General features: G+C 46.3%; 3 protein-coding genes across 3 annotated transcripts in view; 2 read left to right on the top strand and 1 right to left on the bottom strand.

Annotated features, from left to right (window-relative positions):
* The window catches only part of zcchc2 (zinc finger, CCHC domain containing 2), a gene marked incomplete at its 5' end in the record, with an annotated part of 120,942 nt that extends 89,721 nt beyond the window's left edge, over positions 1-31,221 (bottom strand). The window contains 2 exons of the mRNA XM_080544538.1: positions 30,215-30,893; positions 30,950-31,221. Coding sequence (XP_080400664.1) covers positions 30,215-30,893; positions 30,950-31,221 — 951 coding nt within the window. The remainder of the gene's footprint in view (positions 1-30,214; positions 30,894-30,949) is intronic.
* A 12,555-nt stretch (positions 31,222-43,776) lies between these two features.
* Positions 43,777-109,258, top strand: LOC308169790 (uncharacterized protein). The gene is made up of 29 exons (XM_080544537.1): positions 43,777-43,862; positions 44,878-45,014; positions 45,270-45,693; positions 50,063-50,228; positions 55,119-55,344; positions 56,264-56,437; positions 56,668-56,745; positions 56,918-56,929; positions 57,173-57,259; positions 62,579-62,632; positions 62,752-62,805; positions 62,904-62,957; positions 64,902-64,955; positions 65,348-65,401; positions 65,504-65,557; positions 66,153-66,206; positions 76,444-76,497; positions 90,349-90,393; positions 101,508-101,561; positions 102,002-102,055; positions 103,230-103,301; positions 103,663-103,698; positions 104,497-104,541; positions 104,843-104,875; positions 105,282-105,428; positions 105,815-105,869; positions 106,422-106,613; positions 106,748-106,825; positions 108,314-109,258. The coding sequence occupies exons 1-29, from the start codon at positions 43,784-43,786 to the stop codon at positions 108,502-108,504; spliced, it is 2,817 nt and encodes a 938-aa protein (XP_080400663.1). The 5' UTR covers positions 43,777-43,783; the 3' UTR covers positions 108,505-109,258.
* Positions 109,259-110,222: 964 nt separating this feature from the next.
* Positions 110,223-124,002, top strand: LOC308169788 (C-C chemokine receptor type 1-like; the record flags this gene model as incomplete). Its single annotated transcript, XM_080544535.1, has 2 exons — positions 110,223-111,219; positions 123,851-124,002. The coding sequence occupies 2 exons, from the start codon at positions 110,223-110,225 to the stop codon at positions 124,000-124,002; spliced, it is 1,149 nt and encodes a 382-aa protein (XP_080400661.1).
* Between the last annotated feature and the right edge of the window lie 20,177 nt (positions 124,003-144,179).

The raw sequence follows: 144,179 nt of genomic DNA, 5'->3' as shown, positions 1-144,179 counted from the left end.
AAGGTATACAGGGTTAGGGTTAGGGTACATACAGTCAGGGACGCTTTAAGGGGGGGCTAGCTGGGGCGGTGGCACAGGGCCTCGCGCTTTGGAGGGCCTCGCGTGAGGCAGGGTAAAACAAAAAATAATCGCCACCTGCAGGAGTAAGATGTCTTTTTTTTTATGCCTCAGCCCGCTGTTTAATGTGGCCAGGGTAAGCATGCTTACCAGCCAATCAGTAGTTCTTTCATTCCGATAAGAGCTACTGATTGGCTCTCATCACTTTCAAGTTCACTTAACATTTCACCTTACTTTCTCTCGCCCGGCAGAATAGCGTATGTTAGCTAGCTCAAACGATCTAAATAATAATAATCAATAAGGATAACTTGCTTGATTTTGTGAATATGGACATTACTATAAGCGACATAAAGGGATTTCGTAGACTGGACTGGACTGGAAAAACAGAACTACTGGCTAAAGGCCGCCCGAAGCCACCGCTCACCGATCTTCACACCCAGAAAGGGAGAGTCGCTAGGGGCTACAGCAAGCCTGGTATGAGCGGTTTATATGATTTATATGATTCGCGAGGCTGGTGGCGATCTGTGCTTGTTTATATGGTTTGAGTACTGCTGTGCTGCTGGTTATGGCTTCTTATTTAAGACTTCCTCTGCTTTTACCTTTGAATGTAGGCCTGTGCCGTTGTGTTTGGAGAGAGCTGCTTAATCAATCGCTGAGATAGGCCTAATGTCGCTGTCCGTGCCAGTGGTTCTGGACCAAAAGTGTTTGAGAGAGAAAGAGAGGGAGGGTTTGTGATGTGATGTCAAGTGCCTGACAAAAGTGTGAAAAGAAAGTGTGTTGTGAGCAGTGATGCCGGTAACGCGTTACTAAGTAACGCGTTACTCTAATCTGAATACTTTTCCCAGTAACGAGTATTCTAACGCGATACTATTTCCAAATCAGTAATCGGATTAAAGTTACTTATTCAAGTGGCTGTGCGTTACTATTGCGTTACTACCTCATAACTTGGGCTAAATGCAGTATTTCTTTGTAATGTTCGATAGTAAACAAACATTTCTCGCGTCTTGGGGAGTGACGTCAGTGCTCACGTTTTCAACACGAGGTTACTATGGAAGGCCATGCCCGCAAAAAACGGCTCTCGACTATCGCGAGATTGCAGCAGAATCGCTCACGTGTATCACCACGCTGATTGCACAGTGTAAACAGAAGCGTAGCCTACACAATGGAGCGAGAACAGAGATATGCGTTAAATAGCTGGAAATATAAGGATTATTCTGAGTTTGTGTCAGCAAAGGATGACAAGAACATAAATGTTGATCATTGATAAACTCAGACTCACCCAGTTTAGGATTAGGATTATATTAGGATCATATCTGAATGGTCAGGGTAGGTTTTAGGTTTTGTGAAACCACTCCTTGCTAGTTACTGTTAAATAAAGATTATATTTATTTTATTGTTTAAAAACAAGTATTTATGTTGGGTGAGGCAAAGAAAGACTCTTTATTTTGTTGTTTTAAGTTATTGTTTAAAGTTTAATTATGTAATTTAAGTTACTGTTAAAATAAAGTGAGTTTTGGCAAAACCAGTTTTCATTTTTATGTTGCGGGGGGGGGGGGGGGGGGGTCGGGTGCCTAGGCAGCTGCCAATAGTAACTAAAAAAGTAACTAGTAATCTAACTTAGTTACTTTTAAAATCAAGTAATCAGTAAAGTAACTAGATTACTTTTTAAAGGAGTAATCAGTAATCAGTAATCAGAATACTTTTTCAAAGTAACTGTGGCAACACTGGTTGTGAGTTTACTATGGAGGATGGAAACGGTGTGTGGGGTGTGTGTGGGGTGTTGTGCGTGTGCGATGTTGAAACTGGACTTGTAGATTTCAGCAGGTTGGCTACATGAAAAGATCTTGGTTAAAAAAAGATTGAACAATGAGCACCCCTGATATAGTCGAAACTGGCAACAGTTTTTTTTTTTTTGGTAATCTGATCACAACGTGACACTACAGTTTATTAGCGGGTTCTAGGGCATCAACATTGCATTTCCTTGAAACTGCGTTCACTGATAGCGTGTATTATTATTATGTGTAATTATGTGTATTTCTATATCTTATGCTTACCCAATCTAAAAGCTCACGGCACGTGCCTGGTGTCGCGCGGTTATAATAGTAGCCTACATCATTATAAAAGGCCTCGCAAATCTGACTTCGCACAGGGCCTCGCATATCTCCCAAGCGGCCCTGCATACAGTAGCAACATCCCAACATTAAATAATGAATCAATTGATTTGGAAAACTATGCTTAAAGCTTCCTTATGCTTGGTGTCTTCACAGACTTGGGAAAATCATGTGACATCACATTTTCTACATTTGCATGGCAGTATCATGCATCTTCATAATGTAGGCTAAACCAGGATGTGAAATGTTCACTGGTCATCACATACTGTCATTCAGCTAAGGGTTTTATGAATGTAAATCTCTACAAAGCGAGCTTGTGTGATGACCCATGCCATGCAACAATAGTAGGGATGCACAATATTATCGGCGCCGATATTTATCGGCCCGATATTGGGAAATTAATGTTATTATGTGGGAGTTGCAACAAGGAGACGACAGACGTAGGTTGGAGTCGAGGTTGTTTTACTTCTCTCACTTTCTGCTACATGCTAACATACACTCAGCGACAACAACAATAACATTACCCGGAACCGGAAACCCTTGCTCCTTTAACCCCCACTCTTAAAGGTACAAGCCTTTCTTGGTGAATGTCTCTTAATGTGAATCACCACACAGGCCCCCCCAGAATTCACCAACCCAGAAGGTACAAAAAACCAAGATAACCATTAAAAGTCCAACTGAACAGGCAATCCATGAACAGTACTACAGTTAACGTGGCGGGGGGCGGATCAAGCGGCCGAAACGGCTGCGCTTTGCAGGAGGGGGATTAAGGGTGAGAACTGGAACTGGAGCCCGGGCCATGGAAGGGACTGGGGCAGGGACAGAGGTTGGGACAGGGACAGAGGTTGGGGCAGGGACAGAAGTTGGGGCAGGGACAGAGGTTGGGGCAGGGGGCCGCCCCCGCCGCGGGGGTAGGGCCAACTGAACTGGCTCGTCAATGTTCAAGTGAGCAGGCTTGAGACGGTCTATAGCGACCCACTCTGACCTGCCCCCCATGTCCACCACAAAGTGCTTAGCGCCCGCCTCCAGGACACGGAATGGCCCGTCGTAGGGGGGCCGCAGCGGAGCCCGATGGCTGTCGTGTCGGATGAAAACGTACTTAGCCAATGGCAGGTCCCTGGGGACGTAGGACTGGGGGAGGCAGTGACGTGATGTCAGAATGGGGACGAGGTCATTCACAATGCCCCGGAACACAGTTCTATGAGAGGCGGCCAACCAGGGAGCTGCAGCCTCTGGAAGAAACTCCCCAGGAACCCGCAGTGGCTGGCCATACACCAGCTCGGCGGACGAGGCCTGGAGATCCTCTTTGGGGGCAGAGCGAAGACCGAGCATGACCCACGGGAGGCGGTCCACCCAGCCACTGTCCATCAGGCTGGCCCGAAGAGCGGCCTTCATGTCCCGATGGAACCGCTCACAAAGTCCATTGCCCTGCGGGTGGTACGCCGTAGTGCGGTGGATCTTCACCCCCAGGTGCTCAGCAACCGTAGTCCAGAGCTCCGAGGTGAACTGGGGGCCCCTGTCGCTCGTGATGTCACCTGGTGTGCCAAAGCGGGCCACCCAGCACCCAATGAACGCCCGGGCCACCTCCGCTGCCGTAGTAGAGGCCAGGGGAACAGCTTCTGGCCACCTGGTGGTCCGGTCCACCATGGTGAGGAGGTAGGTATATCCATGAGACGGGGGCAGGGGGCCTACCAGGTCCACATGCACGTGGTCAAAACGCCTCTCTGGCACCACAAACGGTGCCAAAGGGGCTTTGGTATGGCGGTGCACCTTAGCGCGCTGACATGCCACACACGAGCCAGCCCAGGTTCTAACGTCCCTCCGGAGGCCAGGCCAAACAAACTTAATCCCCACCAATTTAGCCGAGGCTTTCACCCCCGGGTGGGAAAGGCCGTGGATGGTGGCGAAAACCCTGCGCCGCCAGGCAGCCGGCACCATAGGACGTGGTTGGCCGGTGGAGACGTCGCAGAGGAGAGTGGCTTTGGCCACGTCGAACACCACGTCCTCCAGCTGCAGTGCAGTAGGAGCGACCCGGTAGGCCTGAATGTCAGAGTCTGCGGCTTGGTCCGCCGCCATGGCGGCATAGTCGAGTCCTAAGTGAACAGACCCGACGACCGCCCGTGAGAGGCAGTCGGCGACGAAGTTGTCCTTGCCCGCCAAGTGCTGGATGTCCGTGGTGAACTCGGAGATCGCCGAGAGCTGACGCTGCTGACGCCCAGACCATGGCTCCGAGGTCTTGGCCATGGAGAATGTCAGTGGCTTGTGGTCCACGAAGGCGGTGAACTGGCGGCCCTCTAACAGGAATCTAAAGTGTCTGATGGCAAGGAAAAGACCCAGCAGTTCCCTGTCAAAGGTGCTGTACTTGCGCTCGTTGTCGCGGAGCTGTTTGCTGAAGAAGGCCAGCGGCTGCCAAGCCCCGTTCACCCACTGCTCGCACACCGCCCCCACTGCATAGTCAGAGGCGTCCGTCGTGAGGGCGACCGGGGCCGTGGGAGACGGGTGCGCCAGTAGAGCAGCGTTAGCCAGCGCGTTCTTAGCAGCCCCGAAAGCCTTGTCCATCTCCGGGGACCAGTCCAACACGTCCTTGGGCCCTTTCCCCCGCAGGGTCTCGTACAAGGGACGCATGAGGTGGGCGGCATGGGGAATAAAACGGTTGTAAAAATTCACCATGCCCAGGAACTCTTGTAGAGACTGTATCGTGCGGGGACGGGGGAAACTGGTGATGGCCTCCACTCTGGCGGGAAGAGGGGCGGCTCCCTGCGGAGCGACATGGTGTCCGAGGAAGGTGATGGATGACTGCCCGAACTGGCACTTGGCTGGGTTTACAATGAGGCCGTGGGCCCTGAGCCGCTCAAACAACTGCCGGAGGTGTGTCATGTGCTCCTCCATGGACGCGCTGGCCACCAGAATGTCATCCAGGTAAACAAACATGAATGGCATGTCTCGGAGCACAGAGTCCATCAGGCGCTGAAACGTCTGCGCCGCCCCTTTGAGGCCAAAAGGCATTCGCAGAAACTCAAAAAGTCCAAAGGGTGTGATGACAGCCGTCTTTGGCACATCCTGCGGATGGACCGGCACCTGGTGGTACCCGCGCACCAGGTCCACCTTGGAAAAAATGACGGCCCCCGCCAGGTGGGCAGAGAAGTCCTGTATGTGTGGAACGGGGTACCGGTCGGGGGTTGTGGCGTTATTCAGGCGACGGAAATCGCCGCAGGGGCGCCAACCCCCGTCGGCCTTAGTCACCATATGTAGGGGGGAAGCCCACGGGCTCTTTGAGCGGCGCACGATGCCGAGTCGCTCCATGGTCGAAAACTCCCCTCTGGCGATTGCAAGCTTGGCCGCGTCGAGGCGTCGGGCCCGGGCATAGACTGGGGGGCCCACGGTGGTAATATGGTGCTCTACGCCGTGCTTAGCTACCTCCGCTGAGAACGTGGGTGTAGTGAGGTCAGGGAAACCGGCGAGCAGGCGTTGATATGGATCCCCGGTGGCCAGCGTGTTTGCCAGGCAAAGCGCTCCCGCCCCCAGCGTACAGGGGTACGAAGCAAAAGAGAGGGCATCGATCAGGCGACAGTTCTTAATATCCACCAGCAGGTTAAAAGCACAGAGGAAGTCCGCGCCCAGAAGTGGCGTGGATACAGCAGCCATAACAAAGTCCCAGCCAAAACGGCGCCCGCCAAAACACACTTCCACATACCTGATGCCAAATGTTCGTATGGGTGTGCCATTAGCGGCGTCCATCTGGGGGCCGTGTCCGCCGGCCATGGTGTCCACGGCCTGCGCTGGCAGGATGCTGCGTTGAGCGCCCGAGTCGACCAGCAACCGCCGGCCAGATAAGGAGTCGGCGACGAACAACAGCTTGCAGTCACGGCCGGCGCCCATAGCCGCTAATGAGCGCCGGCCCTGGCGTTTCCCTGTACCCTGAAACTGCATGGCTTGCGACACTGCTTGGCCTTGGACCCAAACCTTGCATGGTAGTAACAGAGCCCGTCGTCGGCTTGGCGGCGGGCCGTCACCGCGGCCGCGGTGTCTGTATAGTCCTCCAGGGGTGGAGGTGGGGTCAAGTGGTCTGGGTGGGGCAGCAGCGCATGGATAAACTGCTGCCGGTTAGCGAGGTACACCCTGTCGGCCTCCGCAGCCAGAGAACGATAATCCTTGGTGGAGGAGAGGGGGGAACTGGCCAGTGCTGTGCGCACAGGCGCTGGGAGCTGCCACAGAAAAAGGTGTGTAAACAGGAACGAGGGATCAGCTGATCCCAGCACAGACAACATTCTCTCCATCAACTCCGACGATTTGCCGTCGCCGAGGCCATTGAGTGACAGCAGGCGGTCTGCTTTCTCTAGTTCTGACAGCTCATAAAGTTTCAGCAGGAATGTCTTCAGTGCCTCGTACATGCCGACAGCCAGTGGATCCTCCAACAGCATCATCGCTCGTGCCGTTGTCGAAGCATCTAACGCAGACACCACATGGAAATATTTAGTCCCATCCTGCGTTATTCCTCTCAGCCGGAATTGGGCTTCTATGTGATGAAACCACGGCCGTGGGTTCTGCTGCTAAAAGTCGGGCAGCTTGACGGTTGCAGCGTATATGTTAGCATAGTCCGGTGCGGGCGCTGTGGGCAACGCGGCGGCGTTACCGGGGTTCTCGTTGACAGACATCTCGTTCGCTTTCGTCAGGGTCACCAATGTGGGAGTTGCAACAAGGAGACGACAGACGTAGGTTGGAGTCGAGGTTGTTTTACTTCTCTCACTTTCTGCTACATGCTAACATACACTCAGTGACAACAACAATAACATTACCCGGAACCGGAAACCCTTGCCCCTTTAACCCCCAATCTTAAAGGTACAAGCCTTTCTTGGTGAATGTCTCTTAATGTGAATCACCACAATTAAATATTTATCGGTTTTATAAAATTTTAGCCGATATAGAGCCGATAATATGAAGCCGGACATTTTTCAGAGTTTCTGAGGCAGATACTGCGTTTGCAATTTGCAATTTGGCAAAAGTTTGGTGAACTACCGTAATAAGCCTAAAAAAGTTCAACTGTTCAAAGAGTGCAACTTCTCTGCTTTCAGAAACTGTTTGAACTTTTTAGATTGGGCATATAGTTCATGAATTACGATAGTTTGAAGCAGGGGTCCCCAAACTACGGCCCGCGGGCCGAACACGGCCCGCCCCCACACTTGGACCGGCCCTTTGAACAACGTCGCCCTCACACACTCTCAACAATGCCAGAAACATATTTTGAAAATTAAACTTTAAATATATGTTTTAATCATATCATATCTGTATTTGATATTAAAGGTTGGCTTTCAAATTAAAATTTCCCTTAGTTATAAACTATTTTTTTTTATTAATAACATTATTAGTTCACCCGCCCACAGAATGCGGTACATTCAACGTAACGTTCCATAGTGAACAAGCACGGATCTATAGTAGGTGCACGCGAGCTAGAACGAACATTCAGAGAGATGAAAAATGGCCAAACGGTTGGTAAAGAGAAAAGTTGATTCAGAATGCAGGGTTTTTAACCAACAGTGCACAAGTGATTATTATTGTTAAATGCAAAGAAGTTTGTCAATAAATGTATGAATGTGATCGCGGAGGTAATTTCTAACTGCAATTGCGGCATTGCGCCGACGTGGTGGCGGGGGCGCTGTTTCGCAAATAAGTTAGCTTTCGTTTTTGCTAGCGAAACAGCTGATAGTTGATGTTAACTGCTCAAGGAGAATACATATTTGAAAGTACAGAATGCCTGAGAGCCTTATATTGCATTATATTACATTACATTTTGAATGGTCATCTGGTGCCTGAATATTGTGTTTTCCTTTACATAAATAATGACATTTCCACCATAAATTGATGCAGAAAGGGCACAAATTGCATCTAAATTCACCAGAATGCAAGAAATTAAGTGTTTGATGCTCGTTTAAGGACCCCCAGACAGCCCTGCTTCATGGGTCCCCCCGTGTATGATGAGGGTCCTCCCTCAAGTATCAGACTGTAAAACGGATTATATTTCATTGACATATCACTATAGGTATAAATTCCATCCAAATTCAACTGTTTAGACTTTGTTTGCATCCACCAGTGCTCTCCTGCGCGCAATTGCTTTGCGCAACCGCCTCCATTCCACTCCGTTCCATATTATTTTATGTTAGAGACCGACCCAGGCCCCCCATCACAGAAAGGAAAAATGATGTGGCCCTCACAGAAAAAAGTTTGGGGACCCCTGGTTTGAAGGAACGCTGTAAAATCCTGTCGGCGCCGACAGCTTCGGTTTCGGAGCAAGCGAATCTATCGGCATTAGTCAAATACATGCTCACATCCAGTCATCCGCTCACTGCTCTCCATCAAAAATGGCACATCCATCAATAATATTACATAATAACAACTGCTCTGATTAGATTGCTTAGATTGTTTAATACATCAACGGGGGGAAAAGCGAGATGAACTCGCAAGTATCATGCTTCCTCCATTGAACGGAAAGTCCTATCTATTCCATTCAAAGTCTTTTAGCCTTCCCCCTTTCCACTGGTAATAAGGAATTGGCAAGAATAGATCGATATAAATAGATCAACATAATGCAGCACTATCATGCACAGATCAGCCTTAAAACATGTAACGTTAGATATATAACGGAGCAATGTATTTCTACGGAAAGGCTGACTGACGCGGGGCTCATACAATCTCCGCGTTTGTTATGGATACGAGTCTTGCTGGTAGTCAAATATATTAATTTATGTATACAGAATATGGATGTTACGTGCCTGTTACCTGCCGCTTTCAGTTCTAGTAGTTTAGATATCGCAACCAGGGAAACGCCGACATGTGTTAAAGGGAGCAAGACGCGAATCTACCGGCATTTGACTCATGAGTGAACGGCGAAAATGGCTGGACGGCACAGCTTGGGATTCCATTGAAGTTACAGGGAACTATGTGTGAAAGAGGCTTAAATGATTTCAACAATTGAAGAGTGAGAAGTGTTCTCTTTGTTGTGTTAACAATAGTGATGTAAGTTAGATTTGGTGAGATCACTATGGAATATTAAATCATCAATCTTACATAGCCTTTCTTACCTTCAGGTGTGCATGAACTAGGCCTACAGGTTATCAACTGTGAAATTATATCTGTTCTCATATCGGTTATCATATCGGTTATCGGCCACGAGAAGCGGGTAAACATCGGTTATCGGTATCGGTTGGAAAAAATGCATATCGTGCATCCCTAAACAATAGTGAAAGTGGGAGGAGGTGTTGGTGCTTGTGAGGATGCATATGTGTCTGCTCTCTCACGCCATTCAAGCCTCTATTCAAGGCAGTTTAGTAACATTAAATCGTCAAACTCACGAGTGAACATTTTCACTCTGTCACCGCTCTTAAAAGAAGCTAGACAGGTTGCCCCCTAATTGATGGAATGTCCCAGATACAGGTAAACTAGGTGGGATCAATACGGTGGATGTTTACCAAAGATTAGATGTCAACCATTCAGATACTGGTCTGGCATATCCTGGTCATGATGTGGACTGTGTCCTAGGCCCTAATCAAATACTTTTACAAATTATTTATTTCTTAAATTTCTCTGTTGGAATAATTACCGGTCACACATAATTGGATGGGTGAAAGCAAGTGCTCTAAACATAACTGTCGTCTGAATCTACTATATCAATGATTACTCCTAACACCCAGGGAAGCAAGGAGGCATTTTCAACGTTTTGAAACAGGGCCTTAAATGTTCTATATTCTGCCATCACCCACCCCAGTGCTGGTACCGAGCCCTTGTCACAGTATGTTGGAGGCCCTCAGTCCCTCAGACGTGCCCTACTGCCAGGCCTCAGACCTGGCCTCAGACCTGCAGTAGACTAGGCCTCAGACCTGCAGTAGACTAGGCCTCAGACCTGCAGTAGACTAGAGGCCTCAGACCTGCAGTAGACTAGAGGCCACAGACCTGCAGTAGACTAGAGGCCACAGACCTGCAGTAGACTAGAGGCCACAGACCTGCAGTAGACTAGAGGCCACAGACCTGCAGTAGACTAGAGGCCACAGACCTGCAGTAGACTAGAGGCCTCAGACCTGCAGTAGACTAGAGGCCTCAGACCTGCAGTAGACTAGTAGACTAGAGGCCTCAGACCTGCAGTAGACTAGAGGCCACAGACCTGCAGTAGACTAGAGGCCACAGACCTGCAGTAGACTAGAGGCCTCAGACCTGCAGTAGTCTAGAGGCCACAGACCTGCAGTAGACTAGAGGCCACAGACCTGCAGTAGACTAGAGGCCACAGACCTGCAGTAGACTAGAGGCCACAGACCTGCAGTAGACTAGGCCTCAGACCTGCAGTAGACTAGAGGCCACAGACCTGCAGTAGACTAGAGGCCACAGACCTGCAGTAGACTAGAGGCCACAGACCTGCAGTAGACTAGAGGCCACAGACCTGCAGTAGACTAGAGGCCTCAGACCTGCAGTAGACTAGAGGCCACAGACCTGCAGTAGACTAGAGGCCACAGACCTGCAGTAGACTAGAGGCCTCAGACCTGCAGTAGTCTAGAGGCCACAGACCTGCAGTAGACTAGAGGCCACAGACCTGCAGTAGACTAGAGGCCACAGACCTGCAGTAGACTAGGCCTCAGACCTGCAGTAGACTAGGCCTCAGACCTGCAGTAGACTAGAGGCCACAGACCTGCAGTAGACTAGAGGCCTCAGACCTGCAGTAGACTAGGCCTCAGACCTGCAGTAGACTAGAGGCCTCAGACCTGCAGTAGACTAGAGGCCACAGACCTGCAGTAGACTAGGCCTCAGACCTGCAGTAGACTAGAGGCCTCAGACCTGCAGTAGACTAGTAGACTAGAGGCCTCAGACCTGCAGTAGACTAGAGGCCACAGACCTGCAGTAGACTAGTAGACTAGAGGCCTCAGACCTGCAGTAGACTAGAGGCCTCAGACCTGCAGTAGACTAGAGGCCTCAGACCTGCAGTAGACTAGAGGCCACAGACCTGCAGTAGACTAGTAGACTAGAGGCCTCAGACCTGCAGTAGACTAGAGGCCACAGACCTGCAGTAGACTAGAGGCCACAGACCTGCAGTAGACTAGAGGCCTCAGACCTGCAGTAGACTAGAGGCCACAGACCTGCAGTAGACTAGTAGACTAGAGGCCTCAGACCTGCAGTAGACTAGAGGCCTCAGACCTGCAGTAGACTAGAGGCCTCAGACCTGCAGTAGACTAGAGGCCACAGACCTGCAGTAGACTAGAGGCCTCAGACCTGCAGTAGACTAGAGGCCTCAGACCTGCAGTAGACTAGAGGCCACAGACCTGCAGTAGACTAGAGGCCACAGACCTGCAGTAGACTAGAGGCCACAGACCTGCAGTAGACTAGAGGCCACAGACCTGCAGTAGACTAGAGGCCACAGACCTGCAGTAGACTAGAGGCCTCAGACCTGCAGTAGACTAGAGGCCTCAGACCTGCAGTAGACTAGAGGCCACAGACCTGCAGTAGACTAGAGGCCTCAGACCTGCAGTAGACTAGAGGCCTCAGACCTGCAGTAGACTAGAGGCCACAGACCTGCAGTAGACTAGAGGCCACAGACCTGCAGTAGACTAGAGGCCTCAGACCTGCAGTAGACTAGAGGCCTCAGACCTGCAGTAGACTAGAGGCCACAGACCTGCAGTAGACTAGAGGCCTCAGACCTGCAGTAGACTAGGCCTCAGACCTGCAGTAGACTAGAGGCCTCAGACCTGCAGTAGACTAGAGGCCTCAGACCTGCAGTAGACTAGAGGCCACAGACCTGCAGTAGACTAGAGGCCACAGACCTGCAGTAGTCTAGAGGCCACAGACCTGCAGTAGACTAGAGGCCTCAGACCTGCAGTAGACTAGGCCACAGGGCTTGATGCCTCTCATACAGCACAGCACATAACTCTTCATGAAACGCACTGTAAAAACAGGCGAGTGCATTTGGGGGTTTGGTTCTGCAGAGGCCTTGTTAGGAATAGCAGTCAGGGACCCCCCTGTGACACTTCTGATATGCTGAAACAGCGTTGGGTATAATCTGCTACTGGGCTCAGCTGGCAGAGTGGAACTAGCACCGTTGTCCAGCTGAAGCCCCGTAATATGGGATTGTAGTGCTGCACACCTGGATTTTATAACGTTGTATTTAATAATGTTTATTCCGTTCTTCTTTTATTTGATATTCGGGGTCTTATAGGGCTCTCCCAACCCGAGGTGCTCTCCGCGCTCTCTTCCTGCTGATTGCGCGTTGTGTGTGTGTGTGCTCCGTAGTAGTATGCAGTTATGGAATTATATTTATCACTGTGATGTGATTTAACAAGCCAACTGATTTCCTCTGTGTATGTGTGTGTGTGTGTGTGTGTGTGTGTGTGTGTGTGCTCCGTAGTAGTATGCAGTTATGGAATTATATTTATCACTGTGATGTGATTTAACTAGCCAACTCCGTACTACGTTAGCGGAGCGAATTTATTTGTGAAATTATTTGTGAAATTAGCATGCTAGCAGGTGTTTTCATATAAAATTCTATATATTATTATATCAGCCATAGCTGACTAGTGAGCCTGCATCAACCTTAATGCTATTCAAGTGCAAGAAGATTACATTTGTCTTCGCCGTTTAAGATACACACATTCATCTGCTGTGGTAGTAAGCACAGAGCAGTAGAATGACGTCACAGGCGGACAGATTTTGGCCCAAGTCTGGAACGCACGTCGAACGTTTGAACGATTAGCAACAGTGTTCGAACGATTAGGGCCGTTGATGGCCCGGTCAAGATTTGGCAGTGCCACGATTTGGCATGACAGAGCCATGTTAGAGCTCTGAGTTACTCTGAGTGTGCCTGGGGTTTTGTCATGTGGAGAAAACACTTTATCCCGTCATCATACTCCAGTGTTTCCCCTACCATTGCCTTGCCCCCGCAAGAAAAATGTTCAATGTCAATTTGTTTCTCCCAGTTGTATATGGCCGAAATATGTTTATTATGTGGTCGAAATATGTTTATTCTGTGTCATTTGCCTAATTTATGTGCACCCTCATTTAATATGTTTCTCCTCTGTGCGTTTTGCTGCCACGCTTGTCCGCTTGTCTCCTCGTTTCACGAAGGGCGGGGCTCAGCTCCCTCCACACACACGCTCTGACGTGCTCATCTCAAACAAGCCATTCGTCTCTACTGTAAGTGCAAATAAAGGCCAACAATAATAGTTTTAGTAATGGACGGACGTAGACCCCAAACCTCTGACAAGCAGGCTAACTTCCCGCGTTTATTAAACGCACCCAACCCGAATCTGGCGATATGGACGATTTTAGACGCTTTTTAGGGGTGCTTGAGTATCCCTAAACTTCATCTTAGGTCTTCACGACCTAAAAAAGAATAATCATTATTATTATTATCATTATTATTATTATTATTATTATTTTCTGAAATCATTCTAGCCCAATTAGTCATGATGTTACACAGTCCGGTCCAGTAGCCTACATACACGCACCTCATTGGTCCGCAAGTAGTCTGGCGCTTCGCCCGGAGAATATTTGTTTAGCACGCAAGTGTGTGTGTGTGTGTGTGTGAGAGAGAGAGAGAGAGAGAGAGAGAGAGACAGAGAGAGAGAGAGAGAGAGAGAGAGAGACAGAGAGAGAGAGACACACAGAGAGAGAGAGAGAGACAGAGAGAGACAGAGAGAGAGAGAGACACAGAGAGAGAGAGAGAGAGAGAGAGAGAGAGAGAGAGACACAGAGAGAGAGAGAGAGAGAGAGAGAGAGAGACAGAGAGAGACACAGAGAGAGAGAGAGACACAGAGAGAGAGAGAGAGAGAGAGACAGAGGGCCCTATTATGCACTTCTTAACTTGCCGTCTTAAGTCTTAATTAAGACGCACCGCCAGGTTAAGACCTACCGCCACCCTTATTATGCGCTTCATACGCGCTACTGCTATTACATTATTATCATATGTTAATGAAGTGCGCTAGGCGCCCCTGCTATTATGCGATCTGACTTTGCGCCTAGCGCTAAGAAGTGGTTTGAAAAGTTCTTAGGCGCTAGACTTCATGCACGTTTTGAAACACGAGCGCGCCTCCGCGGTTTGCGCATGCGCGCCGACCGACTTCTTAAGAAGTGGGTCAGCGCGCATGCGCAAACCGCGGAGGCGCGGTCTAGGTAGTAGTAATACAATACAATATGTCTTATTCTGCTAGAATTGGGCTTTATGGTAATAAAATACAATAAAAAAGTGGATTGAAGCATTGGAACAAACCCTCACTCATTGGAAATGTCTGTTTTTCCATAGATGGACATAAGATTGTTTTTCAGGTGAGAGAGTCAAGTCAAAATGACATTATCTGACTGCATTGCCCACAGCAACCCAATATACAATTAGAATGATGTTATAAATTGATATGGATCAATTTATACCTCTTATTAGATTATACATATTCTGGTTGTTATGTTTGCCTTTCGGGGGACAGCAAAAGGCAAAAGAGGGAGAGAGGAGGATAGAGAGGGAGAGGAGGAGGAGAGAGAGCAGGATGGAGTCAGCACACCAAAGAGACAGCAAGAACCAGGTGAGAAAGTGGACAGGTAGTCAAGACCACAAGTAGCCTTGAGAACCTATGGTTCTGGTGCAGCACCCTCAGCACCCCCCTTCATTACTTGTAATAGGATGTAATAAACGTTTGACACACATGGCAATAAAAAAACATGAATCTTGAATTAGCAAAACATTTGTGCTATTTAAACATGTCAGCATGTCATCACTGACAGATGACAGGTAGATAATGAAAGGTAGTAAAGAAACTGAAAAATGATGTTGCCAGACTTGCAGACTTTTTAACCAGACCCTGTCACATATGTTTGTGTGTGATTGTCCGTGCAAAGAGGGAGAGAGGAGGATGGAGATGACAGAGAGAGAGAGAGAGAGAGAGAGAGAGAGAGAGAGAGAGAGAGAGAGAGAGAGAGAGAGAGAGAGAGAGAGAGAGAGAGCAAGAGCAGGAAGAACCAGGTGAGAAAGTGGACAGATAGTGAAGTCAAGATTGTTATAGTGTCAAAACAGTAAAACAATTAATAAAAAATAAGTGATGGCTTTGTGGCTCAACAATAAAGTCTATAAATTATCATATTTGTTCTAGTCACATAATTGATATTATGATATTACAGAGATAACTTGTTCTGTTACTAATCTGTTACACTAATTGTGGGGGGGGGGGGGGATTAACATTTCACAATTATGTTAATATCATGTTAATTATCAATGTAAACCTAACCTAACACACCAACACTTTAGTAACGCTGCACTGATAGATATCGCCCCAATAAGCGATTTTTTGGGCACATTGATTTCCTAGTTTAACTGATAGCTAGCATCGGATAAACACTAGCAAGCTAACACTTGTTTACTAGCTCTCTACTACTCTACAAGGCATGACCACCAGTTCGGTAGCTAGCTACTTTTCTTTCCCATTAAACATTACTTATTTACAAGAGAATGCAGCTCGCCAACTAGGCCAAGTTGGATAAGTGGGAAATAGCAGAGTTCTCCCTAAGAATGTAATGGCGCTTCTCCACTACCGTCCCGTACCGTACCAGAACCCGTGCGCTCGCTTTGTTTTGCTTTCTCCACTGCCAACTGGGCCGTACCGGGCTGTAGTACCAACTGGGCCGTACCGGGCTGTAGTACCAGACTGATGTTAGCTTCCCTTCCTGACTCGGAGCGAACCATCCGTGCTATGATGTGACGCTTCACACAGCTGTTCATTACAATGGTCCGAGAGCTTTGAGACCGAAAGCTCACAATAAAAATAAAAAAAATGCACAGATTTGAGTGTGCAAATGCCGCTTTTTTGCACTCTATTTGATACTCTTCAGCTGCAGCACCCCAGCTAAGTCTGATCACGGATGAGCGGTGGTATTTTCACTATATTGGGAATTAACATGGTGAAATGCATTCTTAGACATGACTACGTTGTCATGATTACAAAGATGCCACTTGAAATGCATGAAACCCCAGTTTATTCGTGTCTTACACACACGTTCGCCTAGTATTTGACTGCCTGTAGCCCAGTCACGAATGGTCCCAGTATTGTAGCTTCAGACAGAACAATTTGGTTGTTATTGTGCTTGCTGTAGCCAGCTCACAATATGTTATTGCTCATATATATTTATTTTAATCCTGTTCTTTTACCAACTGCTAAGACAACAATGAAGGCTAGTAAGCTAGGTACTTTAGCAAGCTAAAGATATTGGCCCCCAAATCATTTTACAACTTGTTTAGCAATTATGTTATGATGTTTCTGTCGAACCCCGCAGTTATTTTGATAAACTGGACACATTTTGGGAATGGTTACTTTCTCGCCTGAAACATATTAAAACGTCATACAATTACATGTTAACACATGTTAACACACCAAAATTACAGCTTTTAGCCAATGGAGGTTTAAAAAGGAGGATTTAAAATCCCCGCTACCGGCCGGTGCGAAATGCATTCTGGGAGGCAGGTCTGTTGTGTACAATGGAGAAACGTTTCTGAAAATACGGTACAGGTAAGATACAGATGCGTGCCGTCCTGTACCGTCCCGGTCTGGTCAATGGAGAAGCGCCATAAGAGGGGCACTGTGCCAAATTTCGACTTTGCTCCGCCAATATGTAAACATTTTAGAGCAAATTTAACTGACATTATGTCATGATAGAGTAACTATCTTATATTGCCAAATCATTTTTTATTTCACCTTTATTTATTCAGGGAGGGCCAGTTGAGAGCAAGCTCTCTTTTCCAATGACGCCCTGATTACATAAAAATACAACTATACACAGTAAAAATAACAAACACAGGAAACAAATTACAGAATGGCAAATAACAGATCCGATATCAAAGTGCACATGAACATTCAGAATGCAGGAGTCATACAAAAGGCTTTTGAAGTGCTTAGCCTAAATGGAATTAAATTATTAACAGGATCTGCAGGTTATTCCATTTATATGGGGCATAATATTCAAATGCAATTTTACCTGTATTCCCTCCCAATCGGGCTACTTATGATCACACTGGCCGGTTTTTAGACTAGACTTTTTAGAAAAAAAAGAGTGCGCGTTATGAGCCCTTCTGAAAACTGAAAAGGTGAACAAGCTTGTTTTTCTGGCAAAGAAAACCCCTAGAATAGCCTTACAGACTAAATAGGCAACTGTCTGACCCACTGTGATACAACCACAACGGTCTGTAGGATACAATACAAATTGTTTTTGGTAGCGCGTGATGCCTGAAGAAGGTCTATGAAAGACCAAAAGCTTGCACAATAACATCGGATGGCGAATTGGATAATGGATCATATGTAGGGATGCACGATATTATCGTCACCGATATTTATCGGCCCGATAATGGGAAATTAATGTTATTAAATATTTATCGGTTTTATAACATTTTAGCCGATATAGAGCCGATAATATGAAGCCGGAAATATTTCTGCTTCCGGTTGACGCGCTCATGATGCTGCGCCTGCGTACAGCCACGCAGTGTAGAGACGAGAGCGAAAAATGTCTTCCCCGGTGTGGACATTCTTCAGAGTTTCTGAGGCAGATAGTGCGTTTGCAATTTGCAACACATGTTCGACAAAAGTTCGGAGAGGAGGGCAAAGGTCTACGAGTTACAACACAACGAATCTCATAAGTCACCTTAAGATTCACCATTGCAAGCACGCTGTATGGAAGGAATATCAAGCACTAGTAGCAGAAAGTAGCCTAGCCGCGAAAAAAATAAGCTGCTGTGCCTATTGAACACGCATTTGAAAACTGCAGGAAGTTTACTCGAGACAGCTCAAAGGCTCAAGCAATCAATGAAAAAATAATGGAGTTTATGGCCCTCGACGACCAGCCTTTCACTGTAGTAGAAGATAAAGGATTTCGCCAGCTAATTTCACATTTAGAGCCCCGGTATACACTCCCAAGCCGCCGCTATTTTGCAGACGTGTGCCTGCCTGCTCTGTATGATACAGTCGCCACACACATCCATAGTCTGATCGATACTAGCGTAAGCCAGATAAGTTTTATCACAACATACCTCATCCTCATGCACTAAAAGTAGCATAGCCCAGCCCTTTTCAGTTGCTTTATTAAGCATACTAGTGTAGCCTACTATGTGCCTTGTGTCATTCTGTTTATCTGCAGACTAAGCAGCCATTTGGCACTAGTTTCTGTAAAAGTTCTATAAAACTTTTGGTTCTATAAAAGTCTTTATTTTTGTATTGACTGATGCACTTTATTTATTTATTTTTTGATATTTTATTTATGCATTTTCAATTTACAGGGATAGACAAGATGCACTTTATTTTTTGACACTTTTTGATCTAATTACTCTTAGGTGAGCCTTTTTTGTTTTCATAAAAGGAGGCCAGATCTTGGCTAAAAAAAGCATTGTGCACTGTCTAACAGATTCTGTTTGTTAGAGGAAATAATAAATGAACATTTGAAGAGTCAGAAGTGTTCTCTTTGTTGTGTTAACAATAGTGATGTAAGTTAGATTTGGTGAGATCACTATGAAATATTAAATCATCAATCTTTGGTCACTACATAGCCTTTCTTACCTTCAGGTGTGCATGAACTACAGGTATCGGTTGGAAAAAAATGCATATCGTGCATCCCTAATCATATTTAAGGAGATTAACTAAGTGACCATGGGAGATAAATCACGGACCTGTCTGTGGCATTAAGCTGTGTATTATTGGATGGTATAGGGCTGATTGATTAGCGGTTGAGTTGGTTTTGGAGTGCTGGCATAGTGGCATTATCCTGGTTGGGCAGACTCTCGGTACTGGGTTGTCTCCATGCTGTCAAATAAGGAATCTCCCCTTTGTCTCTTTGAAGTTGCCGCTGCGCTGCTGATGTGAATATGATGTTTGTTGGTAGAGATGCTCCGATCAGGGTTTTTGGTGCCGATCACCGATCACCGATCACTGGAATCAGTGATCTGCCGATCCGATATCACCGATCACCGATCACAGCGTCGAAAATGGCAATTGAAGCATTCTATTTATTGTGTAGCATTATTTATGTTTTAAATTATTCTTAACACCATTGACATTGTATATTAAGTATTTAAATGAAATTAGGAGATGAGAAAGTATCATGAATTGACGACCATCTGTTTTATTGAATTCACAACCACCTGTAGCTTACTTCAGGAAAAACAAATAAAATGTGAAAATAAAAATCATAATAAATAAAATGTACACTGTCACATCAAATGTGCAACATTCCACTCGAATGAGAGGAACTAGGGGCTCTTAGAGAACTTGGAGCTTATACTGTAACTGTAGCTTTCCTGAGGAACAATAAACATACCCAAACTAAACTGCAACATAAACAGGCTATAGCCAAATATAAAATACTGTTTCAAGTCAGTCAGTTTCAAGTCATATTTAGGAGGAGATAAGACAGCAAGTCAGCAATAATCAATAAAACAAAAAAACAAAACATTGCTCCTAAGGAGATTTCAGACTCAAACCTTACTTCTGATTAAGCAGCATCACTGGCAGATTAGCCTTGAGAAATACAAGCATCTCAGCGTTTTTGGCACTCAGCCTGTTCCTCTTATCATCTAAAATATGTCCTGCTGCTGAAAAGTCGCTCGCTATCTACACTTGTGCAAGGTGCACAGAGGAAGACCTAAAACTCACGCGCTAATAGTTGTTGTTGCTATGGGCCAAGTGACTTCCTGCTCGCGGGGTCACATGACGTCGGTGAACACTACCTACACTACGCTCGTGAAGTCGCGCTGGAACTCTGACCAGCACTCGTGGAACGCCTCTCGTCCAATCAAAGCACTCGGTCCCTTTATGACGTCGAGCCCAGTGTGCGCTTCGGCGCTCTCTGAGCGAATCGACGAACGCAGCAAATGCCGTATGATATTCGTGGTATTGAAAGACCTTGCGTGCGTTCCTCCCCGAGGTATTTCTTTTGAGCAGACATTACAAACGGCATATTTGTTGTCTCTTTCCGACACTGTGTAATATTTCCAGACTGGCGACGCCATTTTGTAAACTGATCGGTCATGTTTGATCGGCCGTTTTGAGAACTCCGATCAAAACCGATCAAGGCCATATCGGCCGATACCGATCGGCGCCGATCAGATCGGAGCATCACTATTTGTTGGTTGAATTTCCTTTCGGTTTGTGGATGTGTCTTAATGCACAAGTAATGTATTGAAAAGAAATCGCATTCCAGCGACCACTTTGTGAAACTAAGCAGCCTAATTGTGTTGCGACTGTGCTTCCGGTGTTTTCACAGTGTTTTCGACATGAATGTGTGTAGTAGTATAGTATAGGGCTCCATTATTTGAAATTGGCGGCTCAACAATGTCATTTTGGATCTCGGTTAACCAAAAAAACGTGGTTATTTTCGTTAACAGTTTCTCCGTTTCAAAACGTTGAAACCATCCATCCCTACACCCTGTTGATATTTCCTTGTGGAAATAATTATTTTTATTTAAAAACAATTATTTTTATTTAAAAACAAAAAAAGTCATTTGGAATTTATTCTAGTCTAGAAACTTTACACTTAAACTGTAGGGATCGGCACATGAGATTTGCAATAGCGATTCAAGCAGCAACGTTGTGAATTCCTGGGGAAATATTTATGGACTATCTGGCTGCTAGAGATAGAGACATTGTAGTGACAATAGCCGAATATGTTAGAATCTTTATATCATCAATGGTTACAGCCTGTGGGAACATTTTGGGGGAATTAAAAAGTTGTGGCGTATTAACACTGCAGAATCCCATGGTGTGTAGAACACTGGAGGTGTGCATTAACAAGGACATCCTACTCTTCCGGTCGTTTCAGGAGTCAACTTTTAACGGCTTAAGTATAAAGTTTCAGGGGGGAATTCTGGCTAAAAAAACTATGGGATCCATTTTATAAACACATGAATGAACTCAGGATGTGCATTAACAGGATTAGTGTTGTTCCGATACCATTTTTTGATCCCGATACCGATACCGATACCTGACCGTGCAGTGATACCGAGTACCGATCCGATACCACGGCGTTTGAAAAAACAAAACAAAAAAACATGTTTTTTGAGCCGCATACTCACCTCGATGTAAAATTATTGCTAACACTTAGTCTGGCACTGCTCAAAACCTTTATAAAACAGGAAAAAATACCAACAGAGAGTGAATGCTATAGAACTTTTTTTTATTGTCTACCTGGTATGGTGACAAGAAAATCAACCCCTTATAAAACCTGAAATGTGGCTCTCACAGATGCCAATCAGTGCAATATCCATTTAAGATATAAAACAGTCGTAGTAGTAGTGAAACAGCAAGTAAACAATTACAAACAAAATAACTTTAAGATATAAAACAGTCGTAGTAGTAGTGCAACAGCAAGTAAACATTTACAATTTTGTTTTGTTTTGTTTTTTGAAAAACAGTTTGTTTTTCCGCGATAGTGAAAAGCTGCCACGCCATTGGTTGAGAGCAGCTGCTCTGGGCCAATAGCGTTCCAGCAGAGGAGCATGCCTGGGCATGTCTGGGCATGTCTGTGTTAGGAAGGCTGTGTCAGGCTACTATAGCAGACAAGCTGAGAAAAACGCAACGTGCTGCGTTTGAACAAGAGTTTGGTATCGGGTGTTATTATTTGTTAGTACTCGCCGATACCGATACCAGCATTTTTGTGCGTATCGGTGGCCATGCGGACAAGGCCAAGCTGCAGCGGGTGATACGCTCGGCGGAGAGGGTGATTGGCTGCCCTTTGCCCCCCCTTTAGGCCCTGTTTAAAAGTAGGGCTTTGGGGAGGGCCAGGAAGATCATGGCTGACCCCGCACACCCAGGACACGGTCTCTTCGCCCCGCTCCCCTCAGGCAGGAGGGTGCGGTCCATAAATACTGTGAAGGTCCGACATACCAACAGCTTTTTCCCCACAGCCATCCGGCTCCTAAATGCCGCTGGCCCCCCCCCCCTGACCTGACCCCTATCTATCTACCCTCCCTCCACCCCCACCCAGAGAGCTTTGCACTGTCTGGATATGAACACTTGAATCACTTGAACACTTGATCTCTGCACTTTATATTTATATTAATTATGACTCTTGCACTTTGATGTTGGTTTGCACTGTCTTGTCCTGTCTTGTCCTGTCTTGCACCTGTCCTTCTGTAAACCGTGCTCCATGGTACCAAACCAAATTCCTAACATGTTTACATGTCATGGCAATAAAAGTCTTCTGATTCTGATTCTGATTCTGATTCTGATACTAGTATCGGTATCGGAACAACACTAAACAGGATGTGCATTAACAGGATGTGCATTAACAGGATGTGCATTAACAGATGTGCATTAAGAGGATGTGCAGTAGGGATGCTCCGATTTATCGGCCACCGATTTAAATCGGCCGATTTCACTCCAAATGACTCGATCGGTGATCGGCAAAAATGGCCGATCGCAAAAACCGTTTTTTTTTTTTTTTTTCCTGGGGAAGACAGATAACTGAACAGAAAACATAGGAGGACGTAACAGTATGTAAACCATGAAGGCCACGTTTATGATGTCTTTTATACAGCCATATCGACTGACTTGGGCTTCAGGCCCTAACTGGGTGATAGGCCAGACCTTTACTATGCCATAAAAATGGGTCTGCGTTTGCTTGGTGCCTAATGGATCAAAACTTTTGTCTAAAAAGCAAAAAATATGTAGGCTATCCAGTCAGTAGGCCTACAGTTATGTATTAAAAAAAAAATCGGTATCGGTATTGGTTGATCTTGAGGAAAAAAATCGGTGATCGGTATCGGCCCCAAAAATCCAGATCGGAGCATCCCTAATGTGCAGCGATTTTTTTTTGCGCGTGCACGCGCATAAAACGCGCACGCGCGCTCAAAACAAAGACGTAATTTCACTTTACCCACGCAATACCCACTTAAACATGTGTGAGGATACGTAACTGCATTTTGTGACAGAACTTTCACTTTCATTCATAAAATTCACCCCGTCTGTGTTACGAAGCACTTGACTTTTGGACCATTGGGACTGACTATCGTCATATACCATCAAAAGGGGGGAGATGCGACATGAAATATGTCAAAATGCAGCACTATCATGCACAGATCAGCCTTATAACCTTATAACATGTAATGTTAGATATAACGTTAGACAGGGAGTGCAGATGTATTTTTATGAACGATATGAGGCTGGGAGGGAAAAATCACAGTATACCCACTAGAAAACACTAGACTACACCACTGAAGTAGGCCTACATGAGAGTACACGCACAAAACCGGCTAACGTTACTTATTAACTGTTTACACAAGTAAAATCACAGTGTGACAGTCAGATGGAGCATTCGGTAAACAACCAACAGCAAGGTAATGCTATCAGTTGAGTTAAAGAAAACCAACTCTTACCTTTGATGACACCAACATGAGACCTGCTTACCCGTACCTCTGCCGTTCTGTTAGTGATGATTTGAGAGGCAATAGATTATTTTTGCACCGCGCATATTGCCCTGTAATTAGACCACGCGACCACAGCTCCGTTGTGTCTCTTATTGTCCAAATGTTCCCTGAATTTTAGCTGCATGTTTTTCCAGCATGGAAATCCGTTGTCAATAAAAATTCGACTCCCCTTCTTTCCCCCTGCCAATACTGTGTCGTTTGTGACATTTACCAATGTTTATGCTATCAATAGTTCGAAGCTAGCGTTAGATGCGAGGCTGCTCGGGAACATTATTTGTTTCACAAAATAGCCTGATTTAGTTGACAATGAACATCAGAGACTAGACTACATTACGAATGTTCATTTAAAATACTCTATACTGAGCACTGGTATAAGAACATGAACCAGAGAACAGCAGTAAATGCAATAACCCACAGTCGTCGCTGATGATGTTGCATTTTCGATTAGGATACGGGATTAAAGGCACCGGCGACGGGCGAAGAGAGAAATCCGTTTACCGGCTTTTTACACGCACATGAGTTGTTGTAAGACACATAAATGTTTCATTTCCACGGCAAAACAAACAATACACAACGAGGGTTTAGTACTACCACCGCATGATACAGCTGCATGTCATAAACTCGTGTAGAACAGCTGGGGAGTCTGAATATGTTTTCAACAAGGCAACAACTCTGCTTCTCACTCCATTGAGCTACGACTGCTAAGCTAACTAGCTAGATGAGTGTAAGGTTGAGTTCGTAAAGTCGCTCTGAGAGCGCTGGAGCGCACACTGGGCCCGACGTCATAGAGAAACCGAGTCATTTGATTGGACGAGAGGCATTCCACGAGTGCTGATCGGATTTCCTGAGTGAATTTACGAACGCAGCCAGTTTTGAAAGCGCGTCGCCTCGCGCCGCGCGCCTGTTGAGAGATTCAGTCTCGATTGCAGTGCGAACACAAACGACGAGGTTAATTGCAACATTGTGGCAATGGTGGCGGAGGAAATTCTTTGGTGGCGGCCCGCCACGAATAAATGCATATAGAGGAAACACACACCCTGTCATTAGTGCTGTTAATGCACACCCTGTCATTAGTGCTGTTAATGCACACCCTGTCATTAGTGTTAATGCACACCCTGTCATTAGTGTTAATGCACACCCTGTCATTAGTGTTAATGCACACCCTGTCATTAGTGCTGTTAATGCACACCCTGTCATTAGTGCTGTTAATGCACACCCTGTCATTAGTGTTAATGCACACCCTGTCATTAGTGTTAATGCAAACCCTGTCATTAGTGCTGTTAATGCACACCCTGCCATTAGTGTTAATGCACACCCTGTCATTAGTGTTAATGCACACCCTGTCATTAGTGCTGTTAATGCACACCCTGTCATTAGTGTTAATGCACACCCTGTCATTAGTGTTAATGCACACCCTGTCATTAGTGTTAATGCACACCCTGTCATTAGTGTTAATGCATACCCTGTCATTAGTGCTGTTAATGCACACCCTGTCATTAGTGTTAATACACACCCTGTCATTAGTGTTGTTAATGCACACCCTGTCATTAGTGTTAATGCACACCCTGTCATTAGTGTTAATGCACACCCTGTCATTAGTGCTGTTAATGCACTCCCTGTCATTAGTGTTAATGCACACCCTGTCATTAGTGTTAATGCACACCCTGTCATTAGTGTTAATGCACACCCTGTCATTAGTGTTAATGCACACCCTGTCATTAGTGTTGTTAATGCACACCCTGTCATTAGTGTTAATGCACACCCTGTCATTAGTGTTGTTAATGCACACCCTGTCATTAGTGTTAATGCACACCCTGTCATTAGTGTTAATCCACACCCTGTCATTAGTGTTAATGCACACCCTGTCATTAGTGCTGTTAATGCACACCCTGTCATTAGTGTTAATGCACACCCTGTCATTAGTGTTAATGCACACCCTGTCATTAGTGTTAATGCACACCCTGTCATTAGTGTTAATGCACACCCTGTCATTAGTGCTGTTAATGCACACCCTGTCATTAGTGTTAATGCACACCCTGTCATTAGTGTTAATGCACACCCTGTCATTAGTGTTAATGCACACCCTGTCATTAGTGTTAATGCACACCCTGTCATTAGTGCTGTTAATGCACACCCTGTCATTAGTGCTGTTAATGCACACCCTGTCATTAGTGTTAATGCACACCCTGTCATTAGTGCTGTTAATGCACACCCTGTCATTAGTGTTAATGCACACCCTGTCATTCGTGTTAATGCACACCCTGTCATTAGTGTTAATGCACACCCTGTCATTAGTGCTGTTAATGCACACCCTGTCATTAGTGTTAATGCACACCCTGTCATTAGTGTTAATGCACACCCTGTCATTAGTGTTAATGCACACCCTGTCATTAGTGCTGTTAATGCACACCTTGTCATTAGTGTTAATGCACACCCTGTCATTAGTGTTAATGCACACCCTGTCATTAGTGTTAATGCACACCCTGTCATTAGTGTTAATGCACACCCTGTCATTAGTGTTAATGCACACCCTGTCATTAGTGCTAACTTGATGCTAGCCATTTTCAGTTAGCCGTTGTATCTTTGCTGCAATACATGGAATTATGAAGGCCAATGCCAAAGCCAATGTCAAAGAACCTAAGCGTAAGAATGTTACTCTTGTGTACCTACTCCTGATTGCACCTATTGGCTGGCTGATTTATTAATAGAGAATGGGAAAGCTGTGTCCTCCTCAAACCAATGCAGTGTTACAGAAACTGGAAGTCATCCAGTACTGTAAGCAACAAAGTTACATTTGAAATACAGGCATAGATACTTTTTGTTAGGACCGCAAGAGGCCTAGCTCTTTCTGTCTCTGTCTCTCAATGAAAATATGGGTCACACACTTTACGTGAAACTGTTCAGATTGTGGAATTAAACTACTGGTGCAAGTAGAGCCTTTGGCATTAGTATTAAACCAGTAATTACACAGTAATATGAGCAATGATGTGTTACCACAACATGTGTAAAGTCTCGCAAAAAAATCACAGATCACAGACTGACTATTAAGCCAGTTTTAAGATATGAGCTTATCCGATACAGTGCAAAAGTAACCAGACTTGGTACTGTTAGTGTCGGTTTTTGTGAAGTAAATGCACTTATTACTGAAGAGGATAGCTAGTCATCATGACATGAGCAACAGATCATAGTCTTCTTGCCTCGATAGTTTTTTGAGGTAGCTAGTTACTTGACTTAAAGCTAGGAATGATACTACAACAATGTTGAATGGAAACCCACTGTGGGGCAACGCCCATCCTCTGCAACTGTTAATGATGAAGGACGTGACTTGGGCTAACTGTCAGGCATTCAAACATATACTAGTGAATCAATGACATTCTGCTAGCTGCCTACCATGTGTGTTACATAACGGGACCCTCCCCCCCCTCATGCACAGATAAATGAATGGCTAGTTAGTTCAGATAAATGAATGGCTAGTTAGTTCGGTAGCTAAGCTATCTGACTTGATATAACCCCACGGCTTTGCAGACCACTCTTCGCTGTACTAGCTCTAACCTGGACCCACACAGGGCCTAACTGCGGGGCACACAGGGCCTAACCTGCGGGGCACACAGGGCCTAACTGGGGGGCACACAGGGCCTAACCTGGGAACACACAGGGCCTAACTGGGGGGCACACAGGACCTAACTGGGTGGGCACACAGGGCCTAACCGGGGGGCACACAGGACCTAACTGGGGGACACACAGGGCCTAACTGGGGGGCACACAGGGCCTAACTGGGGGACACACAGGGCCTAACTGGGGGGCACACAGGGCCTAACTGGACCCAGCTAGCTAACAAGCTGGTGGCATGTCGCCATATTTCTAACGTGCCTGAAGCTTCAGCCAGCTAGCTCGCTAGAGCCGTACGGGTCCTACACACTAACTTATGGCGCTTTTCCATCAGCGGCCCGGCTCGCTTCGGGTCGGTTCGGTTCGGGTCGCTTCGGCCCGCTTTTGAACAGTTCTGGTTTTCCACTATACACAACAGACCAGGAACGAGTAGGAGGAGTAGGCGATAGTAGGCGGAGTTACGCGTCATAAAAGCGCGCCATGGTGGTGACGTATATTTTCACGAGACACAACACAGCAACAATAGCAACATGGAGGAACTTGAAGCTATCGTATGCCTTTCCCTCGGCATGTGGTATATTATTAACCATGGTTTTTTGGAGAGAAAAGAGAGAAGACAGAAGAGCGAAGACAGAAGGAAGGATACTCGAAAGAGGAATGCTGAAAAGAGAAAGAAACTTATGTGGGCTATCGTAAGGAGATGGCTACTACTTTAGGTCACTGTAGCATCATTGTTATGTTCAGCATATGAGATGGCTACTACTTTAGGTCACTGTAGCATCATTGTTATGTTCAGCATATGAGATGGCTACTGCCTGATTGTCTGCATGTTTGAATCATTTCTATTGGATTTTGTTCTGCACATATGTTGTTCTACGCATAATAAAGTCATGTTTTTTGAACCCTTAAAACCACTGCCTTCACTTGTCTGCTTTATGAACTGTAGCATCATCGTTATGTTCAGCATATGAGATGGCTACTACTTTACCTCACTGTAGCATCATTGTTATGTTCAGCATATGAGATGGCTACTACTTTAGCATCATTGTTATGTTCAGCATATGAGATGGCTACTACTTTACCTCACTGTAGCATCATTGTTATGTTCAGCATATGAGATGGCTACTACTTTAGCATTATTGTTATGTTCAGCATATGAGATGGCTACTACTTTAGGTCACTGTAGTATCATTGTTATGTTCAGCATATGAGATGGCTACTACTTTAGGTCACTGTAGCATCATTGTTATGTTCAGCATATGAGATGGCTACTACTTTAGCATCATTGTTATGTTCAGCATATCAAGTGGCTAGTACTTTAGCATCATTATGCGACTGCTGTTATTTTGGGAAAACTTTTCTCTCCCCCCGCTGTCAACAGGAGTTTCAACCTGCTGGCGCGGTGCTGCGAGCAGCAGCGGGTTCATTGAGTTTACGGTTAAAAGCATAACTTCTCGGGGTGAAAAGCACTCTCTCTATTTCGGGCTAAACTGTGCAGTGTAGCCGGCGTCCTGGTTCCTCCAGCAACCGGACACTTCCATAAATAACAACAAATATGTAATATGTAAATATGTATAATACCACGTTCATTGATAAAATGACGCCAGGGATGGAAAGGGGTGAAGGGGGATGATGAAGCTCTGGACTATGGAACGGCACAGCACAACGGGGGGAAATGCGATAAGAATTATGTCAAAATGCAGCACCATCATGCACAGATCAGCCTTAAAACATGTAACGTTATATATATATATATATATATATATATATATATATATATATATATATATATATATATATATATATATATATATCGTTATACAGGGAGCGATGTATTTCTACGGAAAGGCTGATAGATTGTAGAATCTTCTTGTCGGTAAAGCGATGGAATCAATCTATTGAGGATTGTGATCTTAAATGCGTTGTCATCTCAGGATAGATTAGATGCACAGCATACACGATTTCACAAGGAAATAGGATGTTCAACACGGGTCGGAATCTCTACTTGATTTATTACTATCGGCATTAGTCAAATACATGCTCACATCAAGTCATCCGCTCACTGCTGTCCATCAAAAATGGCACATCCATCAATAATATTACATAATAACAACTGCTCTGATTAGATTGCTTAGATTGTTTAATACATCAATGGGGGGAAAAGCGAGATGAACTCGCGAGTATCAATGCTTCATTGAACGGAAAGTCCTATCTATCCCATTCAAAGTGTTTTAGCCTTCCCCCTTTCCACTGGTAATAAGGAATTGGCAAGAATAGATCGATATAAATAGATCAACATAATGCAGCACTATCATGCACAGATCAGCCTTAAAACATGTAACGTTAGATATATAACGGAGATGTATTTCTACGGAAAGGCTGACTGACGCGGGCTCATTCAATCTCCGCGTTGGTTATAGATACGCTGTGAACTCCCGGTTCATTGAGTTTAAGGTTAAAAGCATAACTTCTCGGGGTGTCAGCGCGGTGGTTAAGGGCTCAAAATGACCGTATACCGATGGTGAAGTTAGCAAAGGAGTATTGTGTTTCTACCACATTCACAGCCGGTGTTATTCACGGGCAAAGACTAGAATAAAGAATAATAGCGATTTTTGTGTTATGCTTGTTGTAAATAAAAGTTCTATGATGCATTGAAATGACATTAAACTAAGATAATACGATGGTCAGCATAATTTTTCGAATCTTTATTAATAAGCTATTACAGAAACTGTAGTGACATTTTCCAAGAGCGAATGTGGTATTTAAAGATGGCGGTTAGCGAAGAAATCTATGAACATGGGATGACGATTTCCATTGACCAATCAACGGTGTGCAGCGTCACTCACAAGTCACATGCAGCCTGGCAAAAAGGTTCCGGGTCTCAATTTGGTTCCTGGTATCGAAGGGTAGCTAAAGAAGCGACCCGAACCGACCCGACCCGACAAATGGAAAAGCGCCAAAGAAGCAGGCCAGCCCGGGTCGACCCGGGCTGGCCCTGTAATGGAAAAGGGGCTACAGTTACCTGAGGAGTTATTCTGGGCTGATTCTGCTGTCTCTGTTCCTCTATGGCATGTTCAATGTTGTCCAGCTGCACCAGGACTGTTTCTCTCTGGTGGAAGGGGAAGGCTGGGTGGAGGGAGGCCATGGTGAAGAGCAGGGCCAACTGCTCCAGGGGCCCGGTCGCTGCCTCCAGGGGCCCGGTCGCTGCCTCCATGCCCAGCCCGCTGCTCTTCTGCTCTGATCTCCCGTCCACACACGAAGCATGGACGGGGTTCTGCTGAGGGTCCCTGGAGGAAGACACGGAGTAGCCGTAGTGTTTCAACAAGGCGGGATCCACATGGCTCAGTATCCGGAACAGTATCAGAGCACACTCCCTGCTGTCAGACCCGAGCAGAGACAGGCAGACGAGCAGCTTGGACCGCACCACCGGGTCCATCACGTCCGACAGGACCCCCAGGTCGCTCGGGCTGTTCGCCCGGGCCTCAGAGTCCCGCAGGACGTGGTAGTCCTTCCGGGCCAGGTCCTCCAGACACGAGCCCAGGAAGCGCAGCTCCAGCGGCTGGCACATATGCAGCAGTCCGCACATCAACTCGATCCGCTTGGCAGGATTTAGATGTAAACCAAACCACTTGAAAACAGTCTCTTTATCCAACTGAGATGGGCTTCCAGGCTGTCTGGAGGAGCCAGAGACATCCCCGGGTCTGGGAGCATGGACACCAGAGACATCCCCGGGTCTGGGAGCATGGACACCAGAGACATCCCCGGGTCTGGGAGCATGGAGACCAGAGACATCCCCGGGTCTGGGAGCATGGAGACCAGAGACATCCCCGGGTCTGGGAGCATGGAGACCAGAGACATCCCCGGGTCTGGGAGCATGGAGACCAGAGACATCCCCGGGTCTGGGAGCATGGAGACCAGAGACATCCCCGGGTCTGGCAGCATGGACACCAGAGACATCCCCGGGTCTGGGAGCATGGAGACCAGAGACATCCCCGGGTCTGGGAGCATGAGACCCGGGTCTGGCAGCATGGACACCGGGCTGTTCCTGCTCCTCTCCTCCCTCCTCCGCCGTTCTCGTCGGCAGTTTCATCTGAAGCATTATCAGCTCGACAGGAAAGGCTTCAAAGGGTCAATGATGGATTAATAGACATTGTTTCTTCGTCTAATCGTTTTGAAATGCAGAATCGACGGGTATAAGTCCATTTGACGATGTTGTGTAATAATCACGGTGACTCTCGGCGAAGCTGTAGTTCTCTCCTTCACTGTAGACGGCCCTGGTGTCCTGTCAATCATTACAAGCCCCTCCCCCAGCCTGCTGGGCTTGGCCCTGGTGTCCTGTCAATCATTACAAGCCCCTCCCCCAGCCTGCTGGGCCCGCCCCGGGTCCTAAACTCCACTCCGTATGGAGATCAAACACTTGGATCGTTAGTTAGCCCGATCATTATCTCTGAATAAAATACCCTTCATGTCAAATGTAGGATCTGCATCTTTTTTAGTTGTTTAAAACAATACACACGTGCTATGTCTGTGTTCTAAGAATCCTTCGTCACACATGTTCATGTTCGTGTTCTTATGCTTTCGTACCTTATGTTTGAATAGAACATTGATTAAACCAAGAACATGTGTACTTGTCTTTAACCTTCTCTGACACCAGCTTAAGACATGTCAAACAAGTTGTATTTAGCTAACAATCTTCCTCCATAAATATGGTTGAGAGAGAACAGAACATTATAGAGCATAGATATTAGGATATAGGCTTTAGTATTCGATAGGATTTGACTTAACAGTGTCGGACTATAGGACTCTTATCCTACAGACAACAGTGTCCTCTAGTGGCCTATAAACAACACTGCATACACTTAGGGACATCTGGACATCTGGACATCTGGGACAGAATCTTGTCCTTAATCCTGCCCTAACCCCTCCACATTCTCAATCGGATGCTTCTATGGCTTTCGGATCGGATGGGGGACCGGCTATATTGGTTAGGGGGTAGTGGATCTTTGATGGGTCCTATGAGAGGCAGGAACAGAACCCACCAGAAGTGGGATTCTAATAATAATGATAATATAGGCTACAGATATTTATACAAAACATAACAACCTCTTTGACTATTATTAACATATTATTTATTTTGAAGAGCAGGGATCTGGTTGAATGGTGTTAGGCATGATTCTGTAACAAGGCAAGAGGAGCATAGGTACTGAAGTGTAAGCTCCAACAGGGGGCACCGTGAGATCGGGGTTTACTGATCTATGTCGTAGAGTCTTGTATGGGTCAGAACGGTGTGTCTCTTAGTATTGTATGTATATACATACCTGTGTCGAGGTTAGGCCAGAGGTAAACATGATTAAAGCACTGTGTGTTTGTGTGTCCAAGGTTCTATGATAGTTGACCATTCATTGGCTTGAAAGACCCCTGGCAGTGCTGATGATTGTATGCGTGTATGTGTGTGTGTGTGTGTGTGTGTGTGTGTGTGTGTGTGTGTGTGTGTGTGTGTGTGTGTGTGTGTGTGTGTGCGTGCGTGCGTGCGTGTGTGTGTGTGTGTGTGCGTGCGTGCGTGCGTGTGTGTGTGTGTGTGTGTGTGCGTGCCTGCGTGCGTGCGTGTGTATGTGGTGGGGGGAGAGTCAGAGGAGAGGGAGCACCTCTATGCAGTCTTTTGGAAGAGTGACAAGAGAGACATTTCTTGTCAATCTTTTGATCTGAATACTTGAGCTGTGGTCTGTTTCTGCTGGTGGATGTGTGTGTGGGAGTGGAGAGACACTGGGGCATTTCTACAGCATGGCTCTGGATCCATGGAACAGGTCTGCCTTTGACACTTCTGGGCAGTGCTGTGGTAACACACAGTCTGTATAAACATTCTAACGGGCTGTCAGAAGTGTACAATCCAAGTGTCAACCTGATTTTTCGGGATCCCTTTACGTTCCCATTTGAAGGCTGTCATTCACTCACTAATGAGCAGTTGGGAGACACGCTGTGCAGGGAGGAAAGGGGAGGGAAATTAAATGATCTTAAGCCACAGTTTCTACACACTGAAAGTAGGATATGAAATTCAATTGTCAGCATGTTCTACATCCAACCGTTATGCGCAACAAGTCTTGAACAAGAATAAACATGTGGAGCGTTCAACGTCACAGCGTCTCAGGGTATAAAGACCTCTGCCTGCGACACTCTCACTCTCTCCGTCTCCCTCTAGTGACGAGAAGGAGAATCACATTTCCACTAGACGGATTCTACTAAGTTTGATCGCTGTACAAGTGGACTTTGAGTGGATTGATCGCGAGTTCAGAAAGGTAAGATTCAATCAATGATTTTGTAACTGCCGCCAAACTACGTTTCTTAACCGGTGTATATGGGATGTTGATAGGCCTAAACTCATTACACATATCAGATTAAAATGGAAAACAAATCGTCTTGGAATACAGACATGGTTCTCCCTCACAATCACCTGAGAGCATAGTCCATCATTGTTGTCAAAACATTTTAATTACAATCGGATGCTGAGTCTGATGAGATTTGGCAATGGTGCTTTTGTTTAGGTTTCACTAGAGATTGTCAATAAGTTATGCTTTTGAGTAAACTGAGAAGATCATGTCATTCAATCAAATTAAGTAATCTTTAGTCCTTCCCAATGTGCACGATGGTATGTTGAGTTTGACCATTCTGTCAGTGGAGATAGGCTACTCTAGGTCCATTCTGTCAGTGGAGATAGGCTCCTCTAGGTCCATTCTGTCAGTGGAGATAGGCTACTCTAGGACCATTCTGTCAGTGGAGATAGGCTCCTCTAGGTCCATTCTGTCAGTGGAGATAGGCTACTCTAGGACCATTCTGTCAGTGGAGATAGGCTCCTCTAGGTCCATGCTGTCAGTGGAGATAGGCTACTTTAGGACCATTCTGTCAGTGGAGATAGGCTACTCTAGGTCCATTCTGTCAGTGGAGATAGGCTCCTCTGGGTCCATTCTGTCAGTGGAGATAGGCTCCTCTAGGTCCATTCTGTCAGTGGAGATAGGCTACTCTAGGTCCATTCTGTCAGTGGAGATAGGCTACTCTAGGACCATTCTGTCAGTGGAGATAGGCTCCTCTAGGTCCATTCTGTCAGTGGAGATAGGCTACTCTAGGACCATTCTGTCAGTGGAGATAGGCTCCTCTAGGTCCATTCTGTCAGTGGAGATAGGCTACTCTAGGACCATTCTGTCAGTGGAGATAGGCTACTCTAAGACCATTCTGTCAGTGGAGATAGGCTACTCTAAGACCATTCTGTCAGTGGAGATAGGCTACTCTAGGTCCATTCTGTCAGTGGAGATAGGCTCCTCTAGGTCCATTCTGTCAGTGGAGATAGGCTCCTCTAGGTCCATTCTGTCAGTGGAGATAGGCTCCTCTAGGACCATTCTGTCAGTGGAGATAGGCTACTTTAGGACCATTCTGTCAGTGGAGATAGGCTACTCTAGGACCATTCTGTCAGTGGAGATAGGCTACTCTAGGTCCATTCTGTCAGTGGAGATAGGCTCCTCTAGGTCCATTCTGTCAGTGGAGATAGGCTCCTCTAGGACCATTCTGTCAGTGGAGATAGGCTACTCTAGGACCATTCTGTCAGTGGAGATAGGCTACTCTAGGTCCATTCTGTCAGTGGAGATAGGCTACTCTAGGACCATTCTGTCAGTGGAGATAGGCTCCTCTAGGACCATTCTGTCAGTGGAGATAGGCTCCTCTAGGTCCATTCTGTCAGTGGAGATAGGCTACTCTAGGTCCATTCTGTCAGTGGAGATAGGCTACTCTAGGTCCATCTAACAGGTGGCTCCTTCCTTCATAAGACATGTTCTTTTAGCTGGCTAAACCAACTGCAGCTTATGCAGATACCTTATTGGATATAGTTTATAGATATATCCTCAATGCAATTGTAACAACATTTAAGAAAAAAGTTGAGTGGTGAGTGTTCACGTCAAGGAAAAATGGGCCAATTGTGCTATTTTGGCTGTCATTGAGGATTGCATTATTGTGTTCTACTTATGAATACAGTGCCTTGTTGTCTCTGTGTTCACCGTTCACATGTTATGCCTGTTGATGTGGCCACATGGCAGAAAAGTAATGCCAACAATTCTCTTTAGCTCATCCTGTCGCCGCTAAAAATACAACTTAATGTATCTGATTATGTCTTTGTGGTTGTGGGTCAAAGCTCAAAGCTGCTAAAGGAAAATAGAGTACATGTATGCTTTCCTCCATCTCCATGCCAATGGGTCGTGCAGCTGGAATGATTATACCCCAAATCCAAAGAATGTACTGGGAGAGCCAGTTACTGGCAGAACTATACTATATACAGACTTATATCGAGAACGTAGAGCCCGGTAGAGAACTTTGAGCTACAAATTGACAGACATAAAACCAACAATGTGTCCTGCATTTTATGTTTCAATTTAAAAACGACCCCATGGGCATTTTAAAAAAACTGAAAGAAAAAAGGAAAGGAAAAGGAAAGCATGTTGATTTACTGTCTTATGCCAACAATAAAGAAACGATAAAACATAAAGAGACAATGTTAGACCAAAACATTGAAGAAGAAGAAGATAGACTTTTATTTATCTCCGAGGGGGAAACACACAGCACAGCTCTGGGCTCTGGGCACAGGGTTAGATCATCAGGTGCCCCTGGAGCAGTTAGGGTGCCTTGCTCAAGGGCACAAGGGCCGGCCTCTCTAGCTCTAGGCTACCTGCCGCCCATGTGAAGTAGGATGTGGCAACACTATCTCATACAAGTTGTTTTAGGTTCATAGTAATAGTAAGGCCTTCAGGAAGTGTCATTGAAGCAACTTCTCATACCAAATGTCAACCAGATGTCACTTTCAATATTAGTACCCACTGTTCACCTAAGAGGGGGTTCTGACGTATTCTTATAACATTGTATTAACATGTGACAAAGGCTACCTTCAGATTATTGCATTGTATTTGTAAGTAATCATTGAGTTACCTCTGTTACATCAGGCAATACTACTCTAGATTACAACATGGTAGAGAATAATATTGATTGCCATTGTATGGCTACCATATACAGTATATACTGTTATACAGTATAACTATTGCTATTATATAGTAAGGAAGTCTAGACCATACCAGATGGGTATCTATACAATAACATTATTTGCACCATTAGTTACATGACCTCGCTTTCAAGAGGTACAGCCAGCGTCTAATGATCGCAAAGTCCGAGGTGCTATTGGATTAAGGTGCTATATAATAATAATAATAATAATAATAATAATAATAACTTTACATTTTATAGCACCTTTCCTGCATACTGCATATAAGTGCAGTCCATTTACCCTAAAGGTAAATTCAATGAGCACTAACATTTGATCTATGTATGTTGCACTGGATTTGAACTTCAGTCCCCCACATAGTACTAGACAACCTAACTAATCTCTGAGCTGGTTAACTGAACCGTTGTTTACTCACTACACGTGAAGCTGGGAATCCACAACAACAAGGCTGAGTTCGTAAATTCGCTCTGGAATCTGATCCGCATTCATGGAACGCCTCTTGTCCAATCATATTACTTGGTCTTTATGACGTCGGACCAGTGGCAGCGCAAACGGGCAGCGCGCTGTAGCTGATAGCTGTACAGACCTACCATAGGGTCTATACTGTAGTACCATAGGGTCTATGCTGTAGTACCATAGGGTCTATACTGTAGTACCATAGGGTCTATACTGTAGTACCATAGGGTCTATACTGTAGTACCATAGGGTCTATACTGTAGTACCATAGGGTCTATGTAGTACCATAGGGTCTATACTGTAGTACCATACGGTCTATGTTGTAGTACCATAGGGTCTATACTGTAGTACCATAGGGTCTATACTGTAGTACCATAGGGTCTATGTAGTAGTACCATAGGGTCTATACTGTAGTACCATAGGGTCTATACTGTAGTACCATAGGGTCTATGCTGTAGTACCATAGGGTCTATACTGTAGTACCATAGGGTCTATGCTGTAGTACCATAGGGTCTATACTGTAGTACCATAGGGTCTATGCTGTAGTACCATAGGGTCTATACTGTAGTACCATAGGGTCTATACTGTAGTACCATAGGGTCTATGCTGTAGTACCATAGGGTCTATACTGTAGTACCATAGGGTCTATGCTGTAGTACCATAGGGTCTATGCTGTAGTACCATAGGGTCTATACTGTAGTACCATAGGGTCTATGCTGTAGTACCATAGGGTCTATGCTGTAGTACCATAGGGTCTATGTAGTACCATAGGGTCTATGCTGTAGTACCATAGGGTCTATGCTGGGTATGGGAGCCCTTTGCCTTCTCTGTCAATTATGACAATGACGGAAGAAGGGTGGTCGATAAAAAAGATACATCACCCTGGTGTGTTGACGGGAAGCACGAAAAAGTTGCTCGACAACTTTTGATAATGTAGGCATTTTTATCATACCATGTTTAAAGGAAGGGTTCACTTTATTATTTAGTTAAAAGTGGCATAAAACATGTTTATTCGTCTGCTTTAAAGAGCCCAGTGATCCACTGCTGCAACCAGGCGCCTCCTTCTCTCCTATTGCATCATTTAAGTTGAATGTGTATTTCAGTATAATAATGTTTGAGTGTAGAATATACTATATTATATTACTATATTACTATATATATATATATTACCAGTTTTGATATCTTGAATGTTGTTGGGTTTTTTCACACAATAAAAATTGTGTTTTTACAGAATTCAAGGAAAAAGCATTTTTTTTAAAAATGTTTTGTGTTGAAAAATTATCCGATCCGTGACTCAAAAACCGTGACACGATCCATTACACCCCTAGTCATTGGCCTTCAATTGGCATATCAACTTGGCTTATCATTTGACTTACTGTTGGTATGCTGACAACCATTGGCAGACCGATGGTGTACCATGTTTACACGTCAACCGAAGGCCTACCATGGGCATGTTGGTTTAGCTTTGGCATGCTGGCAGTCTGTCCATCACTGGCATGCGTGCATCCGTCTACCGTTGCCATGCCAGGTGGTCTATCATTGGCATACCAGGTGGTCTATCATTGGCATACCAGCTCTCCATTAACATGCCAACATAGGTCTACTAGTGTCATACCAACATAGGTCTACTAGTGTCATACCAACATAGGTCTACTAGTGTCATACCAACATAGGTCTACTAGTGTCATACCAACATAGGTCTACTAGTGTCATACCAACATAGGTCTACTAGTGTCATACCAACATAGGTCTACTAGTGTCATACCAACATAGGTCTACTAGTGTCATACCAACATAGGTCTACTACATACCAACATAGGTGTACTAGTGTCATACCAACATAGGTCTACTACATACCAACATAGGTGTACTAGTGTCATACCAACATAGGTCTACTAGTGTCATACCAACATAGGTCTACTACATACCAACATATGTCTACTAGTGTCATACCAACATAGGTCTACTAGTGTCATACCAACATAGGTCTACTACATACCAACATAGGTGTACTAGTGTCATACCAACATAGGTCTACTAGTGTCATACCAACATAGGTCTACTAGTCTCATACCAACATAGGTCTACTAGTGTCATACCAACATAGGTGTACTAGTGTCATACCAACATAGGTCTACTAGTGTCATACCAACATAGGTCTACTAGTGTCATACCAACATAGGTCTACTAGTGTCATACCAACATAGGTCTACTAGTGTCATACCAACATAGGTCTACTAGTGTCATACCAACATAGGTCTACTAGTGTCATACCAACATAGGTCTACTAGTGTCATACCAACATAGGTCTACTAGTGTCATACCAACATAGGTCTACTAGTGTCATACCAACATAGGTCTACTAGTGTCATACCAACATAGGTCTACTAGTGTCATACCAACATAGGTCTACTAGTGTCATACCAACATAGGTCTACTAGTGTCATACCAACATAGGTCTACTAGTGTCATACCAACATAGGTCTACTAGTGTCATACCAACATATGTCTACTAGTGTCATACCAACATATGTCTACTAGTGTCATACCAACATAGGTCTACTAGTGTCATACCAACATAGGTCTACTAGTGTCATACCAACATAGGTCTACTAGTCTCATACCAACATAGGTCTACTAGTCTCATACCAACATAGGTCTACTAGTGTCATACCAACATAGGTCTACTAGTGTCATACCAACATAGGTCTACTAGTGTCATACCAACATAGGTCTACTAGTGTCATACCAACATAGGTCTACTAGTCTCATACCAACATAGGTCTACTAGTGTCATGCCAACATAGGTCTACTAGTGTCATGCCGACTGTCGACTCCTGCGGCCCATCATTAGTGGTCATTGTTGGGGTAATAGCGACATAACACCATGACAGATGCCATAGTTTTACTGTTAAGGGTCCGATATTGGCTAATGAGACACTCTGTTTCCACCAGCGAAGAGCTTAAGAGCTTTCTGGTTGGGTACTCTGTATGTCCATGGTACCTCCAAGTCAATTCTCTAAGTAGTACACAATAAGTGAGTGGTTTGGTCGTATAGAATGATGAGGAAAATATATTTGAATGTAGGACTATACTGTAACAGATAACTATATGTTGTCTGTTCATGGTCATTTCCAGTCTATGGTGTCGTTCCAAGGTCTTGAAATGGACAAATAGGAGCTGCAAGAAAATCATCTTATGAGAAGAAATGTCACACCTTTACAATGCCCCTGTTAAATTGACACTTTCAGTTCTTTGCACAGTAAAACCTACATCATCATTGTAGTTAATTAAATAATTAATATAATTAATTAGCAGTAATTTATTTACAAATGTTGCCCCAGTCTGGTTTACCTGCATGTTTGGCCATACACACTTCAGCTGACTGGAACTAGTGTACTAAGTGTGTCGTGTGCTAACCAGATGCCGTTATGGACTGTAATGGAAGTGGTTAACTCACTGCACCAGCGATTCCCAAATGTTCCGTGAGGCTCAAAGGAATTCAGGTTCAAGGCCCTCCGTAACGCTATGCGTTTGTAATCATGTGTGTAATGAGTGAGTGATACATCTCACTGAAAGAGAGGCTCTCTGGGAATCTAAAGCTCCGGGTGTTTCTGCTCGGATGGGCCGATTCATAAACAGACTGGGAGACACTTCAATGGAAAAATAGAATGGTCAAATCCATGTAGTTTTTCCAAAATGCAGAAACAGATTTATTGAGATGTTAACAACTTGTATTGAGCAGTCTAGATTACTTTTATTGATTGTCTTTTTGGCCAAGGGTTTATAATGCCTCTAACAATACCAAGGAAACCTCAAAGGTTACCCTATGGACACATTTTCACATTTCCTCTAGTGATGATGAATTTCCACAAGCCATGTTAGGGAACTTGTGTGTTTGGTATGTAGGGAAAACACACAGATGGGTGAAGGCCTGAGAAGGAGCTATTGTACCAGCACAACACATCTGGAGGGAACTGTTAGAGCTGTTAGAGTTGTTAGAGAACTGTTAGGGTTCCCCACTCTGGAGCCTGCCAGTGTCTCAACCCAACACCCTATTTCTGTGACTGTCACTCCTGCGGCAGTTGGCTCAGCATGCCTATTTAGGGAAATGACTCCATATCACTACAACAGCCGTGCCTATTTTACCTACTAGTAGAGCCGCCCTTGGGGGTCAAATAGACCCCCTTTTTAGAATGTAAATCTGCTATTTACACACAGAGATCACTAGAGGGCGCTTCTTTTTTTTGCCTGCCGCCTACACAGAAAAACTGCAAAACAGCTTTATACTATCTTATCCTGAAGTGATTTTGAAAATGTAAAGATACTGGGTGGTAGAACGCACATGGAAAAGTCAGGAAAGGAGGGTCCTGGAATTTGATTGAGTGCAAAGATCGATTTTTTTTTTTACTCACAGGGGTCACCGTGACCCCTCACGGCTCTTCTAGTGTTAAAGATCTACAAGGAGGCAACATTTTTCTCTTTTTTATTATTAACGGAGGATACAAAAACCCATCAAAATAGTACATGCAATATGTACACATATGCACATATACATTCATATATATATATATATATATATATATATATATAAATATACATAAAATTATCATTTCGGCTTTTCGATTCCATTCAATAGCCACAAAATGTGGATATGAATATACAAGGAGGCAACATTAGATTAGATTAGATTAAACTTGATTGTCGTTGCAGAGTACTAGACAACGAAATGCAGTAACATGGCGCTATGCATGTTATGTATTACTGTGTGTGTCATTGGAGTGAGTGTACATAACCACTAGCCACTGTTCATTGTCCTTACAAAAATAATACAACAATTATAATGGTTTAGGATCATCAGAAGATGCCGGGCCAAGAAAGCCATGCAGGACTTCTATACAGGATGATGGATATGTCCTCACTAGTTGTGGTTGTATGTTAATAAAGCATGTCCAGTACAAGCATTTATACATAGTCGTGAAAGTTATCACAATGTCATACCGTGGCATCTGACTCATGTACAACCCACACAATTTATTGACGTGTGATTTATTAATTTTCCTTTCTTAACGTTTGATTTACAAGTGATGGTTAGCATGTTTATCGCCACATTTGCAGGGTTAGCGACACTGTAGAGAGGAGACGGAGCGAGTCGGATGATTTACGAGGGAGCTGAATTGAATTCCCATTTCTCAGAGAACCATCTCCCTCTGAAGGACCTGCTGTTAATGCCTGGCTGTAACATTTTACTACCTTTTTACAAGACCGCAGGAGCCATGAATGGAGGAGCGCAGCGTCAGATCTGTCTCCTCCTCTCCTCCTCTCCTCTGCTTCCCCGCCCTGCTCTACCCAGCCGTAGCCATTCTCCTCAATAGAACTCCGGCCTCTTGTGAGGTAGCCCACGTAGACATGTGACTAACCCGCCTCATCACAACACATGGTTGGAACTTGGTCTAAAACATTGCTGAGTTGCAGGGCTCAATGCCTTCCTTAGAGAAAGTGTCAACTAAATGCCAGCTTGACCAGAGCTGGGGACTTGTAAATGTCCTCTGATAGTTGAAGACATTTTAGAGGTGACAGACAGGCAGGCGAAGCCGAAAGAGCCGTCTGTTCACGATTGATGTGTGTGTGTGTGTGTGTGTGTGTGTGTGTGTGTGTGTGTATGTGTGTGTGTCTGTGTGTCTGTGTGTCTGTGTGTGTGTGTGTGTGTGTGTGTCTGATCCACCCTTGTCCTTAAACTGCCTGCCAACACACAGCAACAGGCTGCCATTGGCCGAGGCCTGTGGTTGGTGGGGGGGAAAATGAAAGTGGTAGGCCTCCACACACACACACATACACAAACACACACACACACACACACACACACACACACACACACACACACACACAGACACACACACAGACACACACAAGGGTTGGATGAATAAAAAAAGAAGCGATTGTAGGGATTAGACAAGGCAATGAGGTCTTGTTTTCAACCCATGGGGCGTAAAAACCCAACATCCTGACACATGTTGTTTTATTTATGTCACTTTTATGTACATTATTTAGAGTTGGTCATGGTTGCTGTGACGTCTGTGTGTGTGAGAGTTGGGTACAGACGAGAAGCATAATAACACACTCTCTTGTAAAAGAGACAGCAGGCCAGCCCTTTGAAGAGCAGGCGTATGAATGACTGGGTGTGACTGGGCAGACAAACAGGGCTTCTTAGACAGTAATACCGTAGCGTTAGCCTTCATGGCAGTCTAATTAAATTCACATGCTAATGTATGTTTTTATGTTTTTTGGTGTTTTTAAAAGGAAAGATTTCATTCGAAAAATAGAACATTCAGGATTGTAGGGACACATACTGTACGTAGTTGACATGAAACCACTAAACATGTCTTTCTTTTCGATCTGTTGACCTTCACTAATCCATACTGTATATTAACTGGAGGTAGGCCCCCTCCTACCTTGCCGACCTCGTCCCCCTCCACACCCCCTCCCGTTGCCTCAGGTCTGACGACCAAACCACCCTCAAGACCACCAGGACCAAGCTCCGGACCTGGGGTGATAGGGCCTTTTCAGCCGCAGCCCCGTCCCTCTGGAACGCCCTCCCCAACCACACCAGACAGGCCAACACCATCCCAACATTTAAACAGGCCCTCAAAACCCATCTCTTCAAGCTTGCCTTCCCCAGTTAACCCTCTCCCCCTCCCCTTCCCATGTGTCCCCAGCACTACCTTAATTAGGCCCCTATACTTTATTTATTTTTTGTTTCTTTTTATTATTACTACTCGATCTTTTCAGTTTGATAAGCGTCTTTGAGTGTCTAGAAAAGCACTATGTGTATTACTATATGTGTAATAATGTTTTTTTATTATTATTATTATTATTATTATTATTATTATTATTATTATTATTATTATTGTTATTATTAACTGTGTCCTCACTTGAAGGACATCTCACACCTCCCTGCTCTCTTGTGAAAAAAATCCAATCACCTGACATGCATGAGAAATGATGTATTAGCATACTTTCAATGATAAATATGAATTAATTTCTTAACTCTCATGTAGTTGTTGCAGGCTGTGAACACAGGACTGGGGCACCTTTTACAGAAGAATGTTGTGGACAGTGAGGTCACTGAGCACGTTGCTGCTGCTGGCCTTTTCACACTCACTAAAGGAGGACGACAGGGCTGGTATGTGTAGTCCTGTATGGATGTGTAGTCCTGTATGGATGTGTAGTCCTGTATGGATGTGTAGTCCTGTATGGATCTGTAGTCCTGTATGGATCTGTAGTCCTGTATGGATCTGTAGTCCTGTATGGATCTGTAGTCCTGTATGGATCTGTAGTCCTGTATGGATGTGTAGTCCTGTATGGATGTGTAGTCCTGTATGGATGTGTAGTCCTGTATGGATCTGTAGTCCTGTATGTATGTGTAGTCCTGTATGTATGTGTAGTCCTGTATGGATCTGTAGTCCTGTATGGATGTGTAGTCCTGTATGGATGTGTAGTCCTGTATGGATGTGTAGTCCTGTATGTATGTGTAGTCCTGTATGTATGTGTAGTCCTGTATGGATCTGTAGTCCTGTATGGATCTGTAGTCCTGTATGGATCTGTAGTCCTGTATGGATCTGTAGTCCTGTATGGATCTGTAGTCCTGTATGGATCTGTAGTCCTGTATGGATGTGTAGTCCTGTATGGATCTGTAGTCCTGTATGGATCTGTAGTCCTGTATGGATCTGTAGTCCTGTATGGATCTGTAGTCCTGTATGGATCTGTAGTCCTGTATGGATCTGTAGTCCTGTATGGATCTGTAGTCCTGTATGGATGTGTAGTCCTGTATGGATCTGTAGTCCTGTATGGATGTGTAGTCCTGTATGGATCTGTAGTCCTGTATGGATCTGTAGTCCTGTATGGATCTGGACTGACAGGGTTTTAAAATCAGCTATTGTGTCTTTTTGGCACTGAGTATAAAGATATCTCACATTGTGTGTCTGCGTGTGTGTGTGTGTGTGTGTGTGTGCGTGTGTGTGTGTGTGTGTGTGTGTGTGCGTGTGTGTGTGCGTGTGTGCGTGCACGTGTGTGTGCGTGCGCGTGTGTGTGTGTGTGTGTGTGTGTGTGTGTGTGCGTGTGTGTGTGTGTGCGTGTGTGCGTGCGCGTGTGTGTGCGTGCGCGTGCGTGTGTGTGTGTGTGTGTGTGTGCCCTCCCAGGCTGCAGCACGGCGGTGAATGACCTGGTCTACATCATGGATGGGTCGTGGAGCGTTGGCCACACTGATTTCGATACAGCCAAGAGCTGGCTGGTCAACATCACCAGCAGCTTCGACATCAGCTCCCAACACTCCCAGGTAGACTGAGTACAGTCCGAGTTGTTGATTTTAAAAATGGAATTACATCATTCTGTTCGATAATTTAATACGTTTTATCTAAACTGACATGAGGTTAAGGCTTACGGTGTATTCTGGTGGGCGTTCTGAAGCACAAGGAACACAACACAGAACACACACAGAATAACTGGCAAAATGACCAAAGTGATTGGTTGAATTCTTTCAATAGAAATCCATAAATAGAAAACGTATTCGTTCATGAATTCGTCTGTTCAGGTGGCGGTGGTCCAGTACAGCGACACTCCTCGTCTGGAGATCCCTCTGGGGAGACACCAGAGCGGCCAGGAGCTCATCCAGGCCATCAACTCCATCAGCTACCTGGGAGGAAACACCCAGACCGGCAGGGCCATCAAGTTCTCCGTGGACCACGTCTTCCCCTCTTCAGAGCGCGCCAACGCCGTCAAAAATCGCATCGCGGTGGTGGTGACGGACGGGAAGTCCCAGGACGACGTGGTGGACGCCAGCGTGGAGGCGCGGGCGGGGGGCATCACTGTGTTTGCGGTGGGCGTGGGCAGTGAGATCACCACCTCTGAGCTGGTGTCCATCGGCAACAGCCCCTCGTCCACCTACGTGCTGTACGCCGAGGACTACACCAACATAGACCGCATACGAGATTCCATGCAGCAAAAGCTGTGTGAGGGTTAGTGATAACACACACACACACACACACACACACACACACATAAACGCAAATGCACATGTGTGCACATTACATTTACATTTTTGGCATTTAGCAGACGTCTTTAGCCAAAGCGACTCACAACAAACACATTTGTTAAGTAAGTGAATCATCTATCCCATCAGACATCGCAAGAAAAAGTAATCTATGCTCAGGCTGTCATTGGCAGTCAAAATGCTAGAAGAAGGAACATTTTGTATTTTGTATTTTTTGTATTATTATTATTATTATTATTATTATTATTATTATTATTATTATTATTATTTAAAGTAGAGAAACTCTACAGGGGGGGTAGAGGGGGACGGAGAGGTCTCAGGAGGGACAGTTAAGGTGTAGCCTGAAGAGATGGCTCTTCAGTCTACGGTGGGAGATAGGGAGTGACTCTGCAGTCCTGACAGCAGTGGGAAGCTTGTTCCACCAGCGGGGTGCCAGGACAGTGAAGAGTCAAGGGGTAGCGTGACTGCTGCACCCCCATAGAGGCGGTGGTACCAGTTGGCCAGCACAGGTGGAAGAGTGGAGTGAATGGGCAGGGGTCTGGGGGCTGACCGTTGCTTGCATGTAGGAGGGGGCAGTTCCCTTTGCCGCCCAGTAGGCGAGCACCAGGGTCTTGAATCTGATGCGAGCTGCGAGGTGCTACTGGGAAGGGTAACATTTGGGAAGGTTGAACACCAGACGGGCGGCAGCATTCTGGATGAGTTTTAGAGATCTGATCGAGGAGGCCAAGAGTTTAAATACTTATCATTTGTGAAATGGATTCACTGTCTCGTCTGCCGTAGGCTACTGGTAAGTGATACATGGCATGTTCAGAAGCATCAGATTTGAATATATGACACATCATTTTAAAGCTTACAATCTGCACTTTCATAATTTGGAAAAAAACTGAGAAATGACCATGAGGACTTGAGGACTTTGTAACCAGACACTGTCACCTGTGAGTATAGTGGGAGAACAGTAAGGGCTCTAGGACGGAGCCCTGAGGGACCCCAGTGGTATAGAGGGAGAACAGTAAGGGCTCTAGGACAGCCAGAGTCAAGCCTCTCCTCAAGGAACCTACCCTTGACCCATCATCTGTCCACAACTACAGACCTGTATCTCTTCTCTCCTTCCCTTCCAAAACCCTTGAACGCGCGGCATCTAAACAACTGACTGACTATCTCCGGAAGATGGATCACTTAGACCCCCACCAATCCGGCTTCAAGGCTGGGCATTCCACTGAGACTGCGCTCCTTGCTGTCACGGAAGCCCTCCACTCTGCCCAAGCTTCCTCCCTCTCCTCTGTTCTCATTCTCCTTGACCTGTCTGCTGCCTTCGACACAGTCAATCACCAGATCCTTCTCTCTATCCTCTCAGACCTGGGCATCTCTGGCACCGCACACTCCTGGTTTTCTTCCTACCTGGCGGGCCGCTCCTACCAGGTGACCTGGAGAGAATCGCTATCTTCTCCACGAACCCTCTCCACTGGAGTACCCCAGGGTTCCGTCCTAGGGCCCCTACTCTTCTCCCTCTACACCAAGTCTCTTGGCTCGGTAATCTCTTTACATGGGCTCTCCTACCACAGCTACGCAGACGACACTCAACTCTTCCTGTCCTTCTCCCCGTCTGATGTACACGTGGCAACCCGTATCTCAGCATGTCTCGCTGACATTTCAACTTGGATGGCTGACCACCATCTCAAGCTCAATCTTAACAAGACCGAGCTCCTCTTCATTCCCGGGAAAGCCTGCCCTCTCCAAGACTTCTCCATCACAGTGGAGAACTCTACTGTAACCCCCTCCCTGACAGCCAAGAACCTTGGAGTGATCCTGGATAACCGACTTTCCTGTGCGGAGAACATTGCAGCAACGGCTCGCTCCTGCAGATTCTTTCTCTACAACATCAGAAGGATACGACCATTCCTTACCACAGAGGCAGCGCAACTCTTGACCCAGGCACTGGTCATCTCCCGCCTGGATTACTGCAATGTACTCCTGGCTGGGCTCCCCGCTTCAGCCATTAGACCTCTGCAGCTCATCCAGAATGCTGCTGCCCGGCTGGTATTCAACCTCCCCAAATACTCGCATGTCACCCCCCTCCTTCGCACCCTGCACTGGCTCCCGATAGCAGCTCGCATCAGATTCAAGACCCTGGTGCTTGCATACCAGGCAGCTAAAGGGACAGCCCCTGCCTACCTGAAGGAAATGGTAACCCCCCAAACCCCTGCCCGCTCACTCCGCTCCTCCACCTCGGCTGGCCGACTGGCCCCACCTCCTCTACACAGCAGTCGGGCTGCCCGATCACGTCTCTGTACAACACTGGCTCCCCGCTGGTGGAACGAGCTCCCAACGGCTGTCAGAACGGCAGAGTCACTACCCATCTTCCGTCGTAGACTGAAGACCCATCTCTTCAGGTTACATCTTAACTGCTCCTCCTGAGACATCTTCTGACCCTCACCACTACGTCTCCTAAAGACACTCGCTTTCCCCTCTACTGTGTCCCTAAGAACTTCTATTGCCCCCCTTGTACTGTTTCTCAGTTTCTCCAGCAATAAATAAAATAATAATAATGTTTTAGTAGAAGGCGATAATAGGGAGAAGGTTTTTCCTTCTATCAGTGGCCCCGGGCCCGAGCTAGAGTACTCTTCCTGCAACGAATGGTGGACTGCTGATTCACATGCTTAGTATTCAAATGTATTGATTGTAAGTCGCTTTGGAATAAGGCGTCTGCTAAATGCCAAAAATGTAAATGTAAATGTAGGACAGAGCCCTGAGGGACCCCAGTGGTATAGAGGGAGAACAGTAAGGGCCCTAGGACAGAGCCCTGGGGGACCCCAGTGGTATAGAGGGAGAACAGTAAGGGCCCTAGGACAGAGCCCTGGGGGACCCCAGTGGTATAGAGGGAGAACAGTAAGGGCCCTAGGACAGAGCCCTGGGGGACCCCAGTGGTATAGAGGGAGAACAGTAAGGGCCCTAGGACAGAGCCCTGAGGGACCCCAGAGGTATAGAGGGAGAACAGTAAGGGCTCTAGGACGGAGCCCTGGGGGACCCCAGTGGTATAGAGGGAGAACAGTAAGGGCTCTAGGATGGAGCCCTGAGGGACCCCAGTGGTGAGGGCTTGTGGGGAGGACAGTAAATCCTTTTGACATCACCGGGTAAGAGCGACCAGCCAGGTAGGAGAGTGCAGAGCCAGATGCCCAGTTTTGAGAGGGTGGAGAGAAGGATCGGGTGGTTTACTGTGTGGAAGGCAGCAGACAGGTCCAGGAGACACAGAGGAGAGGGAGGAAGTTTGAGCAGAGTGGAGGGCCTCCGTGACAGCAAGGAGAGCAGTCTCAGTAGTGTCCGGCCTTAAAGCCAGATTGGTGAGGGTCAAGGAGGATATTCTGAAGGAGATAGTGAGACAGTTGGTTAGAGATAGCACGTTCAAGGGTTTTAGATAAGAAGGCGAGAAGGGATACCGGTCTGTAGTTGTGGACGGACAGCAGACGGGTCAAGAGTTGGTTTCTTGAGAAGAGCTTGACTCTGGCTGTCGTAAAGACAGCCGAGACAGATCCTGCGGATAGAGAGGAGTTGATTACGGTTGTAATGAAAGGAAGGAGGTCTTTGGAAATGGATTGGAGAAGAGGGGAGGGGATGGGATGGGATCGAGAGGGCAAGTGGTTGCCTCCTTAGATGTGATCCGTTTTAGAATCTCATCAGGGGAGCGAGACCAGATACGCCAGAGCCAGAGTGTAGCAGTGGGTTTGGGAGAGGTGGAGAGAAGGAACTGCTAATGTCATCAACCTTCTTTTCACATGCACACACACACACACACACACACACACACACACACACACACACACACACACACAGATCTACTAAAGCTTTAGGTGGGTCACAATACAAGAACCTCGATGTTTGAGGTGAGTTGTCACTCACACTGCCCTCTGTTGGTGGCCCTGGCTGGTGCAGCTCCCAATTAAAAGAGTTGAAAGTGGCCACACTTCCCCTACACTCTGTAGAGGAGGGAGGCCACAAGCTCTGCAGCCAAAACCAGGGACATGTGGCGGTGGCCAGAGGGGCATTAGAAAGCCTGGTGACAGGAAACAGATGTGATACAGAGACGTTGTTGCCAACCGCATGGCACTGCAGCTGTAAGCACTAGTGATATAATAAAATGCTTGAACGTCAACAACAAGTAAGAAGCACTAGGATGTAGCATTCATAATATATGAAGAAAACACAACATAATTATAGACGTCTCATTATGTTAGAATGTCCTTTGTGTGTTCAAAATCTGCAATATACAGCAGACAAACTCACATGTGTTAAAGCCTGATTAGCCTCCTCCCTCCTTGGTGTGTTTTTGGCCCATGCAGAGTCAGTGTGTCCCACACGTATCCCAGTGGCCTCGCGTGACGAGAAGGGCTTTGAGCTGATGCTGGGTCTGAAGATCCACCAGAAGGCCAAGAAGATCCAGGGCTCTCTAGTGTCCGAGGCAGCCTACATCCTGAACAGCACTGTGGACATCACAGAGGACACCAGGTGGGTGGGCATGAGAACTATGAACTCTACCAGGTCAGAATGGTAGTGTAGACTCTTGATGCTGGTGGAGAGTGGAGGGTGCCTTGTCAACGTGTATGATAACACTAACAACGCAAACAACATACTGTAGGTGGTAATTCCAAAAACAGTGTTTAAGGCCTACTTCCCTGCTCCACACACACCATCTTAACTGGCAACTTGAATAAGTTCTTTCCATTGATTGATTGATTGATTGAAAACTTTATTAGAATGTTTGCAGAAGTAGGTACATGAAAGTACATATTACATGCAAGGTCAAACTAAGAGGATAAAAACCCAAGAAAGCCACTGGCTTATTTCAATTGGGGTCCTTGATTTTCAATTCATCGTAAGTCCATCACAGACTATAAGCTAGAAACCACAGAAAGTCTAGAAACATGCAGGTTCTTTTCCAGGCACTTGGACACTACCTCTCTGTTATGTTTGTGAACTTTACAAAGCAAACAACAGCTACTGCAATAGTGGAATATTCACTACTTTCTTGGCAGCCAATGGGAAAACACTGGAAGGTGAACAAGTATTCACCACACCCAAAACAACCCTTCACTTTGTACTATAATTGTTATGTTTTCTTCTAATATTTTACTATATTAGTCCCTATCAGACTATTAGCTTTCTTATTTGGGTTTTAGCATTCAGTCAAAATGTAATTATTTTACTTCAAAGAAGAGAGACATCATATTTGGACATCAATCTTTCTCTCCAAACCATCCCCACTCCAAACATAATATATATTATGACTACCTGCACACTACCTGACTACTACTTCATGGTATCATATCTGTACATATACAGATATCTGTGCATATTGTATGATATTGCATTTCATATTGTAACCTGCACAGCATTTTGGACTACTGCGACTGGTCTCACTGTAGTACGACTGGTCTCACTGTAGTACGACTGGTCTCACTGTAGTACGACTGGTCTCACTGTAGTACGACTGGTCTCACTGTAGTACGACTGGTCTCACTGTAGTACGACTGGTCTCACTGTAGTACGACTGGTCTCACTGTAGTATGACTGGTCTCACTGTAGTACGACTGGTCTCACTGTAGTACGACTGGTCTCACTGTAGTACGACTGGTCTCACTGTAGTACGACTGGTCCCACTGTAGTACGACTGGTCCCACTGTAGTACGACTGGTCCCAAGATGGCTGCGCGCTTAGACGCTGCGGCCGGAGTGGCTTCTACACTGGTGTTTCTTTGTGTTTTTAAGTACATTTGTATGTACACTTTTATTTTAGTACTTATAGGGAACAGTTGTGTAAATAGTACCTACAGCAGGCTCGACTTATTAGAAGTCGGCACGCAAAACGACAAGATATTTACAGCGGAGTTTCTGGAGCAAAACAGGATACACAAAGAGATCGCCCGTGTACCGGGAGAACCTTGGTACTCAGTTCCCTCCCTGAGGCGTAAACGCCGGCGGCGAGACCGTAGGAAACGACGGGGCCGCCGGGGAGGCCTGCTAGCAAGGTTAAGACGTAGCCCAGACAAACCTGCTTTGCCAAGTATTTTCCTTTCCAACGTCAGGTCCCTGACGAACAAGATGGATGAACTGAGACTACAGGTTGCTAAAAACAACATCGTGGGGGATAGCTGTGTGATTTCTGACCGAAACCTGGCTAAATGACACTATTGTGGACTCAGCTGTTAGCTTGGAGGGACGGACCTTACATCGCGCTGACCGAACGGAGCTTAGCGGCAAGTCAAGAGGGGGTGGGATCATAATATCGACGAAGGATAGCTGGTGCTTAAACACGAAAACTGTAAGTAGCCACTGCTCCCCAGACCTGGAATACTTGACTGTTAAATGCCGACCCACATACCTCCCGAGGGAGTTTAACGCGGTGCTCACAACATGTGTGTACATAGCGCCTAGCGCAGACGGCAGCCTAGCATTGGCGCGACTATATGAAGTCATCAGTGGCCAACAAAGCACTGATCCACAGGCTATTCACATCATAGCGGGGGATTTCAATCATGTCGACCTGAAGGCAGTACTACCCAAGTTCTATCAGCATGTGAAATGTGCAACGAGAGGAGAAAAAACACTGGACAAGGAATACACCAACATCAAACGTGCTTACAAGGCTAGTCCGCTAGCTCATCTAGGCATGTCTGACCATGTGTCAATCCTCCTGATTCCTGCATACACTACCATGGGGAAAAGTGCTCCCATCACCACTAAGACTGTCAGAACCTGGCCAGAAGGGTCCGCTCCACTGCAGATCTGCCTAAATGACACCCTATGGCAGGAATATGAGCATGAGGACCTGGAACAGTACACGTCGTCGGTTCTGAACCACATAGTGAACTGCACCAACTCAGTCACCGTGGACAAACGGGTCCGGGTCTACCCCAATACGAAGCCATGGATGACTGGGAAGGTCCAAAAACTGATCAACGAGAGGGACAACGCCTTCTTCGCAGGGAAGAGCACACCGCTGTACAGCTCCACCAGGGCCAACCTAAAGCGCGGAATCAAAGCGGCCAAGGCAGAGCACAGAGAGAAGATTGAGGAATGCCTCCTGAGCAACGACTCCAGGCGGATGTGGCAGGGGGTTCAGCAGATGACAAACTTCAGAGCCAACAGGCTCACAGCCGCAGAGGACGACCCCCTGCTGGCGGGAAAGCTGAACACCTTCTACGCCCGATTCGACGAGGGGCGAACGGAGGTAACCGCAACACAAACACCACTCTCTCCAGCTCTCAGCAGCCTCACCCTCACAGAGCATGAAGTGAGACGCGTACTGAAGGCGGTGGACCCCAGGAAAGCCTCGGGGCCGGATGGCGTCCTGGGACGGGTGCTGAGAGACTGCGCCGACCAGCTGGCCGGGGTTTTCACCAACATCTTTAACCAGTCCCTGTCCCAGGCCACCGTCCCACCCTGCCTGAAAACCTCAACTATCATCCCAGTCCCGAAGAAAAGCACGGTAGCACGGTAAGCTGCCTAAACGACTACCGCCCGGTGGCACTCACACCAATCATCATGAAGTGCTTCGAGAAACTAGTCCGGGCCCACATACTCACACGCCTCCCGCCCAACCTGGATCCATACCAGTTCGCCTACAGAGCCCACAGGTCCACAGAGGACGCCATCGCGACGACTCTCCACGCCACTCTATCCCACCTGGAGAGGGGAAACAGCTACGTGAGACTGCTCTTCGTGGACTTCAGCTCCGCCTTCAACACCATCCTTCCAGACAGGCTAGTGACCAAACTACTAGACCTGGGTCTATCACACTCTATATGTGCGTGGATCAAGGACTTCCTGACCGACCGCCCCCAGAGGGTGCGGGTGGGCCCCCACACCTCCACAGCCCTCAGCCTCAGCACTGGGTCCCCCCAGGGCTGCGTGCTAAGCCCCATCCTCTACAACCTCTACACCTACGACTTCACCCCCGTCCACCCCAGCAACTACATCGTAAAGTTTGCAGACGACACCACCGTGGTGGGATGTATCTCGGGGGGGGACGAGGCGGCGTACAGGGATGAGGTAGAGCAACTGAGCAAGCTGTGCAAGGTTAACAACCTGCTGCTGAACAAGTCAAAGACCCAGGAAATCATCATAGACTTCAGGAGGAAAAAGTCAGAGATCCAGCCCCTGCTCATCGACGGAGAGAGCGTGGAGAGAGTCTCAACCCTCCGATTCCTGGGACATCACATGCGGGATGACCTGACCTGGAAGGACAACACAAAAGGCACCATCAAGAGGGCACAACAGCGGCTATACACCCTGAGATGCCTCAGGAAGGAACACAGCAAGCAGGAGATACTGGTGACCTTTTACAGCGGCGCAGTGGAGAGCATCCTCACCTACGGCATCTGCAACTGGTTCTCCAGCTGCACAACAGCGGAGAGAAATGCGCTACAGAGAGTAGTGAGAACAGCACAGAAGATCACCGGCGCCCCCCTCCCCTCTCTGGAAGAGCTGTACAACACACGCTGTCTCAGGAAGGCCTCAAAGATCTCCAGGGACCCGACCCACCCTGGGCACGTACACTTTACCAGGCTGCCCTCGAAAAGGAGGTTCAGGACCCTGGCCGCTAAGACAAACAGACTGAAGAACTGCTTCTACCACAGGGCCGTCCAGGCCCTGAACACAGCAAAGACCTAAGTTCTGGGCCCTGGACAGTCTGGACGGATTGTATGGCAGCTGCTGGACTGAAAAAAAAAATCAGGTGTAGTGCTGAGGCACAAACATGTACATTTCAAGCCTGCAAACTGTGACACTTTAAATAACGTGAAAAAATATTATTGTGCAATATGACAACCCTAGTCGACTATCTGTACAGTATAGTACAGTGGATTGTGTACATAGCCTTTATTTATGTAAACCAGCTCCTTCCCTTCTTGTGATTTTTTTTAAAAGTTTTTTTTTTTTTCCTTTCCTAACACCAGGGGAGCCACCCCTCCTAAATTTCGTTGTTTGGTACCTGTACTGTAGCAATGACAATAAAGTCCATTCATTCATTCATTCTGTAGTACGACTGGTCTCACTGTAGTACGACTGGTCTCACTGTAGTACGACTGGTCTCACTGTAGTACGACTGGTCTCACTGTAGTACGACTGGTCTCACTGTAGTACGACTGGTCTCACTGTAGTACGACTACCATCACTTTATCACTTCATTACCTTTTTCTACTTTATTATTACTTACCTTACTTCATTCTATTATTGTTGATTTTGTATCCTGCTGCAATGCCAATGTTGAAGAACCTAAGCGTAAGAATTTTACTCTTGTGTACCCGTACATTGGATGTAATGAAAGCAATTCTGATTCTGATTCTGATTCTATTATCCATCAGCTCCGTTATGCATACCCCATATTTCCCCCATGCAGGGAGATCTTCCCAGAGGGTCTACCTCCGTCCTACGTGTTTGTGGCCACTGTCCGTCTAAAGGGCACCTCCAGAGGGGAGAGGTTTGACCTGTGGAGGGTTGTGTCTAAAGACAGGGTCACTCAGGCCATGGTCACACTGAACGGACGGGACAAATCTGTCACTTTCACTACGACTAGCACCTACGCCCTGGAGCAGAAAGTTACCTTGAGTGTTCCAAGCCTAAAGGTGGGTGGAGTTGATACAGTATGTGGACCTTGGATGTGTCAAACAGTTTGAACATCAGACATTCTCCATTCACAAGAACATGCAGTGTGACACCCTCTTTGAAAATCAGGAGTCTTAAAGAAAATGTTTCCTTTTTTTTTTTCCGTTCCCCTCCACAACTTTTTTTTACCCCCCTCCACAAATTTTTTTTACCCCCCCTCCACAACTGAGTTGGAAGGCCCAAGCTGTTGGGCGTCGCACACTTGGAACCTGTGCCCCTGTTGCCACGGTAGCTGCTGTATCCTGTTAGAGCTGCCGTGATGGTTTCTGTTTTTTCCACAAACATTCGTCACCCACGGTCCCAATTGCTCGAAACACACTCCCGGGGTTCTGAGCAAAGCCATTTCCAAGGAGACGTGAAGCCCATTATCTAGCACTGTTGGATGCCTCCTCATTTTCAATTGTGTTTTGGCACCCCGTTCCTAATGTCTTTTGATGCCCTCAGGGTAATTCATCTGGACCTGATGGCTGTAGGCCATGGAACTCTTGATTTAATGTTTCCCTCTTTGTGCCATGGAAAACGGAGGATATGGCCATAATACTAACTCCTCTATGCCACTGCTACCTACTCTGATTGGCATCATTGGCAATATGACTAGAGACTTTGCTGCCATAAGTAACACATAAGGTTACATTTACTTTGGCACTTGTAGTATAGACTAGTAGCATGGACACAGATGTGTTCAGTTAGGCCTGCAGTGAGGCATCTGAATAGGCCCACTGTTGCTGCTGCTGATGGAACCCAGCGATGCAGCCGCTAGTGTAATAGCACTATAATAGAACACATATTATGTGTGATTGACATTGAATCACAGTGATTCCCTTGTGCCTCTGTGGTGTCCCCGCTGTTCTGATTGGTGTGTGTCGGCCGCCGTTCCAGAGACTGTTTGATGAAGGCTGGCACCAGCTGAGGCTACTGGTGAGGCCCAGGCAAGTCACCGCTTTCCTGGATGACGAGGCGATCCAGGAAGTGGCCCTGGAGCCGGTTGAGCCGATCTACATCAACGGCAAGACACAGATCGCCAAGAGGACGGGGTCGGAGGTCACAGTCCCTGTGAGTAAAGAGAATAGTGTTCACTCTGTTGCAGACCACATGACTGTGAGTGGCACTGTCAAATATGGGGTGTGTTTTTGTATCACATGAAGCATTCTACGAATGCAATTAGTCAACATGGTTTTCCTTGTCGGATGGAATTCAATGGTCATTACATTTTGATGAGTCATTGTCTAAGTAATTGGATGCGGTTTGTTCAACACGTTTTTCTTTTTGGACCCTTTTTGCAGATAGAGATACAGAAACTGCGACTGTATTGTGACCCTTATCAAAGCGAGAGAGAGACAGCCTGTGAGATCTACTCAGTGGTAAGTGGGAAAGTCTGTTCATTCCTCCCACATTGCTACTTTAAAAATCTGATTAGATAAGATTTGATGATATTGTAGAAGTTAGACAACAAACCAGATATTTCTTTGAAATAAAATGCATTATTGAATAAATAATAAATAAATAATAAATATTTCTTTTTTTCTTTCACAGGATGATGAGAGGGTAAGTGTGACTGCTGTCTTTCATTTGTTGTTTGTGTTGTGGAGGCAGTTCACTGAAGTATGTTTACATGATTAACAGCTTCGACTAAGACCTGAGCCTCCAAGCTAATGACTGGACTTTAGCTCAATGGGCTAACACAGTCTTGTGGTACACAGACGACACTCTCAAATCCAGTCAGTCATCTCTACTTTAGAGTGTCACCGGTCTCAGCGTCTCACTAACCTTTGTGAATTTGACCTCCAGTGTCCGCTGGACCGTGAACCCACAGTAGAGGAGGAGTGTGACTGTTCCACTGGCCCCGCCGGGACCCCAGGCCTTCCTGGACCAAGGGTTAGTACCACACCTCTCATATACAATACACCCCCAGACCCACCTGGACCAAGGGTTAGTACCACACCTCTCATATACAATACACCCCCAGACCCACCTGGACCAAGGGTTAGTACCACACCTCTCATACACCCAGTGTACACATATGTGACAGGGTCTGGTGAAAAAGTCCCCAAGCATTTTATTTTTTTTCAAATCTGAAAATAGTTGGAGAAGATATGCTTCTTTGAATGTTGGTACACCTCAAACCAAATACATGGAGAAGCTCGCACTGAATCAAAGCAGATGCATTTGCTATCATCGCATTGGTAGCTAGCTTGCAGCTAAGAAGGAACATCGCTATGAACATCTAACTTTATGTTTAGCACATCACATCGACATGCTAAAAACACATAACTACACATAAATAGATGATCACACAGTTCTTGCTTTTGAGCACGTAATAAAACGTACGTTGTTTACATGCCATTTATCACTAACCCAGTAGCCTGAAGCAGGACAGGACGTGATACAGTGAATCTAATTCACAAATTATGAATACAAAGTATTTAGTGATCCTAAAACTGTTGTTTGTTATATTGAGTGGGCTCTTCAACACTTAAACTTTCATAATATAAAAGCGACTTGAGAATTGCCAACATGCAGACCTTTTCCACAGACCGTATCACATAATATGTACAGATTATTTTACACAATGACTAACTTCCTCCTTTCCTCTCTCCCTTTCTGCCTTTCTCTACATTTTTCTTTTACACTGTCAAACTTTTCTCTATTTTTCCTAGCTTTTTTCTGTCTGTCTGTCTGTCTGTCTGTCTGTCTGTCTTCACTTACAGTAAATGTTCTCAGGGCTTCTTCCCAGAGAGTGTTATCTGACAGATTGTTTAGTCTTCCCCCCTTCAGTGACTTCAGTGACACCGGAGCTTAAAGTGTTTCAATTAACAGTGGCAGGGCCTGAAACCTCATTCTGCCTGATTTATTACACTTAGTCCTTTCTCAAAATGGATCTGCGCGCAGAAAATCTGTTACACCATCAATCATTAGACACACCATCCATTATTACTGCAGTATTTATTTTAAAAAAACGTTTTCTTTCAAAACAAAATGGGGGATACAAAGAAAGTGAACAGTCCCTTCAACAATGCTATTTCTGGTCCTGAGTTTACGCCTGTGGTTTAAGACAATAAATCCAATTGTATTGTTTCTACAGTAGCTGCCCCTGCCTATTCAGCAGTTCTTATTCACAGTTATTGAAGTGCACACTGAGGGTTTGATGCTACTGGTCTGATGACCAAACCACCCTCAAGACCACCAGGACCAAGCTCCGGACCTGGGGTGATAGGGCCTTTTCAGCCGCAGCCCCGTCCCTCTGGAACACCCTCCCCAACCACATCAGACAGGCCAACACCCTCCCAACATTTAAACAGGCCCTCAAAACCCATCTCTTCAAGCTTGCCTTCCCCAGTTAACCCTCTCCCCCTCCCCTTCCCATGTGTCCCCAGCACTACCTCAATTAGACCCCTATACTATTTACCTGTTGTTTATTTTTATTATTACTACTCGATCTTTTCAGTTTGTAAAGTGTCTTTGAGTGTCTAGAAAAGCGCTATATAAGTCTAATGTATTATTATTATTATTATTATTATTATTATTATTATTATTATTATTATTATTATTCATCGGCAGACAACCCGGTAACGAACACAGGAACGGAACAGACTACGAGATTGATGATCAGCATACCTGAGGCTCCGACAGTTACAGCAGGACACACGCTCCAGAACTGCGTATGTGGTTGGACAAAGGTTACTTCCACCCATGGCCTGAAGATACACCAGGGCAAGAAAGGGTGCCTAAAGAAGGGTCAACAGGGAAGTCGCATCGACAGCTACTTTTTGAGAAGCAGGCCGAGTCAGTCGACTGAAGTTCAGCAGCAGGACACACACCACAGTCTGCAGGACATCAACACCCCTGTCCCAGAGGAGGAAGAACAAGGCACAGGAGAGCAACCTGAATCCAACACATCACGACCACCAGCAGAGAAGAAGATCCAGGGGCGAAGGCCATTAGTCAAGTGGCCAAAGTCCTGCAACAAGACGCTGTGGAAGGAGGTCAACACTGATCTCTGCAACATCCTAGAAGGGATCAGAGGCACCACCATGAAGAAGTTGGAGAGAATGGGCAACCTCATCTATGCCTATGGAGTGGAACAGTTCGGAGTGGTCGAAGGCAAACGATCTACTCAGTCAATTCCCACCAAGTCCAGAAGGCAGACAGAAATAGACCGACTAGTCAAGGAGAGGAGGCAGCTGAAGAAGCAATGGAGGAAGGCCACAGAGGAGGAGAAGGAGGGAATAAACCTGCTGCAGGAAGAGATTAAGAGCAGGCTTGCAACACTGAGGAGAGCTGAAAACCTCCTGAAGAGGCGCAGAAGGAAGGAGCAAACAAGATCACGCTTCTACAAAGATCCTTTCAAATTTGTGAAGACTCTCTTCACAAAGGAGAAGAGTGGAAGTCTCTCAGTGGCAAAGGCCCACCTGGAAGAACATCTGAAAAAGGGCTGCACAGATGACCGACACCAGGAAGAGGTCACGCTCCCACCTGACATGCCACCAGTCAATCCACCAGAGCACGAACTAGATATCAGTCCACCCAGGTGGAGCGAAGTAGACAACACTGTGCGTAGAGCAAGGGCCGTGTCAGCTCCAGGTCCCAACGGAGTTCCATACAGGCTCTACAAAAACGCACCAGATGTCCTGAGATTCCTCTGGAAGCTGATGAAAGTTGTGTGGCAAAAGAAGGCGATACCAACGTCCTGGCGGAGAGCCGGAGGGATCCTTATCCCCAAGGAAAAGGATTCAACAGAAATCGGACAGTTCCGGCAGATCAGCCTTCTAAATGTCGAGGGAAAAATCTTCTTCAGCGTGGTCGCTCATAGGCTGGCAGGATACCTGCAAAGAAACAACCTGATTGACACGTCAATCCAGAAAGCAGGCATCTCAGGCTTCTCAGGGTGTGTCGAACATGCTAGTGTCATCTGGCATCAGATCCAGGTCGCCAAGAAGGAGGGAACGGATCTCCACGTGGTGTTCCTGGATCTCGCGAATGCCTTTGGCTCAGTCCCTCACAACCTCCTGTGGACAGCCTTCGACTACTTCAGGATCCCACCAGCTCTCACAACCCTTGTCAAGGCCTACTTCCAGGACGTCCAGCTCTGCGTGACCACAGCAGAGTACACCACAGCATGGCAACATCTGGAAGTGGGAATCATGGCCGGCTGCACCATCTCCCCGCTGGCCTTCACCCTGGCCATGGAGGTCATTATTCGGGCCTCTCGATGGGTGGTTGGCGGACAGCGAATAAGACCTGGGCTGAGGCTGCCGCCGATCAGAGCCTACATGGATGACCTCACAACACTCACCACGACCAAGGCTTGCACAGTACGGCTACTAGGAAAGCTCCAGGAAAACATTGAGTTGGCTCGCATGAAGATCAAACCGAGCAAGTCCAGAAGCATCTCCATTGTCAAGGGGAAGCTGTCAGACCACCGCTTCCACATTGGCAAAGAACCCATTCCAACGGTCTCCGAGAAGCCTGTGAAGAGCCTAGGTCGTTGGTATGATGCCTCCCTCAAAGATAAAGAGCAAGTAGAGCAGCTCAGGAAGGAGGTAGCCAGCGGCCTGGAGAACATCGACAGAACCCTGCTTCCTGGCAAGCTGAAGCTCTGGTGCATGCAGTATGGACTACTTCCACGTCTCCTGTGGCCACTAACCCTCTATGAAGTTCCTCTCTCAAAGGTGGAAAAGCTGGAGAGACTGGTCAACTCATATGCAAGGAAGTGGCTTGGCCTTCCCAGGTGCCTCAGCAGCATTGGGCTCTACGGCAAAGGGATGTTACACCTGCCCATTTCCAGTCTGACAGAGGAGTACAAGTGTGCCAAAGTCAGACTGGAGATGATGCTTCTGGATTCGAATGATCCATTTGTAGCCCAAGCTGCCCCCATCCTGGCCACTGGGAGGAAGTGGACCCCATTGGCTGCAACTGAGCAGGCAAAGGCAGCACTCAGACACAGGGACATTGTGGGCCGAGTCCAGGAGGGGAGGAGTGGTCTTGGCCTCGGGATTAGTACACCGGCCTGGAGCAAGGCCAATCCATCTCAGAGACGCAAGCTGGTGGTCCAGGAGGTACGTCGGGAAAAGGAAGCAGGAAGGCGCGCACAAGCTGTGGCGCAGGCAAAGCAAGGGCAGTGGATGGCATGGGAAGGAGTGGAAAAGAGGAAGATCTCCTGGAAAGATCTGTGGGAGATGGAGGCATTCAGAGCGAGCTTCACCATCAGGGCTGCCTACGATGTCCTGCCTTCTCCTGCAAACCTAAGCCAGTGGTATGGCGAAGACCCCACGTGCCCTCTATGTCAAAGTCCAGCAACACTGAAGCACATCTTAGTGGGATGCAAGACTAGCCTCACCCAAGGCCGTTACACCTGGCGGCACGACCAGGTGCTAAGGTGTCTTGCAGCAGTGCTGGAAAGTCAATGGACAAGTGTGAACGCCCTTCCTCCCCCGTCATCCCGGTGGCAGCCAGCACCATTTGTTCGGGAGGGCGAGGGTCAAGCCAGCCTCACCACCATAAGACCAGACACTGGGCAGCTGGGCAGAGCACGGGACTGGAAGCTGCTGGCAGACTTGGACAAGAAACTCTGCTTCCCAGCTGAGATCGCAGCCACCAACCTGCGACCAGACCTTGTGCTGTGGTCAGCCTCGCTCAAGCTCGTTTACATCATCGAGCTCACTGTGCCCTGGGAGGGTGCAGTGGAGGAGGCCTACGAGCGGAAGAGGCTGAGGTACACTGAACTCGCAGCAGATGCCCAACAACAAGGCTGGACAGCGAAGGTACGCCCATTGGAAGTAGGCTGCAGAGGGTTCGTAGCCACCTCAACATCCAGGCTAATCAGGGAGATGGGAGTGCGAGGGAAGACCCACCGGCAGGCAATCAAGGACCTCTCCAGGGCTGCTGAAAAGGGGAGCCAGTGGCTGTGGATGAAGAGAAAGGACTTGACCCGGGCGTTCAAATGAGCTGATCGCATCTAGGGAGTGAACCTGGGACGCTGGGATTCACTGCTGAACCCTCTGGAGGTGTCGTGGGCTTATCAGCGAAACATTCATGAAGGAGGGCGCCCACTTGACAACCCAAAGGATGCCATCGCTCATTTGAACACCACAGAGTCTCATCGGTGCCTTAAGTATGTATCTATCGAGGGATATCAACATCTAGTCCTACATAACAGATTATTATTACTGTATTTTGACTTGTTGAATCCTCCAGGGCGTCCAGGGAGAGCAGGGCAGGTCAGGACCCCCAGGGCCTCATGGTAAGACTGTGAGTACACATCTATGTCTAATACAATCATCCTATGGATACCGTACAACGCTTGTTAAAAAAACAAACACTGTAATTGATTGGTTTTCATCAACGTCTGCCTCTTGTTTCTGACCCAGGGAAACACAGGAAAGGCTGGTGGACCTGGGGCACCTGGGATACCAGGGGAGAGGGTGAGGCATATGTCTAGTCTAACACCAGCCCTCCTGTTAAACACTGCCTGTAGATCTGACCAGACCACTGAGACATTGGAACTGTTCTCTTTCCACAGGGTGGATTGGGCCCACATGGAACCACAGGACATCCTGGACTGAATGGTGGTAAAGTAAGCCCCTGTTCTCACCTGCATGGTTTGGATCAATAATTGCTCAAAAGCATACCGTAACCATGGAAATGGAATGAAAATGGAATTGTATGTCAATTAGCATCATATATGTATGTATGTATCTCTATAAGCATGCACAGGAGCAGTATGCAGTAGGTGCAGTATCTATGACCACAACATTGTGGTTATTCAACCCCGGTCGAACCCATGGCGGGGTGTGCAGGCTTTTGTCCCAGCCCAGTACGTACACAATGATTTAGTGAATGGAGGTCTTCAGCCTAACCCTAACCCTGTGGTACTCAGGACCCGGCGGCTCATTTAGAACTGTTGCCAAAACGACACTAAACACTGTAACGACACACTAAACACTGTATAACACTAAACACTGTATGTGCTTTACACACTAAACACTGTATGTGCTTTACACACTAAACACTGTATGTGCTTTACACACTAAACACTGTATGTGCTTTACACACTAAACACTGTATGTGCTTTTCACACTAAACACTGTATGTGCTTTTCACACTAAACACTGTATGTGCTTTACACACTAAACACTGTATAACACTAAACACTGTATGTGCTTTACACACTAAACACTGTATGTGCTTTACACACTAAACACTGTATGTGCTTTACACACTAAACACTGTATGTGCTTTTCACACTAAACACTGTATGTGCTTTTCACACTAAACACGATATGTGCTTTACACACTAAACACTGTATGTGCTTTACACACTAAACACTGTATAACACTAAACACTGTATGTGCTTTACACACTAAACACTGTATAACACTAAACACTGTATGTGCTTTACACACTAAACACTGTATAACACTAAACACTGTATGTGCTTTACACACTAAACACTGTATGTGCTTTTCACACTAAACACTGTATGTGCTTTACACACTAAACACTGTATGTGCTTTACACACTAAACACTGTATAACACTAAACACTGTATGTGCTTTACACACTAAACACTGTATAACACTAAACACTGTATGTGCTTTACACACTAAACACTGTATAACACTAAACACTGTATGTGCTTTACACACTAAACACTGTATGTGCTTTACACACTAAACACTGTATGTGCTTTTCACACTAAACACTGTATGTGCTTTACACACTAAACACTGTATGTGCTTTACACACTAAACACTGTATGTGCTTTTCACACTAAACACTGTATGTGCTTTTCACACTAAACACTGTATAACACTAAACACTGTATGTGCTTTACACACTAAACACTGTATGTGCTTTACACACTAAACACTGTATGTGCTTTACACACTAAACACTGTATGTGCTTTTCACACTAAACACTGTATGTGCTTTTCACACTAAACACTGTATGTGCTTTACACACTAAACACTGTATAACACTAAACACTGTATGTGCTTTTCACACTAAACACTGTATGTGCTTTACACACTAAACACTGTATGTGCTTTTCACACTAAACACTGTATGTGTTTTACACACTAAACACTGTATGTGCTTTTCACACTAAACACTGTATGTGCTTTTCACACTAAACACTGTATGTGCTTTTCAAAAAAGGCGCATGCATGAAAATATTGAGATTTATAAACGGCTTCAATCTCCAGTGTATAATATCCACGCCTTACAAAAATATAACAATAAGAAATAAGAGAACACCTTTTTTTCTTAAGAGCCTCTCGTAAAGCCAAACTAATCCAAGCTAATCTAAAGTGTGTGTACTGTAGCCTACGCTGGTCAAAAGTTTGTGTGGAGGTAAGCACATTCTCATGTCAAGTTCCTGTTTTATAAATGCCGACGTTTGCGTAAAAAACTGGTGCACGCATGTTTTGGCTTTTACTGAGTTTGTACACACCAGGTTATACATGAGGCCCCGGGACACAGGTACACCGCCTTGACATGTTCCTGTCTGTGTCCAGGGGGAGAGAGGGGAGTCAGGGCTTCCAGGGAGACAAGGACCTCCAGGACCCAAGGTGAGACCCAAGCCTGACCTCCACCCACTTAACCAGGGTGAGAACACCCAGCCAGCCAGCCTGCCCACTGCAGCCCAGCCCTCCCGACCTCAGCCCCTGTCTGAAGACCACAATGGTTCTCTGTATACCAGCTATGTTCTGGATCAGTGCTGGAGACCTGGAGAGGTTCTCAACAAGTGGTCAGTGCCAGTGGAAAAACAACATGGAGTTCATCCCTGGAAGGACAGACGGAGGGGGAATGGATAGACTTCTTTTCACATATCAAAATGAAAATTGGGAAAGAAAAAGAGTATAGTAAATAACATGACAGAAGCCCCAAAAATACTTTGAGTTCATCAAAGTTTCAGGGCCTTACTGTGTGTTGTTCAAATGTTGTCTTTGTTTCATTCAAGGGTCCTGCTGCCTCACGGTTAAACCTTGGTGCCGTTGGAATGCCAGGGAAAAGGGTAAGAGAAGGAGAGAGAATTATTAAATTAAATTAACCCGAACTGTGGGCCTTACAACACCTGTTTAATATCGTTTTTCTTGTCTATATGTGTTGTCCATAGGGACTTCAAGGTGAACGGGGACAACCAGGACTTGGAGGAGAGATCGGTCCAATGGTAAGAGCAGGTTTTCGATATGAGTTTCTGTCCAGACACATCAACAAAACTGATGGAAATGTAATGGGCCACCCTCCTGTGGCTTCATGTATTTCTAATTATCCAATATAAGAACCAATCAACCAATGAGCGAGTGAATGAATAAACAAATCAATATATGAATGAATCAGTCAGTCAGTCATATCATCCAAGGTCTAGTAGTTCTACTAGCCTCCGGCTGTTCATCCTGGATTCAGTGTTTGTGTTCTGTGACTGTGAGCCTAACCAAATCATTCAGAGCAGATCTGTGATGCCTCATTGGAGACTTTATTCCCTTTGCGGTGACGATATGGGTCTGTTGGTGGAGTTATGGGTCTGTTGTCTGATGGTGGAGTTATGGGTCTGTTGTAGGGCTGTCAGACATGGGAGAGAATGTTACCACAGTGTGGGCCTGCTAACTCCGTCCTCCCCATACCCCTGGCAGTCTGTTTGAAGTGGGAGTAGCAGGGGCTAATTACTGTAATTGTGTTTGATTTGGCACGTACAGAGGAAAAGGCTTTGGTATTAAGCTTTTCTGCTCCAGTTTACCCTGAAGAGGTCTTTATTTTCCATACAGGGGGATCCTGGGCTGCCTGGCAAAGACGGGCTGACTGGGCCGGTGGGGCAGAAGGTGAGTCAGTGTAAGCTTCTTACTTCTCCATGACAACCTGCCCTCCATGACAACTTGCCCCATAGTTATTCTATAATTAGGTTACACAATGTACACAGTGAAAGAACATTTGTCTACACAATGTTTCAGATTGACGGGTGTCGTTACTATGTAATTAAATTGTGATTAAATTCAATTTTTCATATATTGTAAGGTACAAAATGGAAATAAAGTGCACAATATTCAAAGCAAGGATGGCTTGTAGGCATGAAGCTTCATCTATTCATCTGGGCCAACAGTAGCATCAAATCGTCACTCACTAGAGGCGTTTTTTATTCAATTAAGTGAAGGCCATAAAATTGACCACATCTAAAGGATGTTTAGTTGTGAAACATGAAAACAACAACTGTGTGAGTTCTGCAGAACAACATGTATGAAGGCTAACTGAGGATGTCTTGGAAACTTGGTGATGTGTGAAACCGATTCACTCTCGACCACACAGTAATTTAGCAGTTTTCCTGTTATTATAATGAAATTGAGCTATGGACACTATGGAACTGTAATTCCACAGGGCCATGGTGGGTCTCTGTGTGGGTTGATCACTGCTACAGTAATGCCGGAGGTCTTGTTCACACTTTGTGTTTGTAATGTGAAACACATGCAGTGCACTACTGCAGAGGAAGCTTGACACAACCCAGTCCAGTTCTGGTTAACTATGTCTTGTCAGACACCAACACGTTCTTTGATCAGACTGAACCTTCAAAACCAAGTGGTTAACAGATGTGTCAGGGATAATGTCATGGCATGTCATCCATCATTGTGTTCCGTTTTGCTTCGTCAGTACAATCATGTAGAGAAGGATTTACTTTTATTTTTTATTTTATTTTTTATTTTATTTTATTTTTTTACATATTTGGCATTTGGCAGACACTTTTTTCCAAAGCGACTTACAACAAATACATTTTGTCTAAGTAAGTGAATCATCTCTCCATCAGTCATCGCAAGAAAGATCTACAACAAAACTGCTCCTGGGACAAGCTGCAGTAGCATTCACTTGAGGTACTTCTCAGATACCACAAGTCAAATAAACACTTTGCATTTCCCCTCGATACAGTTTCAGGGAACATTGCACAGCCTAATGATTTACAGGAAATCAATCTGCCTTTGCACTAGACATGGCTTTTCTCATACAGTCTACTGAAACATTGAGTTAGCTCTGAGTTAGCTCTGTTAGCTCTGTTTATAAGACTAACAAGAACAAACAAATACTGTAAGCATGGAAAAGTTAGGACTGTCCCTGTCCCCCCTGTCCCTCCTGTCCCCCCTGTCCCCCTCCACCACCACCACCACCACCCCCCCCCCCCCACCCCCTCATGCTTTCAGCCTAGATTGTCATTGTCGTTTTAACATTGATCAATATGCTAGTATTTAACTTTCAAAATCCCTCTTAGACATAGTCAATGCATATCTATGTGTTTTGATTCATTCAGCCAACACAAATCATGCAGTGCAATCTGAACATGCAGTGAATCGTTGCAAGTAAATGGCATGCTTGAAGAGCTCAGTATTGCTTAAATGTCAAACTAAATGTCCAATTAAAAACAAGAGTTGTGTTAAGAATGCCGTATGTATGCCTGCACTTGTCTGAAGGTGTGTGTTTTTCCTGTCCTGGGTTTGAATGAGACAAACTCACCCCGCTGACAGCTCAGGTGGCTGGGTGCCATCACGGGAGTGTTTTCACATTGCTGGCAGAGTGCCATCATCCCCACATCTAATGTTCTGTGGGCTGTGCCAAGCTGGGTCTGTGTACATGAGTGACCTCCAGCTAAGAACATTTCTAACTGTAACACAGTATGACTCTGAGTCGCCTGTGAGGCCATGGCGTCATCATTAGCCTGGCTAGTCCCCAAAGACCTGCTACTTACTGTAGTTCACTGACAGAGAGGTGATGTTGCAGCTTCCAAATCAATGCCGCAAAGTCTATAAATTTAGTATGAATATGGGTATTATTAGATGATTCATTAGTGTAAGTTTATGTTTGTAAGACCGACTGTGGTAGGCTGGGTCTATCCCTCATGGCTAAGCTGTTCTGTCCTGATTTTGATTAAACATTAGGATATGACTAATGTTATACAAAGCCAGAAGGAATTTAAAGTCAACCCCATGAATAAATTAATGGTATTTGGCTTGACAAAATGCTTTTCAAGAAGCAGTCTGTCTAGAGAGTGTTGAGTTATTGTGTCATTTATTTCATAATGCTGGTTCTCAATCTCTCAAGGTTTTTCGCTACAGTGAGAATGGTGTGAATCACATGAGGTGAAATAGTTTTTCTCTCCAGCAAACATTTTCCACTGCACTTACAAACCTAACACAATATTTGTTGGGGTAGTACACTTTGAGGGCATATTTGCTGTGTCAGGGGCAAAAACAAGACTTTCATATGTATTTTGTCAAACCAAGACCATACTCTAGAGTCTACAGTCTAAATATAGTGTGGATGAATGACTGCATCTAGCGTCCATTACTGTTGGGTGTGTATTATTTTTGATGTGATTAGTAGTGAGGTATGTGAGACCAAAGATTGACAGGCAAAGACAGGCAGGTTTGGGGCATACAGTAGCGTCTGAGCATTGAGCAAACATTACCTCCTCCTCCTCCTGTTGTTAATGCTTGTTACAATAGCAAGTCAACACGGCAGCCAATATTTGTTCATACTGTAAGAGTCAGCATGTCATGAACCTGCAAACCCCCTGACCTGATGGAAGCAAGTATAGTATAGTACAGTGTCTTAAGTTAGTACTGTGATGTAACTGGTTATTTTACTTTATGACATGTGTGCTGTGTGTACAAAAGGCTAAAAAAGATAACCCCATGCTCAAAATGGCATGGTCTTGTAACCTCCTCTTTGGATAGGAGCGTAGTTAAACACCATAATGGATAGGAGCGTAGTTAAACACCATAATGGATAGGAGCGTAGTTAAACACCATAATAGATAGGAGCGTAGTTAAACACCATAATGGATAGGAGCGTAGTTAAACCATAATGCCACAAAAGCTGGAAGTGAAACCTTAAGCGGGGTACACACATAAGGATTTTCCCGATTTTCGGATGTCTGAAAACGACAGAAAACGCCCGATTATCAGATGGATCTTAACATTTTCCTATAACAAAATCCTGTGGTGTGAGGTGTGTAAGAGTCAATCAATTGTCAATTGTCAATCAACTCTCCCGACAACCTGCTCGGAAAATGGGCGTGGCCGGCAAATCAAGAAGCGAGCTGACTTCTTCTTTTCATTATTCGGCACTTTAATTGCCCTGTCGCACATGGTTGTCTCGTACAGGTCAGTCAGGGTACTACGTTAGATAATAATAATAATAATAACTTTATTTTATAGAACTTTTCCTGCAAACATTGCGGCTCAAAGTGCTTTAATCATTATATAATCTTAATTTAATTATTTTGTAATTTAAAGGCAATATTAAAAGGATGGGTTCACGCGAGATTTCTGGCTTCGGGAACGAGACTCTAGAGATTCTGGAATCTGTCGTTCCCCACGCCCATTTTCCGAGCAGGTTGTCGGGAGAGTTGATTGCACAATTGAAGAGAAATTACTCTTAACACACCTCACACCACAGGATTTTGTTATAGGAAAATGTTAAGATCCATCTGATAATCGGGCGTTTTCTATTGTTTTCAGACATCCGAAAATCGCGCCAAATTCGGCCTGAAAATCCTTATGTGTGTACCCCGCATTAGTTTCAGCTCACATCCCTCGTCCCCTCCCTTCATCTGCTGGGCCTGCTTGGCTTCTCTCATGTGGTCTGGTGGTTTCACACACACACACGCACACACACACACGCACACACACACACACACACACACACAAACACACGCACACACGCACACACACACAAACGCACACACACACACACACACACACACACACACACACACACACACACACACACACACAATTACAGACTCATATAGACATAGACACACAAGCAAATGAGGCTGTGAAGATACTGTACAGACTAGTGTACTGTGCTGTCCTTTAAACAGTACTGGATTGTAGGCTGTCTATTCATATTAATCTCTATGACCATACATATAATATATATAACAGAAGTATAGCCTAGACCTGGCAATTTCACCCACGAAAACAATGTCATTGTTGGGATACAATTACAGTATCTTCTGCCATTTCAACAGGGCCTTTGTGAGGTCCTCCTGTCAAAGCCATTAAGTCTGTTTCTCTTCTACTGTGCTCAATGCCCACATGAGTCACAATACAGAAGAAGGACTTCATGGAGGACTGTCTGTGTGCACATACAGGACGTATCAGTTATGGTCCTTAAGCAGGGGGTTTTAGTACAGTAGATGGGTTATGCATGTGTGTTTGCCTTCTCTCTCTCTCTCTCTCTCACACACACACACACACACACACACACACACACACACACACACACTCATACACACACACACACACACACACACACATACAGACACATGTTGGAACTTGTTTCAGTAACCCACATGAACAATAACAAGACCTGGGATATGACCCACAAATGAAAACAGCCCAGCTGTAGCCCACTCCCGTTAAGCCCACTCCCGTTAAGCCTCTTCCTTTAGGACTGCAACAAATGATTTGACATGGACGCCGGAGTGTGTGTATTTTGACGTCATACAGGGAAAAGGTATCCCTCATATGAATCTCTGCTGATCATTGATAATGACTGAGTGATGGCTGAGGGACAAGATGAGGGGATTACATTTAAGGCGTAGGCAAGCTGCTTTACACGTTATGTTGGCAGAGGGACCTCCTACTGCAGATGATTAGTCAGTATTGTTCAGCATCTTAATGTAGTGTTGTGGTTTTATATCATTATACTGAGAATTGAAGTCTCTCTACAGTTTTTTGCGAATCTAGCAGCACTCAAGGCCCATTTCCTTCCTGTAAGGGATGGGCCAAGATCTGTGGTGCAGTGAATAATTCTGACTATGGACAGGGCCCATAACTTGTGCAATCACAGATTTGTATAATATGATTGGGACAGTTCTATAAATCTGAGTCTCGCCCAATGTTGGGGGCTTTTGGCTTTTTGTCTGCTCTTTTCTCTCTGCGCTCAGGTGACTTTGCTTTACAAGGCCTCTTTGGAGACAGTTGAGTTAAGCTCTTTGTGCTTTATAAGTTTTACTCAATCTATTAAGAATTGATTAAATCCAGGACAGTAGTTCTGAGACTAGCATGTATGTTACCAAGTGAACACCTTCAGTATGACAAATGCAATACACAGTATATGTTGTAAACATGGCGGGGCTCTGGCAGCTTGCTTTGCATAGTCATGCATCTAAACCCAACACATTACACTCACAGCTGCTTAAATGTGATTGCTGTGTCATGGAAAGTGTACTGCAAAAATCACTTCACGTTTCACCATGGCTCAGTGGAATTGTGTATCCTCTTAAATGATGATCAGTTGTCTGTGTAGGGATTATGCTTTGATGTTTGCAAAACATTGATTGTATAATAATTCATATAAATGTTTCACCATTATGTGTAACTGGCGAGATTATGTATCTGTGGTACATGTGGTTTTATGTCATGTGATATTTCTATCTACATAGCCTATTTGAGGTTCATAATGAAAATAATACCATTGACAGAATAGAATGGTCATTTGTGAAACTCCATCATAGTTATTGGTATTGGTAATCAGTCACTATAACCGTGGGGCGGCTGTGGGTCAGGAAGTAGAGCCGGCTGTTGGTCAGGAAGTAGAGCCGGCTGTGGGTCAGGAAGTAGAGCCGGCTGTGGGTCAGGAAGTAGAGCCAGCTGTGGGTTAGGCAGTAGAGCCGGCTGTGGGTCAGGAAGTAGAGCCGGCTGTGGGTCAGGAAGTAGAGCCAGCACCTTGCATGGTAGCTTGTCGCCATTGGTATGTGAATGTGTGTGTGAATGGGTGAATGAGAGGCCATTATAAAGAGTTTGGGGATTACTTTAGGAGTGGGGATTACTCACCAAATCAATTGCTTTGCAGTATTTTGGCTTGACTAACGAGTTTGTGTTGTGAAAAGTCTGAACATTTTGATTGGTTGCCAATATGAGGACCAAAGCATTAGAACGTGTCACATGTACTATAACAGTACAGAGATAGGAGGAGCCAGAGGGTTTCCATCTGCACTATATTCTCAATAGTGATTTTTTTTTTACTAATATATCTGTACGTCTAATGATATATCTATCTAATGTCCAGGATGTCCAGGGGCTTAGGATATTTTTGCCACACAGAGCGGAGCATGTTAGCCCACCAATCGGCAAAAAATATCAATTATTGCCAATACGCATGAATAAAAACATTTGTGACACAATTTAAAATATATTTCTTCTTATTGCACTCCATTGTCCAACTACTTTCACACATATTACAACATAGGAAACCCATTACTGACAATGGCTGAATGTTAGAAATAGCTAGATAGCCTTTGTATAAAATCCTCAGGCCTTAGCAATTAAGAACATTTTATCCTGTGTGCGTAGTAGCGTTTATCCTGTGTGCGTAGCAGCGTTTTCAAGGAGCTGGTTCCATTTCTTCTCTCCCAGGTTTGGTTTGTGTAGAGAGAAGTGGACAGCTTGGACATAAAGCAGTTCTTGTGCTATAACTTGATGTTGGACAATTGAGACCCAGTTTAGACTGCTGGGATGTCAGCTCACTCTCCTTATTGCGTTCCCAGGTGACAGGAGGCCATTTTGGACAAATTACCCAGACCACATGTGCCAGGGCTATGATGTAAAAAGCACCATGTCGGAGCTACACAGAGAATCCTTTATAAACTACTTTCTGGTATTGTGATTGTGATGTACAATTTGCCAAAATCAATGTTTGGAGCCTCATAATTAAAGGACATTGACATGCAGACAGGCAAAAACAGGAACTTGCTCTCCGCCATTGAGCTGCTGTGGATGGGAGTCTGGAATGACAGTGTTAGCCAGCACACATCTGGGGTTGAGTATAAACACACACACATGTCTCCTGATTGTGTTGTTTATCAAGACTTTTCCCCACACAGCTACTGAAGTTCAGTTTCATGGAGTGTTATATAAAGTTATCATTCTAAGCCGGTTGGTTAAAATTGGTTACAAATCCAGCATTTCAATATTTCAGTCTGGTGAGATAGATTACTTGCACAGAATATCTCTGTCTTTACAGTTTTCACGGAGGGAGTCAGAAAAATACTTAAATTGAAAATGGCTTGTTGGTTACATGCACAGGGCTGTAGTTACTCTTTATGAAACTCAACTTTTCAATTCAGATTTTCCTATTTCCGCCTGCGAACCACTGTATATTTTAGATAGATAGATAGACTTTATTTGTCATTGCTACAGTACAGGTACCAAACAACGAAATTTAGGAGGGGAGGCTCCCCTGGTGTTTAGGAGAGGAAAAAGAAACACATTTTGGAAAAAGCATAGATGCATAAAATCACAAGAAGGTAAGGAGCTGGTTTACATCAATAGAGGCTATGTACACAATCCACTGTACTATACTGCACAGATAGTCAACTAGGGTTGTCATATTTCACAAGAAAGTATTTTTTCACATTATTTTAAAGTGTCACAGTTTGCAGGATTGAAAATGTACATGTTTGTGCCTCAGCACTAGCTGCCATACAATCCGTCCGGACTGTCCTGGGCCCAGAACTTAGGCCTTTTCTGTGTTCAGGGCCTTGACGGCCCTGTGGTAGAAGCTGTCCTTCAGTCTGTTTGTCTTAGCGGCCGGGGTCCTGTACCTCCTGTTCGAGGGCAGCTTGACAAAGTGTTCGTGCCCAGGGTGGGTCGGGTCCTTGGAGATCTTGGAGGCCCTCCTGAGACAGCGTGTTTTGTACAGCTCCTCCAGAGAGGGGAGGGGGGCGCCGGTGATCCTCTGTGCTGTTCTCACGACTCTCTGTAGATCGCTTCTCTCCGCTGCCGTGCAGCTGTGGTACCAGTTGGAGATGCCGAAGGTGAGGATACTCTCCACTGCGCCGTGGTAGAAGGCCACCAGCATCTCCTTCTTGCTGTGTTGTTTCTTGAGGCATCTCAGGGTGTATAGCCGCTGTTGTGCCCTCTTGATGGTGCCTTTAGTGTTGTCCTTCCAGGCCAGGTCATCCCGCATGTTGTGTCCCAGGAATCGGAGGTTTGAGACTATCTCCACGCTCTCTCCGTCGATGAGCAGGGGCAGGATCTCGGACTTTTTCCTCCTGAAGTCTACGATGAATTCCTGGGTCTTTGACTTGTTTAGCAGCAGGTTGTTAACCTTGCACAGCTTGCTCAATTGCTCTACCTCATCCCTGTACGCCGCCTCGTCCCCCCCCCCGAGATACATCCCACCACGGTGGTGTCGTCTGCAAACTTTACGATGTAGTTGCTGGGGTGGATGGGGGTGAAGCCGTGGGTGTAGAGGTTGTAGAGGATGGGGCTTAGCACGCAGCCCTGGGGTGACCCAGTGCTGAGGCTGAGGGCTGTGGAGGTGTGGGGGCCCACCCGCACCCTCTGGGGGCGGTCGGTCAGGAAGTCCTTGATCCACGCACATATAGAGTGTGATAGACCCAGGTCTAGTAGTTTGGTCACTAGCCTGTCTGGAAGGATGGTGTTAAAGGCGGAGCTGAAGTCCACGAAGAGCAGTCTCGCGTAGCTGTTTCCCCTCTCCAGGTGGGATAGAGTGGCGTGGAGAGTCGTCGCTATGGCGTCCTCTGTGGACCTGTGGGCTCTGTAGGCGAACTGGTATGGATCCAGGTTGGGCGGGAGGCGTGTGAGTATGTGGGCCCGGACTAGTTTCTCGAAGCACTTCATGATGATTGGTGTGAGTGCCACCGGGCGGTAGTCGTTTAGGCAGCTCACCGTGCTCGTTTTGCAACCAATTTGACTTTTTTCTGTTCTGTGTTAAGTCCAGTCCCTTGGTATTTTCATGCCCTTTGCATATGGTAGGTTTAGAATAGACCACATATGTTTGACATGTGGGTATTTCTGTGACAGCATTTTTTCAAGTGGTGCTTGCAGACAAACTGCAGGTTTGGAATATTCTCTGAGGGGGACAGTCACTTTTGAATACACAGAGCTGGTTACCATTATTTAATGCTTCAAGAAGAAGAACAACAGTCCATCATTTCATGTTTGTCTCTTGGATGAATGCACAACAAACGTGTTCCAGATGCAGAGGTTCTAAAACAGAGTTTCATTCACTTTGCAGAACAGTGAGCACAGATACAGTAGGTCAGTAGGTCTATTTTTTAACAGTTCTAGCTTCTAGAGATGTATGTTTTTTATGGCGTTTATTGGTACATCCAGGGCGTCTTCTATATATGTGTAATTACAGGGTCTGGTGCTTGTATGTTTTTATGTGTACAGCATGGCAAGACACTTCAAAAGAAAACAAACTTTCACAAATTCACTTCTTTCCTCATCATCCCGGCCTACTATTGTTTTAAATTCATGTTCTACTGTCAGCATGGAAGTCTAGAGCACACTCATATTTAATAAAAGCACTCTACTGTGACTCCTCTATACAGTTGTGACTACTGTCTGTCTACTACTGTCCACTCCGCTGTATTACCTCAAACACCTTGTAAGGACTACCGTCTTCCACCTATAGTACAGGCAGACACCAAAATAATGCTAAACATAAGCATTTGTAAGCATATCCAAGCATTTCCAAGCATGGCCTACTAGTGAAAGGTATTGTGAAGTGTTCACAGATTGTGTTTTGTGGAAAGAAGACCTAGCTAAGATGGAAGCAGATGAGCTGTGGTCAGGTTTCGGCCACAGGTCTGGTTGGAACGTGCTCTTGGGAAGCTCACTGTTCGGTGTGTCCAGTGGAACAGGACTGACAGGGCGGTCATACAAGGATATGTTCCCACTGCAGCACTTTACTACGTAGGGAAGGCTTCATGGATAATGGGTTTCAGTCACACCGTACCACGCACAGAAAAACATTAAAGAGTCAGACAGAGCCATTAAAGTCAAGAGTCAAGAATAAATATTTGTTTAATGATGAGTCTGAATCCCTGTTAGGGGACATTCCCTGAACTGGGAATAATATATGATCCAATACAATATGACTGTTCTATTTCTTACTTGTTTATTTTGTACTTCATTTCTACAAGTTAATTCATCTTTATTTAATGGTGTGTTTGCACAATATTATTAATTAGTGTGTATTAAAGGTACATACGAAGATGGAGGTGATCTAATACTGTTGTTCTGTCTTCTTTCACAGGGAGAGAAAGGAGATATTGGAGTGACCGGTACTGATGGACAACAGGGGGTGCCGGTGAGTCAGCTCTAATAGAACTGCTTTTTCTGCAGGACTTTGGAGGAATGAGACCCTTGCATTTGTCTGCTTAGTAGGCCATTTGTGTGTCCATCGACAATTCACAACATTGAATACACTAGTAGGCATAGCTTTCTGCTGTTCATGAAGTTGCACATTCTGAATAGATATAACATATGGCTTTCCCAATGGTGGTCACCGAAAAGTGAATGCAGTAAGAAATGTAGAGCAGAGAAACAGACAAGTTGCTGTCGTTTCACTCACACAGAACAGCTATAATATGGTTTATATGCGACTTCATAAAGATTCTAGATATAAATCCTAGTAATTAGGAAGTAAGCACACAGCCTTATATTGGTGCCCCTTGTTTACAAACCTCAGTACATGATACACGCCCACCACACGCCACTTAGAAACAGTTCCAGACCCACTGCATTCCCTGGTTAAAATCTTGATTAGGATGTCATACGATCTAGATTGATAAAATCCACAAGGATTTTGAGATAGGCATACATAGTTTAATTTTGTTTAGTTTATTTATTTATCACATGGTTTAAAAAAAAAAAAAACAGTGCAAGGAGGGAACGAAGCCCAGAAGGCTTGTATATAGTTCCACTCCTGTCAATAGGCAAGGCTCAATATACTACAAAGAACACTTAATACATGTAAATAAGACAAGAGAAACCACAAACAAAATCATATCCATGGAGCAAAACGGTAGGATGCCACAAAAAAAATGAAAAAAGACATAAGGATACATAGTTTCTTTGATAAGACTGCTTTTGATATCATCATGACCATGGGCAGAATTCTTAAGGTTCATTATTATATCATGCACTTCATTAGCACTGGGAAGATCAAAGCTTGAAATTGGAGAAAAAGTGCCTTTAATTAGTCTACAAGGGCTCACATCAGAGTACTTGATGCTAGATGCCAATGAAGAGCCAACGTTAACAAAGTAATCATTGAAGCCATCAGCTCTTTATTTTGGATTACGGAGAGTCCCATCCTTCCCCAGCATCTCAGCAGGTGCAGCAGCTGGAGATCTATTGTGATGTAGTAATTGGTTAATGAGGTTCCAAGTTGCCTTAATGTCATTAGAAGCTTGACAAAATGTATCTGCATAGAATTTTTGTTTTGTTTTCCTTAGTGAAAGGGTCCATTTGTTTTTGAATTTCTTATAGGTTTCCACATTTGTAGGAGTGGGGGTTCATAATAGCTTTCCTATATAGTCCTTTTTTTTTACGAGAGCATTTTTTTTTTGCTCTTCGGTAATCCAAGGTTTCCCTTTAGGAAACGTTTTCTTATTTTTTGAGGTAGTCAAAGGAAACTCAAGCTTTCACTGTTATCGTACAATTTGGAGTCACACGGACACATCTCTGACTCAGATGGGTCCCTTAGAGAGTGAGAGTTGTGGAGGCTCTCCGGGGCTTGGGGTTTCTCCAGGCTAGTTTGCTGCTCGTGGCAGCAGCCAACGTCTGCAAACCCACAGTGGTCTTGATGTGGGACCAGAATCATCTGGGATACATTCAACTGAAACCTTGTCTACCGCAAAGACAGAAACTTGGGAAGTAAGTGGACTTATACTGGAATGCAGCAGATGATCAGTGGAGGTGTATGACTGAATGCAACTAGAGAGACTTCATACTGTACACTTGATAGTTATGATGCAACTAATTAAATTCAGATAGTACTGCATGTGGTGGTGTTACATTGCCCTTAAAAGCTTAGTATCTGTTGCTGTGGTCTGGGCTTTTGGTGTGACCTGTAATGGGGCTCAGCCATACATGTAGTAAACAAGCATGTTAAGTGTGAGTGTCTGGTTTGGTCATCATTGTCAACCACACACACACTTTATAGACTGCAGTATGTTCCGCTTGTCTGACTCAATCAGCCAGGCCTAGTGACAGACTGGCTCCCAGACTCTGATGGTAAAACACTGCACAGTGATGCCGTTCTGGAAGGAGAGTGATTGGCAAAGCCCCATTGGTTTTAAATCAAGTGCCAAGAGTCCAGGGTACACCCTTGCGTGCGGAGGAGTACCGCCTCCTTACCTCGAAAACAAAGTAGTCAGCAGCTCCCAAGCTTTTCTAATCAAGCTGCTCTTTGCATGCGACGACAAAAAAAAAGTGATTAAAAAAAACGGAAGCACATGTATTACGATCATAAAGTTCCTCGGTCCATAGCCATGGCTGCCACAATATTGCCACAATCCTCTCTTGAGATGCAGTGTGAAACCCAAGGCCTACCCTTGCGTGCGTAGGAGTTTCCCTTACCTCGAAAACAAAGTAGTCAGCAGCTCCCAAGCTTTTCTAATCAAGCTGCTCTTTGCATGAGATGCAAAACAGAAGCACACTTTTTACGATCATAAAGTTCTCCGCTCCATAGCCATGGCTGCCACAATCCTCTCTTCGGATTGCAGTGTGGAACCCAAGTGTGAAACCCAAGGGCCTCCGTTCGCATCAGTATAGGCCTCTTATGATCAAATGAGTCATTAGAGTACACCAGCATGCAGCATCGAGACACATCAAAGGGACTGTCCTCTTCCCCTCTCCTCTCTTCTCCCCTCCTCTCTTCTCCTCCCCTCTGCTCTTCCACCCTCCCTAAGAGTACGGGTACCCTCCAGAATGCTAACCCAAACCCTTGATGATCAGGGTGTATGACGCTCTGTGCGGGTGTTATGTTCTCGGGGGTTAATTATGTGGAGACAGATAGAAGACACTAGACGATGAGAGAAGCAGATATGTAAGATATTGTTTATGTTCAAGACCATTCAGAGGTTTTCATTTATTGTTGTTTTGGAAGCCGGCTCTTTTCTTCCTGCAAGACTGTGTGTGTGTGTGTGTGTGTGTGTGTGTGTGTGTGTGTGTGTTTGTTTGTGTGTGAATACAGGTGCGCTGCTGAGAGATTTCTGAGCAATGGGGCTGTTAAATGCAGGGCCCGCTTTGTAATATCCCACCACACCTCGGGATCATATCAGTCATGTTTGTGTGTGCTTTCTTTGAAAAGTTAGTTGTTTTGGGAAATATATGATATCACACCCAGCTACTTTTTTATTTCACAACAAAAATAATTGCGCTCCTATTTCAGGATATACCCACCAGTTTTATTTGATCAATATACATACCAGCTACACTGGTGACTTTAGATTAGGTTTTAAATATTTTCCAACCGTGCAAACAACAGCAATCTCATCGGCTTGATGCCAGAAAACTTTAGAGCATGGCAGGGGTAACAACATTTTATTCTTCCTCGTGGTAAGATGCTGTGTATACTGTCAAATCCTCTGGGAGGAAATGGAGATATACTCTACATATTTTCAGCCGGTCTGTAAAAACAGACAGTACCCACCACAGAAATGCTAGCTTTAAAACACTCTCCGTATGATGGAAGTGTCTGTCCTATTACCATAGTAATGTAGAAATATGTCACACCTGAGACAGACGAAACAGCCCTCAATGTATCATAAGATACTCAGTCCATAGGCCCTACTGTCTATAGTACACTTGTATATATCTAAAAGTATTGTATATATATATATATTCTCACGGTAAGCAAGGTGGTTAAAATGCACTTTGCAGTGTTCTTCTTAGAATGTCCATCATTCATCCAGATTGCATCAGAGTGGCATTTAATACCCAATTACATTTTAAACAGGTTAAATTCTACCATCACCCTCTCGTCTGTGGTAAATGACTTAATTACAATCGAGTCACAGGGATCATTTGATGTCGATGATCGTTGAAATCCTCCTCTGCACCAGTGATAGGGCAGGGAGAGAGAGGACATGGAGAGAGAGGGCAGGGAGAGAGAGGACATGGAGAGAGAGGACATGGAGAGAGAGAGGACATGGAGAGAGAGGACATGGAGAGAGAGAGGACATGGAGAGAGAGAGGACATGGAGAGAGAGAGGACATGGAGAGAGAGGACATGGAGAGAGAGGAGATGGAGAGAGAGAGGACATGGAGAGAGAGAGGACATGGAGAGAGAGAGGACATGGAGAGAGAGGACATGGAGAGAGAGGAGATGGAGAGAGAGAGGACATGGAGAGAGAGAGGACATGGAGAGAGAGAGGACATGGAGAGAGAGGGCAGGGAGAGAGAGGACATGGAGAGAGAGAGGACATGGAGAGAGAGGGCAGGGAGAGAGAGGACATGGAGAGAGAGGACATGGAGAGAGAGGGCAGGGAGAGAGAGGACATGGAGAGAGAGGGCATGGAGAGAGAGAGGAGATGGAGAGAGAGAGGACATGGAGAGAGAGAGGACATGGAGAGAGAGAGGACATGGAGAGAGAGGACATGGAGAGAGAGGGCATGGAGAGAGAGGGCATGGAGAGAGAGAGGACATGGAGAGAGAGAGGACATGGAGAGAGAGGACATGGAGAGAGAGGACATGGAGAGAGAGGGCAGGGAGAGAGAGGACATGGAGAGAGAGGACATGGAGAGAGAGAACATGGAGAGAGAGGGCAGGGAGAGAGAGGACATGGAGAGAGAGGGCATGGAGAGAGAGAGGACATGGAGAGAGAGAGGACATGGAGAGAGAGGGCAGGGAGAGAGAGGACATGGAGACAGAGGACATGGAGAGAGAGGACATGGAGAGAGAGGGCAGGGAGAGAGAGAGGACATGGAGAGAGAGGACATGGAGAGAGAGAGGACATGGAGAGAGAGGGCATGGAGAGAGAGGGCAGGGAGAGAGAGGACATGGAGACAGAGGGCATGGAGAGAGAGGACATGGAGAGAGAGGACATGGAGAGAGAGAGGACATGGAGAGAGAGGACAGGGAGAGAGAGGGCATGGAGAGATCGAGGGCATGGAGAGAGAGAGGGCATGGAGAGAGAGAGGACATGGAGAGAGAGAGGACATGGAGAGAGAGAGGACATGGAGAGAGAGAGGACATGGAGAGAGAGAGGACATGGAGAGAGAGAGGGCATGGATAGAGAGGACATGGAGAGAGAGGACATGGAGAGAGAGAGGACATGGAGAGAGAGGCCATGGAGAGAGAGGACATGGAGAGAGAGAGGACATGGAGAGAGAGAGGACATGGAGAGAGAGGACATGGAGAGAGAGAGGACATGGAGAGAGAGGACATGGAGAGAGAGAGGACATGGAGAGAGAGGACATGGAGACAGAGAGAGGACATGGAGAGAGAGGATATGGAGACAGAGGGCATGGAGAGAGAGGACATGGAGAGAGAGAGGGCATGGAGAGAGAGGACATGGAGAGAGAGGACATGGAGAGAGAGGACATGGAGAGAGAGAGGGCATGGAGAGAGAGGGCATGGAGAGAGAGGACATGGAGAGAGAGAGGACATGGAGAGAGAGGACATGGAGAGAGAGAGGACATGGAGAGAGAGGACATGGAGAGAGAGGACATGGAGAGAGAGGACATGGAGAGAGAGGGCAGGGAGAGAGAGAGGACATGGAGAGAGAGAGGGCATAGAGAGAGAGGACATGGAGACAGAGGGCATGGAGAGAGAGGACATGGAGAGAGAGGACATGGAGAGAGAGAGGACATGGAGAGAGAGGACATGGAGACAGAGGGCATGGAGAGAGAGGACATGGAGAGAGAGGACATGGAGAGAGAGAGGGCATGGAGAGAGAGAGGACATGGAGAGAGAGAGGACATGGAGAGAGAGAGGACATGGAGAGAGAGAGGACATGGAGAGAGAGAGGACATGGGGAGAGAGAGGGCATGGAGAGAGAGGACAGGGAGAGAGAGGACATGGAGAGAGAGAGGACATGGAGAGAGAGGACATGGAGAGAGAGGACATGGAGAGAGAGGACATGGAGAGAGAGAGGACATGGAGAGAGAGAGGACATGGAGAGAGAGGACATGGAGAGAGAGGGCATGGAGAGAGAGGACATGGAGAGAGAGAGGACATGGAGAGAGAGAGGACATGGGGAGAGAGAGGACATGGAGAGAGAGAGGACATGGAGAGAGAGGACATGGAGAGAGAGGACATGGAGAGAGAGGACATGGAGAGAGAGAGGACATGGAGAGAGAGAGGACATGGAGAGAGAGGACAGGGAGAGAGAGGACATGGAGAGAGAGAGGACATGGAGAGAGAGGACATGGAGAGAGAGGACATGGAGAGAGAGAGGACATGGAGAGAGAAGACATGGAGAGAGAGAGGACATGGAGAGAGAGGACATGGAGAGAGAGGCCATGGAGAGAGAGGACAGGGAGAGAGAGGGCAGGGAGAGAGAGGACATGGAGAGAGAGAGGGCAGGGAGAGAGAGAGGGCAGGGAGAGAGAGAGGACATGGAGAGAGAGAGAGGGCAGGGAGAGAGAGAGAGGGCAGGGAGAGAGAGAGAGGGCATGGAGAGAGAGGGCATGGAGAGAGAGGGCAGGGTGTACAATGTCTCTGTCCTTGTGTGGAATTCCCAGCACATAGCTGGAAGTCTCATGAGTGCAATCAGTAACTCCTCCCCTCCTGCTGGCTGTAAATGAGGTGAACCCAGCATGTCGGACCCCCCATTGGAAACCAGGAGGAAACAAGGGGCTCCATTAGAGTCATTTAGAAAAGCAAAGACAACAATCAGTCTGTAGCATCTATGCACATGTTCCTGTTGAAAGTCTCAATATCCTTGACTGAGTTCTTTCTCTAATGAACCAGAATCAGAATCAGAATTGCTTTTATCGGTTCTTGTGGCAAATATGTTCCCCATGAGGAAAGACACATATGTACCAAGTTTCATACATTTTCATCCAAGGGGGTAGAAATGCCAGGATTGTGAAATTACTTGATTTTCTATTTGTTATTATAGCGCCACCTATGGTCTAATCATGGTCATTATTTCCGGCATTGTTACTGTTCTCTAGTTGTGGCATGCACATTTATAGCATTTTTGGTCAGGGACTTTTTAAGCTATTTGAGCAAAACCAGGAAAAGAAGAAGAAGAAGAAGAAGAAGTATACAACCAATAGCAATACTGTCCCTACTACATATATATATATATGATGAAGTGATGAAGTGATGGTACTACAGTAGGAACAGTTGTACTACAGTAGGAACAGTTGTACTACAGTGTAACAGCCCAGGCTCAAGGCACTGTACACAAAATAAGGGGAGACCACACAGCTTTAAATCAGAACAAAAGTATTTATTTAATTAACTAACTTAAAGTACTTAAAGTAACAATAGATATGTTAGTCAGTATCATCAGTAGTGAATGCAGTGTATGGATGAGTGGAAGGTGTAGTGTAGATGTTGTAGGGTGTGTTAAAGTAAAAGTAACGCTAAAGAGAGCCTAAGCTCAAAACAACCAAACCTGGTGGAAGGAGGAGAAGATGGAGAATCAAGGGAGCAGCCAGCTTAAGTAGGCCACTCCCCAGGTGCCTCAGATCACCTAATCAACCCCTCCATATATGGTTATGAGTGAGAGGGCTGCCACAACAGTAGGACCAGTTGTACTGCAGTACAAACAGAAGTGCTGTCCAGTAATGGTAGATGTTCATGCCAAGCCCTGCAAACACTCCAACTCAAACACTGTTTGTGTATGATGCAGCAATGATGACAGACACGTGTATCAAGTTCAGCCATGTAATATCAAAGTGAAGGGAACAAGCACCTACACACGGGTTATGCAGAAACAACCAAACAAGTCGATAGCCGATGGCATCGATCTAAGTAGACCCGTAACATCCTCCTTTTCCAAGTGAACACAAACACCTTAGAACTTAGTGCAAAAATAACAAAAGTAATCTAGTGCAAAAATAACAAAAGTTTGTTCTTATATAAAATGTAACAACAGTCTCTGTTAACTTCTGTATTCTCTGTGTCTTTCCTTTTTCATTTTTTTCCATTTTTATTTTATGGCAACAGCCCTATATAGTTTAGGTTACAAATTGAGTCTCACAGGTGGCTTAGACAGCCGTCCAGCCCTAGTGTATGCGCGTCCCTCAAATGGTGCTGTGCCAATTGGACTAGGTGAGGTCCTAGGTGTGAACCTGACCGGGCTCGGCTCGGCCACAGTTGGGGGAGCCTCTGCAGCAGTACTCTCTGGCACAGGGTCATTCTCTTCGTAGGTCGGAGTAGCAGTCGGCTCGGCTACTCTGAGGTCCACCCTGTTGCGTCGATAGAGGGAGCCGTCGACATCCACCAGGTACGATCTCGGTGCAACCCTGCGGAGGCAGGTCCCAGCCCTCCAGATGCCAGTGTTGTCAGTAGGCAGAGGCTTCATTCGGACGGTTTCCCCGACTGCCAGCTCCGGCAGGTCCCGGGCGGACCGGTCATAGAAAGACTTGGCAAGCTGCCTCCTGTGGCGCAGCTTTTCAGTGACTCCTACCACAACGACTGGTTCCAGCAGCTTGTTTGTCACTGGAATAGAGGTCTTCAGCCGACGAGACATGAGACGTTGTGCCGGGCTGCTGTTCATGCTTTCGGTGGGAGTATTTCTCCAGTGTAGTATGGCCTTCCAGGGGTCGTCACTGTCACGCATAGCCTTGCGCAGCAGATTCTTTGCAATCTTGACGGCCGACTCTGCCTTGCCGTTTGCTTTCGGGTGCCTTGGAGAGGAGGTCACATGCTCAAACTCCCATTCAGAGGCAAAACGTGAGAACTGAGAGGTAAATTGTGGGCCATTGTCTGTGATGACCCTCTCTGGCTGGCCATGCCGAGCGAACTGTGCCTTACATCGCTTGATGACTGTCTCTGCAGATAAGTCAGGGAGGAGCTCAACTTCCCAAAAGTCAGAATAGTGGTCGACTATAATAAGATAGTCCTTCTGCCTATGACTGAACAGGTCCATGCTCAGAATTTGCCACGGCCTGGTGGGCAGTTCATGTGAGAGCATGGTCTCCTTTTGCTGTTTGTGAGCATACTCATTGCAGGTTGAGCAGGTGCCCACAAAATCCTTTATCTCTGCCTGCATGTTCGGCCAGTACAATGTCTCTCGAGCATGTCGGTAGCATGCGTCTCCTCCTGTGTGACTTGAATGAATGCGCGTAAGCATCTCTGGGCGTAGTGATTTTGGGATGATGACTTTCTGCCCCCGGAATAGAACACCGTTCTGTACACTGACTTCATCTCTGTAAGGCCAGTATTCTCTGGTAATGAGAGGTGCTTCTTCTCTCACATCTGGCCAGCCTATGAGAACTGTGGACTTAAGTGCCTGCAGGCATTCATCTCGGTCAGTGTGCAGCCTGATTTGTTCGAGACGCTGGTCACTTACATTCAAGTAGTCTGCCTGGTTCACATGCTGTATCTCCTCTTGCTCTTGTTGCAGGGAGCAGATAGCGTGCCGCTGGTAGGTTGTTCCTCTGCCGGTGCATCCTGCTGTTGCTCTGCTGAGCGTGTCGCTGATGAACATTTCAGGCCCTGGTTTGTAGATGACCGTCAGACTGTAGTTCTGTAAGGTCATGAGCATGCTCTGAAGCCTCTTGGGAGCGTTGAGGAGAGGTTTGCTGAAAATGGAGATTAGGGACTTATGGTCTGTCTCCGCTGTGATCAGGTCGCGGCCATATAGATAGTAGTGAAACCTCTGACAGGCGAAGACGATGCTGAGACACTCTTTCTCAATCTGTGCGTAGTTCTTTTCTGTGGGGGTAAGAGCTCTTGAAGCGAACGCGATGGGCTGTCCTTCCTGCATGAGGCAGCATCCGAGACCATTCTGGCTGGCGTCGCTCTGGACTGTGATTGGCTTGGTCACATCATAGTAGCGCAGGACAGGCATGGTTGTAGCTAGAGACTTGAGTTCTTGAACTACCGCCTCGTGTTTGGGTAGCCAATGCCAGGGGGTTTCCTTGTCCAGCAAGCGTCGCAACGGCTCACAGACACTTGATAAGTGTGGCATGAATTTGGCCAAGTAGTTGGCAAAGCCAATCAGACGCTGCACCCCTTTTGCGTCAGTTGGATTGGGCATTTCGATGATGGCCCTCACCTTCTCTGGGTCAGGCTTCAGCCCTGTGGATGAGAGGATGTGGCCGTGAAACTGGACCTCAGCTACTTTGAACTGCAGCTTCTTCAACCCTAGCCGCAGCTTGACCTCACGGCAGCGTTCCATCAGTGCCAAAAGCTTGACATCATGGTCACTCTCAGCCTCTTTGTCTGTGTCCCCACAACCCACGACCAGGATGTCGTCCGCAATGGGCTCGATGCCCTTGAGTCCAGCCAGGAGCTCGTGTTGTTTTCGCTGATACACCTCGGGTGCCACAGATACTCCGAATGGTAGCTTAAGCCAGCGTTTCCTCCCCCAGGGGGTCCAGAATGTGGTCATGAGGCTGCTCTCGTAGTCAAGTCTGCATTGTAGAAATGCATCTCGGGCATCCACTAAGGTGAATACTCTTGCCTTCGGTAGTTTGTACAGGACATCATCCAGAGTAGGCATGATGTAATGAGAGCGCTTTAGGGCCTTGTTCAGGAACTTAGGATCTATACATAGTCTGAGCGTGTCTGTTTTTTTTACAATAACCATGTTGCTGATCCAATCAGTTGGGTCTGTGACCGGCGCCATGTGGCCGTCAGCCTCGTACTTGTCCAGCTGGGCTTTGACTGCTGCTTTCATTGCAATGGGAACATTGCGAGGGGCACATTGAACTGTAGGAACCCTGGAATCTAGGTCAAAGTGGACCTCCCCGGGTAGAGATTCCACAGGTGAGTTGAATACATCACTGTATTTTTTAGTCAGCTGCTCCTTGGTTAGGGCTCCAGGCTGTGCATGTTCCACTTTGAGCACGTCCTCAGGGATTGTGAACTGCATGAGACCTAGGCGTTCACAGGTAGAGCCTGACAGGAGAGGATTTTGCCTAGACTTAACTATTTCAAATGAGAGCTTGTATGTTTGACCTCTTACTCTACATTCTGTCTCAAAGATGCCTATGGAGCTCAGTGTTTCCCCGGAGTACAGCTTTAGTCTAGCCTCACTTGGGCAGAGTGGTGCGTTGGGTGCCAGCCTTTTCTTGTCATGAAGGCTCATTACATTGCATGTCGCTCCAGAGTCCAACTGACATTGCTGTGGCTTGTTGTGAAAACGTAATGTTACAAACCATTTCTTCCCTTTGGCTTGCACTGCACCAATTGACTCATGCATGTATATGTCTTCCTCACTGTTTTGTTCTGAGCTCTCAGCTGTATTTTCCATGCAGTGTATCTTTCCCTCAGTGGGTCTTTTGCTTTTTTGACACACTTTAGCAAAGTGATTATTTACTCCACATGATTTGCATTGTTTTCCGAATGCTGGGCAGTGATCTCTGCCCCTTGCATGCGAGTTGCCACAGTATTTACATGCATAGCCTGCGTCTACAGCTCTGGGTGAATTGCTCTGCCTCCATTGGTTTTGCCTGGATTGTTGTTGCCTAGATTGTTGCCTAGCAACGGCGAGCACCGCTTCTACGTGCGGAGGACTCGCTATCTCCATCGCTCTCATACGAATGTCTGTCTGCTCCGTTGTGCGGCACATGTCAATTGCTGTGATCAACGTCAGTTGCTTTTCTCTAAGCAATCTGCGCCTTATGCTCTCGTTACCAACACCCAGTACAATTTTGTCACGAATCATCTCATCTCTTAACTGTCCGTACTCACAGGTTGCTGCCCTTTCTCTCAGCCTGGTCACAAAACCGTCTATAGATTCTCCTTCCTCCTGTTTGCAGCTCCCGAAGACGTACCTTTCATATATTGTGTTCTTGGTAGGTTTGAAATACTTCTCCAACGCGGCCAGTATGATCGCAGCATCCCCCTGATCCTCTTCGGAAAGATTTAAGTTGTGACGGTATATATGTCTGCATTCACTTCCCATCACGGTCCTCAGAGTTGCAGCCTGGATTTTCTTGTCCTTTTCAGTTATGACAGTAACGATGACATAGTCCTCATATTCGGCCCGGAATATGTCCCAATTGACGCTCCAATCGCCCGTGAAGCTCATGGGTGAAGGGGGTGGAAAACTAATGGCTGCCATGCTAGCTATCGTTGCTCGCTGACTTGTCTCGTCTTCTAAAGTCTCCGAATCACTTGATTCCGATCCAGACATAGGCTACTCTACCTGTACTCACTTCATATGATCTAATATTCCGCTAACGTGAGTTCAGCAGCTTCTGACACCATGTTTGTGTATGGTATGATGCAGCAATGATGACAGACACGTGTATCAAGTTCAGCCATGTAATATCAAAGTGAAGGGAACAAGCACCTACACACGGGTCATGCAGAAACAACCAAACAAGTCGATAGCCGATGGCATCGATCTAAGTAGACCCGTAACAAACACTCTGTTTTGCCAGAGCCTTTTATTCCCCCCATGATAACACTACAGCATTGTGCAGGCTAATTTTCACATTTGTATGGATTTGATTTGATTTATTAAGATCCCAATTACCGTAGCTGATGCAAAGCATCAGAGTATCAGCAATCTGCAAAGCATCATCTATCTGCAAAGCATCAGCTACTCTTCCTGGGGTCCACACAAAACATACACAAGAAATCATAACAAAACATAACAAAGAAGAATAACATCAACATAAATGACATCACAAAAACATAGAACAAAGGAGAAAAATGTCAACATACATAACAACAAATTACCAAAAATAAAAACTAAATAAAAGTCAGAAATGCTCACGGCCTCAGTGGTGAGGGTTAGGGTTAGGGTCACTTTTAGTGAGCATAACAAAAAAGAACCATCCACACACAGCAATAAAATACTCAGTTAGGAGTACCAGACAAATCTAATGCGTATGATGTGTTGCTTCACTTGTTTTTTTAAACTGATTTTTCTGGGTTCTGGGTTATGACCTGGTAGGGCGATCCACTCAACCATGGCTCTATACAGCACTGCACGTTGTTTCGATTTTGTTTAGGTTTTGGAAATGTGTAGTTACCACTTGTGGGGTATGTGTGTACATCAGAGCTGAGTGTAAGCTGCGTATACAAACAGACAGGGGTTTTCAGAACATTCATATTTTTTACAAATGAAATAATTTTTTTACCCTCTCATCAACTTTAAGCCAGAAGAGTCGGTCATTCATGTCATTTATATTTGCTCTCATTGTGCACTGCACTGCACGGCAAGCTGCTCTGTACTGAACCTGTTGTAGCTTCCGTAGATTTGTTTTCGCCTGACCAGACCACCAGGCAGTAATCTAGTTGTGATAATACTAGGAATGGAATGGAATGGGAGGCCAACATATCACCTCTATCCAGTTATATTCAGATATACAAGAATATATATCACAGAAGAGGCTGGATGGTGAGGTAGAGAGGCTGGATGGTGAGGTAGAGAGGCTGGATGGTGAGGTAGAGAGGCTGGATGATGAGGTAGAGAGGCTGGATGGTGAGGTAGAGAGGCTGGATGGTGAGGTAGAGAGGCTGGATGGTGAGGTAGAGAGGCTGGATGGTGAGGTAGAGAGGCTGGATGGTGAGGTAGAGAGGCTGGATGGTGAGGTAGAGAGGCTGGATGGTGAGGTAGAGAGGCTGGATGGTGAGGTAGAGAGGCTGGATGGTGAGGTAGAGAGGCTGGATGGTGAGGTAGAGAGGCTGGATGGTGGGGTAGAGAGGCTGGATGGTGAGGTAGAGAGGCTGGATGGTGAGGTAGAGAGGCTGGATGGTGGGGTAGAGAGGCTGGATGGTGAGGTAGAGAGGCTGGATGGTGAGGTAGAGAGGCTGGATGGTGAGGTAGAGAGGCTGGATGGTGGGGTAGAGAGGCTGGATGGTGAGGTAGAGAGGCTGGATGGTGAGGTAGAGAGGCTGGATGGTGAGGTAGAGAGGCTGGATGGTGGGGCTAGGCGATGGGGCTCCAGTCGGGGACGGGGTTAGGGGAAGAGGGTAGGAGACAGAGACAGAGTGATGGGAAGGGGCTGGGGACTCTTGTCAGTCAGTGTGTGATGATGATCCAGTATCTGACCTGCTGTGTCGTCACCAGGGTATCCGCGGGCTTCCTGGAGTGGCGGGTCCAACAGGTCCTCAGGTAAGCCTTCGTAGCACTGTCCATTGGCTGGTCTGTACTGGGTATCGGTTGAGCTCTGTGCAGTCACCATCTCCACCCTTCCCCTAATGTATGACTATATACAGTCTGGCAAAACGAGACTGCTGAAGTTTCTGTGATGTCTTCATGTTTTCTGACAGGGGGAGAGAGGAACACCAGGACAGAAGGGAGCAATGGGGCAGAAAGGACCAGAGGTGTGTGTCAACATCTCCATGACAACCAAGAACCGACTGCAGTGTTTTGACTAAATAACCACACTCAGTCACAAACAGTCATTTTGGTGGTTATATTTGATGGTTATTTGCTGCATGCATTTGTTGCAATGGAACATTAAATGACATGACATCGTCAAGTAGTGATATTGATGTACGGCACTTAACCCCTAAATGCTCAGTTGACCATGTGCTCTGACCTATCTGTGCATGGGAGTGGGGGTCAGGGTTAGACCCCAAAAGGGCCCATGGGCTAACTCATTTGCATGGCACATTAAGAGGTCCACTGTTACAGCATGGCTACAGCCAGACTCTTATTACAGAGCCATAAATGTACGCATAGGGTGTTTGATTACTGCCCTCTGTTGGTCAAATGAAGCTGCACATCTAACCTGCTTCAATTACAATGTTTTTTTCCCCCTTCACTGATGTGTCTAGCACATTTTATTTAGGAATAACACACTCCTTGGTGTGCTATGTCATGGACGTCACAACGGCTGTCATGTGAGGTGCAGCCGAGGGCGGTGGACCATCACATATATATATATAATTATATATCCTAGATATAGCACACACACGTTGAGTGTGTTATCGCTGTTATACAGCAACAATTCTCACATGGTTGATTGATAGTTCCAGAGGTGAGGAGGTAGGAAGACCTGAGGAAGACATTCTGGGGAGAAGGAGGAGGGGTATAGCAGTCTTGTCTTATGGCCTGTGGGTATGGGTACATGTGGGTATGAGGGTATGTGGGTATGTGTGTATGAGGGTATGAGGGTATGAAGGTATGAAGGTATGAAGGTATGAGGGTATGAGGGTATGAGAGTATGAAGGTATGAGGGTATGAAGGTATGAGGGTATGAAGGTATGAGGGTATGAAGGTATGAAGGTATGAGGGTATGAAGGTATGAAGGTATGAAGGTATGAGGGTATGAAGGTATGAAGGTATGAGGGTATGAAGGTATGAGGGTATGAAGGTATGAAGGTATGAGGGTATGAAGGTATGAGGGTATGAAGGTATGAAGGTATGAGGGTATGAAGGTATGAAGGTATGAAGGTATGAAGGTATGAAGGTATGTACGTGCTTACAAGGCTAGTCCGCTAGCTCATCTAGGCATGTCTGACCATTTGTCAATCCTCCTGATCCCTGCATACACTACCATGGGGAAAAGTGCTCCCATCACCACTAAAACTGTCAGAACCTGGCCAGAAGGGTCCGCTCCACTGCAGATCTGCCTAAATGACACCCTATGGCAGGAATATGAGCATGAGGACCTGGAACAGTACACGTCGTCGGTTCTGAACCACATAGTGAACTGCACCAACTCAGTCACCGTGGACAAACGGGTCCGGGTCTACCCCAACAGGAAGCCATGGATGACTGGGAAGGTCCAAAAACTGATCAACGAGAGGGACAACGCCTTCTTCGCAGGGAAGAGCACACCGCTGTACAGCTCCACCAGGGCCAACCTAAAGCGCGGAATCAAAGCGGCCAAGGCAGACCACAGAGAGAAGATTGAGGAATGCCTCCTGAGCAACGACTCCAGGCGGATGTGGCAGGGGGTTCAGCAGATGACAAACTTCAGAGCCAACAGGCTCACAGCCGCAGAGGACGACCCCCTGCTGGCGGGAAAGCTGAACACCTTCTACGCCCGGTTCGACGAGGGGCGAACGGAGGTAACCGCAACACAAACACCACTCTCTCCAGGTCTCAGCAGCCTCACCCTCACAGAGCATGAAGTGAGACGCGTACTGAAGGCGGTGGACCCCAGGAAAGCCTCGGGGCCGGATGGCGTCCTGGGACGGGTGCTGAGAGACTGCGCCGACCAGCTGGCCGGGGTTTTCACCAACATCTTTAACCAGTCCCTGTCCCAGGCCACCATCCCACCCTGCCTGAAAACCTCAACTATCATCCCAGTCCCGAAGAAAAGTACGGTGAGCTGCCTAAACGACTACCGCCCGGTGGCACTCACACCAATCATCATGAAGTGCTTCGAGAAACTAGTCCGGGCCCACATACTCACACGCCTCCCGCCCAACCTGGATCCATACCAGTTCGCCTACAGAGCCCACAGGTCCACAGAGGACGCCATCGCGACGACTCTCCACGCCACTCTATCCCACCTGGAGAGGGGAAACAGCTACGCGAGACTGCTCTTCGTGGACTTCAGCTCCGCCTTCAACACCATCCTTCCAGACAGGCTAGTGACCAAACTACTAGACCTGGGTCTATCACACTCTATATGTGCGTGGATCAAGGACTTCCTGACCGACCGCCCCCAGAGGGTGCGGGTGGGCCCCCACACCTCCACAGCCCTCAGACTCAGCACTGGGTCCCCCCAGGGCTGCGTGCTAAGCCCCATCCTCTACAACCTCTACACCTACGACTTCACCCCCGTCCACCCCAGCAACTCCATCGTAAAGTTTGCAGACGACACCACCGTGGTGGGATGCATCTCGGGGAGGACGAGGCGGCGTACAGGGATGAGGTAGAGCAACTGAGCAAGCTGTGCAAGGTTAACAACCTGCTGCTGAACAAGTCAAAGACCCAGGAAATCATCGTAGACTTCAGGAGGAAAAAGTCCGAGATACAGCCCCTGCTCATCGACGGAGAGAGCGTGGAGAGAGTCTCAACCCTCCGATTCCTGGGGATGCACATGCGGGATGACCTGACCTGGAAGGACAACACAAAAGGCACCATCAAGAGGGCACAACAGCGGCTATACACCCTGAGAGTCCTCAGGAAGGAACACAGCAAGCAGGAGATACTGGTGACCTTCTACCGCGGCGCAGTGGAGAGCATCCTCACCTACGGCATCTGCAACTGGTTCTCCAGCTGCACAACAGCGGAGAGAAATGCGCTACAGAGAGTCGTGAGAACAGCACAGAAGATCACCGGCGCCCCCCTCCCCTCTCTGGAAGAGCTGTACAACACACGCTGTCTCAGGAAGGCCTCCAAGATCTCCAGGGACCCGACCCACCCTGGGTACGAACACTTTACCAGGCTGCCCTCGAAAAGGCGGTTCAGGACCCTGGCCGCTAAGACAAACAGACTGAAGAACAGCTTCTACCACAGGGCCGTCCAGGCCCTGAACACAGCAAAGACCTAAGTTCTGGGCCCTGGACAGTCTGGACGGATTGTATGGCAGCTGCTGGACTGAAAAAAATCAGGTGTAGTGCTGAGGCACAAACATGTACATTTCAAGCCTGCAAACTGTGACACTTTAAATAACGTGAAACAATACTATTGTGCAATATGACAACCCTAGTCGTCTATCTGTACAGTATAGTACAGTGGATAGTGTACATAGCCTTTATTTATGTAAACCAGCTCCTTCCCTTCTTGTGATTTTTTTTTTTTTACTTTTTTTTTTCCCTTTCCTAACACCAGGGGAGCCACCCCTCCTAAATTTCGTTGTTTGGTACCTGTACTGTAGCAATGACAATAAAGTCCATTCATTCATTCATTCATATGAGGGTATGAAGGTATGAAGGTATGAGGGTATGAGGGTATGAAGGTATGAGGGTATGAGGGTATGAAGGTATGAGGGTATGAAGGTATGAGGGTATGAAGGTATGAGGGTATGAGAGTATGAAGGTATGAAGGTATGAAGGTATGAGAGTATGAAGGTATGAGAGTATGAGAGTATGAAGGTATGAAGGTATGAATGTATGAAGGTATGAGGGTATGAAGGTATGAGAGTATGAAGGTATGAAGGTATGAAGGTATGAAGGTATGAGGGTATGAAGGTATGAAGGTATGAAGGTATGAGAGTATGAGAGTATGAGAGTATGAAGGTATGAGGGTATGAGGGTATGAAGGTATGAAGGTATGAAGGTATGAGGGTATGAGGGTATGAAGGTATGAAGGTATGAGGGTATGAAGGTATGAGAGTATGAAGGTATGAAGGTATGAAGGTATGAGGGTATGTGGGTATGTGGGTATGAGGGTATGAAGGTATGAGGGTATGAAGGTATGAGAGTATGAGGGTATGTGGGTATGTGGGTATGGGTAGAACTGTTTCAGACCCTGTTGGCCTTTACTCCAACACCTTTGGCCAGATGAGAACAGAGAGAACAGGATGGAGTCCTTGATGATCTTCTCGGCCTTCCTCCCGGGTAGAGTAGATGTCCCCGACGGCTGGGAGCTCACAGCCCTAAACAGACTGACTTATATAAACAGACTGACTTATATAAACAGACTGACTTATATAGCGCCTTATTCCAACGTGCTTTACAACGGCCTGTCATTCACCCAATCACACACACATTCACACACGGCAAGGCACCAGCCCGCTCATTGGGAGACATTTGGGGTTCAGTGTCTTGCCCAAGGACACTTCGACATGTGGCCAGCCGGGGCTCGAACCGCCGATCTGCCAACCTTGCGATCATTAGACGCCGGCTCTACCTCCTGAGACACAGCCCTCTTTCACCACTCTCTGCAGGGCCTTACGGGCGAGGACAGTGCAGCTACCGTACCAGGCAGTTCTATATCGTGGAGCTCCGCCCCATAGGGGAGCTCTGCTCCTATTGGTTTACCCGCTACCTAAAGTAGCCAATGACTGAATTTTTCAATGCCTGCGCCCGCCTGGGGTGCTATATAAAGGGGCGTACTTCGCTCCATAATTCTCCCAAAAAGTTCAGCACGGGTTTATATCTGAAGACTGAGAAGGACGACTACTAAGACTGGAGGACCCGCCAGACTTTTCTCTTCAAGATGGATCGTCCGCCGCCTATGGAGAAGTTCCTCCGGGACGCCTGCCGCTGCGACTTCCAAGCAGCGGAGGACACTTTTCAGCGGAGGAGACTTTTCCCTTCAGCGATGGATCGTCCGCCGCCGACCACGAAGAAGTTCCTCCGGGACACCTGCCGCTGCGATTTTCTAGCAGCGGAGGACAAGCAAGAACGGCGTTCTGGGCAGGCACCTCCCCAAGTAGGGATGGTCCCGCCCGCTCAGCCGGCCCTGACATCACGCCGCCCTCACCCAGCTGAGTGGTCGGTGCCGGTGTCAGAATCAGAAAGCTCTGATGAGAGCGAGCGGCAGGTAGAGCACGTGCTCCCCGCCCTCGCCCCCCCATCACTCCACCACGACTTCCAGGGCCTCCTGGAAGCTGCGGCAGGCGTGTTGGCAATTCCCCGTCCCGCCTCCCCTCCCCCAACGGAGTCCTTCTGGGTGAAGGACCTGTTTTACGGGAAAAGGGCGAAGCGACAGGACCAACCTCCTAACGCTGTCCTCCCGGGCTTAGATAAGTTCGTGGAGGACAAGTGGGGAGAACCACTCACAGGCAGGGCGCCGGTGAAGGCGTTCTTGCCCTTTACCAGAGTGGAGGGGCTCGCGGAGGGGATGACCAACGGCTCCCCGCCGCTCGAACCAGCGCTAGCCGCCTACTTGGTACCGGGGTCCAGCGCCTGGTCGGTGCCTAAAAAAAGCCGCCCAACCAGCGTGACAGGTTTAACGCCACCCTGGTAGACAAGAGCTACGCTCTCGGTGCGCAGGCGGCGGCAGCGGCGAATAACATTGCCGTGTTTAACGCCGCCATTGCGAAAATCACCACAGACCGACCCAACGGTTTGTCTGCAGCGGAGGCGGTGCTTCTGAGCAAGCTCAGTGCCGCGACGATGTACCTGGCCCAGGGCGTCGCGGTTTGTGGGGGTCGCCTGATGGCAAACGCGGTGGTGCAGCAGCGACAGATGTGGCTGTCTCTCACCACCATGACCGGGGCGGACCGGATGGCCCTACTGAATGCTCCAATAGAGAGACAAGGGCTATTCGGTCCCGCCATGGACACCTTGACGGTGCGCCTGGCCGCGATGGAGGAGGCTAAGAGGCACCTTGCCAGCCACCTCCCCCTCCAGCGACCCTCCACCTCTTCTTCTTCCGCCGTGTTGACGACTAGACCGTCAACGGCTGCGAAACTGAGGTTTCGGTGTGATGCGGCACTGGCTCCACCTCTACAGACGGAGCCATGCCCCACTCGGCATCCCCAGCCCCCGCCGCTGACCACTGGGAGGGCCCGCTACGGCCCCCCACGGCAGCGTGGCCCGGTTTCACTGGCGGAGGGGTCGGTAATGACCCCACCACCGGTTTCCTCTTCATGGCTGCTACCTCATAAAGAGGTAAAAGAAGGAAAATCCCCACCTTACTTTTTCAGTAAAGGTGATTTTCCCATGTTATCTACCGGAGCGGAGACCCGCCTGCCTTGTCGGAGCGTGGTCCAATCGCTACCGGTTAGAAACAAAGCGGAGACTGGCCCAGCGTACCAGCGTGTGGCCAGCTCTCTGCCTAACAGACTTACCCCTATCACGACACAAACGGGGTTAAACACCCCTGTCTGTAGCCGTATAGAGGGACCGTTATTTACATCAATAACCCCTCCATGTCTATCAGGATCTGGCCCAGCTCATGAGCGTGCGGCCGGTTCTTTGATTATCAGGCATAATAAACCTGCGTCAATAAAGGGCATTGTTACACATAGCAAACACTCTTTACAGACGGCAACCTACCTTCGGGTACGTGCTTGCTCCTCGAACTTTCTCCAAATGCGTGCAGACAGCACTCGAACCACTGAGGCGAAACGGGATACGCATATTAGCATATCTCGACGACCTACTGGTCTTGGCCCAATGCCCAAATCGAGCCATTCGGGACGCAACCTCACTGGTGCAGCACCTCACTCAGCTGGGGTTAGCTGTCAACTGGACAAAGAGTGCTCCGTGGCCGGCTCAACAGTTTTCCTATCTAGGCATTCAGTTGGATACTGCCAAGATGAGGGCCAGTTTATCGGCACCACGGAGAGCGACACTGACGTCAGCTCTCCGGGTGTGTCGAGTGACAAATACAATCACCGCTCTGTCAATGATGTCCTTACTAGGACTGATGTCTGCAGCCCATGTAGTGGTCCCCTTAGGCCTATTACACATGCGCAGACTGCAGAGGTGGTTCGCACGACTGCGACTGGATCCAGTGAGACACCGTCGCAAGTTGATTGTAATACCGAGATCGGTCAAGACCGACCTGAGCTACTGGAGAGACCCGCGCGTCATCGCGCGCGGAGTTGCCATGGGCAGACCGGCATCCCACTACCCAGTCTTCACGGACGCGTCATTGACTGGGTGGGGAGGAGTGTGTCAGGCAGGTTCGGTGGCAGGAAGATGGGGACCGTTAGAGACGCGTCACATCAACCTGCTGGAACTCGAGGCGGTGAAGTTAACGCTACTTCATTTTGCCCCGGTGTTAAAGGATCTGGACGTGTTAGTCAGATCCAACAACAGGACAACAGTAGCATACATTAATCGTCAAGGGGGAGTACGCTCAGCGTCACTTCATCGCCTAGCGACAGATATATGGCTGTGGGCTGTCACACACCTGAGTTCGCTAAAAGCTCTCCACATTCCAGGTCTGCTCAACGAAGGAGCAGATCTGTTATCACGGGGAGGCCCGAGGGACGACGACTGGAGGTTAGCACCCTCCATTGTGTCTCTGATTTGGGCACGGTTCGGGCAAGCAGAAGTGGATCTGTTTGCGTCCCGGACGAATGCGCAGTGTCGCCTTTGGTTCTCCCTGCGCGAACAGGACAATCCGCCATTGGGAGTCGATGCATTCGCACACCACCCATGGCCGAGGGTCCTGTTATACGCGTTCCCACCCCTGACATCTATCCTCCCACTGTTGGCACGAGTGAGGTCAGAGAGGCTAGAGTTAATTCTTGTAGCCCCGGACCGTCCCGGAGCCCCGTGGTTTCCGGAACTGATGGAGATGTTGGTAGAGGGCCCATGGCCCATACCTCATCGACAAGATGCACTCTCTCAAGCCAGAGGCTTGGTGAGGGGGCCGCCTATGATGGGGGGCCCCCTCATGGCCTGGTTACTGAGAGGGATTTGTTAGAACGCAGGGGTCTGACAGACGCGGTCATTCAGACCATTCAGAGTGCGGGCGCGCAATCCACTGCAAAGGGATATGCGGCGCGCTGGCGAGTGTTTACACAGTGGTGTGAGGGACAGGACGTTGACCCAGTCTGCTGTCGGGTCGAAACTTTCTTGTGCTTCTTACAGTCGCTGTTTGACAAGGGATTGGCGGCGGGAACTATTAAAGTTTACGCGGCTGCCATCTCAGCTTGTCATGAGGGTTTTGCGACAACGACACTGTTCAGTCATTCGCTGGTTAAGCGTTTTTTGACTGGAGTGTGTAGGCTTAGACGCCCTCATAGGACTCTAATGCCAAAATGGGACCTGTCGATTGTGCTAGAGGCGCTGTGCGTGCCCCCATTCGAACCCATTGACACTGTGTCGTTGCGTTTATTGTCTCTCAAGACGAGTCTACTCCTCGCCTTGACTACGGCTAAGCGAGTGAGTGATTTATGTGCTCTCTCGACACGGGCAGATTGTTTGATCATATCTGATGACGAAACAAAAGCTGTGTTACGCCCTAACCCGGCTTTTATCCCTAAGGTTAATCGTGGGTTTAGGGTTCAGAGCTGTGCTCTGAGCGCCTTTTTTCCTCCTCCTCACGATGGAGAGAGGGAGAGGCGTTTACATTGTCTATGTCCGGTGCGCGCGTTGGCACAATATGTGAAGCGCACAGCAGGACTGAGATCTTCTCCCCAGCTTCTGATCTGCTACGGCGGACAGAAAGCCGGGGCACCACTCTCGAAGCAGAGGCTGTCCCATTGGATTTGCGAGGCTATTAGCCTCGCATACGAATCGAAGGGGCAGCCCGTGCCGACTGGCATTCGGGCTCATTCCACCAGGGGCATGGCCACATCAGTGGCCATTCTCAGGGGAGTGGGAGTGGAGGAGATATGTGAGGCGGCGTCTTGGTCGTCGCCATCACCTTTTGTACGGTATTACTTGAAAGATATTTCTTCCTCATCCTTTTCTCATTCTGTCCTCAGTTTTGCTGATGACTGATGTAGTGGGGAAGGCACTTGGATTACCCTGGTCATGGGGATTCTATTCAAGTGCTGTCAGGAGGAATACGGATGTGCCTGGGGAGGGGACCCTCCTCCAGGACATGTTCCGTTAGATCTACAACCCTACGTGCTCACGTAAGGGCTAGATCAGTGATATTCTTCCTCATCCTTTTCTCATTCTGTCCTCAGTTTTGCTGATGACTGATGTTGTGGGAAGGGCACTTGGATTACCCTGGTCATGGGGATTCTATTCAAGTGCTGTCAGGATGAATACGGATGTGCCTGGGGAGGGGACCCTCCTCCAGGACATGTTCCGCGGTTAGATCAACAACCCTACGTGCTCACGTACGGGTTAGATCAGTGATATTTCTTCCTCATCCTTTCTCATTCTGTCCTCAGTTTTTGCTGATGACTGATGTAGTGGGGAAGGCACTTGGATTACCCTGGTCATGGGGATTCTATTCAAGTGCTGTCAGGAGGAATACGGATGTGCCTGGGGAGGGGACCCTCCTCCAGGACATGTTCCGTTAGATCTACAACCCTACGTGCTCACGTAAGGGCTAGATCAGTGATATTCTTCCTCATCCTTTTCTCATTCTGTCCTCAGTTTTGCTGATGACTGATGTTGTGGGAAGGGCACTTGGATTACCCTGGTCATGGGGATTCTATTCAAGTGCTGTCAGGATGAGTACGGATGTGCCTGGGGAGGGGACCCTCCTCCAGGACATGTTCTGTTAGATCAACAACCCAACGTAAGGGTTAGGTAAGTGATATTTCTTCCTCATCCTTTTCTCATTCTGTCCTCAGTTTTGCTGATGACTGATGTAGTGGGGAAGGCACTTGGATTACCCTGGTTGGGGATTCTAATCAAGTGCTGTCAGGATGATTACGGATGTGCCTGGGGAGGGGACCTCCTCCAGGACATGTTCCGTTAGATCTACAACCCTACGTGCTCACGTAAGGGCTAGATCAGTGGAGCAGACTCGGTGTGGGTCGGGCCAACTTTTTAAGGTTGTCTTGAACCAACATCAGTGGTCAGCTCCGGGTGCCGCTGAGATTGTTTTCGGACTAATAGTCTCAGTGGGGGTACATTTGGCCTCGCTCGCTCCGCCTAAACCAATAGTAGCAGAGCTCCCCTATGGGGCGGAGCTCCACGATATAGAACGATAGTTATGGAGATAGACTCCAGTTCTATGAGTGGAGCGGAGCCCCATAGGGCTGCTGGCCCACTTCGACTTGTTCAAACCCGGCTGTTTTGTATGTTTGGGAGAATGATGGAGCGAAGTACGCCCCTTTATATAGCACCCCAGGCGGGCGCAGGCATTGAAAAATTCAGTCATTGGCTACTTTAGGTAGCGGGTAAACCAATAGGAGCAGAGCTCCCCTATGGGGCTCCGCTCCACTCATAGAACTGGAGTCTATCTCCATAACTATCGTTATACAGTTATATTATTTTGTGATATATTGTTGTGGTTTCTGCCCCGCACTGACAAATAATATTTGACATATCTATTTATTTATATTTATACATGTCATTTTTTATAATAACTATATTATAACTACCAAAAATACAAACTTTGTCAAGAGAACGTGATACACAAATCTACTCAGGTGGAGGAATATGATTGATCAGGTGATTCATCCTTGACATTCAAACTGCTCTTGGTATAAACGCTCTTACCTTCCACACATACACTTGTTATGTGCCATTTGTTATTTCAGGTTATTTAAAAAATGTAGTTGCAGTCCCACTCTTATGTTTTTCATTTTATTGGATAGAATCAGTGAAGAGAGTGTGCACTTATAGGCCATGGTGCTAGACCACTAGACGATCTCAGGCCACCTTATGTGGCATTTTGATTCAAACATAAAGATATTAATAAAGATAATAAAGTCTTGTTTTCCCATAGTGACTCTGACTAAGCGCAGGCTTTCACAGCGCCTCCAGCCAACTGTCTGTTTCCTCCTCCAGGGGATCCACGGGCCTGCGGGGCCGCCGGGGGAGAGTGGACGAGACGGCCCCAAGGTTTGTCTAGTCCCACAATTTAATTAGCAATTATGCTAATGCTATGGCTCTCTCATCCCCAGTGAGCTGGGCTTCCTCAGCTCTGGGAACGGGCTGCTGATAATGTCATTATCTCCTTTTTTATATTCCTTTGAAAATAAATCATGTTAGAGGTGAAAGTATTATTTTAAAAATGTGTTTGTATTATTATTATTATTATTATTATTATTATCATTATTATTATTATTATTATTATTATTATTATTATTATTATTATTATTATTATTATTATTATTATGTGTTTTAATGAATGTGCTGTATTGCTTTGCTAAGGAAGGGTCAGTTCGCTCTTGTTGACTGGGGTAGCATAAAGAGTGTGTCTGTGTGTGTGGGTGTGTGTGGGTGTAAGTGGAGGTGTGTGTGTTTTGCATGTTAAGTTGTGTTTGTATGTCTGCATTCAGGGAAGCTCTGGGGATCGAGGGTCTGCTGGCTCTCCAGCACCGCAAGGCCAAAAGGTGAGAGGCACACTGAGGACACACTTCATGATCGATAGGACTGGACACACATCCTCCGGTCCTCTCCTTTTTCTCGCTCTCTATCTCTTTCTCTCTTTCACACACAAGCTATCTATCTGTCTGTCTGTCTGTCTGTCTGTCTATCTATATCTATCTATCTATCTATCTGTCTGTCTGTCTATCTATCTATCTATCTATCTATCTATCTGTCTGTCTGTCTATCTGTCTGTCTGTCTATCTATCTATCTATCTGTCTATCTATCTATATATCTATCTAACTGTCTATCTATCTATCTATCTATCTATCTATCTATCTATCTATCTATCTATCTATCTATCTATCTATCTATCTATCTATCTATCTATCTATCTATCTATCTATCTATCTATCTGTCTGTCTATCTATCTATCTATCTATCTATCTATCTATCTATCTATCTATCTATCTGTCTGTCTGTCTATCTATCTATCTATCTGTCTGTCTATCTATCTATCTATCTATCTGTCTATCTATCTATCTATCTGTCTATCTATCTATCTATGTCTCTCTCTCTCTCTCTCTCTGTCTGTCTGTATGTCTATCTATCTATCTATCTATCTATCTATCTATCTATCTATCTATCTATATATCTATCTATATATCTATCTATCTGTCTACTGTAACTGTCTATCTGTCTATCTATCTATCTCTATCTCTCTCTCTCTCTCTGTCTCTCTCTCTATCTCTATCTCTATCTCTCTATCTCTCTCTCTCTTCTGTCCTCCTCCCTCTCTCTCTCTCAATCTCTTCTGTCCTCCTCCCTCTCTCTTACATTCTGATTGTATCCTCTCTGAATGACTCAGTAGTCTCCCACCCATATTAGCCAACCTTGTGCAACTCCTTTATTCATTCTGCAATAATTACTCAAAGTTACACATCCTTAAGTTTTACGGTCATGTTTCAAGGAAGATAAAGATTTGATCGATTTCAAACAAGATAGAAACGACCAAAATGTAAATCTCTTTAACGTCACTATGTCTCTGAGGGTTGATAAGGTACAGATTAGGAGACATTTGAATTCTATATAAATTGGTATCCTAGGGTAAAAGGTACAGGTTTCATGGAGGGTAAACTATTGTTGGATCCTGCACCACGCCCAGCTGTTTATCTCTCCATCGCCTTTCACCTCCATAGGGCACACAGGGGGAGCCAGGGTTTCCAGGGTCACCAGGTGCTATGGGACCACTCGGGTTCAAAGGTCATAAGGTAGGGCCATGGGCATGGTGGGAGGTACTACTACAGTACAAATCAGACAAAACAAAAACAAAAACAAAACTGTCCAATTACCCCGTGGGGTGTCTTCCAGCCTAATGAAACATCCTGTGGCAGTACAAACGGAGAGTTGATGAATGATTCATGGCTCTGGGTGTCAGGAGCTTGTTCATCCATGTTTTACAGCATAAACTTTGACGTCTTTGCATAATGCATGTTCATGTATTATTCATATTTACTTACAGGTGTCATTTGAATGTACTAAAAGGTTGTTATTCATACTGAAGTCTAGAGCCGTGCGCTCCGGCACCTGTTGGTTGACGATCATGGCCATATGTTCCATGTTGTTTTCCAGGGAGACGGTGGAGAGGCCGGTCCCAGGGGAAGCCAGGTACTGTATGGTCATTACTGTCTGGCTCCCAGATGGAGGTTGTTTGGTCCATAGTCATTCATTTTCAGCACAGCTACTTTTCCCTTATCCCGTGATGACCGTATCCAGAGGTGCTTGGCATAATGTGCTGTTCAATGACAGTTTAGCAGGGCCACAGCACTTTTGGTCAGGGACTTTTAGTCAGGGACTGATTCAGACCTGGTTTCACACCAGGTGAGTTGACCCTGGGAGAACATAGAGTGCTGCAACCCTTGAGGATCCTAAATGAATGGCTCTAGCAACAGCTGACTAGGCTACAGAAGCAACGATTGTCCTACTTAGAATGCTTCCTCACACAGCATGTACTCATATGTACTTCATACGCTGTAACTTCCCAGCAAGCTGACAGGGAAATAATGAGTCCTAGTCACGACTTACTTAGGGAAGAAGAGAAAAAGCCCCCCCCCCCCCCACCATCTCAGTCCTCCCTCCTGGGCCTTGTGAATACGGAGCAGAGTGTCTTATGTCTGTGCTTTGATTCGTACTTCCTATAGTTGTCCAATCACAGTGGGGTGGAAAAGATACAGTCAGGCAGCAGAGCAACATGGGTAGAGAGAGGGGAACTCAGGTGATGTGGTTGTTAAAGGTCAATGAGACCCATGCCGTCTCTCTTCACGTCTCCCCTTGGCTGGGGATGCTAATCATGACCTTTTAGTAGAGAGTGCTCTCCCCTTCAATAACCCCCCCCCCCCACCCCCCCACCCCATGACAACCCCACCCCCTCCCCCACAACCCCACCCTGACTGTCTCTTGTTCCAGGGCGAGAGAAGCAGCAACGGAGACCCTGGGAGCCCTGGGGCACCGGTGAGTGCAGTTACATCACCAGAACACAGGGTGGCAGTGGAGGTCATGCTTGCGTCACTAGGGGAGAGTTTTATTTTTTTACCCTGGTGTCGTAACCGTGAAAGGCGGGTTTCCAATGTGGCACCAAGGCCAATATCAGAAGCAATAGTTTAGTCTATCACTGTTGGAATAAACACTATCATGGGTTCATAGTCACAATTTCCCCTGTAGGTATTGTTATAGCATAAAACTGCTGTTACTATAAGTACATTCTTACCACTTCACAGTGAATACAGAGTTTCTTTCTCTCCATTTCTGCCAGGGTGAAGCCGGACCCAGGGGAGGGAAAGGAGAGGTTTGTAGAATTAGACTGCCGCATTAGATCTAATCCATCCTGTCTCCTTTAGGGTTAGGGATCCAAGATCCTGTGAAACTGACAGAAGTGGGAAACACTGAACAGCTAATACCATGGGACCTCTAAAATCACACCCACAGAGCATAGACAGACAACACACTGTAATAGTTAGCTTTGGAAAAATACATCTACTCTATATACTCTCTGGAATAGTTTTGTGTGTGACAATAATCCTGCTTCTACGCAATGTTATTGCCTTAGCTGCGTTTGCCTTGCTATTTCTCTGAGTGTATATGAATATTCTGTAATAAAGCCAAGTTTGTGACACTATTACTCATCTATAATGCCATCTTCTCTCCATAATAGTTCAGTGTATGAGAAAGTATTTTTCTTCTTCTACCACCAGAAAGGCATAACAGGGGACACAGGCTTCAAAGGGCATGATGGGAAGAAAGGGGACATAGGACACCTCGGCGCCATTGGCCCGCGGGGATCTACCGGTCAAGATGGGTTGCCAGGGCAACCGGGTATGCCGGGCTATCCTGGGAAACCTGTGAGTCTTCTGACCTTTTCTCTCAACGCCGACTGTTTAAGGCTTTTAAAAAACTAGTCAAAACACATATTTTCTCCCTGGCCTTTGACCTGAGGTGAGCCTGCCTTCCCGACACTGCACTCTTTGTACTTTTATTTGTACTGCACCTTGCTGCTTTTAGTGTATTTTTCTATTTGATCAGTTTTCTTTAATCTGTATTTTATCTCTTTTATCTTGTTTTTCTCTTGATATTTGATCTGTTAAGCACTTTGGGCGGCTCTTGTCGTTGTACATTTTGTGCTATATAAATAAACGTTACTTACTTACTTACTTACTTTAAAACATTCCTCCAACACCCACCTCACTCACACCTGCTCACCTTCCCTGGCCTTATTTGTGTCTTCCAGGGAAAGCCTCCCTCGGATGAACACTTGATCAAGCTCTGCGGCGATGTGTTGCGGAGTAAGTACGTGCCACTTCCCCGCTGGCGGTGGTGGCTGAGCAATGTCAATAACAACAGTGTGAATTGAAGGAAGCTTTGGAGGCGTATTCACTGTTGAATCTGCAGCTTACTGCAGGCTGCAGGGATTAAACAACATAAACATACACTGGTATAAAACTCGGGTGTAATATGACACCTCTGAATTTGTCATCAAACATGATCATGCCTGGGTATGTATGAAGCTGAAACAATGGATATACCGTACAGTCACATCCATGTAACATCACATTATCAGATAGCGTGGCAGAACATGTGCAAATGTCTATATTATAACTATTCAATGTTGTATAGATCCACTCATATTCCCATATTTTGGCACTGATAAGAAATTGTCTATTCAGAAAGAAAATGTGCTTGTGTCATGAGAAATGTAATCCTCTCAAGTTCAGTCTTGCTATGGTTGCTGGAGGGTTGCTATTGCTATCTCTTGCTATATTTAGGTCTCACTTCTAATAAGCTCTGTGAAACAAGACTGTAAAACACATTTTGATTGATTGATTGATGTGTTCCAGACCAGTTACCCCAGCTGCTGCAGTCCTTAGCACCACCCAGCTGTGAGCCCTGTCAGACGGTGAAGGGACCCCCAGGACAAACTGGTGCTCCAGGATTGAAGGGCTCCACTGGACCATCAGGCTACCCCGGCAGGACGGGCTCACAGGGTTACCCAGGGCCCCCTGGCATGCAGGGCTCCCAAGGGGACAAAGGTTGGATGATTATGAATGAGAAGTATACACACATCCAATCAAGAAGACAACAACTCTATTCAGGCAGAGAAAGTCATCTCTGCTCACTGCTCACATAGACAGCATAGTGATTATGAATGTTTACTTATCCACAGGTGACATCGGACCAAGAGGATTTAAAGGCACCAAAGGAGAAGGTAGTGCTGGTCCCCCGGGGCCCCCTGGACAGACAGGTGAGCTAACACCGACGGTACAGCCGTTGGACACTATGGATAACGTAGCCGTTAATGAGGTTTTCTTCAGTTGATCAGATCTGGGGCTCTGGAGCAGTCTAAAGGGACCAGTTAGTGGTTATTCATGTGACTAATTCACCTCATTAACACTCCACGACTCTGGAACTGTTACAGGATCTTTGCTTCTCAACAGGGATTAGCATAGAACGCTAACCAGACAGTGCCAATTGGTGTGAGACGCCATTACAAACATGATGCTTCATCCTATGGTCCTATTTTAGCTTGACCGGTACTTACACTACCAATCAAACATTTTAGAACACCTCCATTTGTCCAGTTTTTATTGGAGTTTAAGCAGTACAAGTCTAGTGAATGACCTGAAATGGAACAACGGTAAGCGGTAAACTTGGCAGAGGTTACAGAAAAAGTTTTGGTTACCAAAAACGGAAAAATTATGTAAATTTCTGAGTTATAAAAAAGGCCTTTTATAGGGAACAAGTAATGGGTTAACAACTTACAGCTTTTCTGCATCAATGGATGTAAATTAAGCCTTGAAAGTTGAAACAATTCCTACAGGTTGGGACAACTTTTGTTGATTACTTACAAACCCTCTGTGTGTATAAAAGCAGTGTTGAGAACTACTATTATGTTACTACACCCTTTTAAGCATTATTTGGACAATATTGCACTGCAGAAACTAGTACAGTATATTGCTATCATAATGGCAAGAAAAAGGCAATTAACAAAAGAAGACAGATAAACCATTATAACCCTTAAAAGTGTAGGTAGAGAAATTGCAAAGAAAGCCAAGGTGTTAGTGAGAATTTCTACACCATCAAAAAGCACTTGGAAACTGGAGGAAACTCTGACCAGAAGAGGTCCAGCAGACGCAAAGCCACAACAGAATCAGGAGACAAGTTACCGCTGCTGAGCCACCATTAGTGCTAGCCCTAACCATTTAGCACCTTTAGGGCTAGCGCTTTCCACCCCCCCCCCCCCAAATCAACAAACACGTTATCCGCGCATTGATAATTTGTCACCTTTTTGGGCCATCTGTCTTTTGCTGGCTTTTGCACCCCTGTCTTTTGCTGGATCCGAATTGAACCACCCCTGTGCACCCTGAACCAAAAGAGCTACCACCACGTTTTGCAGTGCCATGCAATACCCTCACGTCTACGCCTAGTTGGTCAGGGGTTCATCCTACATTGAGACATTAAACTGAGTAAATGTCTATAAAAACCGGAAAGATTTAGGCGTTCTAAAACTTTTGACTGGTATATATACTATATATCTAGTATACTAAGATATTTTGTAACAATCCAGTTACAACTTGATGAGAGTGTGATATTTCTTCGCTTTTAACAAAATCACGAAACATTCAAACCATATGCCACTGCGTGTTACCGTAAATTCGGTGTAATTTGGCATTGCTAACCGATGCTATCTGGCATTGCTAACCGATGCTATCTTTCCCACTGATGACTGCAGGAGTTCAGGGACCTCGGGGTTCAGATGGGATCGGACATAATGGTCCCCAAGGAATGTCTGGGAAGTCTGGGATGCCAGGAGTGCCCGGTAAACGAGGGTCGTCTGGACTACCGGGAGTGTGTGACATGTCCCTGTGCTACCAGGCCTACAACCCCAGGGATGACCGCTTCAGTAAAGGGCCCAACTTCTGATGCCCCCGTTAGACAGAAGATGCCGTTGGATAGGCCCACGTGGAGGAGCATCAGTATGGGGTCAAGATGTGACGTCATACTTAAGGCATATGGAAGGTGCACTTCCATAGGTGCTCAGCTGGAAATATATTTGTTTCAGTTTACTGACAAACAGGACAAGGGAGACTTGTATGAATGGTTCCATGTATACTTCTGTTTTGCAATGGTCCCTGAAGCCAAGGTTTTAGGGGAGGTCAGAGACAACTTTAGGTTTGGACGTTTAGGGGTGATTATCCCAAAAGGAATCATCAGGTCCTTGTATTTATTATCAGTTTTTTGGGGGGGATAAAGAGGAATGTTATACATATTGCACTGCCTTAGGTACTGTAATGCTACCTCCGTGCTCGACATATAATAGTGGAAAGTGTTTTATAATTCCAGGGTGGGCTACATAGTAGGGTAACAGTGAGTGTATGAACGAAATAGTACAACAATGTACCCTGTACATGGCCCTATCACACAATCATCTATGGAAACAAAGCTGTACTCTATTATTCATTCTCTTGTATCCATTCACCAGAAGTTTTGTGCTTAACAAACCCATATCAAAGATGGGCGTGTGATTGAAATCTAATGAAAACCTCAGGAACAACTGTCAAGTGTATTCAAACCTGTTATAGGTTCACCCAAGTGCCCCATAGCTCTTCCCCATATGTTCAAATCTTCAACGTTTTTCCTCCATGTTCAATTCTCCACATTATAGATGGTGATCTATACCATATACCAAACCTATTTCTAATCCTAGTAACAGGTGTTAAATGCTGGGAGATGGCTATGACTATGTTATATACATTTTGGTAGGTTTTACAATATATATTTTCATATGCTTCCATGTATTTTATGATATCAATGTTTCTACTTGTAAAACCAACTGTCAAAAATCACCAGGTATTCATGGTAAATTTGTTCTACTGGATAGGTGGTAAAAGTCCCTATACTATGTGTAGAATTACCTGGTTTCCCCTTAGAACAATCTTTACCTGGTTTCCCCTTAGAACAATCTTTACCTGGTTTCCCCTTAGAACAATCTTTACCTGGTTTCCCCTTAGAACAATCTTTTATCTTTTTGTCAGATTAATTCAATTTTTTTGCATTTGTTGCTGACTTTCATCTTGTGAAATATCATACTGTATTGCTAAGCCCATTGTTAATGTCAATGTTGAATAAACACTATTCCCGACTCGGTGGCTTTAATACTGTACAAATGCATGATATGTAAGTAACATCCCAGTTCCTCTCATGTCTAGGTTTATATTGGGTGCAAAGATGTTGTCGCTACTTTGCAACCACGGTTCATAAATGGTGGAGCACTCTGACTGAACTCTGATTCAATCAGGGACACTACCCTAAAATGCCGTCGTTTTCTGTCTCTCTTTCCCACACATAAAGTGCACACGCACGCACTTATGCACACTTATGCACGTACACACACACCCACAATCACCAGAAATACCACAAGTGTATTTCCTCCTTCCAGGATGACTTGTCAGAGTGAGACTGGAGGCTTACTCTAAGTCGAGCAACTCTACTCTTCACTTGCTACAAGCAAAAACTTCAGGCAAATATTCTGGGTAAGTCTGCATAAATACATATTTTCCTCTCATGTCTGTTTTTTTTTGTTCTCCATATTTCTTGAGAGCTTCAAAATGTTTTCACAGATCGATAGAAAACGACCAACAATGGAAACAAACAATTTGGCTGAGGTGGCGACGACGACAGAGTTGGCAGACTACTCTTATGATCAAACTGGACTGTGTGACAGAGATGCTGACAACAACTTCGGGGCGAAGCTCTCCACCTTCTACTACCTGATCTTCTCTCTGAGCCTGCTGGGCAACGGCCTGGTCGTCTACATCATCTACAAGTTTGAAAAACTCAACACTGTCACCAACATCTTCCTGCTCAACCTGCTGGTGTCCGACCTTGTTTTCATGTCCAGCCTGCCCTTTTGGGGGGTGTACCACCAGGGCTCCTGGGTCTTCGGGGAGGCCGTATGTAAGATTGTGGGCAGCGCCTACTTCCTTGGCTTCTACAGCTCCATCCTGTTCTTGACCCTGATGACCTTTGACCGCTACCTGGCTGTGGTGTACGCCCTGGCGGCCTCCAGGCTGCGGCAGACCCGCTACGCCGTGGCGTCGTCTGTGGCGGTGTGGTGCGTCAGCCTCCTGGCCTGTATGAAGCCCCTCCTGCTCTTCAACGTGATTCGCTCTGACGTCCAGGAACAACTGTGTGAGGAGCTAGGCCTGTCTGTGCCTGAATGGATTGATCCAGTGTTGTTGGAGCAGTGGGGGCGCTACCTCCAGTTAGGGCTGTTTTTCCTTCTGCCTCTTGTTGTTATTGTGTACTGTTATGTCAGGATAGCGCTGACGGTCATCTCCTCGCGGATGGTCACAAAGTTCAGGACGGTGAGACTCATATTTGTCATAGTGTTGCTGTTCTTTTCCTGCTGGACTCCTTACAATGTGGTGGAGATGCTTATACCTTATGCCGACACCTGTGAGAGAAAGCAGACCCTTGCCTATGCGGGTCACGTCACCCGGAATGTTGCTTACTTCTATTTCTGCATTAGCCCTGTCTTCTATACCTTTGTGGGTAGAAAGTTCCAGAACCATTTCCGCAAGCTGCTCGTTAGACACATGCCATTTTTAAATAACTATATCTCAGTCCATCGCACAAGTAAGTCATTGTCACACAAGAGCCCTCCTAGTGGGGGAATGACTCATAATGGAGGGGGCACAGATGACATGTTATAAAGTGTTTATAAAGGGATCATAAAGCACGAAACGTGGTTATTAATTTATAGTGGGGCCAGCCTGACTGGAGCCAGAAATCCCAGGGAGGCAGATTTAGGCGTGACATGACAATGTACAGTAGGGTCCTTGATAAGAAATGTAATGTGTCTAGCCTGTCACTAGTGTGAACAAACAGTATACAGATTTCAATTTCCATCTTAAAACGTGTGGTTAATCTTAGAAGCCCTTTTCATTTCAGTATTAGGATGTGGACTGCAAGATTCTGCTATGTAATTGACCTCTCTGCTTCATATTGTACATGTTTAGTGTACATTGTAGAAATGTGTGTAAGAAATTAAATATTTGTTCACTTGCTACTGCATAATGTCTGTTCTTGCTACTGTACTGTTCTTGCTACTGTACTGTTCTTGCTACTGTACTGTTCCTTGCTACTGTGTTTCAATGTTTCATTACTTCATGTTGGCCTAGCTAAATAAGCCTCAGATGTATCATGGTTATTTTCATCCTGCTGTCATTCTATTCTTACAAGGTTGCTGCACCCCGCCTCTGGAACTCTCTCCCTCAACCACTCAGAGACTCACCCTCACTCCTCACTTTTAAATCCCACCTCAAAACCTACCTGTTCTCCCATGCCTACAGCCTCCCCTACCCCTAGCCATCTCCCCCATCCCGGCCACCCCCCCCCCCCCCTGGACACGCATACAACCTCCCCTACCCCTAACCACCTCCCCCCCCCCCCCCCTACCACCCCCCCCCCCTCCCTGTTCGCTGATTCTGTGTTCCATGTGTCCATGTTGCTTGCTGTTTTTGTGTTTTTGTTTTTGTTTTTTGTGTTTTCCGTATCTCCTGTATTGTCAGCATCTTTGAGCCTCGGAAAAGCGCTATATAAATGTAATGAATTATTATTATTATTATTATTATTATTATTATTATTATTATTATTATTATGCATCTTTTCAGCTTCAGTGCATTAAGCTGGTGTTAGAGTGGAGAAGGCCACACTAGACAGTTAATCTCTGACTTAACAATTCTGTGATCCAAAACTGAAAATTGTTTTAAGAATCAATGCTTCCAAAACACTGGTGAAGATATGTAAGAATCTGAACAGTAAGAGCAGGATGGTCCATCTTATCAGAGGGCAACTACCATCTTGCTTACACCTATCAGATCCTCTCAGATCTCAGAGCCAGGAGGTGTTCATAGTGGAGGGGATGTTGTCCCTTGGCATGGCCACACGTGGGACTAAGAGGAAGAGGAATGTACAAATTATAAATGATAGTCAACAGTAAAAATACACATGCATATGCTAATATATCAAGAAATGATATTTCAGGAAATAGCACGTTATTTTGCCGTCTCTCATATTCATGGGAATTCTGAACAATACTGTTTCTGAGAAGAGAAAAGGAAATCCTGCACCCTGTTGGTGGATGCTTTCCTATTAAAAGCAAACCCCAATCTAAAGCCTCCAGACCCCAAAACAGCTTAGCTGAGACACATCTTCTCACATACAATCTCACATACATCTCACATACAATAGTGTGATTTCTGGAAATCTGTGGGAGATAAGAGGAATTTGTTTTTCATTTACATTTACATTTTTGGCATTGAGCATTGAGCAGAAAAATCCAAAGTGACTTGCAACAAACACATTTTACTATGTAAGTGAATCATCTATCCATCAGTCATATCCATCAGTCATAGCAGGAAAAAGTATTCTATGCTAGCGGCCAGGGACCATTGGCAGTCATAATGCTAGAAGAAGCTAGAATGAAGATTTTTTTTTTTTACAGCAGAGAAACTGTACAGGGGATGTAGAGGTCTCAGGGGGGACAGTTAAGGTGTAGCCTGAAGAGATGGCTCTTCAGTCTACGGTAGGAGATAGGGAGTGACTCTGCAGTCCTGACAGCAGTGGGAAGCTGGTTCCACCAGCGGAGTGCTGTGGCTGTGGGAAGAAACAAAGCCAAGGGGAAGTGGGGTTGAGTCACAGTCAGAAACAGACCAGATGGAAGGGGCCTCTGGTACAGTCAGAGACAGCTGGGAACTAAAGTAGATAACTGACTAACATGTGTCATGAGAATGGTGACACTCTTTCACATGTTTCCCGTTTTGTTATTGTAGCGATGCTAGACAAAATGCAGCATAGTTCAGGCAATCCATAACCATGTTATGGTAGGGAGTGTATTCTGTATGGACATTATGTAGGGTGAGGATGTTGAAATCTCTGTTTCTACCGGGGTTGCTCCATTTGGATTTTTAAAAACCTGAGCAGTACATCATTATTTAATTGATCTTTTGATCCAACATTGTAAAATGAATATGAATGTGCCAGTGATTGGCATTGGTAGGCGTTTCATTTGGATCTTTGTTTATGTTGTCAACACTTCTAGTTCTTCATGGGAAGGGAAACTCGATGTGGATGTATGTATAACATATTATGTATAACATGGTCTTACACACTTTAGGCTTATTGTAAAACTGTATTGATCTTCAGTGGTGGGAAGAGGACATCTGGTGGTGGGTTAACATGGACTAGAATGAGGACATCTGGTGGTGGGTTAACATGGACTAGAATGAGGACCAATGGAACTGAAAACATAATGAAGGGCATTGGCAAAAAATAAAGATCTAAAATGAAGGTGAGAGAAATACCGTACTGTGTCATAGCCCCGCCCTGTATCATAATTCGTCATATTTTAAGACATAATTCTCTGTGATGATACAAAATAAAGAATGCTATGGGAGGTTGGAGGTTGGGGGTGGTGGAGGGCTGAGGGCATAACACCAATGCTTGCAATACAAACTTTGTTGGCACTTTTAGTGTTTTTTCTTGCCAAGTCTTGTTGCTAATATTCACTAATACCTTCTTCTGATAATTTACACTTACCCTGACCACTCTGAAGCTATTCCTAACCCTAACCCTAACCACTCATAGTTAATGCCCAACCCTAGCCCTAACCTGAACCACTCAAAGTTAACCGTCACATTAGTCGTTGCTAACACATGACACATCAATAGTCTTCTATTTGGACAAAAAAGGAGATTCCCTAGATGTCTTCTATTATCTAGATGTCTTCTATTGTGACGAAATAGGACACTGCCTGTTGTGAATCCCTCTTCGGCTCCGCCCCCTCCTGCCTCGTTGGCGCTCGTTGAGCCTCATCAGGCTCAAGTGGAGACAGCTGGACCTTCCACAGCAGGCTATCAACTCAGGAAGAGGCAGCCCTATAAAGAGCCCCAGAAACCTTCCTCCGACGCTTGATTATTTTGACCCATGTGGGTAGTTGTTTGGCTCTCCCGTTTGTCGATTCTAGTTCTAGTAGTTTTCACGTCCGAGTTTTGTTTGTTTGTTATTTTGTTAACTCTTGTTGTTTTCTTTGTTTACCCTCGCTCCCCAAAGGAACCTGCCTTCCCTGCCTAGACCCCTGCCTGCCTATCGACTACGTCTCCTGCCTATGCCCCAGCCTGCCTGCCGACTACTTCTCCTGCCTATGCCCCTGCCTGCCTGCCGCCTACTTCTCCTGCCTAACCCCCAGCCTGCCTGCCGACTAATCCCCCTGCCAAACCCCCCCCTGCCTGCCTGCTGACTATTCCCCCTCTCTGCTCTGGACTGGTTAGTACACGTACATATTTCAACACTTCACTCATCTACATATCTACACCACTAGCTCTTGCACGCTAGACACTCACACTCAGACACATAGAGTACAGTCCCACTCACACCTCATTTACATTTTCTAGTTTTCTGGCATCCACACATTCCCCCCACTTAGGTCCCGTTAGAGTAGGTTTATTATTTTGTCCATTTTAATAAATCCTTTTATTGTTTATTTGCCTCTTGTGTCCGTCTGTTCTGGGGTTCTGCCACACTTGACTCTTTTCTTAGTTACATCATAACACTGCCTAGGTGTAGTATAGGGACGTTTTGCAAAGATAACGTGTTGCCTAACTATCCACACAAGTGCAACTTATGCAACAGTTTTTAAAGATTACAATTTAGGGAAGCAGAGGTGTAAGCAACAACAGATACACAACCAGTCCCCATCCATTTGGTTTGATTAAGCTTCCACCAGTAGAAACCCTTGAGCAGTAGATTGCATTCCTCTCCCGAGAAGTATAACACATTGTCTTACAAGGTCATAAAACTTTTCTCACCAAAGACATATAATAGGAGATCTCGTTTCACCTCCATGTGGGATTTCATCCTTACTTTTTAATAGAACTGTCAAGCTGCTCTCTCCTGTGCTACACTTGTGGGGAATGTGACTTAATTAGGGGATTAGAGCTACCTATGTCATGCCTTGACTTATGGGATGTCCTGGGGGTCTGTGATACCACTTTTCTAGACAGTGTGTGTATCCAGGTTGGGTGGTGATTTTGATGTCACCCCTAAGCTGTTTTGAGGTCTGAGCCTTTAGATAGGGGTTGACTTTTTAAGCAAAACTGAGGAATACGCCAAAGCATCCACCTACAATTTTCAAACGGCCTTCCTGATATATTAGTATGCATGTGGACTATATATTTACTGTTGTCTATCATTTTACTTTCCTTTTAGACACCACATTTGCATCAGCAAATCTTTAATGGGAAATTCTAATACCCCTGAGAACATACTCATGTAACTACATGTTTACATTTCCTTTTATTTGTATTTTATGTAATTACAAAAATCTAGGGTTAAGCATGTAACCTCGGTTCTCTGAAGGAGATGAGGGAGGCCTCTCAGTATGCGACACATTCTGTGTACCTGTTCACTGAAACCCTATTCACTCTGTGTACCTGTTCACTGAAACCCTATTCAACCCACACCTGGACAGGCTGAGGATGAGGGACCCTTACTATGGGACCCCTTAAACAATGCCCAGTTTGCCTGGTTTGAACACAAACAAGGATATACCCCATCTATATAACACCTTCTCCATCTATATAACACATCTATATAACACATCTATATAACACAGTCTCCATCTATATAACACAGTCTCCATCTATATAACACAGTTTCCAAGCCAGCACTCAGGACAGTGTGCGCCACAGAGGGTTTGGTCACGTCCAGGCTGTAAAACCTTTCAAATGTATGTGGAGAAGCCAAGCTGGCTGCAACACATATCCTTGGAACAGAGCCACACTTGAACGAGGCCCACAACGCCCCAAAGGGGGCTGCCATCCCCAGTAACTGTAAGCCTCAACAATGGCCCCCACAATCCAATGGCAGAGGTGCTGTGTAGACACAGCTCTTCCCTTGGCTCCAGGGAGGAATAAGGCAGGGAATGGAAGGGGAGCAGCTTTGGTGCGGTACGCCATGGAGATGACCTAGGGGACGAACGCTGGGTTAGAGCGTAACATACTTAGTGTCGCCAGGGGCAAACTGGGAATATGAGAGACTGATTCCGAATGCAAGTCACTCACACGTTAGCCTTCTGTAGTCCATAAGACGTCCTAAAGACGTCATCTGGATGTACTAGAAAGACGTCATCTGGACGTCCTAGAAAGACGTCATCTGGACGTCATCTGGACATCCTAGAAAGACGTCATCTGGACGTCCTAGAAAGATGTCATCTGAACCCACATTCTGGCTTGCCTGAGGACGTCTTTTGGACTCTTTGTTTACTGGGAAGCAACAATGCTTCCCATCTGAGATTCTTCCTGGGAACAATTTGGATCGCACCTTTTGCCAGCGAGAGAACAGATTTTCTTTCTCACTGAGGACTTCAACTCCCTGTGAGCAACTGATCAACTGGACCTGATCAACTGATCAACTGGACCTGATCAACTGGACCACCCCTGCGAAGGCTGGACTAGAAGTCATCCAAGGCGACCCCGAACTGGCTAGTCGGGGTGGAAATGTCCATTGAGGACGTCCCTGCACTCTTTGTCAGATGTTTTGGGTTTCTCAAGCCAGAGGGTCTATTGTCCCATCATAGAGAGACCCATCAACCTTCCAACAGATGGAGTGAGTCACGTGGCTCGCAAGAAGGCAGAGCTTCTGTAATTTTCTTTCAACACCTACTCCATTTTGTCTTGGGTGACTGACTGCCTGTTAGACTGCCTGTTAGAGAAGCGGCCTCCCACTCAATTCCTTGTGAGACAGTGTGTGTGCATGTTTTTTTGTTTTTTTTTAACACATGTGACAGCAGCTGGTGAAACCGGGAACAAGTTGCCAACCAACAGACTGTTCAGACTTTTATTCTGAAACATTTCACAATCAATGTCAGCGTAGTTGAAAATCAATGACATACTCGCTAGTCAAGCCAAAACATTGCAATGCAGGGAATGGATTCGGTGAGTAATCCCCACTACTTCCTAACTAGTGTAGAGTAGTGGGGATTACTCACCGAATCCATTGACTTATTCACGGTTTCGCCAGCTGCTGTCACATTTTAATCAAATTAGCCATGGTCCTCAATCTAGACCTTGGTTAGTTGAATCAGGTGTTTTCGTAGAACAAAAACAATCATACACATCGCCACCTCCGGGAATTGAGTTTGGGACCACTGATCTGTATTTTCCCTCCCTGGCATACGAGGGCTACAGGCAGCCAGTGCTGGGTACCTGTGGGTGTAGGAGATGTGTCATCTCCTCAGGCACAGTAATTATTTGCCTCTTTTATTGTTCAATGTGCTGCTGAGGGGGGCCTAAGGGAGTGAAACTTTCTTTTCAAAAGTTTTTTTTTAAATGCCTCACCAGCTGGTCTGACTACTTTGTCTAAAATCATCTCAGGCGGTAGAGGGGCGAAAAATGAGTGTTTGATGTGTGTTTCTTGTTTGTGTGTCACACACACACACACACACACAGAGCAGAGGACCATGCAGAGGGAGCTCAGTTGCTTGGCACCACTTACTGTAAACTCTGCTCAGCGGTTTAGGTCCAGAGGGAGAGCAGACATGCTCAGCAGACGTGCTCAACCACTCTCATTTGCACGCAGATTATGTCATAACAGGGTGGCCCGCGCAAATGTAAAACACTTTTTGCAAAAACCTCATGAACTTTAGTGATATCTGTCCCAACATGTTTCAGGAGATGCCTTTACATTTCAGATGACGAAAAAAGCCTCTCTTCATCAATAAGCTTAGCTTCAACAATCAATGGTCCATCATCCGCTTTCATACAAGACACAGTTATTAAGCAATAAGACAATAAGGCACAAGAGGACGTGCTTTATCGTGAATTAAGTCACAGCAACCCATCAGATGACTTTATTCATGATAAAGCACAGACGCAAGAGCTGTATTCTTTTTTTGGTTTGTGGTTGTTTTTGCTCTGTGCTCAGAAATATAGTTCTCAAAACGATCACTGTTTTATCTGGGAATAAAGCTCTGCTTGGAATGCCTCTCGGCCAATCACAATGCTTGTTCTGGTCAAAACGTCGTATAATGGAATTTGTAGTTTTGGATGTTGCAGCCACGCTGAACATTTATAAACGACAATATGCTTAACAATATGTTTTCTAATAATGGCAAATATGTGCATTTCAAACTAAATGTACTAAAAGGCTGGTGTGTGACCTTGAAACCAGATTTTAGAAGGACGAAAACAGCAACATCCACTGAACATCCTTTATTATGCACTCTCATACCTTTATCACTTCATCACATCATGGCCATGGCATTCTATTGAAGCTCAAATCTACATACTGGAACTTGTATAAGTTTCTACTCAGTCCCAGAGTAGATCCTTCATGTGGAGTCATTAGCACCCGTGTCCATATAATCTTGTTATTAAGTAATTGCTTTGTAAAACAGTGTTACTAGATGACTGTGTGCACTGTAGCCTACTGTACTGCATACTATACAGTATGACCTACTATACTAGCTACTCTAAGACAGATTACACCAGGTATTGTAATGAGAGAGACTAATGATCCATCAATTCACAGCCATAATAGTGTTATGTGTTTTGATATAAGAGAATAGTGTTATAATAATATAAATATAATAATAATAATAATAATAATAATAATACATTAGACTTATATAGTGCTTTTCTAGACACTCAAAGACGCTTTTCAAACTGAAAAGATCGAGTAGTAATAATAAAAAGAAACAAAAGGTAAATAGAAGAAAGTATAGGGGCCTAATTAGAAGAAGTATAGGGGCCTAATTAAGGTAGTGCTGGGGACACATGGGAAGGGGAGGGGGAGAGGGTTAACTGGTGAAGGCGAACTTGAAGAGGTGGGTTTTGAGGGCCTGTTTAAATGTTGGGAGGGTGTTGGCCTGTCTGGTGTGGTTGGGGAGGGCGTTATGTGTTATGTGCTTTGAGATAACAGAAACAGCGGAGAGAAACGCGCTACAGAGAGTCGTGAGCATAGGTGAAAGTGGGCCGGAACGGTCCGGTGCGGCGTTCCGGCAAGACTTTCTGTGCCGGAACGCCGTTGGGGGAAGAGATGCAGCTGCCTGTCAATCAAAATCCGATTGCTGCAGAGTGCAGAAGCAATCACGATTCACGATCCATAATTTCCAACAAGGAAACACATGGCTGACGTTATGTTTCGTTGCGTCTATTTTAATACCTTTGAAAAGGACATGTTAACCCGCTTTACAGTAGACCCGACGCGATGCGACGTGGTTGGGTGGGCAGCACTGGGCACTGAGACAGTCCGACCGGGATTACAGTCGCGCCGTATGGAAGCATATAGTGGACTTTATTCAAATGTTAATGCAATTTGAGATTGCATTTGTATGTTCCACTTTTGCATGCATTCTTTCAGACAATATTCAAATTCAAATGCAATTCTAATGATTTGCATTTTCATTTTCATGTACCTGATGTGCACATTCGCTGTCAATATTAAAATGATAATGCAAAGCCATTTGACATTTAATTTTCAAAGTCATGCGCTGCTTTGTAACTGACAAAACTGACAAGTTCATTCTAATGTAAAAATTACTATGCAATCCCAAAATAGCATATTCATTTGCCACTTTTGCCTGCGTTATTTGAGTCAATATTCAAATTGTAATGCAATAATGTGATACGCAATTGCATTTACATGTTCTAGTAAACACATCCGCTTTGTAGCTGACAAAATTCAAATTTTCATTCTAATGTGAAAATGACTATGCAATCCCAAAATAGCATATTCATTTGCCATTTTTGCCTGCGTTATTTGAGTCAATATTCAAATTGTAATGCAATAATGTGATTAGCAATTGCATTTATATGTTCTAGGAAACACATCCGCTCATTAGAATTGCATTTGAATTTGAATATTGTCTGAAAGAATGCATGCAAAAGTGGAACATGCAAATGCAATCTCAAATTGCATTAACATTTGAACTTAGTCCACTATATGCTTCCATAAGCAAGCCGTGTTGCCAGATTGGGCTACTTTTGGTCACACTGGACGGGTGGATTCGGCAGCTTGTAGACTGGTTGGGCTGGAAATTTTCAATTCCATCTGGCAACCCTGGTAGCAAAATATGTGCATACGTATCTGGTAGCCTACTGGTACTTTCAAATCGCATCGTATTATTATTATTATTATTATTAATAATAATAATTACAATTTACAATACAAATACAACAATTGGAGGTCCCTCAAAGAAAATTTGGGTGCACTGCGCGTGCACAACATCAACCTCCAAGGCTTGATTTTGACCCAGGAAAAACCCTGGTATGTACTGTATAACATGATAGCCATCTATGCACTGTATATAAGATGATGACCAAGGGTCTTTCTGCTGCTGACCAAGGGGTTGAGTTCACTTGATGAGGCCCAATTTTGTTTTAGACTCTGTAGGCTACTGTATTTGTTTATTAAGACTTAAGATATATTATCTGAATTTCTCTTGTTTTATCAAATGTTCCAATTATTTTCATTTCTTGTGCTGGTTTAAAATTGCAGGAAACTAGCACAAATAATTGTGTGGGAGAGAGGGGCCGCCGCTACCAAAACGTGCACAGTTTTGGGTCGCTCCACCACCAAAAACTCTCACTCCAAACTTTTGGTGAAACATGGCAGCCCTAAAGTGTTTCTAATTTCGACACCAACACCACGATGTGTGTGTTCAGGGATGCATGAAGCTGGGGGCAGGAGGAGAACAATATGAAACGATGAAGGTTGGGGTAGTAGCCTATAGTTCCTGTAAGAAACTCAAACCACTTTCACCCCTGGTCGTGAGAACAGCACAGAAGATCACCGGCGCCCCCCTCCCCTCTCTGGAGGAGCTGTACAACACACGCTGTCTCAGGAGGGCCTCCAAGATCTCCAGGGACCCGACCCACCCTGGGCACGTACACTTTGTCAAGCTGCCCTCGAACAGGAGGTACAGGACCCCGGCCGCTAAGACAAACAGACTGAAGGACTGCTTCTACCACAGGGCCGTCAAGGCCCTGAACACAGAAAAGGCCTAAGTTCTGGGCCCAGGACAGTCCGGACGGATTGTATGGCAGCTAGTGCTGAGGCACAAACATGTACATTTTCAAGCCTGCAAAGTGTGACACTTTAAAATAATGTGAAAAAATACTTTTGTGCAATATGACAACCCTAGTTGACTATCTGTGCAGTATAGTTCAGTGGATTGTGTACATAGCCTTTATTGATGTAAACCAGCTCCTTACATTCTTGTGATTTTATGCTTTTATGCTTTTTCTAAAATGTGTTTTTTTCCCCTTTCCTAACACCAGGGGAGCCACCCCTCCTAAATTTCGTTGTTTGGTACCTGTACTGTAGCAATGACAAAAAATAAAGTCCATTCCATTCCATTCCAAACGTTGGCTAACTTCCTGTTTCTCTCTGAGCTGGATGTTGATGCACACATACTGTACTGAAGAAATAATTCACCTAATATCAGTCATAAAAGGTCACGCAAACTATGCGTTTTAGCTGTAGAAGCGAAATAAACTTTGTTGCTAGGCATTCTCACAACAACCATACTGCATATCAATTGACATTAGTCACATACATTCAAACACCTACCTGTACTGTATAAGTCACATACATTCAAACACCTACCTGTACTGTATAAGTCACATACATTCAAACACCTACCTGTACTGTATAAGTCACATACATTCAAACACCTACCTGTAACTGTATAAGTCACATACATTCAAACACCTACCTGTACTGTATAAGTCACATACATTCAAACACCTACCTGTACTGTATAAGTCACATACATTCAGACACCTACCTGTACTGTATAAGTCACATACATTCCAACACCTACCTGTACTGTATAAGTCACATACATTCAAACACCTACCTGTAACTGTATAAGTCACATACATTCAAACACCTACCTGTACTGTATAAGTCACATACATTCAAACACCTACCTGTACTGTATAAGTCACATACATTCAAACACCTACCTGTACTGTATAAGTCACATACATTCAAACACCTACCTGTACTGTATAAGTCACATACATTCAAACACCTACCTGTATTGTATACGTAAGCAAACATACAGCATCTGAGAAGGTTTGTTACTGAGAGAACCAAAACTACAGGTGTAATTAACCTCGCAAACATTCCCTGAAAAAACATGTTTTTGGAATCTGGAATTAGTCACACCAGCCGCTGCAGGCGGTCATCCAGACATGAATAAGTGAACTCTGTCCAGTGCTCTGCTTCTCTGCTTCCATGCACGTATGTCTAAACATGCTGAGAGAAATCTATTTAAATCAATTCTAACTGCCACAGTGAAAAGAAACAGTGATTGTGAGCCCCCCGTTTCCTCCGAGGATGTTGATGGCATATTGATTTAACAGTATGTCTGGGAAAATATACCCCAATACTGTCAGGCAGTATATTTTGTATTGTTCACCATTAAGATTTCATAGGTTTGGACGTATTTTGTCTCATTGTGCACATTTGTTAATTAAACTCTTACAATGTCACTTATTTAATGATGAGTGACTGTTTGGCTATAGGATTCATAGAGGGCTAGAGGTTGACCCAACAGCACTTTTTAAAATGAGCTCTTTGATTTAATATGTGGTTTTCCCTGATCATCCATCACTTCAGCATATGGTTATGACCATCAACAAGAGGCATTGGTAACCCAGCATTATAATCAATTTGTCTTATTGTCTTATCTACAGCATCTGTCTAGAATTGCTTAAACACGACACAGTCTGCACTCCTTGACTCATTGTGTCCTGTAAACTGCTTTCGTGTTTAATCATTAGTAAGCAATCGGTTAGCATTGGTTAGCATTTACTTATTTGGCACAATGTTAATGCTTTCAAGCTCTTTCTGCTTATCATTAAATGAAAAATGTAAACAGATTCTACATTTTAAACTGCCCAACACATCAACTGACGTCCTGTCAGAGCCGTCAACACACAGTTGAGCAGTTCCATTTCTTCTGTAAACTACTTTGGCAGATAGATACCTCCCTATAGAACAGATGAGCATCATGTCTGTGTACAGAAATAGAAACCAATTCAGCAGAAAAACAGGTCCATAACTGAGAGACAGTTCCCTGTGATGGAATTACATAAATCAGGAGAGGGTGTTTAAAGTGCTAACTTCCCAAGGTCAGTTAAGAGCAGTCTTCTCTGTGCCGTCGAGCTGTGGGGAGCAAATCTCTCCCCTCCCTCAGCTTTGCCAGACAGCACCTTTGTGATGGATAGATCAGTCAAGCTGCTGCCGCTCTGGTGCTCTGCACTACTGCAGGTCTTCTGGTGCTCCTACGGCACCACAGCACCCCTCAGCACCCCTCAGGACCTGCATCCACTCCAACTACTGGAATGAGGGGGGAGGGGGGAGGGAGAGTACCATACTGAGGAGGTGTAGAAGAGTCTGGGACAGGGGAGCCCAAGCTTTATGATGCATTTCCAATTACACGTATAATGTTGCCCCCTTTTACTTTTACGATCGAATACATCTCCTCGGTTTTCACGCCCTGATTAGTATTATGATATGAGGAAACAAACATATTTCCAAGTCCACAGGGTGCTGGTCACACTACAGTGCTGTAATCCTTCCATGCATCAGTAAATAAGTTCAGGATTTGAACTTATTTACCACATGTCCCGCAGATTACAAGCCACCCTACCTCTCTAGCAAGAAGTGGTGGTGTGTATTCAACTTTGGTTGTTATCACATAAGAACACACATAATCAAATTCTCATCCTGTAAAGCCCTGTGAATATCTGTCTTTGACACTGTAACAGACGTTTCATGGGACATGCATTCTTGAAAGGGTGGTGTTTTTTTATAACTTATGCTTTCATTTTGGGCAACCTGGTTGCTGAACACTGTAACACTCATGGAAGTAACATGGAAGAAGCATAACCCACTTCCAAAAATGTTTTATTAACAGTGGGCATAATATAACAAAACTAAATAAATAAATACAAAGAAACAGAATTGAGGGTCTTTAACATTAACTGCTGTCGGACATTAGAGAAGACACTAAATTCAGTATCAACAGTGACCTCTAACGGCCAGTCAGACTACTTTGAAACTAGTTTTGTAAAATTGTTAGCAACTCTACTAACAGTAAATTAGCGGACAGGTTGTCTCTCTAGCTTGCAGAATACAACACTGTTACAACACTGTGTCTCTCTGCATTCTACCACAACATTCTAAATGGCCAGTTCCATCTACACCAACTGCTAGTGCTGGAGGGAGGGAGTTTATTTGGTTCAGTTGTACTATTCAGAGCACCAATCAAACATGTAGCAGGTAGTGGTGACAGAAGCATATGTGACACGGTCTGGTGAAAAGGTCCGCATGTCAGCAATTCTCAAGTCAGGCAAATGACCAAAAAGCTTCTTAAAAAATAAATAAATAATAATAATAAATGTTTTGGGCATATTACGAAATACTAGGCATACTACGAAATACTAGGGCTGTCAACGTTAACGCGTTAACGCATGTGATTAATATGGAAACAATAACGCGATAAAGACAAATGAACGCATGATTAATCAAGTGACCAGGGTTGCCAGATGGGATTGACAGCCTAACCAGTCTATAACCACTAAATCCAGTAGCCCATTCGGCTGTAACCCGCCCCATCTGGCAACCCGCCCCATCTGGCAACCCTGCACTGACCCAGGTAGACAGTCACAGATGCAGCCTGGCTAGCAGCAGGGGAGGGTGGCTGAGGAGGGGGTGTCCGTCAATGGTGTTCTGAACAACTCATTTCTGTTTAAAAAAACAAAAAACAGATGGTAATTTAGATCAAACCAATGTTGTCTGTAAATACTGCAGTGACTTTTATTTATTTTTGTATTATTCTTTTTTTTAGATTCATAGATTTCAATGTATGACACATCAGATTTCAATGTATGACACACCATTTGAAATCTTACAATCTGCACTTTCATAATCTGGACCCTGTCACATATACAGACCCAGACCCTGTCACATATACAGTATTGTAAATCACATCCATCCAAAACCGAGATGGAATGGATTGAATGGATGTTTCCTTAAAAAATACTACCAAAACAACAGAAAACTTCAGTGTTCATTTGGTTTAAATGCTCATTTTATCTGGTGAACTCAAAATCAAATAAGAAATAGTGGACCTTTAACAACTTACTGCAATATGCAGGAGTGAAACCAACCTGTGTGCAGGTTGGTGGATGCAGCTCTAAACAGTCACTCAAAACCATATTTCCTACTCAGTAGGCAAAGAGTCTACAGTAAAGATTTTATGTTTATCTGAACTGAATTACATTTAGCTCCTTGCAATTGGGTTTTATGAGCGCTCGCCTTTCACCGCCCTGATCAGTCCAATGGAAATGAAGGGTAATTGAATGAATAAATCAAGTGAGAGCACATTTAAGCAGTTTGCGCTCAGCTTTCATGACACACACACTCACACACACACACACACACACACACACACGCACGCACGCACACACACACACATGCATGCCCACAATGTATAAGTGTCCAGGAGCGGGGCAAGCATCCATTGTGATTTATTCATTTGTTTGCAATAACTGAGAACATTTTTAGCGGCCGACCTATAAATCAAATAAATCCTATAAATAAACCTATAAAGTTATTCCACCAAACTCACAGAGAGAACGGCACTGCAGGAAATTGAGACTGTGATGCACGATCTTGACTTTTTCATCGGCGACCTGCGCTGAAGTGAATGGGTGGGAGTCTCTCTGCTTTGTGAGAACCGCCAGAACCAAGTAAGCCGGGTTCAGCCTCACACTCGCAAGAAAGTCAAATTGAGCCCAGTAAATCCCTGTCTCCTCGGCAACATACAATGAAAAATATAAATGTCACTTTGCGACAAGTTCCACTTACCTAAAGGTTAGCGCTGAATTTCAATGCATTTCAATGCCAACTGGAATAGAGACTTCAGCACAAAATGGAAAAAAGAAACGCAAAAGGACACCTAGAATAAAATCAACCCTTTTCTGGGGTGCCACTTTCTTTTAATACTAGTAATAAACCAAGGTCAACATTATCAAAGAAAGTCAGAGTAGGATTGACCTATTAGCCAATCGTTCATATTTTTGTTTTGGCTTGTCTTAGTGATGGCTGCCCCTCCAGTGAAAAGCCACGTCGCAACTCTCTTTGACACCATGATGAAGTGCACAGCTTTGAATTTCAGTTAAGATTGATCTCCTTCAGATGTAGTTTCTTTCCCTAGGTAATGTATCGTATCTGTGACACGTTCTCTCTCTCTCTCTAGCTCTCTCTTGCTTTCCCTCCCTTCTCTTTCTGGTTGGGTAATTAGGCCACTCTGACCCCCCCTGGTGCCTCTCGGATGCTTATCTATCAAGGCAGCTCAGTGGCCCTTTTGTTTACTCATCCATTTCAGTATGTGAGTGTAGGATATACCGTACATTCTATTTAAAGCCTTGTATTTGAGTGTTCCTGACACTCAGGTGAATGACTCAGAAATAATAATAATAATAATAATAATACATTGCAAGAAAGAGAGCTTGTAAATAGTCGAAAATCACCAGAGATTAGAACGATTAGAACGGCGCCACTGAAAGCGGTAGTGAGTAGCAACGGTAACGTTGAAATTACAGTCTTAAAACAATAAGTACATCGAAAACAAGTACACAGAGTTAAAACTATAATACATATGGACATGTATGTTGACACATACCTGCCTAGGGAGTTTAACGCGGTGCTAATTACATGTGTGTATATTGCACCTAGCTCAGACAGCAAAGTAGCATTGGCGCGACTATACGACGTCATTAGTAGCCAACAAAGTACTGATCCACAGGCTATCCACATCATAGCGGGGGACTTTAATCATGTCGACCTGAAGGCAGTACTACCCAAGTTCTACCAGCATATAAAATGTGCAACGAGAGGAGAAAAAACACTGGATAAGGTATACACCAACATCAAACGTGCTTACAAGGCTAGTCCGCTAGCTCATCTAGGCATGTCTGACCATGTGTCAATCCTCCTGATTCCTGCATACACCACAATGGGGAAAAGTGCTCCCACCACCACTAAGACTGTCAGAACCTGGCCAGAAGGGTCCGCTCCACTGCAGATCTGCCTAAATGACACCCTATGGCAGGAATATGAGCATGAGGACCTGGAACAGTACACGTCGTCGGTTCTGAACCACATAGTGAACTGCACCAACTCAGTCACCGTGGACAAACGGGTCCGGGTCTACCCCAACACGAAGCCATGGATGACTGGGAAGGTCCAAAAACTGTTAAATGAGAGGGACAACGCCTTCTTCGCAGGGAAGCGCACACCGCTGTACAGCTCCACCAGGGCCAACCTAAAGCGCGGCATCAAAGCGGCCAAGGCAGAGCACAGAGAGAAGATTGAGGAATGCCTCCTGAGCAACGACTCCAGGCGGATGTGGCAGGGGGTTCAGCAGATGACAAACTTCAGAGCCAACAGGCTCACAGCCGCAGAGGACGACCCCCTGCTGGCGGGAAAGCTGAACACCTTCTACGCCCGGTTCGACGAGGGGCGAACGGAGGTAACCACAACACAGACACCACTCTCTCCAGCTCTCAGCAGCCTCACCCTCACAGAGCACGAGGTGAGACGCGTACTGAAGGCGGTGGACCCCAGGAAAGCCTCGGGGCCGGATGGCGTCCTGGGACGGGTGCTGAGAGACTGCGCCGACCAGCTGGCCGGGGTTTTCACCAACATCTTTAACCAGTCCCTGTCCCAGGCCACCGTCCCACCCTGCCTGAAAACCTCAACTATCATCCCAGTCCCGAAGAAAAGCACGGTGAGCTGCCTAAACGACTACCGCCCGGTGGCACTCACACCAATCATCATGAAGTGCTTCGAGAAACTAGTCCGGGCCCACATACTCACACGCCTCCCGCCCAACCTGGATCCATACCAGTTCGCCTACAGAGCCCACAGGTCCACAGAGGACGCCATAGCGACGACTCTCCACGCCACTCTATCCCACCTGGAGAGGGGAAACAGCTACGCGAGACTGCTCTTCGTGGACTTCAGCTCCGCCTTTAACACCATCCTTCCAGACAGGCTAGTGACCAAACTACTAGACCTGGGTCTATCACACTCTATATGTGCGTGGATCAAGGACTTCCTGACCAACCGCCCCCAGAGGGTGCGGGTGGGCCCCCACACCTCCACAGCCCTCAGCCTCAGCACTGGGTCACCCCAGGGCTGCGTGCTAAGCCCCATCCTCTACAACCTCTACACCCACGACTTCACCCCCATCCACCCCAGCAACTACATCGTAAAGTTTGCAGACGACACCACCGTGGTGGGATGTATCTCGGGGGGGGACGAGGCGGCGTACAGGGATGAGGTAGAGCAATTGAGCAAGCTGTGCAAGGTAAACAACCTGCTGCTAAACAAGTCAAAGACCCAGGAACTCATCGTAGACTACAGGAGGAAAAAGTCCGAGATCCTGCCCCTGCTCATCGACGGAGAGAGCGTAGAGATGGTCTCAAACCTCCGTTTCCTGGGACACAGCATACGGGATGACCTGGCCTGGAAGGACAACACTAAAGGCACCATCAAGAGGGCACAACAGCGGCTATACACCCTGAGATGCCTCAAGAAACAACACAGCAAGCAGGAGATGCTGGTGGCCTTCTACCACGGCGCAGTGGAGAGCATCCTCACCTTCGGCATCTCCAACTGGTACCACAGCTGCACGGCAGCGGAGAGAAACGATCTACAGAGAGTCGTGAGAACAGCACAGGGGATCACCGGCGCCACCCTCCCCTCTCTGAAGGAGCTGTACGAAACACGCTGTCTCAGGAGGGCCTCCAAGATCTCCAAGGACCCGACCCACCCTGGGCACGAACACTTTGTCAAGCTGCCCTCGAACAGGAGGTACAGGACCCCGGCCGCTAGGACAAACAGACTGAAGGACAGCTTCTACCACAGGGCCGTCAAGGCCCTGAACACAGAAAAGGCCTAAGTTCTGGGCCCAGGACAAGTCCGGACGGATTGTAATGGCAGCTAGTGCTGAGGCACAAACATGTACATTTTCAAGCCTGCAAACTGTGACACTTTTAAAAAATGTGAAAAAAAATACTTTCTTGTGCAATATGACAACCCTAGTTGACTATCTGTGCAGTATAGTACAGTGGATTGTGTACATAGCCTCTATTGATGTAAACCAGCTCCTTATCTTCTTGTGATTTTATGCATCTATGCTTTTTCCAAAATGTGTTTCTTTTTCCTTTCTTAAACACCAGGGGAGCCTCCCCTCCTAAATTTCGTTGTTTGGTACCTGTACTGTAACAATGACAAATAAAGTCTATCTATCTATACATGTCAGACAAAATCTTCCAAAAATGTATTTTTTTATGGTGATTAAGTAGCGCATCCCTGGCAGAACCCCGTTTTCGCACGTTCTATGACCAGTGGGTGGCCACCCTAAATAATTATAATAGCTTGGTTTTATATAGCGGCTTTCACAAACCCAAGGACGCTTTACAGAATTTACAGACAGAAAGTCAGACAGACACAACAGGAAAACAACATACCGTACGGTACGTACCGTATCAGGAAGGCCTCCAAGATCTCCAGGGACCCGACCCACCCTGGGCACGTACACTTTATCAGGCTGCCCTCGAATAGGAGGTACAGGACCCCGGCCGCTAAGACAAACAGACTGAAGAACTGCTTCTACCACTGGGCCGTCAAGTCCCTGAACACAGCAAAGGCCTAAGTTCTGGGCCCAGGACAGTCCGGACGGATTGTATGGCAGCTAGTGCTGAGGCACAAACATGTTCATTTCAAGCCTGCAAACTGTGACACTTTAAAATAACGTGAAAAAATACTTTTGTGCAATATGACAACCCTAGTTGACTATCTGTGCAGTATAGTACAGTGGATTGTGTACATAGCCTTTATTTATGTAAACCAGCTCCTTACCTTACCTTGTGATTTTGTGCTTTTTCTAAAAATAAAAAAAAATAAAAATTCCTTTCCTAACACCAGGGGAGCCACCCCTCCTAAATTTCGTTGTTTGGTACCTGTACTGTAGCAATGACAAATAAAGTCCATTCCATTCCATTCCATTCCAACAAAGAGACAGTGACAGCGACAAAACTAAACTAGGGGCCAAAGGCCTTGGTGAACAGATGAGTTTTGATGGCTGATTTGAAAGTGACCAGGGTGGGGGCGAATCACTGTGGGGAGAGAGTTCCAGAGGGTGGGTGCTGCCACACTGAAGGCTCTGTCCCCGCAGGTCCGTAGGTGGGTGCGGGGGGTGGACAGCAGACCCATGTCTGAGGACCGCAGGTTCCGGGATGGGGTATGTTGGCAGAGAAGATCGGTTAGGTACTGGGGGGCGCATCCATGGAGGGATTTGTAGGTGAGGAGGAGGATTTTGTACGTAATGCGGAACTTGACCAGAAGCCAGTGGAGGTGAATGAGGGTGGGGGTGATGTGCTGCATTGGAAAAGCAGAGGATATCGTTTCAAATAAGTCCTTTTTAGGATATGAAAGCATTGTTTTCTTTCTATTGTATGATGTTCTCATTGCAGTCCCCATCATAGTAGTTATTTCAGCTCAGATCTGATCATTCAAGTTGAGGAGAAGATTTGGGAAAACTGGTCTGGAGGACACTTAAAATGGGCTTTCACTAATTCCCCAATTCCTCCCAAATATATGTGAAAAATATAGATAGACTTGACTGGTGGATAGTTCAAATCACTGTGGGTAGTCCGGTTAGAACTATGATGTTCTTATATGCATGGAGATAATAACCAGGCCAGGTTACTATTAAAGGCTTTAATGAAAACCGTGAACTTGTGGTTCTGTAAAGGTAAACAGAATACAACTGTAAGAACAGTATACAGATAATACTGAACATATTGTAACGGACTGAGTTCTAGTGGGTTAACGTTACTGTTGCTTTTAGAGTGGTTGTTGTTGGATGACGTTCATACGGGGGAGGGAGGGTTCTGGGGCTGGGAGCGGAAGAGGAGGGTTTTAGGCGAGAGAGCGGGAGAGTGAGACGAGAGTGTGGAGTGCTGGGTTTGGTTATGATTGAGTGTGATATTGAGAGAGATATAACTTGTAACTGAGAATAAAGCTGGTAATCAAGCACCCTCCGTCTGGTCTGTGACAACGCTACACTGGTGTCAGAAGAAAAAGAAAAGAAAAAAGAGAGACACGAAGCTACGAGGGAAGTACGCCTACAACCGCTAACGCAAGCTAGCCTGACGCACTCGCCCTTCCCCGACGGAGTCATGCTGCCCGGCGGTGCGGACAAGATCAAGCGGGAGGAGGAAGACAGCGCGTGGGGTCGATACACGGCAGCATGGCAGGCGGAACGCCGTGAGCGGAGCCAGCACGAGACGACCGAGGTGGCGGAGCACAGAGAGCGGGTGAGAAGAATGACGGCTCAAATGGCTACCGAGGCCGGATTTCAACCAGCTGCGCACAACATAGACAGACGTGCGGCGCGCAGAGGGCCACTGGCACGGAGCGATGACGTCAACATTGCTCCCCTCTCAGTGAAGACACCCAGGTATGATGGCAAGGCGGATTGGGAGGCTTTTCATGCACAATTCGAACTGTTATCCAGGGCTAACAATTGGTCCAAAGAAATTAAGGCGCTACAGCTTGCAATGTGCCTTACTGGTGATGCTCTGTCAAGCCTGCTGTTACTGACCCCGGATGATAGAAGTGACTATGATGCTTTAGTGGGGGCATTAAAGAGGCGTTTTGGACAATGTTCAGCGGACAGCTTGCTTCGCTCTGAACTGTGCAGTCGGAAGAGGCGGCCCAGGGAGCCGTTGAGAGATCTCGCTAATGAAGTGGAAAGGCTCGTTCACCGTGCCTATGCTCACATGCCCCCGTCCATCCTGAGTGAATTAGCTCGAGACCACTTCCTGCAGGCACTACTGCCGAGTGATCTGCGTGTCCAGACGCTGCTGGCTCATCCTAAATCTCTCCTGGAGGCGTTGGAGCTAGCCTCGGAGAGGGAGATGCTGGGCACTGGCACCCCCGCCGCTACGTTGGAGGACGTACCGAGGGTGAGGGCTGCTGTCGTGTCGGAGAGGAGTGAAGCGGCGCCGGCCTGGGCGGTGGAGCTAACACAACTGGTACGGGCTGCCTCGCTGAGTGGACAACAGCGGCCACGGATGGGACTGAGGCTCTGCTGGGCATGCGGAAAACCCGGCCACCTGGCCAGAGAGTGCACCAACACGGCGGAGAAACCGGGAAACGGTATGGGGAACGCATAACCGGGACGGTGCGACTCCCCGGGGCGGCGTCCCGACCCCGCACAGGCGGGGAGACAACACGACACGACCAGGTGGGAACATTACAAACAGGGGAGGGTGGGGGCGGCCAACAGGTGCAGGTCGTCATGCTGGGCCGGACGGGGACGGGAAACTGCTGGTACGCCCCGGTGACATTTGGGGGGATATGCTGCTCCGCCCTCGTCGACACGGGATCATCGGCCACCCTGGTGAGACCCGACGCGGTGGGGAGCGGGACCACAGTTTTACCCACCACGGTGAGATTAAAGACAGTAACTGGGGACCGGGCACCCATGGTGGGGGAGGCATTGGAGACTGTGGGGGTCGGGAGGGAGAGAGTTCACTGCCCAGTATGGGTAGCGGATCTAGAAGACTGCATATTGGGACTGGACGTGCTCGAAAGACTGGACTGTGTGATTAGCACCCGGAGAGGGACACTCACATTCCCAGACGGACACGTAGTGCAGATGACTAGACAACCCACCCCGCCGAAACGTTCCCCGACCCCCACCGTTGCAGTACTGACAACTGAGACAGCGGCCAACACGACTTCCGGCGGCGTCCCGGATAGACACCCGATACTGCCCCATGCCCCACCTACCACCACAGAGGCGCAACCGCACCCCACACCCGCTGCGCCCACTGGTAAGGGGGGGGAGAAGACGGAGAGAGGGTCTCGGTCGTGAGGGAGGTGTGGCAGGGGAACTGTGATGGACTGTCGCATGTTGAACAGGGCCTACTGTGGCAACTGTTATTAGAGTTTAAGGACAGTTTTTCCCTGTCAGAGGACGACGTGGGACAGACCCACCTAGCCCAACACAGCATCGATACGAGGGATGCTCCACCCATCAGGATGAGACCCCGACGCCTGCCGATGGCTCGACAGGCAGCGGCAGAGAAGGCGTTACAGAACATGCAGCGTGCGGGTCTCATTGAACCCTCCACCAGCCCCTGGGCCGCCCCAATCGTCATGGTCGCCAAGAAAACAAAGGACGACTGGCGCTTCTGCGTGGACTTCAGACGCCTCAACGGCGTGACCAAAAGGGACGCCTATCCCTTCCCACGAGTCGACGAGTCCCTCGACGCGGTGGCGGGGTCCTCCTGGTTCACGTCGTTGGATCTACGCAGCGGATACTGGCAGGTCCCCCTCACCCCTGACGCCAGACCCAAAACCGCCTTCGTCACACACGGGGGCCTGTGGCAGTTCAAAGTTCTTCCCTTCGGCCTCTGCAATGCACCCGCCACATTCGAGAGACTAATGGACAACGTGCTCGCTGGGATCCCCCGCCAGGAGTGCGTCGTATATCTGGACGACATCCTGGCCCATGGAGAATCATTCGAGACGGCCCTCAGGGCGCTCAGACGCGTGCTGGAGAGGGTGGCTGCAGCGGGTCTGAAGCTAAACCCCCAGAAATGCCACTTCATGAGACGGGAGGTCAACTTTCTGGGGCACAAGCTGGGGTCTGGCGGTATCAGCACCACACAGGAGAAGGTGCAAGCGGTGGAAGACTGGCCCACCCCCAGCTCCAGTTCCGAAGTGAAAAGTTTCACAGGATTAGCCTCCTACTACAGGAGATTTGTGAGGGGCTTCTCCACCATAGCCGCGCCCCTGTTCCGGCCCAGGGAGAAGTTCATCTGGACAGACGAGTGCCAGAGAGCATTCACCTCGTTGAAGAAGGCCCTCTTGGAGGCCCCCATCCTCACCCCCCCCGACCCCACCCTGCCCTTCATACTCGACACGGACGCCAGCAATGTCGGCGTGGGGGCGGTGCTGTCACAGGTGACCTCGGAGGGGGAGAAGGTGGTGGCGTAGTACAGCGGATCACTCAACAAACATGAACGCCGCTACTGCGTCACCAGGCGGGAACTGCTCGCCGTGGTCAGGGCTGTCCAACATTTCAAGTACTACCTCGGGGGCCTCCACTTCACAGTCAGGAGTGACCACTCCGCCTTGCAGTGGCTCATGACCTTCAGAGAGCCAGAGGGCCAGCTGGCACGCTGGATCGAGGAGCTACAGGCGTACGACTTCAACGTGATCCACCGTGCGGGTAGACAGCATGGAAACGCGGACGCGCTTTCCCGCCGGCCCTGCGCCACTGACGGCTGTACCTACTGTGAAAGAAGAGAGGTGCGGGAGGAGGAGCAGCTGCGACAAGGGGTGAGATGCGCCGCAACGGCCCTAACAGCTATCGACGCCGGAGAGTGGAGACGCAAACAGGAAGAGGATGCTGACATCGGGCCCGTGCTCACGTGGGTAGCGGCGCAACACCAACCCCGGTTGGAAGAGATCGGCCTGTGTTCAAGGGCTACAAAGGGGCTGTGGAGTATGTTTACCAACCTGCGCCTGTGTGACGGGGTACTACAGAGGGGGTGGAAAGACGCGGCCACAGGAGAGACGCTGTGGCAGGTGGTCGTACCCAGGACCCTGCGGGAAACGGTGCTACAATCAGTCCACGGAGCCCCTGGATCTGGTCATTTTGGGGTCAGCAAAACGCTCCGCCGCCTTCGTCAGGGGTTCTACTGGGGCCAACATGGGCGGGACGTGGGGGACTACTGCCGCCGCTGTGACAGCTGCACAGCATTTAAAGGCCCCACGGGCACATCTCACGCCCAACTCCAGCAGTTTCCCACAGGCTGTCCCATGGAGAGAGTGGGGATTGACGTGCTAGGGCCGTTTCCTCGCTCAGACAAAGGTAACCGCTACATCCTCACTGCCATGGATTATTTCACAAAGTGGCCGGAGGCGTACTGCCTGCCGGACCAAGAAGCAGAGACAATAGTGGATGCACTGGTGGAGGGGATGTTCAGCAGACTGGTGGTCCCTGAGGTCATTCACACCGACCAAGGCAGGAACTTTGAATCTCGCGTGTTTGCGGCCATGTGCGAAAAGCTTGGCGAGACTGGTGTTGATGGCGTACCGGTCTGCGACGCAAGACTCCACCTCCTGCTCCCCCGCACTTCTCATGCTGGGCAGGGAGATTAGGACCCCGGCTGAGATGATGTTGGGCAGACCGCCCGACCCCCCGGCGGACCCCCCGGGGCTGGAATATGCCCGAAAGCTGCAGGATCGACTGGAGTGCGCCCACGAGTTCGCCAGAAAACAACTGCGGAGTGCAGGGGCGAGACAGAAGAGGAACTACGACGTGCACACCAAAGGGCAGCATTTCACGGCCGGGGAGCTGGTCTGGGTTTACAACCCCCAGAGAAAGAAAGGCAGGTGCCCCAAACTGGACAGCAAGTGGATGGGGCCCTGCAGGGTCCTCAAGAGACTGAGCGAAGTCGTGTACAGGGTCCAGCTGCCGCCAAGAGGTAGGAGAGTCGCGCCCTGCATCGAGATAGACTGGCCCCCTACCGTGGCACGGGCACCCCCCCAGGAGAAGGGGGTGAACGGCGCGGTAACCGGGTTGAGCACCAGACCCCACCCCGCCCGCCCAACCCCCCCCCAATGGACTATCACCCCCCCCTCCCCGCCCCACCAAATCCCCCCCCGATGGAGTGTCGCCCCCCCGCCCCTACCCAACCGAATTCCCCCCCCGTGTACTGTCGCCCACCCCCCCTCCCCGCCCCGCCCAACCCCCCCCCCCCCCCCCCAATGGACTATCACCCCCCCTCCCCGCCCCACCAAATCCCCCCCCGATGGAGTGTCGTACCCCCGCCCCTCCCCACCCGATTTCCTCCCCCGACGAACTGTCTAGAGAGCGGGAGAGTGAGACGAGAGTGTGGAGTGCTGGGTTTGGTTATGATTGAGTGTGATATTGAGAGAGATATAACTTGTAACTGAGAATAAAGCTGGTAATCAAGAACCCTCCGTCTGGTCTGTGACAACGCTACAATATATATATACACATATACACATGCCACCTTCTATATCTACCCTATAACACATATATATATAACACATATATATATATATATATATATACATACACACAGATACATATAAAATATACACCTAGCGTGCATACAGCATATGGACAGTAGTGCGCATGCGCCAATCCTAACATCACGCAATCTCCCCAACCGACAAACATTCGACATCTAATACACATCCATATACCCTTAATTACCATGACACAATTCAAATTATCTTAACTATAATATTTACTCTACTCACTTTATCATGGACGTACAACTCACAATTCGTAACAATCTTAACTGAACAATCTTAACTGAACTAACTTTCTCCGTCGTAATTCTCACTCAACCTGCCAGTACTCCTCTCTCGCTCGTCATTCCTAGAGCCCGCCCTCTGCTGGCCAGTGATTGGCCGCTTTGACCACTCAGTCCTCCACAGCCTTTTTAACAATATGATTTGTACAGTAGTTCAACTAACTGTCAACCACATTTCAATTAACTATCCACTAACCGTAACCATAGGCCTAATCTTAACCCTTATCCCAACCGTAAGCCTTACCCCAGCCCTTACTCTAACACTCTCAAGCTATTGTATATCAACAGAGTTGCAGTTGATGGTTTTAGCAACTGTAGATTATTATTATTATTAGGCGACTATCCAAATAAAATGTGACCATGTTACCTTACATGGGCTTACTACAGTAAATGGGTGCATCTCCCCTGAATGACTGTTAACCTTGCTTAAACAATGAAACACACCTTGGCATGTAGTAGATGAGGTGAATCACTACACACTAGCATCATCAACACTCAACAATGTCACAATTATTATTCTGTCTAATAGACATGAAAACAGATGGCAGACATGGACCAGAGCCCTCTCCCCAACAAGGTTCAGAGTCTCTGCCGGAGGCGGCCAGGCCAGCCTGTCCACAGTCATCATGGGAGTTCAGGGGAGGCGTTTCCTGATGGCAGATCATAATGTATTCACTATGACAGGGCAGAGCAGAGCAACAGGGCCTACACTGGTTTAAGGAAGCCCGGGGTCGTTTTTTCAGGACTCTGAATGGAAATGTATCTGGCACTACTAAGCATGCATTTACAAATCAAATATCTATCATTACTTTGCATATTCTGTGAAATTAAGAATCTAATCCTACTGTGATCTTGGATGAATCACTGCATTACTGGGACAGTAACAGCTCCTTCATTACATTTAAGCAATATCACACTAGAGGGAGTGCTGTTATACTGAATATCAGCACGGCTGTGATTCGGTCGTAGGTATACGAGGCCGCAGGCCTTAAGACTAGTCTTAAAGTCAGAAATGTTCAGTTGTTTATCACATTTATCACATACTACTTTCTACACTCCATTCTGAGAGATTCAAAAGGAGACAAGATAGTCAAGTAATGAACATCACAGTGTTTCCTCCAGGAATTTTTACAATGGTGGCGGGTAGTGCTGACCGCGCGCGCGATTTTTTCGCGTGCACGCGCATGAAACGCGCACGCGCGCTCAAAACAACGACGTAATTTCAGCCAAAACTCGAGGATGGCCCAAAAAAATAAAATGTTTTCCTGTACTTCTCCCGTGTGTCTCTTATTGTCTGTGTCTGCATGTTTTTCCAGCATGTAATTCCGTTGTCAATAAAAACAAAAACACTGATCTGACGTTTTTTTTCACAACGTTATTACTTGTCACTTTAAGCCCAGGAGGGAGTTAGCGATTAGCGATGTTTAGCTTAGCTTAGTTTAACAGAAGTATCTTCACTTTTAACATGACTTCCCGTGGTCGTAGAGGGCTGGTCGACGGCTTAAAATGACCGTGTAGACCTGTAGACCTTATCCAGCTATAGTCTTGTGTTTCTACCCCGGGCATAGCCGGTGTTATTCACGGACAAACACTCCTGTTAGAGTGGTTCTAGTACACTGGACATAGGTAACACTCTCCATCCTACACTACACTACACTACGCATCCTATACTACACTACACTACGCTAGCTCGCGGTGTTCGGGTGACAGCCAGGGCGCGTTCGTAAATACGCTCTGGAAATCTGATCAGCACTCACGGAATGCCTCTTGTCCAATCAAATGACTTGGTCCCTTTATGACGTTGAACCCAGTGTGCGCTCCGGGGCTCTCAGAGCGAATTTACGAACGCAGCCTCAAGTTCAATACTCGCGACACACACGGACTGGACCAGTTTCAGCGCTTGTGGGTGTGTCTAGCGCTGTGAAGGTCTGAAAAGCGGCCTAAATCTTTTTTTTTTTTTTGGGTTGAGAAATCTGAATGGTGGCGGAGGAAATTCCATCGTGGCGGTCCGCCACGATGAAATGCATGTAGAGGAAACACTGATCTAGCCCTGAAATCAATTTAACAATGTTATCCTAGAGGTAAGAAGGCAATGAGCAATGTAAGCAATGATTCACAAGCATTAAAAGGAGTAAAGTGCATGGCAAACCTCGGCAGATTCCTGTTCCTGTAATTCATAATGCAATTACAGTATTAGTTCCACTTTGGAGACTTTGTCATGCTCTCCAGATTGTGCCTCCACATTATCTTCTGCTAAAGGCAAACTGCAATGACTGAAATAACATCTGTCAAGCTAAGTTTTATAAAGTCATTAGGCTTGTTTGACTTCAGAATTGTACCCGACTAGACTTCAGGCGAGAGAGACAATAACAGGTAGGGGCAGCGTATCTGTGCAGTTAGACAATGAAGTACAATTCTGACAGCATGGCTTGAAAACACACACAGCCTTCAACTGAACACATAATTATGTGGAATCAATAGATCTCTCAAAAAAAGTATGATTTATATATTTTCCTGATTCAGGTACACATGATTGGTCATAAAAAAGGCCTCCCACAATGAACTTCCGCTTTTAAGTTATTGTACACCGATGAACCAAAACATTATGACCACGGACAGGTGAAGTGATTATGTTGTTACAGTGGCATTTGCCAAGGGTTGGGATATATTAGGCAGCAAGTGAACTGTCGGTTCTTGAAGTCGATGTGTTGGATGCAGGAGTAAAGACCTGAGCGACTTTGACAAGGGTCAAATTGTTATGGCCAGATGACTGGATCAGAGTATCTCTCAAACCGCTTGTGGAGTGACCCCGGTCATTTTTATTTAACCTTTATTTTACCAGGCGAGACAATTAAGAACAACATTCTTATTTACAATGCCTCATAAGGGGAAAGGGGAGGAGGGCTGATACACCGCCAAGGAACCATTCTGGTTCACATTCCCGAACCTAGTCTGGAACCGGCCGGCGCATTCAGACCGAAAATACATTGGTTCGGAGCCTGAAAAGAACAACTAGAAAAACTAGAACTGTGACATCGTCAGTGGGTGTGTCATATTCTAGGGTGCAAGGCCTAGCAACAAGGAAGGAGACACAATGTAATCTAATCTAAATCTAATCATTAGTGATTAAAAAATGTATGTAAAGTTTAATTATTCTCTTTATCTTCCTCACATGCTCAGCAAACACACACACACACACACACACACACACACACACACACACACGCACACACACACACACACACACACACACACACACACACACACACACACACACACACACACACACACACACGCACACACGCTGAATTGAGAATCAAGGACCCCAATTGAAATAAGCCAGTGGCTTTCTTGGGTTTTTATCCTGTTAGTTGACCTTGTATGTAATATGTACTTGCATGTACCTACTTCTGCAAATCTTCTAATAAAGTTTTCAATCAATCAATCAAACGCACACGCGTGCGCACACGCACAAACGCGAACTTCGTAAGCCATTTCTAAAAGAGCGGGCACTCCCCATTCATCTGGGACACCTCTCTCCACGTGGACACCTTATGTGTCTACGTTGCGGCATTTCTGATTAGTGGCATTATTATTTTACACCTTACAACAGCCTACACTCACGCATATACGCATCCACTCACTCACACTACTGACTACTGATGGGCACGGCTCATTCCTGTTTTGTGAGTATTAAGTTAATAAATATGATGTTCTTTAATTGATTCTGACGTGTGGTCTCCTCTTTTTGTCTTGATCCATGAGCCTGGGTCATGACACCAGTATGCCCTAATGTGCAATTTTAAGTAAAACGTTGGGCTTAGATGAATGTTGGCAAAAAGGCTCCTACTCTGGTGGAACAACATTAGAGCCAGTGATGCATGATGGGAGCAGGAGAGTGTCTGTGGGCATGCAGGACTCCAGCCTTGTCATGAGTGGGTGGACTTACAGTCTGTTGCAGCTTCCATGTAGAGAATAAAGTAAGTAAGTAAGTAAAGCTTTATTTATACAGCACCTTTCCTACAAGAAATGCAGCTCAAAGTGCTTTACAACAGGAATAAGAACATAAAGTGAATATAATAAAAACATATACAAGCATAGAATGAATATAAAAGCAGGGGAAAACAGTAAAAAAAAAGCAATGTGTTTACTAAGAGTACACTTTATTCCTGTAGAATCTATCTATAGGTGGACTATCTATAGGTGTTACCATGGCATGAGTACTTAGAAAAGAGAAATCACAAGAGGAGCAGTAGACAATCTGGAATATTGCTGTCTTTGTTTGGTTATTTTGCAAAGCAGGCATGATGGTAAGTTTGTGTTCTCCCACATTCATTACAAGAGAGCTGATGCTTTGCCCTATTTTAATGAACTGTAGCATAATATAAAAATGTCCAATTAAACATGATCGATACATAATTAATGTCAGAACATGGTAAAATATGGGGTATTTCCAAGTAAGAGGCGATGTGTAAGATTACAGTGATACTATTGGAACAAAGTTACAGCAAGAGCACACACTGTAGTGAAGACACATTTCATTACATCCAAGATGCATCCATTCATCAGAGCAGTCATACGTCATCTCCCTGTCATCAGAACGATCACGCGCCCTTTTGGGTGTTCGCAGTTTGACTGGCGGTCAATGTAAATTTGTGGTTTTTGCTACTTTAATCTGATAAAATAAGAAAACAGTATTGCTTTTTAGATATTAGGATCTCAAATCCGATGGCCAGTCAGGCAAACAATTATATAGTGTTGTTGCTGATCAATGATCAACGTTGTAATATAGAACAAATGAATGAAATAGGGGTTGATGTGTTTCAGTCTGCCTCCCTAACCCAGATCCTGACATACAACTACCATATTGAATCTCCAGGTAATGTATTTCTGACATCTATCACTTTTGCTGTCGTTAAGATACTTTATCTTTCTGTTTTGGTAGTCTGTACAATGTGACACTTGCCCTCCTCCACCGGCCCTAGTTTTGGATCTAGTTCATTATTTTGATGCAGAATCGTAGCTAGCTAGGTATTACATCTTCATATATATACTGTATATACGCTTTCATCTATCCCCCCAGGGCTGCGTGCTAAGCCCCATCCTCTACAACCTCTACACCTACGACTTCACCCCCGTCCACCCCAGCAACTCCATCGTAAAGTTTGCAGACGACACCACCGTGGTGGGCTGCATCTCGGGGGGGGACGAGGCGGCGTACAGGGATGAGGTAGAGCAGCTGAGCAAGCTGTGCAAGGTTAACAACCTGCTGCTGAACAAGTCAAAGACCCAGGAAATCATCGTGGACTTCAAGAGGAAAAAATCTGAGATCCAGCCCCTGCTCATCGACGGAGAGAGCGTGGAGAGAGTCTCAACCCTCCGATTCCTGGGGGTGCACATACAGGATGACCTGTCCTGGAAGAACAACACAGCAGCCACCATCAAGAAGGCACAACAGTGGCTCTACTTCCTGAGAGTCCTCAGGAAGGAACACAACAAGCAGGAGATACTGGTGGCCTTCTACCGTGGAGTAGTGGAGAGCATCCTCACCTACGGCATCTGCAACTGGTTCTCCAGCTGCACAACCGCGGAGAGAAATGCGCTACAGAGAGTCGTGAGAACAGCCCAGAAGATCACCGGCGCCCCCCTCCCCTCTCTGGAAGAGCTGTACAACACACGCTGTCTCAGGAAGGCCTCCAAGATCTCCAGAGACCCATCCCACCCTGGGTACGAACACTTTGCCCGGCTGCCCTCGAAAAGGCGGTACAGGACCATGGCCGCAAGGACAAACAGACTGAAGCTCAGCTTCTACCCCAGGGCCATCCAGGCCCTGAACACAGCAAAAACCTAGGTTCTGGGCCCTGGACAGTCTGGACGGATTGATGGCAGCTGCTGGATTGAAAAATCAGGTGTAGTGCTGAGGCACAAATGTGTAAATTTCAAGCCTGCAAACTGCGACACTTTAAATGAATGTGCAATAACACTATGTGCAATATGACAACCCTAGGGTACATAAGGTTGCAGAGAAATAGGAAATGTTAGAATAGGTATAGCATAGCATAGAGTACAGCACAGTGTTTTATCTGTACAGTATAGTATAGTGGATAGTGTACATAGCCTTTATTTATGTAAACCAGCTCCTTTCCCTTCTTGTTTTTTAGTTTTTTTTTCTTTCCTAGCACCAGGGGAGCCACCACTCCCAAATTTCGTTGTTTGGTACCTGTACTATAGCAATGACAATAAAGACCATTCATTCATTCATTCATTCATTCATTCACATGTCTCCTAACATAGCTTCTTTTATACTCTGCACTGCAAATTAGATACTCTATATCAGGGGTCCCCAAACTACGGCCCGCCCCCACACTTGGACCGGCCCTTTGAACAACGTCAATTTTCTACAGGCGTTGCACTCGGTGGATTTCTGTCATTTCTGACTGCAATAGCGGCACTGCGCCGACGTGGTGGCGGGGGCGCTGTTTCGCAAATAAGTTATCTTTAGTTTTTGCTAGTGAAATAGCTGATAGTTGATGTTGACTGCTCAAGGAGAATACATATTTGAAAGTACAGAATGCCTGAGAGCCTTATATTGCATTATATTACATTATATTTTGATCATCTGGTGCCTGAATATTGTGTTTTCCTTTGCATAAATAATGACATTTCCACCATAAATTGATGCAGAAAGGTCACAAATTGGTGCATATCAATTCACCAGAATGGTAGAAATTAAGTGTTTGATGCTCGTTTAAGGACCCCCAGACAGCCCTGCTTCATGGGTCCCCCCGTGTATGATGAGGGTCCTCCCTCATGTATCAGACTGTAAAACTGATTATATTTCATTGACATATCACTATAGGTATAAATTCCATCCAAATTCAACTGTTTAGACTTTGTTTGCATCCACCAGTGCTCTCCTGCGCACAATTGCTTTGCACAACCGCCTCCATTTCACTCCGTTCCATATTATTTTATGTTAGAGACCGACCCAGGCCCCCCATCACAGAAAGGAAAAATAATGTGGCCCTCACAGAAAAAAGTTTGGTGACCCCTGCTCTATATAAACTACCTCACTGTACA

This window comes from Nansenia antarctica (assembly GCF_963989245.1).
Source record: "Nansenia antarctica genome assembly, chromosome: 13".
Taxonomy (NCBI): Eukaryota; Metazoa; Chordata; class Actinopteri; order Argentiniformes; family Microstomatidae; genus Nansenia; species Nansenia antarctica.
Note: the sequence above shows the minus strand (reverse complement) of the source record. Positions and strands in the feature narration are given on the sequence as shown.

Excerpts from the sequence above, each read along its gene's own strand:
- LOC308169790 (XM_080544537.1), top strand. The coding sequence starts at position 43,784 with ATGTTGTGGACAGTGAGGTCACTGAGCACGTTGCTGCTGCTGGCCTTT. Across the intron at positions 43,863-44,877 it reads AAAGGAGGACGACAGGGCTG|GCTGCAGCACGGCGGTGAAT; the intron begins GTATGTGTAGTC and ends GTGCCCTCCCAG. Across the intron at positions 103,699-104,496 it reads CCGGTCCCAGGGGAAGCCAG|GGCGAGAGAAGCAGCAACGG; the intron begins GTACTGTATGGT and ends CTCTTGTTCCAG.